The sequence below is a fragment of the Lathamus discolor genome, chromosome 2 (assembly GCF_037157495.1).
Source record: "Lathamus discolor isolate bLatDis1 chromosome 2, bLatDis1.hap1, whole genome shotgun sequence".
In the NCBI taxonomy this organism is placed as follows: Eukaryota; Metazoa; Chordata; class Aves; order Psittaciformes; family Psittacidae; genus Lathamus; species Lathamus discolor.
Genome location: NC_088885.1, coordinates 38,257,380 through 38,379,275, shown reverse-complemented (window position 1 = coordinate 38,379,275; position 121,896 = coordinate 38,257,380). Strand labels below are relative to the sequence as shown.

The 121,896-nt window shown below is 40.9% G+C and overlaps 1 protein-coding gene and 1 long non-coding RNA gene across 2 annotated transcripts; both read left to right on the top strand.

The window, feature by feature from the left end:
• The first annotated feature begins 1,208 nt into the window (after positions 1-1,208).
• On the top strand, positions 1,209-104,024 carry RSU1 (Ras suppressor protein 1). Its single transcript, XM_065666496.1, has 9 exons — positions 1,209-1,338; positions 1,612-1,723; positions 10,307-10,357; positions 24,297-24,417; positions 27,319-27,437; positions 28,987-29,069; positions 29,339-29,453; positions 42,022-42,154; positions 103,558-104,024. The coding sequence occupies exons 2-9, from the start codon at positions 1,615-1,617 to the stop codon at positions 103,658-103,660; spliced, it is 834 nt and encodes a 277-aa protein (XP_065522568.1). The 5' UTR covers positions 1,209-1,338; positions 1,612-1,614; the 3' UTR covers positions 103,661-104,024.
• Positions 81,370-85,565, top strand: LOC136007946 (uncharacterized). The gene is made up of 3 exons (XR_010609918.1): positions 81,370-84,789; positions 84,874-85,084; positions 85,446-85,565. It is a non-coding gene; the product is annotated as an uncharacterized LOC136007946 (long non-coding RNA).
• Positions 104,025-121,896: the final 17,872 nt, after the last annotated feature.

Here is a 121,896-nt window from a genome sequence, read left to right as displayed (position 1 = left end):
ATGCTTAGAGAGCGCATATGGAAAAGTCAAGACTGAGGTTCTCAATGTGTAGTATGGCATTAGGCAATTTTGTAATTAATTTCTCTGAGCTTCCATAGCTGTCAAATGACAGTAAATAGGAACTTCTTAACTTCTATCAAAGAACTCATATGCCTTAATACATCACGGGCAGTAAGGCTGTAGCTCCAACATCATGGTGACAAGGTCAGTTAAAAGTACTGAACCTGGGCCCAGCCTTGTGAATAGTTTTGCGACTAAGCTGACTAGAAAATCCACACCTGAAGAAATGGAAAACATTGACTCGATGAACCCAAATTTTGGGGGGGTAGTGTCTTTTGCCTTAGGCAGCCTTTGCCGAACTTCAGAGTGCCCTCAGACCTTACTTGGTCATTCCTAGGGAGTCTCACCTTTCCAGCTCTATGGCTTGGCAGCTTCTCCCTTCTCCTGTAGCTGACTAGCTGGGGCATGGAGCTGCCCAGCCACCCTACGCACAGCCCTGCTGGTTTCCAGACCTTGGCACGGGGAGTCGCTGCTGCGGCAGGTGCTCTGTGGGAGCCCGCCGAATGCACATTTCTGCTCTGTGCAAAATGGTGCTGTGCCCACAGCCTACCTTCTTGGGTTAACACTTGTACAGCGCTTTTCACGTGCTATAGAAATAGAAGTGGGTGTTAAAGCTGCATTTTGAAAAGCCAGGTGTGCAAGCATTCGAGGCTAGCAACGGGAGAAAACAGATCACCCTCACGCATGGCGCTACCTCAAGTCACCTAACCCCCACCCAGCGCACATGCGCCCCCAGTGAGCATGGTGAGGAGCTGCCGCCACCCGAGCGGCAGCATGGGGAGAGCACAGGTCCCTCCTAAGGAGCCGTACACAGCAGCTCCTCTCGCAGGCCCGCGCTACCCTCCTGGGCAAGGCTCCCTCAAACCCGGCAATGGCACTCAGCTCCCGCAGCAGCAGCACGGAGCTACCGAGGGCAACGGCGACTGAGGCCCGGCGGGCAGGATCCACGGAGCAGAGCCGAGCCACCGACGGCGCGTGCTTATTGGCCGGCGAACCTTCCTCCACTGCCTCCAGCCAATTGCCAGCTGGCCTGCCCCGAGGAAGGCGCCCTCATTGGCCTGGCGCCTTCCTCGCCGTGGGTGGAGCCCCTCGGGCGGGGTGCCGCCCTGAGGAGGCGTGGGGAGCCTCTCTGCTTCCCGGGGCGGCGCCGCAGTACGCCTGCGCGGGGCTGGCGGTGGGATGGGGCTTGGTGAGGCGGGGCGGGCGTGTGCAGCTGCCGGGAGCCGCCCGCGGGGCCCCTGACTGCCGTCCGGCTGCCAACCGGCGCAGCACCGCGCGGTGAGTCCCAGTGGCGGCAGCGGCGGCCCATGCCTCCGCCCGCGGCCGGGAGTGGGGCCGGTGTCCCGGTCAGGGGTCCGCTGGGCTGGGGCGGGCGCGGCGGGACGGGGCAGGGCGGGGTAGGTAGGGACGGGATTCCCGCGGCGGCGCGGGGCGAACGATCGGGTGGGCTCTCTGCTCTCGGCCCCCTCAGGGTAGGAGCCGTCCCCGCGGTGTCCCGGCGGGCGCCCCGGCCGCCTCCCGCTTCACGGTGTCCGCTTCTGCCCTGCCCAGACCATGTCCAAGTCGCTGAAGAAGATCGTGGAGGAGAGCAGGGAGAAGAACCAGCCCGAGGTGGACATGTGCGACCGCGGCATCTCCAACATGCTGGACGTGCCCGGCCTCTGTAGGTACCGGCGGCGGCGGGCGGGGAGAGCGCGGAAACTTCCTTATTTGTCCCGGGACGATCCGGGGCGCGGGGGGGTTGGTGGTAGGGCCTCCCCGCTGCCGGCCGCTGCCCTGGCTCCTCGGCGGCGGTGGGGCTGCCCGGGCCTCCTCTGGGTGTTCCGCAGTGTACGGGAGCTCTAGGCATCGGGGGCTCGGGGAGGGGTTCGTTCGCAGGGGGAAGCGCCCTGCTATCAACCCCCTACAGCGTCGTAACGAGCAGTGAACGTGGTCACGATCAAACACTGCTCCGCTGCACCGGAGAGACTGGCGTGGGGAGCTGGGACCCCTACCCGTCTCTCCATCACCTTTGCCCATGCACCATCTGCAGCCCGCAGAGTGCCTCGTTTCTCAGGGCTCTCATTCTGGCACTTGAGTGGTGGGAGACTTTGCTTCCTGTCCATCCTTGCCCCTCCGTGCTACTGAAGCAAAAACTACCAAGAGCAACTCCAGTGGTGTTTGAAAGGGATAGGTGATGCCAGCCTGGAGCTGCATGTGCCCGGTCTCTGGGGGAGAGTAAGGTAGTACTGTATTACAGATACAGCAATAGCATCTCTGGGTATTGCATGTGCTTCCAGAATTGTGACAGTGTGTTTCATGGTGTGTTTCATTTACTATAAATCAACTACAGCATTTGTAACTTACCAGTAGCACCATGCTGTCATGGTTCTGGAGAACACTTATATGAAGTGCAGGGCAGGTAACTTCTTGTTTTTGCTTTGACTAGGAGTGTGTTATAATGTTACAGTACAGCTGATACAGGATGAATTAAAGCTGTGACTGGCTAGTGTGCCACAGGCTGAAATTTTCCTCAGTGTGTGATACAATGAGAAGAAAACAGAATCCAAACTAACCAACTTGAAACTGTACCCATATCCTTGTTTAGCTCTTTACTAAGCATCAGTCATATCAGGAAAAGATGAAGACTTAAGTACAGTTTTGCAGAACTAGATTCTGTACGCTTCAGAATTGCATGTGGGCTTTCAGGAAGATTACATTGGAAAGCCTGTATATATGTGTATAACACATGTTAAACAGAAAGCTTCACTGTATTTTGATTGGATGAACAGTTGTCTGAGGCAGAGTAGTCTTAGCCTGAGTAGTCTTACAGACCTGCTTTCAGAACTATGCTTAGCCCTTTCAAATAAACTAATGCATTCAGAGTATGGTGCAGCACCAGAGCAGTGTTGCTTTTAAGTAGACTCTGTGCCTGTTATCAGCACTAAGGCACATAATTAATTACCCAGCTTTAATCTTTCAGGTAGGGGAAGAAAGGTAGCAGTAAAGCATACCGGTAGCAGTAAAGCATACCAGTAGCAGTGAAGTAAGAAAAGCTGTTCTTGTGCAAAGACTGTTTTGGATGAGTTGTGCAGATAGAGTCAGGGACCACAATGTGCAACACTGTGGTCCACGGGCAATCATGGAATAGTTTGGGTTGGAAAGGACCTTAAGATCATCCAGTTCCAACCCCCTGCCATGGGCAGGGACACCTTCCACTAGATCAGGTTGCTCAAGGCCCTGTACCTGATACGAAATGACTAATGAAGCGTCTGAAGCTTGTTTTTTGCAGGGAGCTCTTTGCATGAGGCATAGACTTGTGATACCCCAGTTAGGCTGCAGCAGAGAAGTCTGTGTGCGGATACTCTTGGTGCACATTGTGTGACTTGATTTAGCATGGGGATGTGCAGTCTTCTCCAATTTGAGATGGAAATTAGGGGAGGGGGTAGTGATGACTGCTTTTTGTTCAATTGTGATCTTGCTTTTTCAGTTATTCTGCTCTCTAGCAGAGAAGGCTTTATAAGTTGGGGTTTTGGTGTTTGGTTTTGGTTATTTTTTGTGTTTGTTTTTGGTTGGTTGGTTTGGTTTTGTTGTTTTGTATGGTTTTTATTGTCAAAGTATTTGCCACTTCCCATCTGGAGCAGGAATTACTTCCTCCAAATACACCTTAAAAAAAGTAATGACTTGGTATTAACTGAATTTTAGGGAATGGTTTGAGAAGATGTTAAACTTGCTGGCTTTCTAACCCTGTCATCTGGCTCCTAATGGGTGACCTTTTCTAATATAGATGGGGTGGTTTGGCTTTCTCTGGCTCTCAGAACTGGCAGGGAAGCTAAATGAGTGAGCTGGTGTGTTGGGTATCTCTCCAATTCAGTGTGGCGTTAAAGCTTGTTTTTTCAGAAACTTTGAGGTTTTGTTCAATGAAATAAAGATCTTTGTTAAAAACAGCCATCATGATGCATACCCAATGGCCGTTCTTTCACAGCATCTTGTTATTAATGAAGGCCACTAGTAGATGTTTGGAGATAACTTTAAGTTATGACTGGAGGGAACCTTTTGGTGGCATTTTTGCTGGTTTTGGCCATTTGAGGTTTAAGGACTTAGTAGGTTGGAGGATACTCGTAAGTTACTTTGTTCAATAGCCTGTGACAGGGATTTTGTGTTAGGTAATTATTTAATGGTTGTGAATGTCCCTCCCACAATAGTCAGTAACTCTTTAAAGGAGACTGCTCCCTGTAGTCTTCATTATCCTTCAAGAAGAGGACCAAGCCTTGTTCCACTGCATATGTGAGTACTTGCTGCAGAGTGGCTAGTGGACTCCTATGTAAGCTTTCTTGATTTAATTTACATAAAGTTAGTGCAGACACAAGGATTTAGCAGCAGCACAATGTGTAGCATCTTGCTCAGTGTGCCAGTCCTCTTCTTTTATGTGCAGACCTCTTCTTGGTCATGTGTGTTTAAAGAAAAAAAAAAAACCCTCAAAAAACAACCATAAGTGATCAGAGGAAACTGGTGTTACATGGGGGCAGAGAGGAGAAAAGAGAATGGGGAATATATGCCCTGGCTTGGATAGGATTTTTTTCTGGCTTCTTTCCAGTCTAGTGAATGACTTGATACAATGCAGGGCAGCCACTCGTATTTTTTTTGCCTTGACTTCTACCTTCTGTAGCAGGTGTGGGAGAGAAAAATACAGACCAAACTTGCCTCTGCCAAGTAACAATGTCTTTTTCTAAATCAGGGTGGAATGGGTGGAGATGAACACTTGGTATCTGAAACTGTCTTAAGTTAGACTTACAAGCTTGGCAGCCTCTACATCTCTTCCCACTTTTGTGTTTAATAAAGGCAGAGTGGAGTTGTCGGCTTGTTTATAATGTGGTGCTCAGAGATACAAAGAAAAGCCCACTAGTCCCTGAAATGCTGCTTGCTCAGGAGTTCATTAATGCCATTAGAAGTTGAGCTCTATTTTTGGAATATTCCTCGAATCCAGGCACTTCCGCATTTTCTCCTAATGTCTTAAAGGACAAACTAAAACTGTGCTACAGGCCTTCAGAGCATCAGAATTTTCGAGGCTTTCATAAATGTAATATGAGAAAACTCTTCTAAAAGATGTTCTGTAGAGAAAAGATTTGAGACTATGAATATTCCTTGATCTAGGTGCTCCATGCTTTAGTTTGTCATACTAATGTGAAGACCATGCAAAACAGTTTTAAACTTAAAAGGCTTTTCTTCCTTATTCTTGCATGCAATAAGGCGAATGCACCATTTATGAGCACACCTATACTATAGCTGTGCATCCATACATGAAGAGTTTTAAAAATGTCTTGCTCTGTGGAAGTGTTCTAATGGTTTGGATTTCGTTTTTTTGTTTTTAATATAATTCCATATTGTGAAATAAATAGATCATATTTGTTTACAAAGAACCCAATACAGACAGGTAGTGTTAGCATTAACAGACATCCTGTAGAATGAACAATTGGGTTCAGCAGCTAGGGCATGATGCGTCTTTTCCCTTACCCTGATGGCTAGGGCATTTATGGGTAGGACTTTAAACAGCCATCAACAGCGAGGGAATTGTTTCTAGAGCAGGGACCAGTCTCTGATCTCTCATTCATGTATCTTTAAGTGATTGATATAAGAAAGCTATGAGTTAAAGAATTATTTTGCCCAGATAACTTGAGACATCTGGTGCTCTGTAGTCTTACTGTCAGTGAAGGAATATTGGATGAAATACTGTTAATTTGCTCTTGGTAAAAGTGTTAATTCGCTCTTGTTATCATTCCATCTGTAAGCTATTCATATTTTACATAAAGTATGTGGTGTGTGGTAGAAATTAACATGCCTAGAATTACTTATCAGAAAGTTAGTGTTGATGTAATTGCCTGCTCCTAAAATAACCAAAGCACAGAAGGTGGAGGGGTACACTACTTGTAGGTCATTTTGTACAATACTGTAATGCTCATCCTGCATTAACTTCCTCCAATGGGACAGACAATGGCTTATCTTGGTTCAACAAGATCTTCCTGTTCTGGGGTTGTTTTTTTTCCCCTCTTTTAAAAAAAAAAAAAAAAAAGAAAAAGGGTAGTTTTGTCATCTGAATATTTTATGTAAACTTACATAAGCATATAAAAGGCTTGATACTAAGGCCAAAAGGGAACAGCTTTAGTATTATTCCCTTGATCCAGTCTGTTTCGAAGCAATAGTGATACTGAGACCTTAAGGAGAACTTGTTATTACTGTGCAAATCAATTGCTCTGGCAAATGTTAGTATCCTGACCCTCAAACTTCTGTGTGGGTATTTGGTGCATTCTTGAAATCAAAATAACTTGCTGCCTGTGGACTCATTACTGTAGTGTTAATAAGGCATCTGAGGGCTGCAGTCCTGAAGGAGCTGGTGTTTAGCATCTAGATACTCCTCCAGTGTCATCATAGACAGGGTACAGTAATTCACCCATAGGAATTGTGGTGCCCTTTGAATCCTAGGGGGCTGGCACTTGAGTTGCGTACTGGATTACAGTTCACTCCATCACCGTGGAGTGATGCTCAGCAAGTCCTGCCAGATAGGCTTACCTGAGCTGCACGTCTTAAGCAAAATGGCTCCACCAGGACCCCTTCAGCCTTCTAGATGATACTTGGGGATATTAATTAGTTGCTGAAGACAAATGTGTTGATGAGAATAGCTGATAGTTGAGTTGTCGTGAAAAGTTGACTTTATTATAGGATAAGGAAAACCACAGCCAGCTGTTCCCACTGCACAGTACTCCTCATAGGACTAGGTGAGTGCTAGTATGCTGAAAAAAAAGGCATTTCCAGACTTGTTTCACACAAGGTCAGTTTGATGTAAGTGAGCAAATTCCCCTCCCTGTATGAGTGACCAAATGCTGCTTTATAACCAGGCTCCCTTTCTTACATCCTTGCAAATCTGTCTCCAGACTGGTAGTAGCTTTGCACCTTTCAATATTGAAGATCTTTTTATCTAGATATGACTAAAGTGCTGCTGGAAATAGTCCAGAGCACAGATGCCTAAACCTTTGCTCTTTTCAGACTAACAGTGGAATGTTGCCTTTTTTTATTCCTTTGGGAGATGTCAGCCTGCTTTGCAGGCCGAAGATGCAGTGGGGTTCTTTGTCACACATCGAGATTAACAGAGATACTTTCAGACAAGGTGTCTAAGCTTCAGTCGCATTTGGGTAGTAGAGTCCAGATTGAAATGTCTTTGGTCTAGGAATCTTGGCCTTAAAATTTTTCGTGTTGGGACTTTATTCTATTCTGCATAGACATATGTGAGGAAACCATATTGAGAATAGACTGGTTGAAAAAGACAACAATGTGACAAATATGGAGAGGGAGTATTGAGAGTAATGCTTGTAAGCTTGTGTTGTTAAAGGCCAGCAGTACACATGGCTTGATGGTTTAGTCCACAGGCTTACCTTTAAATATGCACAGAACTTTTTATGATATTCAAATTCAGCAGGAGTTTGATGTTCAGAAGACCTGAGTCTGCAGCCCCGAAGCTTAATTGTCCTTGAGTAAGCATCCTCACTTCCTGTGTATAGAAATGGTGAATTCATGTCAGGAAAGGTTCATTATCTGTGTACACATGGATTAGAGCAAGGTCTATCTCAGTTCTCTATGAATAAAACATTTCTTACTCTTTTGTTTTTTAGTTCAGTTTGTAAGTGATCTAGAGCAAGTGCTTGCATGTGTGCTGCTGTCTCACACTTAGTGCATTTCAGAGACTATACTTCTGTGGTGCAAATATGTTGCATACAAGTGGTGTCTCCTGACAAGATGGCTTCTTGCAGAAGTTATAAATATGATTTATCATACTTTTTGTTTTAAATATTGGATTACGTCCTGAGCACAGAAACAAACTAAAAGCAGCATTTAGTGTTTTCTGTGTGAGTTGTCATTCTGATTTGTGTGCTTTAAATGGGTATTTTGTGTTGTGGGGCACAATCAGGATTACCTCCTTACTGCTGTCTTAAAGAGCTTTATTTTGGTAGCCTTGGACATGTCTAGTCTTAGTCTTAACAAGTAATACTTCATAGAAGTCAGATCCTGATAATAGAACAGGTGGCAGAAAAGAGCTGAGAAATAGCCATCATATTGGTGGATGTATGAGCTGAATTTGAGCCTTTCCTCATGCAGTTTCTCAAGTTGGTCTAGCTGATTTATTAAAAGGCGTATAATGGGGATTGCTGGCTTTAAAGTAATAAAGTTCATTATGGACTCCAGCAAAGAAAAGAACAGATTATCTGAATTTTGGATTCTGTGCTGAAGCTGGCAAAGCTCTGTGCAAAACTGGAATAAGCTTGTCAAGGCCACAGAAGTGGGGTAACAGCCTTTGTCTTTGTTCTGCTGTAATAAACCAGAGGAAGCATCAGCTTCAAAGGAAAAAAGAAATAGTGCAAAAGTTGTTAGAACTCACTCTGTGCCTGGCTGCCCAATTTGACATTCCAGTCCCTGCACCTGCAGGGTGGTTGTTACAGACCCTTGCCAGGCAGCATCTTCTATAATTAATTTTTTTTTTGGTGGGAATTGCATTCCTATGTTTAGCTCTATGTGTAAGTAATCAATAGTGTTGAATGGTTGCTTATGGTTCAGATGCTGATGTGCCTTTTGTGTTTTAGAGAGCTTTATGTTTTTAGAGCCCTTTGGGGAGAATGCTGTTCTTGCCTGCCTTTTAATGCTGATTTTTCCACAGTACTCTTACAGACTTTGTTTGGCCTTCCCTCTGTCCTTCTCTTGTGCTTTGAGAGGTGGTGGTGCAGGCAATACTTACATTTTAGGAGAATTTAGGGTGGGTGCACTGTTTCTTCCTTTCTCCTTCCTGCCTTTTCTTCCTTCACAACCTGTGATTGCACAGGGAACTGTGGTGACTGCTTTCGTTCTGCCGACATGTTATATTTGCCTGCTTTAAGTCCTGAGCTTTCAAAGGTTAGCCGAAACATGATACTGTATCAGTGAGTAAAAGCTCTTCAAGCTGTTTCCTCCAAATTGCAATTTAGTAAGTACTGGCTGGCATGGCCAGTTTTCACACATACTCACCAGGATATCTTCATTCCCTAAGGTAGTGAGATGTGTGTGGGCTGTCTCTGGGCTAATGTTAGTGATGTCTGTTGCTTGAGGAAAGCTCTGAGGGATGAGAGACATGGCACTACAGCTGTCCTTCAGTCAGGAAATGTTCCCAGCTGCCTAGGAGGGGTATAAATGTATGTTCTAGAGCTGCTTTGGAGAGGCTACACTGGAAGTAAGGAAAAGGCATGGTGGAGGAAAACCTCTACGTTTTGTCTAGTTCCAATAACATACAACAAACTTATTACAAGGAGGGGGGATATGTTTGAGAATTCCTTCAAGGTATGAGTTTCTCCTCTTGACTGTTTAGCATGTTTTTCTGATCAGATACTGCTGTCAGCTGTGGGCTATGTATCTCCTAGGGAAAACAGTGGTGGTGTGAAGGGCAGAAATAGGCAAGAAGAAATGTCAAGAATGAAGAAATGTAGGAGGAGTGCTGGTTTCTAGCTGGCTTGTACCCTACACTTATTTGTTTAATAAGGTGGAATCTGAGGGGTTTTGATCAATCAGATAATTCAGTTAATTTTGAATAAATATTGCATACTGTCGTTTGATCATTCACCGCACAACAATGCTAGTCTGCTACCATGCTTCATGGGTGTTAAGTTGTAAATGCAGCTATTGGTACTTAGCACTTATATCTGGCAGTGACTTGATAATGAATTGGGAACGTGTGAAAATGCAATTGCTGGTGTGTCATGTGTTCTGTTGAAATAAATGTTAAGAATACCTATCAGTTTTAACTCGGGAAGTGCTGAAAGGGTGGGAATGAAAAAGGTGTTTGTGTACCCAGAATCAGATCTCTCCTGGGAGACACCAGTACTTACTACTCAAGCTGTGCTGGGTCACAGCATCACAGAATATTTTGGGTTGGAAGGAATCTTGAAGATCTTAAAAATCATCTAGATCCAACCCCTCACCATGGGCAGGGACACCTTCCACTAGACCAGGTTGTTCAAGACCCTGTCCAGCCTGGCTTAAACATGAATTAGAGGGGCAGAGGAGTGGCTGGACAAGTCTGTAAGTCTTGAGCTTGTCTTGTTTATTGTGATGGTGCTTGTGAATCTGGAGTTACTGGAGTGGAGATAATAACTTCCCCCCCCCTTTTTTTTTTTTTTTCTTCTGGCTGAAACAGGTACAAACTTTCAGTTGTATTGTTCATAAACTAACTTCTTCCTCTCTTCGTTTTCAGTTACATTGTCTCACATAACACAGCTGGTTCTGAGTCACAACAAGCTTACAAGTAAGTATACTCCTGGTTTTGGACTTCGTTACAGTCAGTTGAGCAACATTGAAAATGGGATATTGCTAGTTTGATTTATTTTAATACATCACAATGTCACCGTTAAAGTGCTTCTTGATGGAGCGCTTTATTAAAATCAAAGAGATTGAGCATGTGACTTAGCAATTTTCAACATGTCTTTCCAGCTTCGGTACAGATCTGCTATGTACTGGAAGATCTATAATTCTCAGTTTTGTTGCCAGTTCGGCCCAAAATCTTTAACTGTATCAGAAATTATGCAGTTTGCATTTTAGTAGATGGGTGGTTAATTTGACTGAAGCAGGTGAAAATAAACTACAACTCAACTACATTAGATCTATAACCAAGCATGTGAGCAAGACCAACTGAATGCGAGCTTCAGATGTGAAAGTCAAGCAGTCTACTTCTGTCAAAACAAAATCTTCTGAGTGTAAGTTGTCTTGCTTGTGCTGCTTGCATCACCTTCAGTTATTACCTTGGATCCTGCTTCTCATAGTAAAGAAGCCCTTAAGTGTGGCGCTGATGAATAACATGTCATGAGAGCACAAATCTTTACAAATAGAGTTGAGTTAAAAAAACTCAACAAACCCCCAAACAAACCAACCAATAAAACCCAACCTACTGAACTCTACTTGCCACACAAGCAGTAAAGATAGTATGTGTAATTTAAAACATATGTATTAATGTGAAAATCTCACTTAAGGTTCCGAGCATTTGCATAGGATTAAGCGGGGGGGGGGGGGGGGGGGGGAAGAATATTTTTAGATTCTAGCACATAAACACTTCTCTGGATGCAGTTTATTGGGTACTAATGTGTAGCTTAAAGGGTTTGTAGTAGCAGTAGTAAGTGAATAAAAATATGGTTATTATGCGAGTGGCTGTGAGAAGTATTAATTAGTTATCCTAGGCCCTGCTTCTGATTATAGTGTCTTATAGGCTGGCATTTTGCTATTCCGTTTTTATCCCTGTTGAAGTTTTCAAATATCTCAATCTATTTATAAATTTGACCAGCAATTTCCAGGCATCTAATGTGTAAATGATAACTGAGCAAATCCAGGCAGGGAAAATTGTAAATATTGCTATCAAACACACAGCTCTACCCCTGGTTTAGAAGAGAGTGAAGTTATAAATAGCTGGAAGCTGAGAGAATGTTTGTGGAGAGCATTATGTTAAACTTGCTTTGGGCATATTGCTGCCTGACATCTGTTATCAGCCCCTGGTGGAGTTAGGCTATGGGGCCACCCAGCTGGTGGCCTTTGTGTTCCCTCGGGTCACTGCAGGGAGAGACCTTTCTCTGAACTTGAGCTGCTTAAAAGCTAGGTAGTTAGTTGTATCCAGCCACTTCAGCTTTCTGTGCAGCTTCTGAAGGGTTGCAGTTACCTTGAAATAACAGCTTGTTCTGCGCACCTCCATCTAATGCCTGTTGTCAGACAACTCATCTGCAGATGGGTACCTGGTGCTGCCAGGCAAAACTTCTCTGGTGCTGATCATTTGCTCTGATACCTTCTGTCTGAATGGCTGCTTAGTTGGCACAAGGATGAAACAAGTTGTAAGCAATACTCTTGGTAAACTTGACTGTTTTTTTTCTTTCGGATTTGTAAAAATTCTACTACTTTTGAAAACTAACAGACTTACAAGGACTTAATCATCTCTTCTGCATGACACCTTACAAGTCTTATACATAGCTAAAAGGAGAGTTCAGCTGAACACACAACTGGCTGGGCAAATAGCAGGTGTCTGCCTTGCTTTGAGGAAGAGAAGCTGAAACTGCTGCAAGACTTAAACTGTGGTGAACTTAGCTGTCTGAGAACTGAGCTAGGGGAGGGTGACATGCTTCAGCAAGAGCACCAGAATTAAAAGCTAAGTAACTAACCTGTGTCCTAGCTAAATAGCTAACCTGTGTCCTAGCTATGAGTCTTAGCTGTTGACCTGACTGGGGAGGATAAAGATATGATCGTAAGAAGTGTCCAAGAAGAATGCGTTCGGGTTGTCTTTATTTAAGAAAAATCTAGAGTACCCCATTTGTTTAAAGCAGTTTTAGTTTTCAAAATACCAGTTTAAGGATTGCCATTGCTGTAAAGTTGTGTTACATTAAATCCTAACTTTTAATTCCTGCTTTCTTCTAAAGTAGTCCTTAGATCAGCAGGCTGCAAGTGTATCTGTTCTCTTAGCCACAAGATTCTGTCAGCCCTTCTAATTTCTATGTTTGGGTTTCTTTTATCGGAAGGTAAAACCACTGCTTCTCATGAGAAGTAACTCATCAAGTCTGAATCTTACTATTCTTTCACAAATTGATGTAGACATTTCAATAGACAGCACACATTTTTAAAAGGCTAAATTTCAAGTTCATATTCTTGCATTTGACACTGTTGACCTAATCTTTTAAGCTATGTAATTAGTTGTCTTAGCAGATTGTTCTTAAAATGGCTAGGAAGCTGGTGGCAGTGACGCTTGACATGCTACACTAAGGTCATATTAGCATCTTCTGCTAGTTTTCTGCCATTTAAATGAGTGTTCTGCTTGCTTTTTTTCCCCTGCTGTTTAGAGTAAATATGTCTATCTGGAAGAATAAATACATGTAACACTGGATATGCATATTTTTATGTAACCATAGTTCATTTTTTTTTCCCAGCAAACTCTAGTAAACGTAAGTAAAGTTACATAAGTGAGTATAAGGACCACACTATTAATTCCATCATACTTCGAATATTTTTGTGGCATGGCTGTTGTTAATATTTTTAGTATGCTATTCATACTGCTGGTGCTTGTGCATTTAGATGTTTAAATCATTCCTTATCAGAAATGCTCAAGTCCGCATTGGTTTTTCTGGAGAACATTAGTCTGGATTTTTTTCAGCTCTCTGGTGCTCTGCTAATAGAGGAGTCTTAAAACTGGCTGCTTCTGCTCTAAGTAACTTCTGAAACAGCTTAGTTTGTCTTCAGCTACTCAGTGAGAGTTTTTGCTGCAAAATCAGAAGCTAAACTCTCGGTGAAGCTAAATAGCTGTAATCCTGCAGTCTTTTGAACCACTTGCTGTGTAAATGACAAGCCTGACATGATTCCACATTGAGGTCTCTTGTGACAATCCAGTTGAAGCAGAGGGAGGAAGCGTGTATTTGGGTTTTTTCTTAACTTGATGTTGATGCATGGGCCATTGTCCTCATATATTGTACTGGGAGCTTTTTGTTTCATCATTTACTGTCTTAAAGCGTTTTATCCAGTATACAGCTGAGAAACAAACTTAACAAAGTCATGCTTATGCTACTGGCCTGCATAGATTGTCTGGTCCTAACCTAGGCGTCTTTTGGATCTATCGTCAAACATCAAATCATGACAGATGTTCCTCAAATTTGTGGAAATTTCACATCCTAGTATAGTCCTTACTAATATTCTTACTGGGTATGCTGATGATGTTTGATAATTAAAATCCTTGTTTGATAATTAAAATCATGAATGAGAAGTGTGCTTGAAGAGCATTCAGAAACTCAGGTTAACTGTAATTCAACCTGGGAGTGCACAGAAGGGAAGATGTGACTAGAAAGCAGGCTGGGATGTCAAAAGTCACTTCAGCATTGGCAGCAGGTGCAGGTGCTGGTCATCAGAACGTGGACAACTTGATGTGTTTTATTTTCACTTATTTTTGGGGATAAGCTGTCAGTTTTTGATGACTTGTGACTCCTGTAACAGTTATTTGACTTACTTGCCTGAGATGATTAGTTGGTGTTGTAATGATCTGGGGAATCTATTTGGAGAGTCTAGCTTTTGTGTCATTGCCTGGTCATACCTGGAGTGTTTCTGTTGCCGGTGGAAATACCGGTATTATATGATTTGTCCATTAGAGGTCACTGTTTAAGTATCTTTCACAATATCTTTCATGGGAAGATGCATGTGCTCCTGGTAGCAAGCAATTCAGCCTGCCTGGGAGGTGGTGGTGGACAGCGGCCTCGTTTTTGCTGTTCTCCTCTGTCTCCTTAACCTCAGGTGATCCTGTGGTTGCCAGCTTCACAATATTCTTGCCCTGAGTTTAAATGTTCTCAAAAGTTGTCTGCTGTTCATAGCTCAGTACTGCTGATTTTTCTATCATTCTGCTCTCATGCTTTGATTCCTTGCCCCAATATTATCAAATGTCTGAATGATGAGAGATCAGGAACAACTTTTTTTTTTTTTTTTCTTCAGTCTCCCCTGTATTACCTAATTTTGTGTTCACTGTCTTCCTTTCCTCTGAGCTTCTGGCCTATACTGTCCTCTGCTCTCTTGACGGCTGCTTCCTTGATTCTCAAGTGTAAGCCTTTACCTGTTTAGTCCTTTCCTTTTTGTGAGATGAACCCTTAGGTTTCTTGCTGCTGCTTCCCATTTCCATGCCTGATTTAGTTTGAGTTCACTTTCTTATCCTGTCACAATAGCTGTCTCTCATTGATCATGTTCTTTGACAGCCATGTGGTCACCCTTTATTATTCTTGTGCATTTGCCTTTTCCAGAGGAGCAGTTCGAAACTTTTCTCCCTTTTTCCTGCTCACACAGCTTATTGCTTCTTTGCTCTACCATTTCCTTCGAAATTGTCTTGCTCTCCATGTGACCAGCACAGAAGCTTATCCCTTCCTTGCTGTTAAGCCTCCTGATTGTGTCCTTGATCTTACTTAACAGTAAATGCTGCTAAAATCCCTTGGTGTCATTTTTATATGAGGGCATGTCCCCTCTAAGTCACCTTTCTGTCTGCATAGTGTGTACCTAGATGTGTTGGAGGTAGTCCAAAGACAGGTAGCCACACTGCATGTGTCTGTCCCGAATTCCTTCCCAGTCTAGCTGCTTTGTCTTCTCCAGACTGCTGTAATATGTGTTATGGTGGCTCCCACTGGTATTGTCTGACACTTTGCGTTTTTGTCTGGTTATTTATATAGCAAACTTGCTGACTTCTGGAGGAAACTAGATGCCTGTGTACTCTTTACTCTTTGTTGCTTCTTTTATTCTCCTCTACTTTGCTTCTGCCTCTGCTTGCTTCTGCCTCTGCTTCCTTCTGGTAGGTCATTCCACGCTGTTGTACTGACATGATAGACCCCAAAATGGTGCAAGTAAACTACCAACATGGTGAAGCTAGGGTTATATTGTGCCTGACAGTGGCCTGTCAACTGGCCTTGGGAGTGGGGCTTTGACTTAACTGTAAGCCTTTCAATTTTGTTACATATTCTGATTTGGTTTTAATTCCTATTTCTGCTGCAGGGATCTCTAAAGGGAAATATCTTTATGAATGCAGTGCACAGGGCAGTGTGAGCAGGAGAGAAGAGATCCTTATACATACACCTTAGTAAATCTGTGACATCCAAGTTCTGCACAAATATTTAAATACCTTCATAAATAGCCTTTTTCCTTTCTACCTGGGGGAAAAAAAAGAAAAAAACAAAAACAAACAAACAAAAAAACCCAAACAAACAAAAAAACCCAACCCAGACCTTTGGTTCTTAGAAAGTACAGATGGTAGAGCATTTTAACATTAAGCAATATGAATTTTGGCTTTAAGAAGCTTTAGGAGAATGAAGCAGAATAATTTATTAAGAGGTTTGTGCTGTAATGGTATAAGGAGTGCATGCTGGAACTACCCCAATTTATGCATAAATTAAATTGTCAAAGTTTGCTGTATGCCAGCATAGTCAGTTTTGTATCATAAGTAAGCATATGTACTAAATGCAGCACTAGGCACAAATCACTTTAATATACTTCTTCAGAAGCTGTTTTAGAATCATAGGATCATAGAATAGTTGGGGTTGGAAAAGACCTTAAGATCCTATTAAACTTTTTTTGTAAGCCTCAATGTTTTCTCACATGTTTTAGTGCAAATTTCTTGTGTTTTCATTTATCTCCCAGTGACTTAAAACAGCTGTAATATTTTTGTGGAAGACTGATACAAATGATACTTGAATTGTTGGAAATTCTCTTTGCAGCTATAGACTATTTTGAAGTGGCATTTTCAAAGCTAGTGAATGTTGCACAAGTGAACTTGTGTCATTAAAAGGCTTTAATTTTGTATCATGTTAATGAATTTACTCTCTAACAAGCAGAGTAGATTTTTGTTGTTGTTGTTGTTGTTGCCAGTATTGAAGGATGGAGGTGAGAAGATAGATTTGGTCTAGATTTATGAGAAAATTGACTTAGTTTTGTATGCTTGGTTTTGTACTCTATTTTCTATGCATTCTTTTGTTCTAGTCATCAGGTGTGTTGGTTTGAAGTGGATGAGGACACAGCATTTCCCTTCCAACCACTCACCAGGTGCCCTGTGTCAGAAACACTGTAGTGTGAAATAACCCTTAGGGTGAAAAGTTTCATGATCTTTATTTAAGGATGGAAAACTTGTGCTAACATGTTTTTTCTTGTCTAGAAGGAATATATTGCTGTAGCTGGAAATGAAATGAATGAAGCCTGGAATCAGCTAATGTAGAAGCACAGGGAGGACTCTGTACTGTGCCACACTGGGTATAGTGTGCCAAACTAGGAGGGCATTTAATTCATTCCCAGCTCTGAGGGCTGGAGCAAGAACCTTGGGGGTGAGAATGATGAGAATGAGCATTTTATTTTTTTATTTTTTTATTTTTACTGCAGCCTCTTCCTGTGTGTGTGTTTAGAGGACAGGCTGGTGTCCCTGATAAACAGTGTCAGCATGGCAGTCTGTGATGCTGAATGGGGGGAAGAGTCAGTTGATCCAAGTCACAGTGAAAAACTAGTCCTAAGGGAGTTCTTAAAAACATTTCAGTGGTATAAAAAGTGTAAACTGCTAATACTGTTCAAGAAAATGAACTGAAGTTATGGCCTATTTGGTAGATACACTGAAAGCAGGATTTTGTAAACAAGCACTGCTAAGTGTGAGATTAGATTGATATTCTTGAGTAAGAGGCTGAAGAGACCTTGACTTGTGAGAGGTAACCTATAGTACCTGTTCAAGTTCCTCTTGTAGACTGCAGAAAACATGTTAAATAGACTGAAGTAAAGAGAATATTGAGGGAGGGGAAGGTGAACATGCTGAACTTCAGCTGGTTTGATTTAACTAAAACTGGCTACTGTGCAGTAGTGTGACACTCTGAAAAGATGGTTAAACAACTTAAACACCTGCAGAAGACTCACTGAGATTTAGTGAGACCATTTGCAATTGCAGTAGGTGGAAGCCCTATATAATACTATCAGCTGAAATTCTTCAGTCCTGCAGAAGTTACTTTTTTAACCATTCCCTGCTATTGAAAGATCAGCAGATACAGATGATCTGACCTGTAACAATGGAACATAGCCTGTGTTCTTCAACCTTTTGCATGGCATACCACATGGGTGTTTTTTTCCTCCTAATGTAAAAGTAAAATAGCAAAGCATTTTGGCTGAACTGTGCACTCCTGAAAACAATTACTGAAGCTGCTGTGGTCTGCTAGGGTACTTGCATGTCAGACTAATTCAAAAATCTTGTCTAATACTCTGTTTTCTTCAAAATTATTTGTAGAAACGAAGAGGCATATTTATAGCCACATTGTTATACCCATCTTCGCTTGAACAGCACGGTTCCTTTCTGCTGTAAAAAGGCTGACAAACATCAGATTTTTTTTGTGAGCTGTTTTGGTGTGGTTTCGGTTCTTTGCTGTTAGATGACTAATTTTCAATTTAGTAATCCCATCCTAACCTCAGTCCCTAGTTTCTGGTGTTTCTTTCCAAACTCTGAAGTACATCTTAAGCTTTACTCTCAGAGAAGAATAGATTTGTCCTTTGTCTTCACTAGATGTCACTTGATTCCCAGTCTCTTTTTAGCCTTTCTTGTGCTCACTAGCACTTCTTATACTGTGGCTTCTAAATTAAAACTGATGACAAATTGCCTTGTAGCACAGTAGCACATCAGTGAGCTATAATATAATTTAAACATGTTCATAAGAACATTTTCATAACTACAGTTCTGTGGATAATCGCAAAAAAAAAAGAACTCTGCTGGCTTCTGGAAAGAGCTGAAGATTAAGGTGCAAGTTTGGTTTAATGTTTTCGGTATGAGGAGGGTGATGGAAGAAGATGGAGTGTTTCCCATCTTCAGAAGAAGGTGGAGGGAGGGCAAAAGGGTAAACTTGAACTACATAATGTGCAAATTAAGTACTGTATGCTCCAGTTGGGACCAGGATTTTCTCCAGTTCACTGCCAAGTATGATATCAGCATGCCATAAATATTTAAAATGAAAACTGTTGTGTTCTCCCTCTGCTAATTCCTCTTTCATTTTGATGAAGCTGATTGCTTCTCTCTCAGTATAACAGAACCCTTGTCAAATTAATCTACACATTACTCCAGCTCTATAAGTACAGTTATATTGGTTGCACAGAATGCATTATATATTTAGTATTCTAAATTCTTCCTCCCCCATGGAATGTGAGTAACATTTCATGTCTTTGTGACCTTTACTCTAAGGGATTCTTACTCATGAGAAGTTCCTGTTGACGCTAACTGGATTAGCAACTCTGCAAAACTGGGTTTATTATATCATATAGCCCACAGGTTTTACTTTAGGTTTAAGAAGCAGTTTTTTGCTCTTGGTGAGAGAACCTTACCTGGGATCTACAATGGACTGATACCACTCTCAGAAGTCAGTATGGAGTTCTTTTTACTCTGTATGACTCTTGACCAGCTTTAAGTGGAGCAGTTTAATTAAAAACTGCTGTAATCTTGCAAATCTGTTCTCTGACAAGTTGTGCTATTTTAATAGTTCTTCTGGATAAATATTCTATTAGAATCTGTTAGGGTTTGTAGTACTACTGAATATCATGTTACTGGTACTGCAGACTAACTTCACTAACTGAAGAAGCATGAAAAACCAAAGATTCTGCAGCTTAAAATTTCTAAAGATGTGAATGCCGAAGAAATGAATCATATTTTAAATAATTAAAATTCTTATTTCACTAAATGTCTTGATTCAAAACCATTGAATTCAATGGGGGGTTTTCTGTAGTCTTTGAATCATACTTACTGAAGAGATTGTAAGCTTACTCATGCACAGTTTTATGAATAGGCAGGTATTACAGACAGCATTTTGGAATAGCAGTGAGACTATTTTTAACGTTCAGTGTTAAGGTATAAATGAACTGGAAAGTTTAACACTGTTTACATAGCAAGTGTTCCTCTCATGGAGACAGTGGATCATTTCACTTGTCCAAGTTTATTGACTCTTGTCAGATTTTTTCATCTGAACTTCTTTGTCTGAAATGTTCCATATATTTTAGTTTTAAATTGTAAAGGAAATTTTGGTATGGGTCTCTTACGGGTCTTCAGAAATGTTTGATTTAATATTCGTTCCTACTAAATAAAAAAACACAGACTAGATTTTATCTTTTATCTGAAAAGCAAATGGAGACTTAATCTTGCAAACACCCAAGTGTGTTTACATTTAAAGTTGTGAGGATTTCTTTTGTTTTTCTAGTGTTTCACAGGAGCTTTAGAGGAAATAATCCTGAAGATCATTTGCAGAAATAGAGACTTTCTGAAGCCTGTGCATTTTTAGCTGTACGAAGGGCCCTGCCACTACAAGAGGAATTGTTTTGAAACCTAGGCTAATGACTAAAGAGTGTCAGAGTGGAACCAGAGGGGAAAAACTATGCACCTCTTTTTCTCTTCTGTTTTCTGTGTTCTTCCTCCTTTGTCAGAGGTTGAGTGTACAAAAGAAGCTGGATCTAGATGTCAGTGGAATAAGAACCATTTGACTTCCTGCTTTATGAAAAAGGGTTACATCTGGGACACTTAACTCAAAGCGGCTTCAACCGATTTAAATGCTCTTAGCATGTTGCTTTGCATGATAGTTGCCTTGGATAAAAGGTCAGTCTAACCCAGTATCTGCTCTCCAACAGAGGGCAACATCAGACCTCTAGTAAAGACCTCTGATCCAGTATTGGCTTCTGGTTCTTGAAGGTCCAGGCTAAGGTCCAGTCCAGGACACCGGTGTTATATAGGCACTTAATAGTAGCATTTAATCCTTCTTCTGTATGTTTTGGAAATCATATCGGAACCTTTGAACAGCTATTGCTTATGTAGGGATAAAATGTACCTTGAGTGAAAGGCTGCTGTGATGAGAATATGTTTTAGTGCCTAAAGAATTGCCACTAACTTCATGGCTTTTTTTTTCCCTAATGCTTTGAAGTATATCAAGTTGCCAATACTTATTTTCAGCAGCATGAACAAAGTTCTCTTCTCCCTTGGTGTGCAGCCTGTAGATCCTGTCTTTCCACCTCAACCAAGCTCTTGACATCTATAGACTTCACCTCGATTTCATAGTGAATCACTGTATGCAATTTCCAGTATTGAACAAGGGAAAGGAAGCTGTTCCTGGTCTTGTGAAGTGAGGCTGAACATGAATGGGGCTTCATGATGTGACTGGAGCTTCACAGGAGAATGCAAAGCCATCAGGCTGCCAAATTTTACTAGCATTTGCTGAGGGGGAGTTTCGTTGTTAATGACACTGGGCAGCAGATGGTCTTAGAAGAGTTGTTAAGACACTGTGGATTGTACTGTAAATATGTGGGTGAATGGAACTGGGATGCTGACAGTTCACTCTCTTAGCTCATCATGAGAAGGTGACTCGAGTGGAATTCAGTATTGCCAGAACATGAATTTCTTGGTATTTGGCAGTCTGCTGTATAGCTGGAAAGAATTTTGCAACATAACAGTGGAATGGTAGTCAGGATGCACTTAGCTATGTAAAGTTCAGAACAGAGAACATTATATGCCTGGTTAATCTTGTTTGACCACTGCCCATCTTTAGACCTGAAGGTACTGAGCCTGTGCAGTTCAGCTACAAGACCAGTACAGAAGTTAATTTCAGTCTTCTCTTTTTCTTTTGAATCCAAGAGAGAATTATTTGTATTAGATGAATCGGAATTGTTGAACCAAAAGATAAGCTATTACAGGAAAAAGTCCTCTCCCTGTCCACAGCTTACAACATGCTCTTCTCAAAAAGTATCTCCAGCCCCTCCATCCAAACCAAAAACCACAATTATGGGTTGGGGCTTTTTATTTTAATTTAGCAGCTTGAGACACAAAGTATTTCATCCAAATTCTTTGCTAAATTTTTAGCCTTTTTTCTCATTTCATCTAAAACCTGTGCAGCTTTTAATATGGCCCAAAGAACATAATGATAATTATTTTATCTTATGGGTGAATTAAGAATTTTAAGTGTGATTCACATGAAATGCCTTTTATGAGAATTACACAGCTGTATCAGAAACTTAGTGGACAGTGTTCAAGGACACAGCTCCTGTTGTTCACTAAGGACACTTATAACTGCCCTGACAAAAGAAAACAAAATTAAAAACCTCTGCTGAATTAGCCATTGGAAGTTTAGTTTTTGCCTGTGTCTGCAAGTGGTATGAACAGATAGAACTTCAGCTTTTTCAACTGTGTACTAACCCACTGAAACCAGGATTCTCTTTGATGCTGTGATCTTCAGTGCAACTGTAATCTTCTTGAGTGTTCATCTTCTTTGAAATGATTCTTCTTCTCTCCACAGCCTCCTAGCTTAAGTCAAAATGAGATAAAAGGTTAAGAATTCATTTATTGTTAAAGGAGGAAACAAGCTTATTGGACAGGTATTTTGAAAGGGCACTTCCGCTAAATTAGTGTCATTAATTCAAGGTAGCTCAGTAACTGGATCCAGTTTTTTGCTTTGATGTCTCTGTCAGGCTGCTTGCAGGGGACTTGTCCCTGTCTTGTGGTCTGTTCACAGATGCAGAACAGCTCTGCTGTTACTCTGTGGTACAAGAGTTTGTTAGGTAACTAAATCCACTGTGAGTAGGACTGACTAAATTTAAGGTGCCCATTAACTAACACTGATTCAGCCAATATGTCAGGTATTGTTGACTTTCCTTGCGTGAGGGTAGCACTAACAAACTATCTCTGTGGTCTGACAGTTTCTGTAGTCCAGCCTCACAGCAAGATGAAAAAACTTCAGAGGTTTCTTGTCTTTATAGTGTAGTGTTGTTCTTGATATAAGATGTACTTTTTTTAGTTGGCTTTGAGTAAGTTCAGCACCTTGGATAACAGCTTCTTAAATTAACATCTTGCAATGGTGCTCAATTGGAAATACAGAATTGATGCACAAACAGCCAAACTGATTGTAGGTTTGGTAAGTCTGGCCTCCTGGATTTCAGGCTTTTGTTCAGAGTTCCCACAGCAGAGCTCTGCATTACGTTTAGCATAACTTGTGCTGTTAATTTACACTGTTTTTTTTTTTTTGTAGGAGAGCTTAATATTTTACACTGTCAAAAAGGCCAAAACCTTCATACCATTCTTATGGTATTCTTATTAGTTGTATCAACAGTGTAACTTCAGGAGAATTGTATTTGGTGTCCGTCTGTATTGTTTAGGCTTTGACTAAATTAAACCCTCTATTTGTTAGTACTTCTGATTCCTAGTCTTGCATAAACATAGCATCTGTCTGAGAAGAGTAGAGATCTGGTTTGTCAGTCCATTGCATCTCATCAAAGTCAAATTATAAAGTCTGATTTCTGAAAAGAAAACATTTTAATAAGGGCAGTTACTGTTCTAGTGAAATATTGAGGCTGGAAACAGCTGAATTATGTCAATTAAAGTCCTCAGTTAACTTCTGTTAGGGCATAATTTAAAACAACAATAGTAGTACATTACCTGTTACTTTATGAAGGCACATAATTCTTGCTATCATTGAATGACAGATAACACATGGACCAGTTGGAAAATGCCACAAAGGGAGGGCTTTTAAATGTTCAGACTTGCCTTAATGACTTTATAAAAAAATCTGCTAAAAAATCTCCTGCAATGAATATGACCCTTAACAGTAATATTTATGTAGTGTAATCAGGGTGTTTTTTAGGGATTCCATTACTGTTCACAGTGTAATTAGACTTATAATCTAGTAAATGTGACATACTATAATGTTCTGGTTTGTAAACATTGACTCCATTATAAGACTGAGATTGCCTCATGCCAACAAATAAAAGAAAATCATGGCCTCATAAAATCTTCTAATTATTTAGATGTGCACTCTATGGGTTCCCAGTGCAGTCGAAGTTGAGACTGAGCCAAGGTGAATATTGAACACAGGTGCAAGCTTCAGTGCAAGTGATTTGCCAGCCTCCTTTTATGTAAACCTCATCTGCTAAATCTCACTAAGTTTTAAGGGGGAGAAGATGCAGATCTGCATAGTTTTTTAACCTTATTTGCACAGGCATATTCAGATTGTCTTCTGCCTTATTTTTCACGTTTCTAAATAATAACTGGGTATTGATTTGTTGGAAATCAAATGTAGCCATGTATGTGTATCGATCAGTTAGTTATTCACTTATGGGAGGTAACTGAAAATGGGTTTGGCTAAATAATTCATCTTTTAGGGCTGAACTTAATTTTGCTGTATCTTAAATGGACAAGAACTCGGATACTGGGTGATTTAAGCAGTAAGTAGAATGGGCCATTGATAAATTGTTTCATGTTTGCTGTTAAAGACCTTTAATAAAACTGTTGTCTTGGTGTAATTACATGATTTGGGGTTTTTTCAGCTTAATGAAATGATCCAAAACTCTTAGGCTCTGCTCTTTTGAGACCTGTGTGTACTATATGAATTTGGAGGACGGCCTGCTTCTCTTTATTAGTCTGTAAGAGCATTTATGAGTTGTCCTTGCCTCTCACTGCAATGGTCTGTGTTAGTCAAAATATCTTACAATACTGGCGGGAACTTCCTGAAGAGCACAAAGTGACTGCTCTCAGCAATGAGAATGGATTCCAGATAGGAGGCTTTTTTGATACAAACTTTGCTTTTATTGCAGTAGCTGTTCGATGCTGTTTCTACTGTCAGCCACTGGACATACAGAGAAAAGGATAGGCGCTAGTGGTGTCTAAAGTCTGTCTAGGTAGCTTGCTCTAATTACAGTGTCTCACTGCGAAATCTTTCCCACAGCTGTGCCAGCAAACATTGCAGACCTGAGAAACATAGAAGTGCTCAACTTTTTCAACAACCAGATTGAGGAGCTGCCTACACAGATTAGCAGCCTTCAGAAGCTTAAACACCTTAATCTTGGGTGCGTATCATAATGCAAAAATTTGCTGCGATAGAGGTACTGTCAAATGTTGTCACCACTGAACCTGGAATTTCTTACTTTTTGCTATTGAAAGTTCTTGTTGGAAGTGTTTGTGAGGATAACTTGGCAATTATGGCTTCAGAGTGTTTATCTAGTGTCCTGGATAATTGGATGCTTATACGATCAAGCACTGAAATGGTTACCAGTGTACCGGGGTTAAGGGCTACAGCAACTCAACATTCATCTACTACTGAAGTAAAACTTAACAATTATTGAATTTTACTTTACTAGCAAATTTCTTTTAATTCTGTTGTTGCTGCTTCAGTGGAGCTGGTGATACTCTATAATTGCAGAAGGTTTTCTTGAATTAAGAAAATAAATGTGAAGCACAGAACTTTCTTTATTAACTGGGCATACAGTGCAACTACTTAAGAAAGCACTGGTAGGAGTAAGCTCTAGCTGTGCAGCCTTATCATAGAAAAAATGTTTGTATTTTATAAATCCAAACTTCTGAACACCTTAGACTGAGGATTTTTTACTACTTTAAATATCAGAGGATTTTGGCTAAGCTCTCTCTATCCTGCTTTAGATACTTTTGTAAAGTTGCTGATAATTGAATTGCATCTTGAACTATTGAATGCCAATAAATGTTTTCATGATGATCTGTTGTCTTTGGTCTTTATTTGGTCACTTTAGATTTCTAGCATGTCTTAATATCTGCTTGAAGCTGGAATTGCTTTTCAGAGCAAATACTGTTTCATGATGGTGATGCTATTTATCTTAGAGGTTGAATCCACTTTTTTGGAATTGCATATAGATGTGTTGCAGTGTATGGAGGAAAGAAGTTGGGTTCTTTCCCTGGATTAAAGCAGTGACAAGCATTAGCATAGCTCAAATACTGGTCTTCATTAATGGAAAATAATACAGTGCAGAAGTCCACTTGGTTAAGATCAGCGGACACTTAGGTGTGGAACCACAGCTGCCACCTTCATGTAGCCCAGGATCTTGTAGCACAAATGCTCTTCATTTTAATATTCTCCTTACCCATAATCTTCAAGGTACAGGATTAACAGCCCAGCTTTAGCTCTGCAAAATAGGTTCTGCTTCAGATGTCAATAAAGTCAGTGAAGAAGAAACTTTCTGCCACAGTAGTTTGCCAGGGGCAGCCCAGAAACCCTCTTGTTATCTGCAATGTGTTGTACACACAGGGCATCAAAATGGCCTTCTGGGGTGGAGGAGAAGCTTGAATAACTGCTTAGATTATTCTGGGGAGGAGTTTGGTGCAGAAGGGTCAAACGGAGGGGTGGAAAGTGGGAAGGTGTACTGCTGCACTGAAAGATTAAACTGAAAGAAAAATTAAAAATTTGGAAGGCAGATGTGGCCTGGTTGCTGTGGCACAAGCTCAGTGTTTGAACTTCAGGGCTACATAGCGCTGGGCAAGGCCTTTCAGCTGTTTCTTTTTCCATGCCAAACAATAGATACCATGCCACCTGTTGTCAACAGGGAGAATACTCTTTCTTGCTTACAGAATGGAAGGCTGTCAGGACCACTTCCTCTTCTTGCTAGTGAAAGAGGAGCTGCTTTCTTTAGTCCTGTTTGATATAAAAACAGTTTTATAAACAGTGACAAGTCTGCAGTAGTAGTAATGAAGAATGCCTTGCTGTATTTTAATAGCTGCTACTACAACAGTAATACTAGGTGAATATCCCTGGTGGGACTTCTTATAGAGGATAAGGAGGAAGAAGTTTTGACTATTGCTATTTATCACTTCTGCATCAGAAGGAGAGTCAAATTCAGAATATATTTGGAAACAGTTATGGCCTTTCATGTATCTCTAATCACCACATGAGAATAAAGTCCAGTTCTTCAAAATAGCTCCCATTACATGCTCTTCCTGAAGATGCCAGTCTTCTCTGTTCCACCACCAGGTGTTAACTGAAGCAAGATCCATACATGAAAGCTCTATGTTTGGTGTACATGCAACAGGGATGGTATGAATAATAAGATGCTAGTTCTTTTCTGTTTGTGTAAGCAGCCAGAGCTCTAGCTCATACACAGACAATAAAGAGACTATATTCTATGAATATAGTCTCCAGCTCCTTGCCTTTCTTTGTCATGGCAGCAGGTCCAGTGACTATCTGGATCACCTTGTTCAAGTCCTTTGAAAGCAGAGCGAAGTTACTGCTTTCTGTAGCTTGTCTGTTTCAGGTTATCAGGGAAACCTTTTCCTTCTGCTAGCTTTCCCTGTGTTCTTCCAGCTGCTATTGTAAACCCTCTAAGACTGGCTGAAAGAGCTCTATTTAGGCTAAGCCTCATCTATCAGAGAACTGACATTTATTTCATGCTCCCTATGCATCAGTAATTATGTAGTGACACAAATTTGCCATTCTTAGGAAGGGGTTTGAGCAGCAATTTGTAGTGAACATGAATACTGTGCAGTTGAGGTATTCCTCTTTGGTACAGTGGTGAAGAACTGTGTGATATGGTGGAATGGCACACAGTCAAGACAGTGTGCAAAAAGGTTATTTGTAGTTTAGCCAGAAGATGGGTTATCTATCAAGGACCAGCTTTCTCTGTGGCAAACTGTTCAAGCTGAGCATAGTGTTGTGACACCACTCTCCCTTGTGCTTCATGTTTGAGGTGTGGCTGTTGGTTGACCTAACAGACAGGATCCCTATTGAGTGCTTCAGTTTTGAGCATACTTGAGATTAAAAAAAAAAGCATCCGCATTGTGAAAGTCTTGCTCAATGTCCTCTAGCATCAAGCCCTTTTCAAACTAAAAATGAAGCTTGGTGTAGACTATATTTTTTAGGAATTAAGCTCTTGTTGCTTGTACTATTCCAGCTAGGCAAAGTTAATACTGATGTCGTGTTCTGTTTTCTTTTCCCTCTTTACCTACAGCATGAACAGGTTAAACACCTTGCCCAGGGGATTTGGCTCTTTACCAGCTCTAGAGGTTCTTGACTTGACTTACAACAATTTAAATGAAAACTCTCTACCAGGAAACTTCTTCTATCTGAGTAAGAAACTTTTCTAAAAGCTCTACAAATCTTCGTGATACGATGCTTCGCTTTCTGCAGTTGAAATTTATTTGATGGAGACCAAACTCCAACAGCATTATTGTGATATTTATGTTTTTCTTTGAGTATCTCTTGAATATTTCTACATAGCTCAGCAATATTTATCACTGATATGCAGTTACCTGACACTATTGGACATGAGAAGACTTGGTTAGTGTATTTGTTTTCTTCTGAGTAATATGGTATATTTGGTATATCTTCTATATGGTATATTTGTTCTGAGTAATATTTCCTTGGGTCTAGAACTCAGTTAAAACTTCATGGAAGCTTGCATGCCTCAGGGCAAAGTAAACTGTTTTTCAAGGCAACCTGTTACGTGTTGACTCTGGAAACAACAGTGTTCCTGATGGTTCATTACTGAAATAGTTTTAACAGCATGTGGAAGTTGAAGTGTCCAGTATGTTAAAAAATATGCTAAGGTTGCAAAGCTTGTCACAGGAATGGTAGAGATAAGCTGACCTTTGCACATGTTAAAAATACTCAGAGTTAAAATAAAGGTATTGCAATACATATGTGCAAAAGGGCTGCATTGTGGTTGCCTAAGCAACTTGAATTCTGGCACTTTCTGGATTTCAGTGATTCTGCTACCTTACTGGTCTTTTCAGTGTGCTCTGCTGAAGTTGCTTCAGGATCAGTGCATTTAGCAGCAAAAGTGACAGGCGAGGGGAGAGGAAGGAGTGCCGCTGCTTGAGCGATTTTACAATGGTAACCTGTCAGATGGAAATTTTTAGTCAGCGTTATTAAAAATGGTCACATTTAATGAAGTGAAAAGAGGAGGAGGAGGAGTAAACTGCGTAAGGCAAGTAGAATCTCCTCTGGTGGGGAGGAGAGGTTTTGCTGACCTGAGCACCTTCCTTCCTGCTGCACCCAACAGTTCTTTGTGAGTCTCTATTTTAATTTTTGTTTTCCGAACTGTCATGTATGCTCGTTCTGTAATAGCAACCTACATGGTTGTGCTGGGTCATCTCTTTTTCTCTGAATTTCATAGAGGCTAAGCATGGAGATTACAAGTTATACAGCTTGAATCTTCTGTATTGCTATCGTTTAAGCTCTTCCCTAGCATTAGGCTGTGCTTTCTGTAGAGCTTGGTATAGATGTTTGTCAGAAAAACTCAGATGATTGTTTTTAAATGTTTGTTTATGATGCAAATTAATTTAATAAATAAGAATCAGAGACAATAAAGAGTAATTACTGTATTCTGACAGCTAGGCACCAAGACTATATGCCAGAACCTGCCAGAGTCTACTACTGTAGAAATTGTTAATTGTGCCATTCCTTTCAAATATAGGTGTTTTCCTGAACTCACCAACAATACAATAGGCCAGTAAATCTGAGTTTGACCTGGTTGTTATTATTGTGAGCCCTGAGTATGTTAAAGGCTTTTCACCAAGTCAGGGTTATTAATCAAACCTGACTCCTTTTTATTGATTAGACCTCAAATGGTTGGGTTATATGCCACCCTGTTTATATATTGCTATTTAATTTGCAGCCACCCTGCGTGCACTCTATCTAAGTGACAACGATTTTGAAATCCTGCCGCCAGATATTGGGAAGCTCACAAAGTTGCAGATAGTAAGTAATTTATCTAAATTCTTGGAAAATCGATGCACTTTTGCAACACATGTGGGAATAGAATCCAGTCAGTTTAAGGAGTAGTAGGGTATGTTTGCAGGAATAGACCATTACACCTGGAACTGTTTCTTCTTTACCAGTAGACACTTGTAAAAAATCGGAAGAATTGAGTGTCTAGGAGAAAGGGAGAGGCAGAGGGAGTACAGTTCTGTTTTAGACTGCTTTATGGTAACTGATAATTGTTCTGACTATTTTATGTTCACTCTTAGCTGAGTCTTAGAGACAATGACCTGATATCACTGCCCAAAGAAATTGGTGAGCTCACTCAGCTTAAGGAACTTCATATCCAGGGAAATCGTCTTACTGTGCTGCCCCCAGAACTAGGTAAGATTATGGATGATCATTTATTTATTTGAATAATGATGCGGTATGTTTCCTCTGAAATGAAACCAGTTGTTAAACTCCAGGAAATGATTATACTTAAGTTGTCATTACTGCTAATACGTGGTTTCCCCTGAGAAACACTCACTTTTTTTCTGCTACTGGATATACAGAAGGATACAGATGATGATGTATGTTTGGTTTTACTGTTTTTTACGTGTTAAATTTTCCTTGTCTATTAGTACACCTCACTGCCAATTTGTACATAGCATCTTACTTTATATAACATATAGTAAGTATTGGGTCTGCAAAGCTATTCTTGTCTCTGGCTGGATTTTGAGAACACTTTTTGGATTAGTCAAAATTAGATTAAGCACAAATGACAACAGCATAAGTGCCTTTTTTTGTGACTGATCCTGTAAAAGTGGAAGTTTGATCAATAAAATACAGCTAAATGAAAGGAATTTTTCGTTTTTCGGTTTCAGTAGCCTGCCTTTCGTAGTGAGGTGACAGCTCTTTCACTTAAAGCAGTGGAGCTAGTTGACATATTTTGTGACACTGGCCATTTAAATATGATTACAAATGGCTTCTTTCCAACCTGTGGACTTTTTCTTTGAAACGTATTGATATGCTGAATTTACATTGCAGCATTCCATTTTATGTGAGGGACGTTAACTTCAATAGAGGTTTTCCCTGTTTGTCCCAAGCCACAATTTGGTCTTAAATCTCTTATGACAATCTTTAAAACATATTTTTATGCAGAATACTGTAGTTGCATCAGTTCCTTGTTGTTGAAACCCGTTACACAGGGTTGATTCCTTATTTGATGTTATTGTGGACTGTTACATAGGGAAGCTTCTTTGTTTCTACTATTACCTTTGAAGTATTAGTTCCCCAAAGCTCAGAAAGATAATGACTGAAGCTAGCATCATAAAGCAAAATGATTTATTGTCATAAGAACTTGCTTCGACCCATTAGAGACTGTGTCAGCTGTGTGCATGAATGTGAGAGTCCGCAGTGTGTGCTCTTTTGTTTGGGTGCAAAGGGAAGTGCTTGTCCTGTGAGGTGGGGGAAGGTGTTCGTTTTGATTCTTATTTGTTTGCCCAACATGGGTTTTTTTGTCTTTATCAGCCTACTGGACTATATGATGCTGAGTATTCTGCCTCACCCCCCAGTAGATGATAGTTGGTCTCATTTTCTTAATTCAGATGTTTATTCCTTGACAGAGGTATACTTTCTTTAGCTTCTTGTAAAAGTCATTTATTTATAAAGTTTCTTTCAACAGCAGTAATATTCAGAAGCATGTAGTATATGTAAATTTGCTTTTTTGTACCTTCCTAAGTTATGGCTTTGTCTTTTTCCAGATAGTGGAAGTTCAATGCTGCACTGAGTCTAACCGCTCTCTGTGGCTAATTAAATGTTCTAAACATGCTGCTGCCTTAGAAGCTTAACAGCAAATTCACTTTAAATGGTTTTACCATCATTGTCCAAAACAAATATAAATGTTTGAAACAGAATTCATGATGTTTATTTTGCACTGACCTTCAAAACTTGGGGTGGCCAAGGGAAGCATTTCTGCTTATAGTTAACAGTTGTTTACATTATAAAACAATATAAAAATCTTACAGAAAAAGGGCTTGTAATATTTCCTCACCTGATCAGGATGAACTGTGTTGGCACAACTTAAATACTTGTCAGCTTTGTTCTTTATGACTCAAATGCTATTCTACAAATGATACTTTAATATATTAATTTACCAGTTTTTCATTTAATGGTCTTACTCTTTCATTCATGATCAGTTGGCATTATTTCTGTTGTACTCTATGCCATGTGTAGTGCTAGAACTATCTCAGGCACTTAAAAACCTAGATTTGGTAGTGTATTTCCAGAAAACATTGCACTGAAGTCTAGATTTGTAACTCATGCAATTTGCAAGCATATTTACTGTGCCAAGCAATGCTCTTGCTTGTTTATTAAACATCTAGGCAAACACTTAGGGAATGGATTTTAGTGAACAGAGCGCAAGGCTTGTTTGAGATCGGGTAGGAGCAGGCCACAGGCAGGCATGAAGCTCCTGAATGATTAGAAAAAAATACTTCATCTCTGCAGCCTCGTTTTCCCTTCTGCAAACTAAGTCAATTTAGAGAAGCATGCCTTTGCAGACAGTTTTAAGTCTGCCAGTGTAAAGGCTGTACGTGAATGTTGCACCCTAATACATGGGCTGCTAATAGTTGCCATCTGAGGGAAAACCAATTTTATCTGTTGTCTAAGTTCTCCCTCCTAAATTTTTAAAATTGATTTATAATGTAAGGAGAGCTAGCCAAATACTTTTTGCTGTGCATGCTGGATAAATAGCTTTTCAATGACCAGGTCTTATTTGCATTAATTGGAGATACTGCAGTTCCAGTTAAAGTAAACAGTCTTTCCTCTCTCATTATCACTTTCATAATTAAAGGCACTGAAGGCTTTTGATTGGCACTGGTGGACAGCAATGAGTCATTAGATGTTCATTTACCATGGACATGGGCACAATATAAAACACCAGAATAAAACAGTGTATTCGAATGAGGGGAAGGCGGTGGGGGAGAGTACATGAAGCTGGTTTTTAATGGTAATGGAAATAAGTGCAGAAGAAAATATGAAGAATCAGGTATGAGAAGAGGCCACAGACAGGCACTGGGATCCTAGTTTTGGAGTGGAGAGAGATGCCAATAAATACAACACTAAAACTGCTCTTAATTTCAACCAATGAGATTTGTTTGTGGCAAATACCAGTAAGAGGGCTGGGGGAAACCAGTATTCTCCTCCTCTTTGTTTATCAGAGAATACCTGTTGCTAGTTTAAGAGAAATACTGCTTAGAAGGAAATGCAGGGAGTAGGAGAGTACACTGGTGTTCTGGGTGAGGGTGCTTGTCTGTAAATACAGTACGTGTGAGTGATGAGCACAGGAAATGACCAGGAGTAGGTGGGTGGAATTTGCAGCTTGTTTTTATCATTTGTCTCTCAAAACCCCGTTCATGAGGAATGGTGGTGGGCAGTCATATATAAACTTTAAAGAGGCGCTGGCATTTTTTTTCCTAGCATTTAAAAGGTTATGTGCTGCATTGCGAGACAAATAAATCATGATTCACTGCAACAACAGAGTTGCAGTCAGTTATATAAATTGCCAGGGAAGCACTAAATCTGTCACTTTGTGTATTCTGACCGTTTAACAATTGGAACGGTGCTTGGAAAGAAAGCTGAGTAGAAACACAAACCACATAAAGTGGCAGATGCAATTAGAAAGATCAGTTGTAGTGTTTTAAGTTCATTGTATGGTCATCTGGATGTACCCATATGTGCCACATAAGAGATTTTCTTATCACAGTCACGAATGTTCAGAATATTCACTAAGTTTTAGCTAAATGTAAATAGCCACCCAGAAAATATAACTAGTGGATTTGCTGTGAAAACAAATGGCATGATTTTAAGAACCCAGATTCTAATGTTGACTGTGTTCTTTATCCTGCTGCCAACACACATGTGTGTGTACACATACAGGGAGTTCACTCATATTTATGCTTATGGGAAGAACAGTAATTTCTAAGGATGTATTTTTAATTACCATCCTCTTTTCTCCAAAACTGAATGTTGGCACCAGTAGCTTTTAAGCTTACTGTTCAATCCTGTTCTAGTTTATCAAATTGTTTTCTCAGGTAAAAGGAGAAACTGTCAAAACTGTGAAGTTAGGTACTTACTTGAAAAGTGGAAAATTCAAGCTTTTTAAAAAAGGGGAAAAAAAACCTTGATGGTGTAAGTAGCCATGTTCCTCCTCAAGGACGGTGAAACATTTCATAAATTAAATCTGTATGGCAGAACGGCTTAATTCTTTCATCATTTTTTAGTTTTGAACAGCTAAATTATCTTCTGAGGACAAAAGACTGGCTTTAAATCTGAGGTTCAAGAAATCATGCCAAGGGCTCCTTATTTCCTTCACAAGAAGGCATTTTAAAGTTTAGGCTTTTGAAATTACTCTTGAATTTGTGAACGAATATTATAGTACTCAAAGTAGTTGCTGCAGTTGTTTGTTCAAATTAATATTAATCGAAATCAGGGTTTACTTAGGTAATTATAACAGGCATGAGCAAACATCGGAATCACTTATTTCACAAAAGATATTTCTTTTCTAAATATACTTGATGTAAGCGCCAAACTTTGCTTATTTCAGTAAGCTGTCACTCCACTCTACCTGTGTCACACCACCACGCTGCTCACCTGTAAATACAGGTCTGCTGTGCTTGTTGGAAGCCTGAGCATCCTGGGGCTCTTTAGACACCAGCTCTGAGCTGGAACAACTAATTGATACCTTGCAATTTAAAAGAAAAAAATGCCTGTTTCTACATTTGGAACTAAGGCAAAGGTGGTGTAAGAAAGTAAAGAGTTTTGTAAAACTTCCCAGTGGCTAAGCAAAGTAACTTGTTTTCTAGGACTACTGATGGTAGCAGTTATTACTTAAGGAATAATAGAAAAATCTGTGTAACAAGGTAGGTCACAAGCAGTTTATTTATAGAAGAAAAGTGTCTCTGAACATTTGTGAGTATTCTAACTGTGGTTTTCATTTCAGGCTTATTCTAAGTTAAAAAACAAACACAAAAATAACACAACCAAAACCCAACACTTTTTATGTAGTTGGAGACCAGGCTGATTCCCAAGTACTTGATGGGAGTTAAGGTGGTATGGGAAGAGCTGACAACTCTGCTGTTTCATTATACACAGAAAGATGTTTTCCGTAGCCCATCATTTAGATATACACCACAGGAATTCATTTCCTTACACTGCTGCATTTCTTGCCAAAGATTCTTCCCAAGATTCAGATTTTATCTTAACATTAGTTTTTAAAATATGCAAGTCCTCCTGTTGCTTCTCAGATGACTACTCTGTGTGTGTAGGCTCTCCTAATGTTGACTGTACTTACCCTGATTATAAGTACCATCCGCATAATAATGATGTCTCTGTCAGCAAATATTTCATCTGTTCTGTTGGAGCTGTGGTAGGTAAGAGAACCATAATTGGAGCCAATCTGAGCAAATGTTATATTTGTTGTCAAATTTGGTTCATTTTACATGTTTCATAGGACTCAAAAGTGGTTTTGGTTTTCTGAATACTTGGCAGCCTGTGTTTGAATGGAAGCTGCAAAGGTGTGGGGCAAAAGCAGTACAGTGCATCCTTTTTGAACTCTCATTTTTAAATTAACTAGATTTTGGACTCTTCAAAGACATAATGCTGTGTTGAATTCCCATGTAATTGAGAATCCCAGGGGAGTTTCTGAGGTTGGAAAAAATGTGCCATATATTTCAAAATAAATTGGGATGCCAATCTTCTAAGCCTGTAATATTTCCTGTGCTATTAAAATATCTTTAATGTTAAACTATCTTGACATCGCATTAATTCCCTTTGTTCTAAAACCTGTCTGTTGCATGGTGTGTTTCTTTGGTTTCTTCACTGGGTGTACTTAGCAGTGACTGTCAGTTTTGCCCCTCATGTTCCCCGTCAGCAACAGACATTTGTTACACAGTACAGTGAGGGAAATGGTATTTACAGCACAACGTGTCACCTTTCAGAGAATGAAATCAGTGAAACTTACCGGTACTTGTTAGGTCTTCTAGTAAATGGTCTCTTACATTAGGAATGTGGGAGAAATTAATTTGAGTTTTAATTTGAAATATTTTTAGAAAAATACAGAAAACATTTTGAAGTAATTTCTTGGATTTTTGTCAAAATGCTGTTTCTTCTGCCATTCCTGTTAGCTACCCATGTGACGGCATCAGCCAGGCTGGTTGCCTTGGTACCTGAAGGCTGTGTGGTGGAGTTTGGCTGTTGAAATGGTACAATTTGTCATGTGGAAGTACGGGCCATTCGCAGAACGTTGTTTGCGTTGTGTGCTGCACTGAATATAAGTTCCTGTTTTGAGGCTTTCATTCGTGAATGTTAATATTATTTACTCTTTCTACTAGTTGTCCTGCTAAGATCAGGTTTGTTGTGTGGAGTGATGATAGAAGTTGCTGGGGCTCGTCCCTTGTTCCCAGAGAGTCACCTGAATATGGAAATGTGAGCTTGCCCAGCCAGGTTAGGTCTATATGCTGCCTATACTTAAAATCTGAAATGTGGTTTGAGGGAGTTGTTCAGCCTTTCATCCCTTCTGTTGTCTTTCCCAGGCTTCATCTTTTGTCTTGACGTTTCTGAGTGGAAGTCTCCTCGTGCCAGACTCCCCCTTGCACTTTGGTATAATGATTCTGGCTGACCTTTGCTATGTAGCTGGAATTCCATATAAATTCCCCAGGACTAAGTTCACTTAGTTTTAAAGTCACTTTTACGAAAGGTTGAGGTGGAACAGTGCTGGAGAGTAAAATCCTTTTCCCATAGAATTGTAGTAGTGGTAGCTGAGGTAATACCAGTTCACTCTGTATCACTTCACCTTTATGTTAAGGGTAAAGCATTCAAGATTTAGTTGGTCTGCTTTTACTTTATTTTCAGCAGCTGTAGTCCTTTTGCTAAGAGTTAAAGCAAAGAGAGTAGCTATTCTGGGATTGCACCAGAGTCTTTATTTAACCTGTGGAAGGGAAGTGAGAGGGGACTTAGCTGCTGATCCTCACAAAACTCCATGAGAAGAAAGCACAGGTCATCTTTCTCCCTTATTGATGGGCGGAAGAAACAGCAATGCTTGAGAACTAAGCTCAGTTCAGCACGGAAATAAAGAATGCATTTTAACATTGCTGGACCGTTTGAACAAGACACCATTGGCAGAGCCCCTATCTCCTGATGTTTTTCCAGACTTTTTTCACTTGAAATATCTTTGTGAAACTCTTCAGTTACTGAATTGACAAGAGATTTACTGTTAGATGTGTTCAAGGGAACATTCAAGCTGGGATCTAAATCTCTGACTTCATTATTGGAAATTCTCATTTACATCTAAGAAGTTGTTAGAGTTATGTGTGATATTACAGTATCTGCACTCCTGTCCCTGAAAATAACTGTAAAACTGATAGTGAGCCTAGGTGTTAGTGTTCGGCTTTCAGATTGCTTGTTCAGCCTTCCCCTTACCCTGGGGCTTTCTGTCTAACCCTGCAGGTGAGGCTGCAGACGTTCCTGTCTGCGTGGTCAGGAAAGCAGTTAGGGGAGGACTTGCAACCTGCTTCTTGTCTGATGGATGCTCTGGAATATCTGTTTGGTTTATTTGTATGTACTGAAACTGACTTCTTATTACCTGAGACTTGAACCTTTTCCTGTTTCATAAAACTACTACAAAAGGTCTTTTGGTGTTCTCTGAAGTGCTGGTGACTCCACGTGATGCTGTTAGACCTCTAGTACAAGAATGTAGATGCAAGAGAGCAGAAGTGTCGCTGGGATCGATCTTTTGGAGATGCTTCAGTCTAGGTTTAGATTTACTAGTTATTTTCTCTTAGTGCATAGAAACTCATCAGTAAGCAAATGTATATTTTTGACATATGCAATGGAGCGGTAGATATGTTTATCATACTGAATATTTTTGTGAATATTTCTGCTGGTTCCAAAAAGATTGAGTCACACTTCACTTATGTACAAGCAGTCTTTGCACTCTGTTGTCTTACTGCTCCTTTATAATTACTGTTTAAATCTACTCTTCTGTTGCTAATACTTCAAAAGTAATAGAGGACTTCAAAGCAAGATGATCTTATTTACAGGGGTGATACAAGTTACTAATACACAGCTTACAGGTGCTTAAGATTGGTGTAAAAATAATTTGATTTTGGTAACACTTTGTGGTAGAGAAATCAGTATATATTTCCATTTTTATAATTGATTTTAAGACATAATTTAAAATTACTTGCTTTGGCATCATTTTTATGACATAATAATCATGATATTTCTTCTACCCCCATGCTTAAACCAGTCTCTCTGTCGAGACAAAGCACATGCCACAGAAGTAATAAAAATGATAATCCCTGTAGTGTAAAGCAAATCTAAAACAAGCCAGGACAGACATAGTTTTACATATAACCTAAGTTTAAATTTAGTGTAGTGGATTGGTCCTTTACTTAGCATTTAATAAAACAGGATTCATAGGTATTTATATCTAAATAAAGAAATAGAACAAATTTCATTCCTCCTGTCCTTATGTATGACAGAGGGTAAGAACTTTGTATTGTAAGGGGAAAGAACACTTAAATTGCAGTCTTAAGAAGAATTGCTAAAAGGGATGCATTACAGCTGGAGGACTCTCTGTCAGGTCAGTGCAGTGGAGTATAGGCTGGAAGTCAGACTACCAATGAGACACAGATGTGAAACTCAACAATATACAGGCTAAAAAATATTTCCATTGATTTTAATGAAGCTGCACTAGGGATGAATTTAAACCATTACAAAGAATCGTTGATCTGGCATTTTACTGCTAGGATCGTGTTTCTTATGCTGAATGCCAATGTTCAGTTCTCAAATGTCAGAGTTGTTTAATTACTTTATCTCACCTTCTAATTTTTGAAAGTATTTAAAGTGTTGCCAAAGGGCATTCAAGTGGAAAGGGCAAGTCAGGTTTGTGTTCGTTCTGGTTTCTTTTGTTTGTATTGAAGTAATGCCTATGTACACTCTTCATACCTTACTATACCTTAAGTATACATACATTGGGTAAATATTACATGCTCCATATATCATACATCACAAAAGGATGAAGGGCTTATAGCTAGCTGTGTGTAAGAGGTACTTACCTCTGGTGTATCAAATGGACAGGAGCCTGGGAAGTCTGGAGAGACACCCATGGTCTAAGTGATAGGTAGCATTATCACTGGCTCTGACACTTTGTGCAAGCATGACTGGGGGAGGCAGCATTTTATTCACTTTTATGAGCTCTTTTTTGACCTTTGCAGGCAGTTGAGCAAAATATGAATGTTCACACAGATCACTTTTTATTTCAACAGCACTGAAAGAAAATAACAAGAAACATGAACTATCATGCTTTAGCTCAAATGCAGGGAAGATTTACTGACAGAGGTGCAGGGAATCTCTAGCTGCCTTTTCCCTTTAACATCATGCAGGATGTGTGCACTGTCATACCAGGTGTCCCTTCTGTCCACCCATGGCTGTTGAAGCTCTGAGTTTAAGCAGGAACAATTTGTTTTTAAGATGGGTTAAACACAGAAAGTCAGTCACACAGATCTGTCAAACTTAATGGTACAGGATCATCTTTAGAGACAATGACTGCTGAGACAGGAACAAAAATGCCAAGATCAGGTATTTCTAGGACCACACAGCTGGCTCCTTTTGGGCTTTTGGTCATTCTATGCAAGTTGTCCACAGCAATCAGCTGTTACACCTTTATCTCTGCTCTTCTCCAGACTGTTCTCTTTTCCGTGTCTGTTCACTGGTTGCAGCATATGTCCATTTTGCATTCTTCCTCCTTGAAAATCTGTTCAAGATAGAAAGCTTAAAAAACATACTCTTCAAGCTTAGAAATTAGAAGGTTATTTAAGCATGTTAGACCTGGGTTGTGGGATGTGCAGTTCTTATTATTTATTTTTTATTTATGAGAATAATTTTAGAAGCACACAAAAATGATTTGAAAAATATTTCTGTGATCTAGGGAAGGGGCTGTGCTGATTAGTCTTAAATACAGCCTTCTCCTCCCCTCTTGCCAGAGGCTTCTGATTGTTAATGCATAAGAGGTAATCTCTTTCAGTTCGGCAAAATGGCAGGACCCTTAAGTCTGTTATGAAGAAATACAATTTTAGTCCGCTAGTTATGCCAAATTTTAGAGATTATAAACATTTTTTTAATAGGCTGATGTGTATGGAAAGAGTGAACCAGCAATGACCAATGCAATCTCCAACCCGAATATATTTTGTGATTGAATCTTCAGTACTGGATTTTTACTAGAGGCAATTTTATATTTTGCTTACTAAAAATATCCAAGGGATTTGATGTGATCTGTGTAGCAGAACAGTATATAAATTTCCTAAAGCCCTGAGGATAGTGTTCTGCTGATGTTGCTGTTAGACAATATGCATGAAGGCGCATCTGCTATGGCCTTTTCCCTGGCCCGTGACTCCAGTGCTGCAGGGATGGAATAACAGCATGTCTTAGCGCAGTGCTGCCATAAAAAAACAACTTAGGCCAGGAGGCAGTTGGAGGTGGGGAGGGACACATCTGTAAGGTGTCCGGATGTATAGCATTTCTGCGGTGAGCCTAGTACCAGCCATTGCTTCAGGCATGTTTGAATATCTCTTCCATGCTGCTGGGTTTGTCTTGGTGCACTGGGATAGAAGCGCTCATGCGTTTGGTTACCCCAGCACATACTGTTTCTGAGATGTTAGTGGGACTTGGGACTTCTGAATGTCCTACAGCCAGCCCCAATTCCCTCTGTAATTAGGTAAATTTTATTCTAAGGGCCTCTGCCTGCTTCTTCTCTCTGAAGGTAAAAAGTAATATCTGTACCTGCCTGCAGTGTGCTCTGGGGAAAACCAGAAGATGGAGGGAAATGAAGTGATTACTTTAGCATGGGCACCTACAATTCATTTTGCTTGAGCAGTCCTCTTTTTGCTGTAAGATTTCTTTGGCTGTAATAGAATAGTATTTATTACAATCAATGATGTTTTAATGGGCCATGTGGTATGTGGAATGGAAGTGGGCACACCATGCTGTGGTAGTGGAAACACAGCAGTGTTCCCTGGGTGGTACATTTCAGACAGAGCTCAGGATGAGAGGATTCATCTGAGACCCTGACTATTGAGATTTTGGGAATTGTGACTTATTCCTGTAAACAGCATTAAATTTGACCCATGATGTGGCCACACTTGCCTCCCCAAATTTAACTGTTGTTGTTAGTTGTACACAGATTGATCAGTTTACCTTGACGCAATCCTTGCAGAACTGTAATTACAAGTAAGTGCTTACAGCGTCAGTAGTTGTGGAAAGCAATATATGTAGGGTTTTTGCAGGTAATAAGATGGAAAATCCAATTTGCAATTGCAAAGCAAGCCCCTGAGTGATACATGGTCTTCATAGCAGCACTGGTCAGGGGGTTACGGCTAATCACAGTGCTGGCTTGCTTCCCTGGTGGCCTGTGCCTGAAGACTGAATAGCGAGCAGCATGAGCCTATGCCTTGAGCCAGCATAGATTTAGACACACCAGTTTCTAGCTTATTAGGTCCTCTTTGTCACAGTACTTAATCCTCCTTCCTGATCCTTGTTAGAACAGGGCTGCCAAGTCCCTTAATAAAGGAGATGGGTGCAAGGCTCCTAACGAGGTGCACTGAAGCGTGAGGCAGCGAGGGCAATTGCTGTCTGACTGACAGAGGGGTGAAGTGCTCCCTGCCTGTTGTTATTTCAAAAGAACAGGCCCCAGACAGCTGACAGACAAGCGTGCTGAGGTAATGGTAACTTGTTGATAGGCCGATATGAGATGCATGACATCTTCTCACATGGTATAATGGTCTGTGTGTACACTAATTGTGTTAACCCTTTTTATGGAGAGCAGCGTGTCAAGAATAAGCTGTAATGTGGAACATGCAACTGAAATGGCCAGCAAGCACACTGCTTGCAGTAGCTCCTGTAGCATGCCTGTTCATGGAGCTTACATGCCTTTAGTTTTGAAAAGCTAGCACAGCAGGTTGATTTCAGATTTCTCTGACAGCTTGACTCAGTCAGTCTTCAAAACCTTGCAATTTTGTCTTTTGTTTCCCGTAGCTAAAGATTTCTTTATTTTTTGGTTTCTTTAGAATGCTCGGGGGAGGGTAAGCCTCTCTTCATCATAAAATTCACAAAAATAAATGTAAAACGTAGCACAGATTTCTTAGTTTGATTTAAAGAGCACAAGAAAATGTCAATGGCTGGATGGTCCTGGAATTAAGCCTGTCGTATCCATAGTCATGAGGAGTTTCAGCAGAGCATGTACAGTATTGTTTGTGGGTGGTAAACATTTACAAAATGAACAACAACAAAAAAATCCCCAAGAAAACCCCTGGTAGGTCTCTTACCTATTCAGCTGATAGGAAGACTTAAAACCGGCATGTTGCAGGAATAACACTTTTTGTTTGTTTTTCACAATATAGAGAACTATAACCACAGATCAGTGGTGTGATCTCAGTGTAGACAACATGCTGGCTACTGGGAAGGCAAAAAGCTTATTGGGCATCGCTTGTTGACATGGTGCTTGGAACAGTGATCGACAAATGCTTTGAAAGCTAAGCTTCAGCAGAGCAAACTCCTATTTCATTGTCATTCTCCTTTCACTCTTGCAAGTGGTGGGGAGGGCCCAACACCTATGCGCTGTTAAGCTCTGCTTAAAACTGATTTAATGGATAAATACTCTATGTAGTGGGCTGAGTTCAATCCTCTTGAGCAATGTGTGGTAGCACTGAAATTAATAGGGCAGAATTGCATCCGTCATGGTGGGAGCTATTATGTCGTCCTCTTCCTCTACACTAAGACTGAAATATTTGCTTTTATTATGGTTGTACTCTCTGAAACAAATGAAAAGTTTTCTATTCACAGTAGGATATTTCTTTTACATTTTCCACATTTCACACTTTCTTCATATGCTGTTTTGTTTAATCCCTTTCAGGTAATTTGGATTTGACTGGTCAAAAGCAAGTCTTCAAAGCAGAGAACAATCCTTGGGTTACCCCTATTGCTGACCAGTTCCAGCTGGGTGTATCTCATGTTTTTGAATACATACGTTCAGAAACTTATAAATAGTAAGTATTACCTGTCACTTATGGCCGTGTTGGGTTTTCTCCTGTAGTGTGTTTGGCAAAGTGTTACCAGTTATACCCTTCTTTCATAATTTTTGCAATAGCTTGGTATTCAGGGTAAATATGCAAACCTGTATATTTATATTAAGGAATTTTGCTGACAAGAAGGTAAATAAACATGATTTAGACATGTTTGGAAAGCACAGAGCCTATTTGATATTGTCCTTCATTTGTTGTTCATTTCCAAGAGCTGTTAAGCAACATAAGAGATGTAAAAGAGCAATCATGACAAGCCTTTGACAAGTACTAATTTTAAGTCAAAATAGATATTTGTAAATATTTCTGAATGCAGGTTGTTGTGCTTTGAAGGATATGTCCAGAATTCAAACGTAGTTTAATGTGGGTGGGTTTACAGAAGTCTACAACCCCAGCAATTCAAAACAGGTACTAGTGTTTTCTTCAGCAATGTAACTGGGAAAAAATACCTCTCATGCTGGGACTTCTTTATTTTAATTCAAAATGCTATCTACAAGTGGTAAGCATTTATTTAGGAAATTATGTCTTTAATTGTCCACTGAACAGAAATATTTCTTTTTAGTAAAAATTTCCATGTTACCAGTCCACAGTAAAACTTCAGATAGGAAGTTGCTTTTATGTATCTGGCAACAACCTTGATGCTGGCTTCCTAGAAGCAGTGCATGAAATTAAATGATCCAGCAACGGCTTTTGTAGACTGTTCTTCATTTACAGAATTTGAGTGAAAAGGATCACAGATGGGAGAGTGGTTACAAAAATTGTGTGTCTCAGAAGTGTCCTGATATTTATGCTGTAATATGTGTTCTCAAGATAGATTTATTCATAGATTTAAGTAGGTTGCAACACCCTTCTTCCAGTAGTACTCTGTACTACAGACATGGCGTAGGAAACCAGCTATCTCCTTAGACCATCCCTTCTCCACAGTTCATTCTGTAGCTGTGTCTAGGTCTCTTGATGGTGTAATGTTTTTTTTTTTGTCGTCAATTTTGTTTGTTTGCTGAGCAATGTAGTTTAGGAACCTTCATGCACTTCTCACCACTCTGGGCAGCCACCATGAGGACAGCTAAGTTTCAAGGATTGAAGTGCAGTTTTGTGAATTTGGCTCATACTCAGTTTGGTTGGGTAGGGGCTGTTGTTATGTATCTATAATAGGGGGAAAAAATATTTTATAACTATGGATATATTAAACTGCTCTGGCATCTTTCCTTGTGCAATCAAAATTGACATAAAAGATTCTGTAATTCATCACTTGCTCCGCTATTGTTCTTCAGTTTAAATTAGCTGTATTATGTTTGCTGTCTTGTTCTTTGCTGAGGTGTAACAGTGTTTTGTTGGCTAATTTTCATTTTGTCCACAGTAAATATTTGAAGCCTTTGTAGTTAGCAATGTAAGCAAAATAAGACTGTAGACATTAATAGGGGAAGAAACAAAATCAAAGAATCTTTCCATGGCTCATTCGTGGCCTCTACTTCAATCTTACAAGCTCATTCAGTTAAAATGACATTATTTTCAAAGATCGGTGATGAAAACCAAATGCAAGCAGATGTTAATAATTAGATGTTTGGGGGGTTTTTGTTTCAAGGCTTTGGTTGGGGTCTTTTTTCTAACTTTCAGGATATAAATATTTTATATTTAAACAATAAACTTAAAATATTTGTATAATTTTGTTAGGATCCCAGAAGCAACTTCTTTTTGATTCTTGACTGTACTTGTTTCACATGCTATACAGAGAGTGTGGATTTCCTGCTGAAAACAAATTTTCCTTTTTTATTTCCAGTTTTCTTTAAATATGTGATCTGAGAATTATTTGGATGCCACCTGCTATATGCATTTTCCTGTTTGCATTTGATTTTGGGTGTTAAAACTCATAAGCAATGGCATAATCTAAGTAACAGGTCTAGTAGCATTATTGTGCACAAAAGCTGTGAATACAAAAGAAATGAAAATTCTTTTTTTGTGTTGAAATCTTGATTTTTTTCATTTCCCTGCTAAAAGCTATAGACCTTCTTCAACTTTCTTTTGCTTTCAGAGCCTACATCGAGGTAGTGTGTCTTTTTTCTCATTGGGCAAATTACAAGGTTGAGATGTGAATGTAATAATTTCATCTGTAGATATCTAACTAAGTAAAATTGATCTCTTGAGAGTTTTTTGGATCCATTCACACAAAAGAAAAAATTAGAAATTAATTTGCAACATTTGGTAGACCCACAGAGCTTAACTTCTACTCTGAGACAAAGCAGTACAGTTAAATAGATGATTGGATAGAATGCTGTTTAGATAACTTCACTTGCAACACTGAGAAGAGAGAACAGCTTGCATACGGTAGCAGCTGACAAGCAGATCAGTTTACTTTCAGGTACTGGAAGATACGGACTGTCATAAATCAGGAGCTGTGCATCTAAATAGTAGACAGATTTTGAGCTCCAAAGATAGTAATTGTTTCCTTGCGCCCATTGCATTTGCTGTAATTACTGATTTTACTTTGTTTACATGTCTAGCATTGTCTATACTAGTTAAGAGAGAGGGTATGCTCATACAATCACACATGCCAATTTTCAGGGGCTTAGCAAGTTACATTTCACAAAGTGGTTTATGCTAATACATTTTAGTTTGTGTTTGCAATGACTAGAACATCATATTTACTCAGTTGCTGTTATCTTAGCCAGAAAGTGGTAACTCAGTAAGTCTTGGCAATGCGCTCACTTGCAGTCGTGTTACTAAACCTTCGTAGTTCTACTGATGGCTGGCACAAGCTGTAACTGTATGCAGCAGTCAATGTCAGAGATTTCCATTTGGATTCTGTGAGGTTGCCCTTGTGAAGCAACTACCAAACAGATCACAAACCTCTTTTTTCCTCTGTGAAATGTACTGGCTGTTTCAGTCATATATAGTGAAAAATTAGACCCCATTTTTAGCTTTGTCTTGGGATATTCATGCTCTAGTGATTAATTGACAAGTAGGGATGACATCCATGAGGGATGATTATATCTAAAGATAAAATGTCATTTGTCTCACATACTTCTACATTTTTACACTCCTCTTTTACTCATGCACCAAGAATAAAACTGGAATTGCACTTTACTTAGAAGCGTGTTAGCCAATAGGAGCCTCAGATCAGGTCTTCTTACTTTGTAGCTTCTTTCATTTCCTTTAATTTCCTTACCTTTCATGAGAAATGATGCCAGGTGATTTTCTTTCAACCCTCATTTTTCAAGGAAGACTTGTGCTGACAAAAAGATGGGCCATATATTGTGGCAGAAGATGTGTGTGGAGGGGCTCTTAATTCTTAACAGGAAATTCAGCAGCTCTTGGCACTTTGCTAGTTTTTGTTGGCTAAAATACGCCCACTGCACATATCATCCTGTGACTGCATCATTTGGAAATAGGTCAGTTTGCCAAGTATATAATGATTCTTAATCTCTGACTGCTGTGCTAACTTTCTGAAAGTTAAGTTAGTAAGCTGAGTATTGGCTTTGATTCTATATATATTCAGGAGCTGCCATTAAACTCCCCGTGTGTTGTCACGATGGTGTTGAAAAGCAGTTGAAGAACTTACTCAAACAGTAAAGGGTAATGACAACATCATCTTCTCAAAGGGCTTGAGTAAATGTTTTATTTTTTATTCATGCCTTTAGTCAACTTTCAAGTGACCTTTATGTTGTAAACATATTCTCAAAAGATCTCTTCTAAGGTACTGACGAAGAGATGATGTATTGTATGTTTTAGTACTTACAGTGTGCTTAGACAAGTGCAAACAGACATATGTTTGAAAGAAAATAGTGAATAAGCTCCTATAAAGAAAGGAAATTCTGTGATGCTCCTCAGGATCAGTGTAAGATAATTAGAGATTTCATTAAGATGAGGTAAAGCTGAGAGGTGCAGTTGGTACTACTGAGTGAGTTTGGTTACTGGCATTTACAGTAGAGTTAATCCAGAAAGCTGCTCATTGGGTACATTTCAGGCATCAATCACATGTTCTTGATCAATCTGCATGTAAAACTTGCCTTTGCCTGGTGGTTCTTGTAACAAAAAGCATAGTGATTTTGCTTTTATCACAGCAGAGTCTTGCAGTCATCATCAACTGATAGTGTAATCTCAAATAAAACAAAATAATTTGCTGGGTCCTGAGTCCTTAGAATAACATCCAGATTTCTAGCCTGTTTAAGCTGCCGTTAACCCTGCAATCACCTTTTAACACTTTGTTTAATGATTGTTGTCTCCCTGTTTGACCTCTTTATTCCAGTGAGGCAGAATTATAATAGAACAGTCACTGGTTTATAGGTTTCTAGAAAGCAGTTTTTCTCCCTGAGGCAGTCAGTTTGGAGTCAAGAGTCTCAACAAGGTGTTTTGTGAAAGGAAGTAAGTTGCACTTTTCACATTTCCATCAGGAAAGGTGGTAGAAGAGCAAGCCATTTTAAAGACTGACACATTAACTCTTAGCAGAGGAGACGGTTTGAGAAATGCTGTGCTGAGCATATATCACTTGGCAGCATTGGAGCATAGGTTTCCCTGGGCAGGCTGTTCTGTGCTAAGCATTGTAATTGAAAACCTCATTTTATCGGCAGTGACAGTCTGGAAAAATTCACTCTTGATTCAGTCCTCTATTTAAAGACCATCTTCCCACCTTTCTTCTTGAAAATGAATTGTTGTACTGGACCCCCAAGATTGCGTAGCAGCTCTTTCCAGGGCAGCAGGCGCAGGTCATGAAGTAAGAGATTCTTCTTCTGGGTTATATTAAAAAAGTGTATTTCAGCATTTATTTTTAACAACTAGAGGAGACTGGCAAGATACTTGGTGTAATGCACTAGAGTACAAGCAGTATTCTTAAATAACTCCTGTTCTTATTCCACAGTTCTTAAATCTGTTTAATTTCAACTGCATGAGTGGTGCTGTCCAGGTTGTGAAGATGATGATCAGTAAAACCACCTATCCCAGAGTGGAAAAAGAGGTCAAAGAGGGAAAAAAAAATAATCCATGTGTTGGTGGTTGGGAAGCATGCTGGGGAAGTGGGAATTACCAGCAGCTGAGATGGAGGCATCAGCAGATTGAACCAATAGGGGAAATGATTGTCCTGGAATAGTGTTACTTGTGCAGCACTGTCTTGGACCTGCAATAACTTATTCTTTTTATGTTAGCACAAAGAGCAGGAATACGTAGGTGACATTTGGTGATGCCACAAAGCTAGCAGCGCAGAGGAGAATCAGCATGCCCCACAGGAAGAATTAGCAAGTGAAGAGGAAGCCTTGGGTGTATTAGTTAGAGGTATTCTGTGAGCCACCAGTGGGATATGCTGGAGTGAGGGGAAGAGAAAGAGAAGCACAGTCTCCAGAGCTGGGTTAAGAAATTTTCCAGTCCAGAAAAGGAAATATTACACAGTTCTGGTCATGATGCTCATGAAAGATGAATTCAGGCAGGAACAGGCGAAGTGAGGTAGGATAATAGGATGATAAAAGGAATGAAGAGCAAAGAGGAAATTTAAAAGGTATTTGGTTTGTTCAAAACAAAGGCTGACAACAGAGATCACTTGTCATTGCAAGGGAAATGGGGAGATTTCATTTAAGGCATTAAAAACAGGAGGACATAAGAACAAATATTGAGTAAGTTAGTCGGGTGTATATTTGAAGGAAGTTCTCTAATTATTAAGGGAGCAAAGTTATCGCCTTCTTATAGAAATAGCCTTCTGACAGAAGAAATGAAGGCCAAGAACTTGTTTGTTTCAGAGTACTGATCAGTTTGAGCAGGAGGATATGATGTGACTGCTTGTGGCAGAGGATGGCATGTCTGTGATGCAGGCGGCAGACATTTGTACTCATCTTTGTATTCATCTTTGTATTCTTCTCTTATGATTTTTGAGTGAAAAATTCAGATGAGACTGCCCATATATATTAAGGTAACTGCACAGTGCAATTGACATTAAGCTAAGAGAGGCAAAGCTCTGTTGTTGGTTAATATAAATAAGGCAAAATATAATTTTGACTATTCCTGCATTTGATAACTTGTTCAAATAAATATGTGTGGCAGTTCTGTGCAGTAGGTTAAAATGACTAATATTTTTTAATAACCCAATAGTTACTTGTTATATATTCATTAGGAAAAAATTATTCAGGGTTGTAAAAATCTTCATAGTGGTCCTTTCTCCACTTAGATACATAGAGAGAATGCTTCTTTTTGGCTGTCTCTTAAGTAAAATTAAATAACTCCTTGTATTATCCAGTCATTATCTCATCTTGTAACAATACCAAAAAGAACAGAATTGAGTATGGTATGATCTCAGAAGTAATTTCTGATGGTGAGTATTCTGGATCCGGGGGGGAAATACAGACCACAGAGAGGAACACATGCAAATTGCTTTAAACGTCTGATGTAGATCTGATTCAAAGGTGTGCGGTTGGATGCCTCAGCTGTTTGTATGATGCACAGAGGTCAGTGAAGGTTTAAAAGACTTGGATAGTGTGAGTCTGCTCCGCCTTGCTAGAAAAATAGGCCATAATAAGTGCTATTTTCCTTTTTAATTTTTCTTTTCTTTTGTCACTAGTATTATTTGGTAGTTCGTGGAATAGAAGGCTTCACGCATTAATTTTCTCTTAGGCTCAGCTCTACAAATACTTACACTTCTAGAACAGGTATTATCAGTGTTCATAGGGAGATTGCTCTTGTGCATGTGCACATAGGATGAACCTGCAGCAGGTGGTACTTTTACTTTCTCATTTGCACAGTGTGGTTGTCCTGGGCCCTCTACAAGACATAAGGTGTTGTGTCCAACAGCCCATTGCAGGCACTCACTTCTATATTTCAGTGACATTTTAGGCCAGCATCTTTACCATTTGGCCCCTGATGCAGAGGCACTGTCTGTGCCAGCTGTGACCTCATGTACTTTAGCTTGCTTTCAAGGACTGGGTAAAGATACTGAAAAAGAGATGACCTCAGTGATCTACCTTAGGTGAGATTCTCCGAGATGTTGCGTCTCCTTTGAAAATGAACTCACAGCAAATTAACCTTCGCTCAAAGGATGGCAGGAAGCAATCATCCATCATAGCTAAGAAATAAATACGTTTTAACAATCCAGGTTCACACATTTTGGTCACATACCAGTAAAGAAATTTAATTGACCAATAAAAATCTTTTGCCAACCTGAGGTGGGGAAATATAAAAATGTCACTTATGTTTGTTTCTGTTTTATCAAAGGCACAGTACTGTGTATTTTATATGAAAATACCGATTTGTATTCCAACCAAATGTTGTATTTATTGGCTGTATTTTAAAAATTGATAAATATATTAGTACATTATTTCCAACAGAGAAAATAGATGACTCAGAGTCCTGACATCTTTAGACAACATTTACATACAAATCTGTAACTCTTCCTTAAGAAAGAGCAAACTGGAACCCATGTTGAAAGATAAACAAGAAAAACAGTATCTCTGTATATTTGTGTTTATATATTACTAAGATGGATATGTAATAAAAACAAAGCTATCACTGATGTATCTGACAGATATAGATACTGCACATATAAATACTGGTCCAACTACTGATATTACTGTTTCCTCTGATGTGAACTTTCATATAAAGTTTAGAATGTTACACAGTAATCCATTTACCATGTCAAGGATGATAACCCAGGGCTTAAGTCACTGGGGCAGATGTCTAGGGCTGTGTTAGAAGTGGAATTGGAATGAAGTGAACAAAGTGCAGAAGCTGAGGATTTGATGAAACCAAGGCAGGAAAGCAGTAACAGTAGGATACAGGATTTGAGTAGGGAAACAAGGCAAAGTTGCATCTAACTATAGGGCAAGGCAAGACCAGTAGCTGAGTTAAAAATCTGTGGCAATTATGGTAAAATCCCAAATGAGAAACAAATAGGGATGTGTCAAAGAAAACGATAAGAAAGAAAATCAAGAACAGGTTCAGGTGCAGGCAAGCAAAGTGTGAGATTACAGCTGTGGGCAAGCGTCACCCTGAGCAGGAAAATGGTAGGTGAGATTGAGTAAAATATGTGCAGTGGGAAAGAGAGCTGATCCAATGTGGGGCCTATCTTTTTAGGCTATCTATCTATGAGCTGTTTTCTGAACTATGACAGTCAGATTATCATTAATGATGGAGGAAAGTCAAGTTCTGTGTTCAGCACAGGCAGGATGATCTTTTAGGGAAGACGAGTTATTTCTCAGTTCACTAAGTAGGAGCCTGACCAACATTTTGTTGTGAGAAGTGGTTTTAAACCTCCAGGCCTGTGAATGTGTACTCACAAGGTTTAGGAGACTTGACTTACAGAGTCTGGACTCAGCATAGTTCAGTCTTTAAGTTGTGTAGAGAAATGCCAGAAAGGGACAGAAGTGTTAGTATCCTTCCCACAACAAGGAAGGGAAATAGAGCAAACTGGCTGATTATGACCTAATTTACTCCGACATGAATTTTGGGTTAAATAGTGAAGAGAAGACATGGGATTCTACTGGTGAAGATTTAAAGACTGTGACTGTAGTATGGATATAATTCATATAATTAAGACATGGATATGATTTTGAGAACTGTTTCCTGAAGAAACATTATAAATTTGGGTGGTCCAAGCAACTCTTTAACTACGTAGAATTTTGTGAACCATTCAGCTTGTACAGCTGCACAATGTTCTCATTGGAAAATTACCGCTGTATAATTGCCATAAAACATTCAAGAATTAACAACTGTCTCATAGGTCTTGGGAGGTAATTGCTAACAAGGACATTTCTGGTGAGGCCCACAGAGATCTGACCTGGCACTGTTCAATGTTATTTTCAAGTATTTGGAAACAAATATGCAGTATTTCTGATTAAAAATTATATTTGACCTGGAAGTTGGTGAAAGACCACAGTGAAAATAGTGGCTGACCTGGATCACGTACTGAACTGAGCCTGTGCTTGTTGTATTTTAAAAACAGCTCAAAGAAGAGTTATGTACCTGTGAATAAGGTGTGCAGGTTATACCACACATTGTGGTTATGACTACAGGAGAAATAAAAAGGAGTGAATACTGCTTTCTAGAAAGCATTTGGCTCTGAAAAATGTTTTAAGAGATGTAATATAACTGAAGTGCGCTGTCAGTTCACAGTTCAATGCTATATCTGAAAGGCCTAAAAGAAGCTTTAGGTCAGTGGAGTACAGGAAGAGTATCTTACTACTTTCAGCATCAGCTGAATTCAGTTCTTTTACTAGTAGTTTTAAAGGAATGTTAAAAATATGTTTAGATACAGACACCTCAAAATTACTTAAGAGCATAAGTCAAGCAGATTAAGAAAAAGAAGGCAAGGTACAGCCTTGTAAAAGGATGCTTATTAGGGTGAGCTGCCTGGAAAAGCAGCAGATTCATTTTTCTCTTACTGCCCTCTGATTGCTTCAGGATGCTTCCTGAGAAAATGTGTTTTAGAGCAACATCTTGGTATGAAGGCTACTGTATGAACCATGATGGCTTTTAATATGTTATGCATAGTGTACAAAGATGATGAACTGTTGCCTGATTTTAGACTCTACCAGAACTGCCACAGTTTTAAGGCTTCATATCCAATAGTGTGCTTCTCTGCTGTAGCTACTATGAGCAGGTTGCATCCAGCTCCTCATCTCCAATGGGTTCAAGGGGTTTACTCAACATTTCGGAGTAATGTTGCTAACCAAAGGCAGTGTGTCCAATAAGAAACTTGACTGATGTTCTCTGAGGGTGCTTCACCTAATTTTGTTTTTTCTGTTGTTGTTTTTTGGCAAGGATATTGCAGGGAACACAATTTGGACTTTACAGTAGGTAACAAAAAGGATAGAACATTTTAAAGAAAATCCTCGAGACTGCAACAGGGAGAAGAATAAATAGAGTAGGCAACAATACTAATTGAGAGCTAATGTGGAAAACATGTAGCAATATGGATTTTCTGGTAAACTTGTGTAGGTAACAGTAAGCAGCAGTAAGCCTGTTAACCCTTTGTATTCTTCAAATTTCAGTTGATTTGCTTTCTTGTTTTCTTCAGTTTGATTCTTTACAACAAAACAACAAGAGTTACGGCACACATTTGCTGGGTTTATTTCAGGGATAAATTAAAAAGTGGCGCTTTTATAATCAAGCAGAGCTGTCTGCTATTTCTAACTCTATACAGCCATATCTGTTTTATTACATACAGGCTTTTATTGAACTCTAGTTTCTTATTTCGGTCTTGCATTATTTGAGGGTTTTTGTGATCGCTAGCAATTTCTTTACTCTCCTTGTGAAGGCTATCAGTTAGAGAAGTGTCCCTAATTTTATTATTGTCTTTATCAACTGTTCATCCAGTGGAAGGCTGAGGTGGGACTGATTCTGGTATAATTTGCTGGAGCCATTTGTATTGCAAGCTCTGATAAACTTTTTAACAGTCATGATTGTGTTTCAGGAGGTATTATTGCCATCTGCATTATATGCGTTTTTACAGCCCCTTATCCCTAAGACAGTTTTGAAAATGGTTATGATCAGATTTCGTTTTAAGTTCTTGCTATTAAAATTAACTTTTTCTTGGAAAATATAACCGAAAATCAGGAGCCTGTACTGTATGACACAGGATTTCTCAGTCGTACATTTCAATGCTTTCCTCCATCCAAACTCTTAGTCTTGCATTTCAACATTTTATCCAAACAAGAATTGTCTTTCTGTTAAAGCTGGGGACAGTCAGATTTAGGTTCTGTTTAGGCAAGTCCTTTCAACTGCAGCTTTGCAGCGGCTTTTTTCCTGTTCTGTGGCCAACTACATTAACAATTTAAAAATCTGATGTACTGAAAATTAGTATCGTATAACTCAGGAAAAAAATATCCTGTAGTGTTTCTTCTTTATTACACCTGATCGAGAAACTGGGGAAAGAAATTACAGTCTAAAGTGAAGTATTCAGTAAGCAGAATGATTTGGGATACTGATCATTTCAATTGTTCCAGCTTCAGCAAATCAGTAATAATAAATGCAAGAATATTAGCCTTTTTCATAATTTTGCCGAATGCTTTAAGAAGCTGGCTCCAGTGCTAGATACAAACAGCAGCATTTATTTCACTGAATGGGGAACAGTGATTCCCTGAATCCTTTCTGTTGTCTGTAAAAGGCCACTTATAAATTTATAATCAGATAGGTTTTCAATCCTACAATCATATATCTTGCAAAAATATGTTGTCACATTCTGGTAAATATATGCAGAAGTAAATGGAGCAAATCCTAAGCGCAGTGCTGTAAGTATTGTTCCTCTTGACAGGAAAAGGATAAATTTGATCCCTATTCATATATACCCAGATCTCTACCACTCTCTACTCTCCTGGTCCAGTGTCTAGTTTTGTGGGACTTTCTGCATGTAAAATGTTTTTGGGAGTTATCCAAGGGATGAAAGTGGGACCATAGACTCCAGGACTCTTTAAAGATGCATTGCAAGAGCCTGATACATGCAAAGGCCCCAGAAAAAAAAAAAAAAAAAGAGTGGGATTTAAGGACCTTTTTAAAAGAATGGGATTTAGGCACGGATATATATTTGGTGGTTTTGACTCCTAAAATACAAGTGAGTTTTACTTACAAAAGCTGCAACTCTGAGAAGATGGAGTTTAGTCACCTTTTGACTGGATATAATTTCCGAGCTAAACTCCGAATGTTAGTTTTGATTATTGTTTGATATTCTGCCTCCTTTTCATTTCTTGGATGTCCCAAATTTAGATTTACTCTAATGTTGACTTTTAAAAAGGGAAAGGTATGCAAGGACTGACAGTGATGATCCTGAATATAAATTATATCAAGCAAATTGATGCAAGATAAAATTACCAAATCAACCTTTTTTATTCTATATTTTATGGAATATCTAATGTATGTTTGGCAGTAATTTACTCTTGCACATGAATTTCTGACAGTTTCGATTCTTTGGGCTTATTAATCAATGTAGTCAGCACCAGAGCAATTTTTATGAGACTCACTAGTCATCAAAAATTTACTATCAAATAAATCAAAGAAACAACTAGCATCTTAATAGGGTGAACAAAGTGACATGTAAGAGATCATTCAAGACTACATGTTTTTGACACTTGTGTATTGCATTTACTGCTAGGGTCAGAGGTTTTGTTTGCACTTTCATTAACATACTCATCACTGTGACATAATTGCTTCCTTTTGTGCTGGACTTTTCTTCCTTCAATTTTTTATGTGTATGTATATTTCATGTTAGAACTATTCTGGTAAAGCATGAAACTTCTATGTAAAATGTGGTATAGAGCTTTAATTAAAATCTGAAACTTTTATAGTGAGTGGCAGTAGATCATGAGCACTTCAGGAGCAGGGTGGGATGGAAGTAGCACTGGCATGCCCCAGATACGCTTCAGTCTCTGATCCCATTGCATAAGGAGCTCTGATACTCCTAGGTAAACCTCTAGTGTTTTGTTTGATACAGTAGTCTTTCTCCTGAAAAGATATATGTTTCTAGTTTGGTATTTTAAGAAGAATTATCTGGTCACACTTCTTGGGGCTGTTATAACAAGTAAAGAGAAGCTGAATACTTCCCAATCTAGCTATTTGGAGGTACATCTGCCATGTAGCTACGGAGGTTGGGGAGCTGATACAGCTGGAATCTAATTGTTTGGTTTGGCTTTTTTAATCTGAATTGCCTTCTTGAAGTCAATGCCTAGCAGCCAACACTATCCCAGAACGCAGCAGTGAGCAGCCATAGGAGAGGTAGCCCATTGGGGTAAGCTTAAGTTGGGAGGGATGGTGACATGAACCCGTCAGCTGTGCACCCAAAGGCACGATGGGGAGACCCTGCATCCTTACATGCATTTTTCACTTCATGCACCAAATTAAGCAAACCTCCTGTGTGGAGAACATGAGTGCTTTAAGAACTTGAAAATAAAACCTCCCCAACATCGGTGAACTAAGGGGAAACTTGGATTTATCTATGTGCAGAAAATAGGGGGAGGAAAAAACTCCTGGCAGCCTGTGTATTTCACATGAATCTGATGCTGAAAATCTGCAAGTCTCATTAGTGGGGTTCTTGTAGCTAGGTTTCTTATGTTTTGCCTAATAAAAAAAAAAAAAACAAACACGGAAGGGAGATTGTATTTATTCTATGTTAACAACCAGAAAGGATGTTTCTGGATGGTTACCAAGCAATGCTGAACTGTGAACAAAAGAAACCCTACTGTTCCCTGTTCTACCCAATGTGTGCTTTTACAGAAGAAACTTATGTAACTTAAGCATGGGTTTGGTTTTTTTTCTGTGTTTATAGACCTAAGTACGACTGAAAATAGGGCTGTCTGTGGGTTGAGCGGCTTACAGAAACACTGTTGTCTTGTAGCTCTTAAAAGTTTATCTCCCTGGTCTGTTTCCAGTTCAAGTGAGTTATGGCTGAATGTGTTTGCTGTGGTTTGCTCTCTTAGCACTGTATGTAAGATGTAAGGGAATGAGATATAGATCTTATAGATACATAGATATAGCTCTTACAGATCATACTATAAAGGTGTGGTGGTTTCAAAACTAATTATAACATCCAGTTATCTGGATGTTGTTATTAGTTACTATGCTAACATCTGTCTGCAGCTGTGCATTTCCTCTAACTCTCTTTACCAGCCTATCCGCAGTTTCATCTGTGTGAGTCTTACTTCAGGAGTAGATTTTAGTCTTCTTCTTAATTTTGAGACAAATCGATGATGAGACAAAGTTGGTGTATTTGTCATTAACCTATCAAAATAACCATCTGTCTGTACCTTTTGTATGGCTGTTGCTCAGCAGCATTTACATTCAGAATAGAAAGGTCTTTATTTTATTTCTCTGGTCTTTATTTTAAGGCAGACTGGAGTTTGGACTGCTCTGGGTTTAGGAAAGCTTTCTGGTAGACTATGTAAAACTACATAGACTGTGGATTAAAGGCTGTGATTTGGATAATGGCTCAGGAGGCTTGCTTGAAATACATATGTATTTCAGAGTACTTCCGGAGCAAGTTTGGAAGCATCCATTGGATGATAGCGAAGTGGGAATTTGAGATCCAAGTCTTTCTATACATTGGAGAGGTATCAGGAAACTGACAAGGCATAAGTTAGAATCAGAGTCACAGATTCCATGTATACTTTAGTGGCTTCTTCTCAAGGATCTCAACGCAACCTAACTTTAGTTTAAGGCCATAAGCTTTTAAAGGTCATACCAGGCTACTGAATTCATATACAGTGAAGAAGAATATATATCCATTTTACCATGGAGAATCTGCAGTTCAGGTGGCTGGTAAGAAATCAACCAGTCAACAGCAAGCTGGCATTAGAGCGCACTATTTGCTCCATTCACTGGGAACTCCGTTCACTTCATTCCCATTGTAAAATCTGCATGGACAGACCTTCATTTTCCATAACTTGACGAAGGTTCTCAAGTGCCATAGATAGGAGAAAAGCATAACGATTACCCTTTCATCAATACACAGAGTTCAAGTGGGGTTGGTTCCTGCTCTTGAGGTTCAAGATCCCACAGCTCCTTCTATAGGACCTGCCACTGATGAAAAAGGTCGAGATCTGCCCTAATCAGTAGTACAGAGAATGTGAGGGGACAGGTGACTTTCTTTTTTATGAGGTGCCCTGCATTTCTGTTAGAAGCTGAAAAGGATGAATTCTGTTCAGTGTATTTGGGTGCTTACTGTACCTGGCCTCATGCATCTGAAGTGGTCTCTGATGTGACATGATATAACTGAAAGAGATGATTCAAAAACCAGCTTTGCATGGGTACCTCAGATCACGCTGTATTGGCTACAGATTTCTCCACCATCAATCCATTTTTCTTTCCTTTATCCTTTTATTATTCTTTAATTAGTAATATTGACTGCTTTTTCTTTGTTTGTTGATTGACTTTGATTTGCAATTTTACTTTGAGAATTGAAACAAAATAGTTTCTTCCTGAAGTTGGGTGAAATCTTGTGAAATTCAGTCTGGCATGTCACAATTTAGATTTTGTTTAGTTTGTTTACTCTTTGCTTCAGTTTTGAGAGTATTCTGTAGACACATGCCAAAAAAAAATTTTAATCTCTTCTGGAAAAGTTGGCTTGTCCTGCTTTCCTCTTAAGTACGGTCGTATTTATATGATGAAGTACTACCAATTAGATAGCCCTAGAGATTCAGCAGTGCTTATGATGACTGATAGCTGTGTATCAGCTCCAAGTGATTCACTGCATAACTTCATAGCTTTGGAGGTGGCAAGTACATGTCTGAGTGTTGCAATAATCTGCACATCCCATGTTGTCTTATGGAGGAGACTTTGCAGGTAAAGGTTCTTTTGGACCAACTTGGAAACAGATGCATTGTAGTAGACTAGTGACAGTAACCTGAACACTCACAAATATTTGACAGTACAGTTTGCAAAGGTAAACATTTTCCTTTCGTATAGCTGGTGTTGTTTGCATTCCCGTTGGATTATAGCAGTGCTGATGCTTGCTCCTTTTTCTGAAGATTTGCTTTTATAAGTATTGAATTGCTTGATTATTATTGTTTTCACTAATATTTACCTGTGGACATACAAATGCCTGGTATTCTGTGGTGTTATGAATGGTAGTTAAAACTTAATATTCCATCTGCTTGGCAACTTATGTGTCCACTAATCTAGATAATTATTCATAAACTTAGTTTTGTGCTTTATTATGCTTAATGTTTAGTTTTAATCATCTGAAACTTGGTTTACTAGAGCCACATTTGCCTACATTCACAAAGTAAGTACTGTGAGTTGCTTTCATTACTTCCTCACTGAAAAAAAGTATTAACATTTATGTGTAAGAAAATGAGGCCCTCGTAACAAGGGTGAAGGTTAGTCATTCTCTTCCCCTGTAAAGGAGTGATTTGTGATACTAGATAATACTAGGACATGCTTCACACAAGATCTTCCTTTCCACAAAAAAACTTCACAGGCAGTGGGGTTGGGAATCAGAAAGGCCGCTTTCATTACAGTATTCTTACATTGACAGGGGGAATATGTGCGTGAGCACTAACGAGTATACTGGAGAAGTGAGGAGCCTGGATTAAGATAAGCTAAAACACCTCCTGTGTTCCTGCTGAGAGAGAGGTGAATTTCTAACAAGTTGTGAGTTTATATGTTTGTGGCATATGTGTTTGTGCACACACATCTATCCATAAATATGCTCTCACATTCCTGTATATATTTAGTTTACTGCTGAAATTATGTATTGTTCAGTAGATACAGCCGTTAACTCAGTTCCATTTTATTCTTTTCCGGGAAGAAGGATGGATTTGGAAAACAATGGGCATTGCAGTGTAGAATTCTGTTAGCACGAAAAAAAAATACAAATGGTGTTAAAAATAAATTTGTAAAAATTATATTCTGAATACTGAAATGATCAAAATGAATCATGGGAGGAACTGATGCAAAAGGCAGGTATTGCAGAATCCAAATTATTATATTCATGGGGATCATAATTATTTAATTCTGGATATATACACACTATAGTGTATATAGCCTAAAATGTATTGCAGGTTTACAACTGACTAGCTGTTTTATGTGCAGAATGTAGTCTTTGCATATTTATTAAAATTATTCATAACTCGTGCTGCCTACATGAACTGCTCTATTCTTATGTCTTGCTTCAGTACATTATCTGAACCATTTTCTTATGACACTGTAATGGAAATTTGTCTAAATTTTAGAGTGATCTATGGGGCATTTTCCAAAACTCCCATCAGCATCTCTTAAAAACATGTATTTGCAGTTTGCGTTCCACAATGCTTTCAAAAGGTTTAGTATCAATAAATATTTTCTATATATAATTGTTTGCAGCTTTTGTTAAAAAAAAAAAGGAGGTTATATTTAGGTGAAAAAAAGGGATATACATTGAAAAAAGTTAGAATAGGCATTTAATTACATTTTATGTGCTTATCCATTCTCCAGCTTCTTTCACAGATATCATGGGATGTTGAAACGTGTTCACAATGTGGTTTTATAACCTTTCCCACAGATATCCCAGCAAAGTTATAAAAGTCAATTATATACCTACTGTGTGGTGTCTCACCTTTGTTCCCCCGGATTGGTCATGGCAACAAGACTCTTTTTCCAAGGGTGGGTGTGTGACGGGGGGTAAGCAGAATGGGAAGGTTTTCAGGCTTTCTGCCAATCTGATATGCAGTTAGAGTGACTATAAAATAGTCACAGTTGCCTTATCTGGTGGCAGTTGTACAAACAATTGGCTAATTTGTGTATACAGGTACGGCATCATTATTTCCAATAGAATTCAAACAGAAGTCTGCCTGTACCAATATCCAGAGGTAAGCTGAGACTGTATGTCTTGTGTATCTTACTTTGTCACCATATTTGGGGTTTTTTTTTTAAGTAATTTGGTAGAGCACAAGAAGAAAGAGTTTAGTTTTCAGAAATAAAAATTTAACTTAAAACATTTCCACATTAGGAGTGTAGAACAGTTATAAGTTGTTTGGAGCATGTTGTGTAGAATGATTTGTGTTGGAAAGGACCTTAATTAAAGATCGTCTAGTTCCAACCCCCCTGCCATAGGCAAGGGCCCTTCTCACTAGACCAGCTTGCTCAAAGCCCTGTCTAATCTGGCCTTGAACACTGCCAGGATGGCACACAAAAAGAAATGTAAAAAAATGTAAAGCTGAAGGAGTGTGATACTGTAGCTGGAATGTTTTGCTTTATCGTGGGTCCCCTGGAAAGGGACTGCCATTTGCATGGTGGTGCAGCACCTATAGTGAAATTCTGCACAAACTGTCAGATGGACACTTTCCATTTGATTAGATGTGTCTTGGTGGAGAATAAAGGAACAGTCCTTTTTTATGCATTATTTCATGTCTTGCTGGAATATACCCAGATTCCCATTTATAATTAAGCAGAACAGTTAAAGAAAAACACGTTAGCTCAAAAAACAACCATGACAAATTGCTTTGTGACCACCACTGCCATGACCATGCTTTGTCCACAGAATGCCTGAGGTACAGCAGTTGCTTTACATTCAGACAAAAGACACAGTCTCAGCTGTGTGCTCCCTTCTCCCAGAGAAGGGCAGTGTGAATCTGTTTATCAAAGGATTTTGCAAAACATCAAAATTGTTTGTACTCCAAGGGGTGCAGGAAATCCTCTTGCAAGATGAAGGTCTTCCACATAGGCATAGTGCTGCAAATAAAATGGGAAAAAATGAGAAAGAAGGAAAGCTAGAAGAAAAAAAAAAATACAACTACGTATGTTTACCATATCTCTCTGGGGAGTTTTCTGTCTGGATTTGCTGGCCAAGTGGAAGTATCCATAAGGAGAAATCCGAGGTGTTTTTTTTTTTTAACCAGCCTATTTATCCACTCTCTGTCTGAGCTCACCCTTACAGAAACTAAATACAATACCTTTCCATTGTGATATTTGTTGACTTAATTCCTGTGCTCAAATGCTTGGGACTGTTGTACTAGGGTTTTAGGGGCTGCCTTCTATTTTAACTTCTCAGCAGAATAATATGTGAGAAGTCTTCTTTCTCTGCAGAAAGTGGGACACTGTGGTTCAAGCCAGTAGGCTTACAGTGGAAGCATGTTATTCAATTTCATTATGTCTTGGGCAGAACAAAAACTCCTCTCACAAAAGACCCCTGTGCCTCTTCCCAACCTAAGGGTGTTGTGTTGTAATGGTCTGTACATGTGGGTGTGCTTCTCTGCAACAATGTGATAAGAGAAATCAGTTCCCAGATGGTGGTTGCTGGTATTTTTTGCTATAGCAAGTGGACAAGACAAATCGCATGTAGTGACTGGATTCCAAAACCTTATACAGCCGGATAGTTTGACACTGGCAGCTATGTACTGGTTTGAGAGGGATGACCCAGACAGGCACAGAGCAGTGCATGACAATGTACCTCAAACCCTCTGTGACATTGTATTTTGCACTACAGTTAGCAAAAGGGTTTTCCCTGTATGCAGGTGTAGGTTTTACACCTCTGGTTGGGCAGCAGTTTAAGTGAAGCACATGGTTGTCTGAGCAGACTCACCTGTCTGTTCTGCCAGCACAAGCCATGTAGATAGAAGATGCTTGTTGGGCTTTTGGGGAGTTTTGTTATTGGAAGTATTTTCTCTCTGGATGTCCAGCACAAAAAAAGAGGCAGACTGGCTGGAAGCTACTGAGAGACCAGGACAGGCTTGTGCTTACAGGCTAAAAGTGAGCCAGTGGTATTAATTTCCTTGCTAAGTCTCGGCAAGCAGCGACACTTCCTACTACCTGTGGGTTTCAGACTCAAGGTTTACTGTCAGCACAATTGTTTTGGGGATGAAAGATGGGCCACTTGGAAAGCTTAACCTTTCTTTTCTCCTTCAGAAGCAGATAACCCTTTTCCCTCTCAGACCAACACATCAATTCTACCAGGGGAGGCTGAAAGTTTTTCAGACTTTTTCTAACCAACATAATAGACAGTTTGAGCCAAAAACTTCCCTTGGTCAGCCCTTCTGTAACAGCAGCCAATGAGATACTGTCATCAGTTTTATTCTACTCTTTGCTTTCCTGTGAACCTGCTCCATTGAAGGAAAATGCTTAATGCTGTTGCTGTTAGAATTTCAGAAGTTTTCAAGTCAATAAAAAAATGCTAGCTCAAACTCTGGGCCTTGTTCCTGAAGTCTGCTTTAATGTAATTGTTATTTATGGCATTACAGAGCGGTAAACAGCTGCTCGTGCCTGCTGGGTTTTTTTGCTTTTGGTTTGTTGGGTGTTGTGGATTTTTTTACAACTCATGATGCCAACAAAAGTGACCTGGTGTTTTTCCCTTAATTAAAATGGGCCTTTGTGAATTAGTGTGTGAAAATCACGGGATACAGCACTAATTGGAGTTTAGGCAACTGCTTCCCTAACCTTTCACAGTGAAACTTCTAAATGAAATGTTTCAGTTTTCATTTAGTAGCTTGAGAGTTTTTCATAGCTAGATACAGAATGATGTTTCTTGACCTTTTTGGACAAATATATTGGCTTTTTTTCTGAGTAAAACCTTTTTACTGCATCATTCATTTGTGGCTAGTCTTACCTGCGGTTTGGCTGCTTGAGCTTCCAGTTCTACAATGTTCTACAATGATGTCCATTGTAGACCTTAAGGACATAAGGAAAGATGTTCTGTGTCAGACCCATGACCCAGTGAGTGCAGCAGCCTTACCCCAAGAGGCTGCAGGAGATACTGTTCAGGGAGAATACACGGGATGGGCTGCTACCTGCAGTCCCTTCCCTTTGTTCTCTCCCAGCATCTGTGTTATTGGGGGTGACAGAGAGTACACCCCTGACTCTTCTTTTTATCACCTACTTTTGGGCCTGTTGTCAGCAGATTTATCTCAATTTTTTTTTTTTTGAAGCTCCTGAGACTGTATGCCAGCACCTGCTGTGCCAACACATTTCTGGAAGGTCACTAACTGCTAGGTCTGTTTTTCTGTTTGAACTGATCTTCTTGCTTGATCAAGGGCCAAATGTGGAAATGGGACTTATTTTACTTAGAATCAAATTTTTCTGCTAAGACATAGATAGGGATAGTGCCAAAGAACCACCACTGTGGCTGGACCAGCCATAACCTTTCAGATGAGATCTTGTCATGAAGAAACGAAACTGAGTGCCACTGTTTGATATAAGCCACTGTGTACCAGGTAATACACTCTACCTTATTCCTATAGGTGCTACACAGCAGTTTCAGGAGCATTTGTCTGTTGAGGTGGTTTGTGAGTTGACAGGAGAGTCTCCAGGAAAAGGAATGATGAAATACTGGGAAGGAGTTTAGGATCTTGTAGCGTGAAGGCAGGTGCACAGTATATGGGACTGCAAGGGTGGTGCAGCACTGCGGAGCTGTGTTGGGAACATAAGAAGGGTAATCATGTCACTGCAGTACTACAGTCACGCAAGTTGTCATGATACTAGTGCACTAAAGAAAGAATTTACTTCAAAAAGATGAATACTTGCTTCACTGAAAAAATCCAGAGTAAGGTCACCAATAGTGTTTACAGTTTCTCATGCCTTTAGGCTATGATTATATTCTGGAATTTCACAAGCCAGGTGTTTGTCAAGGGCATATAGAAATAGAGAATTTTGACAGTTTTAGTGAGTTTTAAGTATAAAATTCTAGGTGTTCTAGTTGCACTAAATGCTGAAGGTTGCCGTTTTGGCGGAAAGCACTCCTGCATAGATTTTGGACACCAGTTATCAATCTGTGCTTTAGTGGACTAGATCAAAATCAATATTTCTGCCTGGAATTCACACAGCCTCTTTGAGAGACGAGATTAATATGGTTACTGTTTGACTCTATGTTCTCAATCAGTTAAGTATGTGCACTTGTCATTCATATTTTGTTTTTAGCTTGTTATTCTGACAGAAGAGTCTCTGAGGAATGAAGGGAGAGCCAGTTTGAAGACTAAAGTGATGTAACATTTACATATTTTCTCACTGTTAGGGAAGCCGGCTGTTAGACTTTGAATATTATTTATTCATTTGATGCTGCTATTTGTTACAGACCTCTGCAATATGTTACTGACAGTAACTAAACCATCCGTCTCGCTTTAGGATTTCTACTGATTGCTAATTTTGTTGACTAAGTGGCGGAAGAAATTTAAAATATGTTATATGTAAAAGAACAGGGTTCCATTAGGGTTTTTTTTCCTGATACCATGCTCCCATACTGAGTTGCACAAGAGGGTTTTCTGATGTTGGCACATGCACTGAAAAAAACTATCATGTTGTAGGCCTTGCAAATCATGCAGATCATTTCAGTTGGTGCTGGTGTGTTCTAAAAATCATGCGAATGAGCTTTCCAATGTAGTTGTTTTCCAGTGATTGGAAATATAACTGTTGTATTCAGAGGGGTTGAACCAACTAACTCTGAACGCAATTACTGGCAACATTGATTTTTCCATTAGTTGGCTGAACCCTTTGGAAGTTGAAATCTCTAAGGACAGCATCTGAAATGTGTTACTGCTTTTGTTGCTGTTATGATTGTTGAATTGTGGATGCTACCAAAATGTCCTGGATGATACTCAAATGCAACACATGACCTCCTGATCTTGAGAACTAAGGAGTCAGAAAGACAGAACAATGTCAAAGGGAATAAACATTTCCCAAGGGCCTTATAATTTCATGGTTATGTTTGATAACTGTTTAGATGATTTGCAATATAAATTAGACCTCACTGAAAATATTGAGTTATGAGGGGGTAATTCCTTCCCATGGTATATCAGGAGAGATTTGTCTATACATGGGTTGGTGGCAGAACATTGGGAGTTTTCTATGTGGGAAATGGGTAAATGGGCAATAAAGCTGGCATCATTGATATGGCAGAGGAAATGTGATTGACAGGGGAAAAAAGATGTCCTTTTGTATCAGTTGAAACAACTAAACCAGAACCAAGTAATGAGAAACAGAAAATTGAGCACAATGCACTGAAGAAGGATAAACTTTTTGGTAACTTCTGCTATGGACTGGAAAGGAGTGATAAATGCAGAGGGAAATTATGTTCTTTACTGTTTAGGCAGTGGGGAATAAGGACTTGGGGGTGCTGGTCGATGAGAAAATGAACATGAGCCGGCAGTGTGCGCTCGCAGCCCAGAAAGCCAACCGTATCCTGGGCTGCATCAAAAGGAGTGTGACCAGCAGGTCGAAGGAGGTGATCCTGCCCCTCTACTCTGCTCTTGTGAGACCTCACCTGGAGTATTGTGTGCAGTTCTGGTGTCCTCAACATAAAAAGGACATGGAACTGTTGGAACAAGTCCAGAGGAGGGCCACGAGGATGATCAGGGGACTGGAGCACCTCCCGTATGAAGACAGACTGAGGAAGTTGGGGCTGTTCAGCCTGGAGAAGAGAAGGCTGCGTGGAGATCTAATAGCCTTCCAGTACTTGAAGGGGGCCTATAGGGATGCTGGGGAGGGACTCTTTGTCAGGGACTGTAGTGACAGGACAAGGGGTAATGGGTTAAAACTTAAACAGGGGAAGTTTAGATTGGATATAAGGAGGAAATTCTTTCCTGCGAGGGTGGTGAGGCACTGGAATCGGTTGCCCAGGGAGGTTGTGAGTGCTCCATCCCTGGCAGTGTTCAAGGCCAGGTTGGATGAAGCCTTGTGTTGGATGGTTTAGTGTGAGGTGTCCCTGCCCATGGCAGGGGGGTTGGAACTAGATGATCTTGAGGTCCTTTCCAACCCTAACCATTCTATGATTCTATGATTTTCAGTGTTGTGAAGGGAACTGCATCAGGATTCACATCTTAATTGCTCCAAAATTTGTTTGATTTCTAATGGAATAATTTTCAAGGCTTTGCAACAGAACAGAATGACCATGAATGCTTGAAAAGATTTTTTTGAGTCTTCAGCCTTTGTCATGGAAGAATGTGAACAGAAAACTGTCAAGCTTATTAATAAACAAAAATAAGTATTTAAAATAGAGAAGTGTGCCACAGCATGCTTGCCATCTTATGAGGTTGTTTTCTGCTCAAGCGTGGCTTTCAAAAGTTTTTTCCTTTGGGGATTTTTGGAAACAGCAACAAAGCCTGAAAGATTGTCCTCTGTAGGTCAGATTTAAAAATTTCAATGTAAAAAGATGAAATAAATAGAATTTAACTGTTTCATCAGGCAAATTTTTTTTCTCTTTTTTTTTTTGAGCTGTGAAGATAATTAGGAGAAAGTAAGAAATAAAATTAATGCATCAAAGATACAAGTCTAAGTTTGCTTAGACTTGTTCTTTATTAAGTATTCCCTTTTATTCATCATATGGTATACAGGTGGTGTATAGCCAGTTATTGAAACATGTTGCAACTCACCTTGATCAGAATTCATACCTTGTGTGTGTCTGAATTGGTTTCCCCAGTGAAATCAACAACTGATTTGGTGTTTGTTTGAAACACCTATTGTTTCAGTCTTCAGAGCAATTACTGTGCATTTTATAACTAAAGTAAAAATATATTCCTGCAAGCTTGATGTACTTGAGTTTTCACATTGCTGTGAAAGAAGAAATTATGCAAAACACAGGCTTTCAAGCACAAGGAGGCCTTTTTTTAGTTAGAATTGAATAAGTGGGGAAAAAATTGCTTGATAAAGTTTTAGGGAGAGGAAACAAAGAAATATCTCTTAAAAAGTTAAGTGTACCAGCAGACTTGTTGGACTGTGCACAGTAGCCAGGTTAGGATCATAGAACACGCAGTTGTAGAATAGTTACTCAACATGTTCATTTATGATCTCAGCTTGGGTAACATGATTTAGTCTTCCATAGTTCACTTGTGCCATGCAGTAAATCACCCTTTCTTGTGCCAGTACTCTTTGCTAGGGGAGGGCAAACCCTCTCAGCTCCACCACACAGGGGATGCAGCACATCCACAAACCTTCTGTATGTCTTTTGTGAGATGAGGTCCAACACATTTTGGCTGCTTCAGCCTTTGTGCAGGTGTGGAGGTCAGGCAGATCATGTGCACTGGGAAGTACAGTAATGCCAGAACATCCCAAATACAAAGTGTTACAGGTCTTCTCGACATAGTTGAGTTCTGCCAGTCTCTGGCTTGAAGTGGCATGTATGCTTTCTTTCCGTATCCTTCATGCTCTGCCTTATAATATTATTAATTTACAGAATATACAGCCAGCAATTCAGTATTTAATACCAGGAATGTTGTATATATCTATGTCTCTAAGCAGACAGAGTGCCATGGTCCCAGGGATCCTTATCATCTCAGATAACTATGTCGCTGTTGCACAAAAGGGCTTAAAATTAATCTGATTCAGAGACCTGTGTGCTGAAATAGTATTTGATATGGTTATTGAGAGATAAATATAAACTTTTTGAACGTTGAAAAACATTAGTAGAAATTGCTACCCAACATTTCTGATGGGGGAAGAGAGGGGAGTAAGGAAGGAGAAATAACTGATTTAGGGACTAATCAGTTAAGTGAGAGACACCATGTCCTCAGACCTAAGCACCACCTCAGTAAAGATGAGCAGTGGTATTTCACAGTAAAGCCCAGCAGTTCAAAGAGGTGTGCCTAAATATGCTATATACTTTATTTTTTTGGTCTTTTTGCTTACTTAGACATATGTTACCTGGGTGTTCATTGCCTGGGTGTTTGTGCATAAGCCAAATTTAAAATGGCTGTTTCAAGATCCATGAACCTGATGATGCTGGATGCACACAATGAAAGCAAGTGTTTACTGTGCATCACTGTTACTTGTAGAATTATTTAAAGAACTAAGTGTTTTGTTGCCACCTTTCCTCTATTTACACCTCTTAGTTTTTTTGGTTTATGAGCAGAAAAAGCAAACTGTCACTATTTTGCTGTAAATTGAAGCTTTTAATAACTATGTCTGTTCTACAGCATTTGTCAGCTTTGAATATTCTGTCAGTAGAAAATAAAAATAGCAGGAAATCTCAGCAACAGTGACACTGAGAATTTATCTGCTTATGCTCAAAAAGGTGTAAAATACAGGCTTCAAGAATAAGCAATTGTAGTTTTTCTTTCAGAAAAAAAAAATCTGCATTTGCTGTGGCTAGCAGTAAACTCCATATAGATCACTGCCAAAATAAATGACATGTAATGTAGTAATCTACACACAATACTATTAAACCCATTAAGCAATAAGAGATGGCCAAATATGTATTATTTGTCAGACTTCAGCATTAGGTGCATTGTTGGACACATATATGAAGCTGTAGAAATGCTCTGAAGAGTTCTGCTCAATAGCACACATGTTTTACCATCTTGTAAAACTCGACTGTCATGTCAGGGTGTTTTCAAATAAAAATAATTAAAAAAAGACATTTCAGATGTAAACCATTCAAATAGCATTATTTTATTTAACCTGGAAAAGTGCTTGGTAAAATGCGGATATATAAGAAAATTAAATTCAAAGTTGATGTCCGTAGGCAAACTGTGCAATTTTGTTACTCCTATTTTTCAGTATTGCTGAGGGAGGTACTCTTTTGGTAATTATCTTGTCACTGGGTTTTAATTTCAGGTTTTCTTTATTGCTCTGTAGTATTTCTCCTTAAGTAAAAAAAAAGAGGGGGGCTTTATGAACTTTTCTTTAATGTTTTTATTTGTTAGTGAAGCATGACCAGAGTGCCAGTACAAATTCTGAAGTACAACTGGTTTAAATTGTGGTAGATCTTTTGTTACAGAACAGGAATATTGTGGGACAACCCTGGCAGGATTTCTGCTCGTTCATAGCTGAACTGTTTCACTTGCAATGGGACTAGTTCAGTTCTACAATCAGGAGTGTGTTATATCCAGCCTAAAACACTGTTTTCCACCTGATGCCGTTTCTCTTTCAGATTCACTTTTCTCTCATTTCATTTGTAAAACTTCTAACAAGGTAGTGTTATGGTTTTAGTCTTAGCAAATATCTTGGCAATTACCCATGTCTCCTTCTGTTCAGTAGGGGATGGCTAATTTTTAATTGCGTTCCTTTTTCCTGGCAGCCAGAAAGCTAGTAGCTATCATTTTCCTTTCCAATAAACCATCTCATTCACAATCCTCCTTTGGAATTGTGAGGCTCATTTTGCCAAAAGATGAAACTGATTAGAAAGAGGAAAACGCTTTCTATTTTAGGAGAGGGTCTACAAAAATTTTATCTGGTCAGAAAGAAGTGTTACAAGATTGAATTCCTGTCCTCTGCAGATGTAATTTTTGTGTGACAGAGCATTCAGTCTGCTGTCAGTGTCCTTCAAGAATAATATGGGAATGTAAAGAAGGGGGGGGGGGGGGGGGAAGTTACCTGGAGAAGGATAAAATTACTCTTTGGATAAATACTTTTTGTGTGTTTATTTCACAGCAGAGGCTTGAGTCTGTTCCTGAAGTAAAGGTCAGCACAACCTAGAAGGGCCTAGCAGGGAGATTGTGACACATAAGGATTTGTTTAATTTAGGAAAAAAGAAAAAAAAACCTTAATTCTCTCTCATTTTTCTGTTGGATTTTGTTGGGCAGCAATTGTATTCTAGCTAGGGATCATGATAAAAATGTTTTTGTATTAGAAGTCATTGGACCAGTTGAAGCCTGTAAACCAATTTCTCTTATTCGTAACTTTCAAAATATTTACTATGTTAAGATTATGCATACCTGCATCTAAAAGTGATTCATATAGTACACATCTGTAACACTAGAACAAAATCTCTTCAGCCTGGAGTAACATAGAAGAGAATAGTGGAAAAATGAGTCCATTGTGTAACAAAACAAAATTTAGCATATCTGCAGATTTATAGCAGAAATAGTTGGAGGGTTGCAGGTTCAGAGCTTATTGGCTTTCAGTGTCTTTACCTAGTTAGGAAAGGAGGGCATTTAAATTAATTAAATTAATAGATAATTAATATTGGAAAACTGTGTATTCAGCGGAGAATTATAAAATAAGAAATACAAATGTGCAGAAATAGATTTGAACTCTCCACCCTGGAAAGGAAATGATCAACCAGGATGTGTTAGAAAGCTGCAAAATAATAAGTGTCATGATCCAGATGAATAAGGAACTTCACTCAGTATTTCACGTAATTTAAGAATTATGAGAAATAATCTGGGACATATGTAGAGCAAACAGAAGGAAGGAGTGAGGTGGTTTGGTTTTTGTCACGTCATTCAGTAGCAGGGACAGATAGTATAAACTTGTTCCAGAAGCAGTTAGACAGACTCCTGAAAGAAAGTCCTGACAGATAAGATACACAAGGCGTGACCCCAGTTCAGGAATTTTCTAGAACTGCTGGAAGAGGATCTGCCACTGGAATAAATGGTTGTGCTGGGTCAAAAAAGGCTCGTCCAGTCCTGTAGCTGGTAACACACAATGCAGGCACAAAGATACATGCGTGAAGAATTTTGTATGTGACATTGTGTTATCTTGCTTCTAGGGTTATTAAGAAATACGTATATTAGGGTGAACTCTTAGTGTGCAGCTAGTCAAACACTTGGCCCGTGAAGAATCTCCTTTACTGCTTAAATTAAGGCAAGAGCACTCCCCTTCACCATTATCCCCACAGAAAAGAATTTGTGGTGCATAGACCAGGCAGGAACAGGCACATTGATATGGATAATGCTGGGATGTCACTGACAAAGAAATCTGCGTATGTAGGAACATTTGTCTGTAACACCCCCTGATCCACGTACTGCATCTGGCTACACTATTACCCCCCGGTACAATTTTTGCCTTTGGGAAGGAGCTGCATTTCAGTCTCTTGGTCATTCCTTGCATGTAGCCAGAGTACTCACGTTCTGGGTAAATGCATAATATTCACATTATTGGAGATGGATCCACCTAAAGCTATGTGGGCAGAAAAACTTTTATTTGGTGGTATAGAGATGATGTGAGTTAGAAGGAGGCTGTGTAGAAGTTACTTGTGGGTGACAGAAGGAGGGTGACACATAACAAAGAGGAGATGCACTGAGACTTGGGGTTGAGAATGCCCCTTTGTATGGATTTTTTTTCCCTCTCGCCGATGCACCTACATGTTATGTCAGCCATCTCTTTGGCATACTCTGCTGAAGAGTATATTGCAGAGGGCCACATACTTAAGTGGCATTTAGCTGAAGAGGAGCTAGCAGTTCTGCTGAGAGGTCCCGGAGGAGCTTCTCCAGCACTAGCTGTTTCCTCTGCAGAGCATAGATACTGCTGGTAAAAGGAGAGGTTTGTTTTCCTCTGAGGTGCAGTGTCTTCTGTTACCTGTTGGGTTCTACTGATTTAGAATGGATACATGCAGTCTGACATGCCACTTGCTATGGTTGCTGACCCATGGTCTACAGAGAGAGAGTCTCTCTAACTGCTGCATTGCCTGGGAGGCTACAATTAATTCAGGGCCAGTTCAGCTTTCGAGGCTGGAAGCTATTTTTAAGATCTCAGCTGCTACAAGTGTTCTTCCCTGCCCTTTCTTCAGTGCTGAGGCTTCAGATCAAGGGTCACACCACCTTCCAGCATACCAGCTGCTCCCTGAGATCTGCCAAAATGCACCCTCATGTCCTGAGACAAAGGTGCTTTACCCCTACAGTGAAAGTCACCTGTCAATTAATTTGTGGCTGGAGCATGATGCGGGCAGCTCCTGCTGGAGCAGCTCATGAGCTGTAAATTCGTGGCCTGGCAATACCGGTGGTGACTTGTCCATCAAATCGTGCAGTTGCTGGAACTGCAGTCTGCACCTTAGGGAGTCTTTGTCCATCTTGCTTTTACATATGTTCAGCATGCATATGTTTTTAGGCAAGTTTTGAAACACCTAGAACTTAAATGTTTTTCTTGTACCCATAAAATCTCTCACCTCCATTTTGACAGAGTTATAGAAGCTTCAAAGCAACCATATAACGGTATGAAATAGTTTTAACAACACCTAGTGGCCCCAGTTCTCATTTATGTTTCTTGGATATTTAACTCCAACAGCAGTATTTTTAAAAGTCAGATAAGGTGTTTTTATCTATTGGTTATATTTTTTGGTGCTTTGGGAGACATGTTTAGTTTTTATGTTGGAAGCTGCCAGGCTATTTTAGAACCCGCTGAAAAACATTGTCTGAGAAGGAGAGTAATCGTGTAGCAAGGCTTTGGGAAATCACAGGTTTTCAAGCAAAGTTTCTAGTAAATATATTAGATCTGTAGATAGCTTTAAAGACAGCGCTTCTAAGGAGGGTGTGTGCTTGCAGAAATAACATTTGTCATTAAGTCTTTCCTCCCAGGTAAGCTCTCTTAGTTCAGCACACTGCAAGCAGGGCTTGATGTGAGACAAACACCTCACTGGTGCTTCTCCTCCCAGAGAGCTCTCCCCTGTGCTTGGAATAAATAGTCTAGCTGATTGCTCCAAAGTTCTTAAGAAAGCTTTTCTGCCGTCTTCTGTCCCCGTGCCTTGCACACTTCAAACTTTGAGTGCATATTTCTTCCTTTCAGTCCGATTGTATTGTGGGGTGCTGCTGGTTCAAATGGCTTTCCTGTGTGAATTGGTTCAGTAGCTCTGGTGGATCGGTTCGATGACAAATGCCTTTCAGAGTTGTTCCTCAGACCCTCAGAATAGTGCTCTGGTGTGACAGGTAATTCTGATGCCTTTAAAACAGGAACTCTCAATAAAATGAGTTATATATTTTTATTCACAGATGGGTGATGGTGATCATTTTTAACTTTCTTGACAGTCTGCATGTAAAAGAATGTGTGTGCATGTGTGTGTGTGTAAAAGAATATGTATATGTGTGTAACTTAATGAATGGGTCTATTGTCCTTTTCACCTCACTACTCTGTCCCAATCCTAAAAACAAAAAGGAAAAACTCCACTTCTTAGAAAAATTTTGATTAATACATTGCTTCAGAATTCTAGCATCAAGAAACAGAAGAAAAGCATTTTGGGTAACTGGATTTTTCTGGAAGACCTGCTTTTAAAAGATGACACGTTAAAAGTGGCTTTATATCTTTGCCTGGGTTAAGCGATATAGCAAATGCTTTTGATATAATATTTGTGTTTCATCTGAAGGCTGTAAATATTTTTTCAGATCTGCCTCTGATATCCCTGTGTCTAGCAGAAATTCCTCCCTCTAAGTGAAGCCTATCCATCATTCTTTAGGGAATCCATCATTGTGCATCCAAATTCAATAAGAGATGATATCTCATTATCCTTCCAGTGAGTCACTGTGTTTATGGATTTAACTGTTATTGTCCATATGTATCATCTTCAGTTCAGTGTGTTGGGTACTCTGGGACTTACTCCCTGTACTCTGCAGACCATAGGTTGCTGTTGTGTGGTGCTGGGCCTTCCCAAGGCCTGGTTTTATCCGAGAGTGGTATCAAGAGATAGCAGTTGAGTTCTGTCAGTGCAGAGTTTATATATTCAGTTTTGTTAAAATGGGAGGCTTTGGTTTAGCTTATAATACCAAGGAGTCTAATCTGATTTGATAGCTGGGTTTTCACATAGTGTCTTTTTCACAGCCATCACAGAGGGTTGCATCTATATATTTACCCTTGTTTCATTATTGACTGTTATGCGAATGCTCAATAAATGTCCACCAATTCTACATAGATATTTCAATTCTTTTAAGAATTAAAAAGCATAAGGTATGTTTAAATTGAAACTTCAAGAAATCTTTATTGTGATGGAGTATGTGACACTTGATGAGGTTTTTGCTTTCAGAAATATACTTTTTAAAAGATGATGCTTCACATAGCTTGGCATGTCCTTCAGGCATGTCCGTTTTAACTGACTATGAACGGTTAGTTGAAAGTTGTTTTCTTTTCTGCTTGTAATTACAGTAAGATACCCTGTGACCTCGTTGCAATCTTTCTAGAAAAAGAAATCAAAACACAAAAAGCCAGGTGTACTTTTTTAATGATGAGAAATGCAGTAAAGATTTCTCAGGGTTAGAGGTCAGTAAAGGCATCTTTTCTTATTCATGCGTTTTCATAAACAATTATAGAAAAGAATTGAGGAGATAGATAGGCTTGCAAATAAAGCAGGAGACTCATGAGGATCTGTGCTTCTGTGGCAGTAGTAGTTGCTGGTAATGCAGGAAGGGGAAGAAGTTAATTATAGGCTCATAACAGTCTACAGATGTTTAAAAGATGAATACACTAGGCAGAGTAATTTTAATTATTTTTATTTCTCTTTTTTAAGCTTGTATTATAGGTGGGATATGGAGAGAGTTTGAGCCTGAATGCTACAGAAGACTTCCTTGTAGCAAGATACCAGTGAATTAACTCTTTAGATCGTGCTTTCCCCTGAAGTACTTTAAAGACATTGTAGCAATATTTAATAAGGGGGAAATCTCACTTCTCAGAGCATGGGCTGGGTTCTGTTTCCAGCTGCTCTTACGCTTGAAGCACTTTTCTTGGGGCCATCCAATTACAGCAGTCTGTTAAGCTCTTTGGAGGAGAAAACTGAAGCCCATGTCCAGGGAGATGAATGAGATGGACCTGAGGGCAGACAGCTCACAGAATAGGCTTTTGATTAAAAAATTACCTCGTTCTTAAGTACTGATTGGGGAATTTCAGAGAAACAGATGAGAGAGATCTTGATATATAAAAATTCTTGCGTTTCCTGCTGGAAAAGTGATTGTGCAGGCTGGAAGTGGCCTAAATAACCAGCTTTGAGAAAATCACCTTTTGCAGAAGAGTGGTAATTTCACTGTAGTTTTGAGGGGCAGTTGCTAGTTTCCCCAACAGGTGTTCTGTTGTTCATTACATGCTGGTAGCAGCCAAGCAAAGGAGAAAAGTAATTCGCAAGGAAGATCCTTATTTTCAAGCAGTAAAGTCGTGATCCAGATAATTTAGAAGCCGTGTTTTAACCTCTAGATTTCCTTCACATAATGTTATAGACTTGCCAAATTAGAGGAGGTGGGAACATAAGAAATTATGAAAAGCATCAGACAAATGTCCCAAGTCAATTCCAAGAGAACATACGGGCAGCCAGAGGAGGGGAAACATGCTTCTTTGGAGCTACTAGGGTGTTCTCAGGTGTGGGCTGGCTGAGCAGGCAGTGGGGATGTGGTGTTTTAAAGCCCCCACAATTCAGTAAGCAGATGCAATGCAGAGGAGAATGTTTCTTCACGTTCTCCAGCACTCACAGGCCACTTTAATAGATGTTTTGGCACTCCAGCATACTATTTCATACTAGATAAGGTCTCAAAGGGACCCTTCCAGTGGCAAATCCTTTGACCCAGTGTGGCTTTCTGTATCCCACTTTTTTCCAGCTTACTGTTGGTATATTCTTGTATTCTGGGAATGCATGGCTAATTGAAAAAGCTGCCTAGCTGCATCACTGTGTATTAGTGAGATTTAATACTCAGGGTCAGCTGCGTCCTCTGAGGTCAGAGCTCGTTTGATCACAGTGTCTTACAAGACAAAGTTGCTAATTCTTTTTCAATAGAGACTTGGTAAAACTGAGTTGTCTGTTCATTTTATTATCCAGACCTCCTCATGCTTTCCTTTCCTTAAAGCTGGAATGTCTTTTAAACTTTGCAAAACAGGCTTCTTCTGTTCTGGTGGGATTTCTTTAGCTTCCATCAAGTTAAAAATTAGTAGTTCCCAGAGAAGAGTGAGAGCAACGGGGAAGAGTTGTTACCTACATGTTATTTCCCTTGCAGATCACCAGTGGTGGTCCTGGCCATTCAGCAGCTGCTCTTTGCTGTGCTGCTTGGCATGACTTGTCTGCCGTGTCACTCTTCTGATTCTGATGTGTATTGTCTGTCTGGCTTGACAGGTTTCATTGTATTACCATCCTGGCTTCGTACTTCTGGATAAAATTTCTTGCAGACATAGTGGTTCCTTCATCTGTCTGGCTGTTTTCCAATAGGCGTGAGGCTGTGGTATTCGTTGTCAAGATTTTGATAGGGTTTCTCAAGGTTTGGCACTCCCCAAGCTATGCAGTACTCATCACTGTTTCAGCCTTCCTAAGAGGCAGTGTATGTTGGTACCTTATGGAGTTCAAGAGTATTCTTGTCTGTCAAAGAAGTTGTCACTGTCAGAACAGAAAGTGTTCCCTCACAGGGAAGTAAAAGGAATACAGAAATCATTATTAATACTCGTACCTGTAAAGTATCCATGGCTTTTTTTTTTCTTCTTTCCCCAGTACTTTTCCGCAGTGGAAAGGAGGGACCTTGAGGGTTTCTTCCAATTTTGTCAATTTTTGTTCATGTCTGTCCATCTGAGTCTTGTATCTTGTTAAATTTAAACCTCCTTGCAGTTGGTTTTAATTTAATTTGCTGGTGTCTTCGCACACTATATGTGTTTCCAATGTGTTTCAGTGATTCTGTGTGTAAAATTTCTGAATCATCTGTGGACTCATTTGTTAGTTTATTTGGCCAGTCCACCCGTCGAATTCTTGAGTGTTGTCTTGACAGTTGATGTCAAAGGCTAGATCTTTTATCCTGGAATGTAAGGAAAGGATAAAATGTAAAAATGTAAATTCATTGTGTTGTAACTTCTTCATATGTAAATGTTACATATAACTTTTTAAGATATATGCACTAATATATAATATGTTATATAGAGATATTGTCCACTGATGTAAGATGTCAAAGCTCCATCATGCTGTTCCAGCTTACACCCAGCCACGATGAGCCCCATGGCAAGTAAACAGAGCACACTTCAAACACTGTTTTTGTCTGTTTTTCAGAGGAAAGTCTGATCCTCAGTGTGCCAGATTATGTTCGAGCTGGCTTTAACAAGTAAGAAAAACAGCAGAGATACAACAACATAAGGTTCAGCAGTCTTGTGCAGCTGAAACACGTAGCTTTGCTTCTTCACTGCTTGCTGTTGTCTGTGCTATCTTGGCTGGGAATCGCTTATTCCCTTTCAGTAACAGACTTGCAACTAAGGAAGGACTCATCCCTTTCTTGCTCTGACATTGACCTCAGCAGAATTACTCCTTTTCTCTGTGTGAGCAAATGAGAGGAGAATTGAGCCTGTAATCCTGAGAAGAAGAATTGCTTAAATTTGATCTCATGAATAAGTACTGAGTCCTAATTTCATGCTATTTCTGGTGTTCGAATGGAGACAGAAATATATTAGGGATTAAATAATAGTTTTGAAGCAGGATTGAAAATGCAGCGTTTGCAGTTGCTTCGTTATGACCTAAACTGTGTAAGTGACCCTGGTGAGGAGACCAAGCTGACTTTGTTCATTTCCTCCTGATGTTGACTGCTCTTGCCATCCAGCACTCTGGTTTTTTGCTTTCTTTTAAAACAGATCAGTAGGGTAAATTATTATTAAGGGATTAGGTGCACTGAATGGCAACATATGTTCTTGTTCAGTTACTGTAAAGCTGGCTTGGTTTACAATTAAACTGATGCATTTTAGGTGAAACTAGCATTTGTGCCTTAAAGCTTGTGTTAGGCAGTAAGTCTGTATTAAGCAGCCATCTCTTCAAGATTCTGGGATTCAGCTACCTGAGCTAGAGCAATGTTAGCATGGATTGATCAGGTATTAGTGTCTTTCCTTTTAGAGAAAACAGCTTTGAAAGAGGCCCTGTCATTTTGGTGAAGCCGTGTTTGGGACTCAGGCACCTGCAGTGTTAGTGCCTGGTGGTTGGCATTTAAAGATGTTTTCACCTTCATAATTCTGCTGCTAAAATGAAGATTGTAGAGAAACAGTTTCCAAAGTAGGATAGACTTTCCACTGTCCAAAAATAATACTTTCAAAATAAGAAATAATTCCTTATTTCTATGGCCTTCATCTGTGGTTAAGGTAACTATGAATAATTACCTACTGAACTCCCTTTGGACTAATAGCAATGCTGTTTGCAGCTATTATTCTTGAGTATAGCAGGAGGATTAAGCTTAATGGCTTAAAATAGAAAAAGACCATATATATTGTTACTGGAATTTAGTGTCACAAGGTTAGATTGTAACAATGAAGTGTTAAAAGAACAAGAAAAAGAAAGATCAAACCCCTTCTCTTCTGGCCCCTACACTCAAACACCTTCTTGTCTGAAACGAGGCAGTTGCTGTACGGGCTCTGTAAGAAATGGCTGAGTAACCAACAGTAATAGCTGAGCTGTCATTTCTTAGGTGTTTTGTTAGTTTCTGTTTGTTAACAGGTCTTCATCATCAAGCCTCATGTAGCTGCAGTTATGCTTAGGAGAGAGTAAAAAACAGCATGTTTTTATGGTAATGAGATGTCATGTGATTCCTTTACATTTGCAGTTTGTCAAAGGATGTTCAGGATGATACCTTAACTGCCTCCCACTGTCTCCTGTTTGCTAGGGACAAAGACCAGATGGGATGAGACTCTTGACAACAATTGCAGCTCAGTTGCAGGAAAGGACTTGCAGCAAAACTAGATCATTCAGTCAGAATCCTCAACAACTGTAGGCAACACAAGGAAAAGCTGTGCTGCAGTGTGGTCTGTGAAGGGTCAGGGATGCATCCTTCCATCTCACTGAATCAAGGAACTTTGCAAACAGCTGTATGTCTCTCATGCCAGTAGTTCCTGGTAAAGCTGTCTGGTTTGGATGCCATTTTGCAAAGCTACATTCCCTCCTGACCAGTGTTCTAGTAAGCGGGCCCTGAGGAAAGTTGTGCATTGATCTGACAGGGACACTGAAAGATCATTACTGCAGAGCGAGCCAAGGTGTTGTAAACCTGTCACGTTAATGCAGCAGTGTCTGGAACAAGCTGTATTCATATGCTCTGGTAGAAAGGGAAAAGGCTTCCTCTTTCAGCTGTGAGGCAAGGGGTCCAGTCAACCTGTCCTCATGTTCTCCTTTTTCTGCAGTGTGAGAACTGCTACACTGCTGTCTGGATGATATTTGTTTGAGTGCCATTTTAACTTTCAAGCTGCAGTAACCAGGAAGATATCAACAAGCCAAAGATCATAAAGCAGAGACCGGAGGGGGAGATGTGAAGGTTTAGAAGTGATCTGCTTAGAAAAGGTCAGCAGTGTCAGGCTGAGGATACCTGGCCCACAGGAGCCATTTCTGCCTTTCATATTGAGGACAAGTGAACAGGGCTCTGGCTGCTGCCCTCGCCAGTCACTGCAAAAGCAGCTTAGTGCTGGGGACTTGTCCCTTGTAAGAGAAGCACAGCTGTCATTTAGAAAGATGTGTAGATGGTCTCAGATGAGAGTGTTAGGCACGTGACTCTACTCACAGAGTAATTTAGCCAGTAAAGGACCCACCCACTTGTTTACTAAGCTGTTCACAGTGTAGGAAAGAATGTGATGGGTTTTTTTTAATTCGCTTTTTTTAATAAACAGAACAAATGAAACAGCAGGTATGAAGAACTGCAATTTTAAAGTCTCACGCCAAGTCATTCAGCCTTCCTTCCTGCCAGAATTTCTCTAAAAACAAAGGGGGTGATTTGTCTGAGGTGGGACTTGATCAGTTTCAGGTAAGAGTAGGTGATAAACAGAAATATCTTTCATAAGAGCTAACTATTAAAATGTGTTTGTAGCTTAAAAAAAGGTGATGAAGTTAGCGGTAACCCGCTCAGAGCATATTTTGACATGTTATTTTTGCTAATATACGTGTGTCATGATGTGGATTTTTTTTAAACCATAAATCTGTGTGTGTTTCTGAAAGCCCATATCAGGAAGATGGGAAGCAGTGGTGGGGTGAGTGGATCCTGTGGCAATAGGAATGGTGGAAATGGATGCACAGTGATGGATGAAAGCCTTTTTATTTGCTAGTTGACTGCAGCTGGTATTAAATGCTTGATCCCTTGTCCTTTATATTAGTTGGTGGAACAATGCCATTGGCAGATTGCTTAGGAAAAATGGCATCTCAGTACCTGGGGACACTTCTCTGGGAAAAGTATTATTCAGCTTAACCACCACCAACCCCCCCCCCCCCCCCCTCACATTTTCAGATGTGGAACTATCAGTGAGGCTTAGAGGATTTAACCCTAAAATCCCAAGAAGAAACTCTAGCCCTGTTGAATGCAAGGGACTGAAGTTTTACCATTAGCTTCAACTGAGTTGAAATGGTAATACTCTTTGCTTCCCCCACTCTATCACATACCAGGTAGTCTTGACCGTCTTGTTTGGCCATTCATCTGTTTTGCTATGCTCATCTATGGACAAAGGAATTGTATGTACAATGTTATACATAAATCGTGATTGGGGCTTCCTGTTTCTGGATTTATTAAGTTTAGCCCATCATGGATAGCACAGCTGAGCCATTGGTAACACCAAATGACTATTACTCAGCTGAGAAAATTTCATAGTAGGTCACTTTTGCTGCCACCACAGTAAAAAACTGTGAAACCTGGGAATTCAGTTCAACACAGGAAATAATTAGAAGCTTCAAGACAATCAGCAGGTCTCAGATTCCTTAGCAATTTTGGGACCAGCAAGAGGATAAGAGTGTGGATGTATTAACTGATGGTGTCCTACTGGAAGCCTTTCTTGCCTAACCTGATGGTATAAAAGTTAGCAGCATTTTGTTAGATCTAGTGCCCTGAGCTGGGAAAAAAAAAAAAAAAAAAGGTAGGAAATGTGCTTGAACTCTTAAAAAAGTAACAGTTTGTAGGCCTGGTCCATGTAAGATCAGTTGTTAATATGAGAGTACAGGGGGTTGGTATTAAACTCTGCCAAAAATATATTGGATTGTTTATATACAGATAAATATTAAAAAAATAGAGCTTGTGAGAAACTATTTTTTACATATTGTTGCAATGAAATGTGAACTGCTTGTTCCCACATCATAAACTGGACATCTGCATGAATTGCAGGGCTCCTGTAAATATTTCTCAACACGGACAGGTAGATGCTATTGGAAAAACCAGAACAAATTCTTAAGTTGCCAATATTGTCACAAAGTCTCCCTGCAGAATGAAGTTGTTTGACAAAGTGTTTCCCTGGTGATTTGGCTGCAGATGAAAATGTCTTCAGCAATAAAATTCCGTGCTCGGGTCCCAGCTCTCTGTGCTCATCAATCAGCAAATGACATATCAAGGAGCTTTTTTTGCTGGATTAGTTAATATGGTGGGGAAAATATGCAAGACATTGATACTCCTTTGAGTTTCTATACATAGCAGGTATTTTCCACTCTTAAATACATGTTATTTTTTAAAATATATATGTATATTGTTGCCTACAGCTTCCGTCAGTAATCAATAGAGCTGCAGTAGGGCTAATGTAAAATTGTTTTTTATCTACACAGATTTTCTTGTCTGGAGATAATGCCTCCTCAGAAAATTACTGTCAATCATATGAAAGGGAGAGCTGGGGGAAGGAGAGATGTGCTTTTGGTATCAGCATTTCTACCCTCAATGTGCTGGCCTTTGTGGCTTAATATATTCATGTTTTGCCAACAAATGGCATTTTGTGGATTTTTGTGGCTTTTTGTGTCGTAAATGCAGTTTTGCTGGAGATAATCATGTTCTGTATCTTCTGATCCTTTCATAAGGTATCGTTAATGGCTTTAGAAAGTTCAATTACATGGCTGCAAAGGAATAAATCACCTTATGGTTTAATTACCTCTAATATAACAGCAGCAAATATCATCTGGGATGCTGCCTTCTGTGTTACTAAATGACTGTCAATGATGAAGCTGCTTTCTTTAAAGGATGCTCTATTAAGAAGATCGTTTCACAGTGGTTTATGCTACATCTGTTGTTTCCACTACTAAATTTTATAAATGAATTTAAAATATGACAGATGTCAGTAATAATTTTTATTTCGTGCCTACTGTTTAAGGGGAAAATTGAACTTACTGCAATTCCCATAAAGATTTATATGAAATGTTTCATTAAATTCTTTTTAAATACTTTTAGAATATTTTTTTGAATGATGATATGGGATCCAGTGAAATATATTAAAACACACCATAGCAGATCCCCTCTTTGTAGTGCGTGTCCATCAGCTGATTAAAATCCTAAGAAGAGCCATTCGTTTTCGTACTGAAGTGTCTCAAAACAGCCACTCCTGTTCAGATCCAACCACCTGAGAAGCAAGAAGGGAACACAGATGGAAAGATAAGTATCCTATATAATAAATAAAAAAAAGTGATAAAATTATGAGAAATAAGGAAAGGAAGGAAGAAAGCATAAAAGTGGTACGGGAGGAAAACCAGGAAGAAGGCAAAAGCTGGTGAGCTGGGAAAGGAAGAGAAATGGGAAAAGCTGAGTTACTCAACCAGGAAAATAGATGAGGAGATTTGGCTGATTACGCAAAAGGAAGAGATAGGAGGAAGCGGAGCAATAGCAAAATAATGGAGAATTTAGTAAGAGCAGAAATCAAGGACACCAAATAAAGGATAGGATGTAAAAGGATATTTGCTGTCTTTTCCTCCCAGTACCAGTCAGGAGATGGAAGAGAAAGATGATGGAAAAATGCCAAAGGCACAACCAGCTTGTATTTTCTTGCTTGTCCTCTTCTGAGGACTTGGGTTTCCTTTGTGTGATTGTGGTCCACCATGTTTGCTTTGGGTAGACCATACTTCCTATGATACCACTGTATTGCTAAACTCTGTGACCGCTTTGAATCATTTGAATGGTACTATTTGGGGATCATAGCTGAAACTAACAAGCTTTAAAATTACTCTGAGCAGTTTTGGATCCTTGTGCTTCTAGAAGAGTGCAAGTCTCAGTGTATCACCTCCCCTCTTTTAATGCAGTAACTAGCAAACACTTTGACTTGGTAGCTCAAACATATAAGGGATGTGCAGCCTTCAGTGTGTTAAGTATGGCAGTGTGTAATCTCAAGCATATATCTGCCCTTAGGGTGGTGGGGTGGCTCCAGAAGAGGTACAGAGGATGTAGACACTGACCTAGGTCCATGAGTGTATGCAGGGATGCTGCACCCTTGGCCGTGGTGTGGCCCACCCTTTCATTTGATGGCTAGCAAAGGTTAGCCAGCATGGGAGGAGAAAAGAGCAAGGCTTTTTGAGTGGTAAAGCCCCTGGTATATTTTTGTTTTCCAGAAGAGAGTAGCTCAAGGAGCATGCCCTGCCCTTTTCTTTTGGCAGTTTCCTTACAGCTTGGTTCATGCATTGTTAACACTTTACAGGCTAGTGGGTAGGTTGTTAACTAATGGCTGTTTTCAGCCTCTAACTTGCAGGGTATAACAATAAGAATATATTCTATTTCAAAGGGTGGGTTTTTTTGAAAGGTAAAAAGTATTTTTTCTGAATTCAGGAGGTGGGAGTTAGGCAGCACTTAATGTATTGAATACAGTGAGAGAAAATTTGAGCATAAGGTACAGAGACGTGTAGGTTGGGTTTGGATGAACACATTTGTGTGTGGAAAATTATATACTGCCTCAACGAAAATGACTTTTTCTTTCTGAAAGAAAGTGCTATTTTCTCCCAAGTATTGAGCAGAGGTACAGATCTCCCATTGTAGCATGTGTAGTCTTTATCCCCATGCACGTAAACAGCAGTACTATTAAACTAATTTTTGCAAAAATGATAGAGGACTCCTCCAAAATTGTGTCTTTCTTCCTTCAGACTGTTTTTATTCTATGTGCTGGTTATTTATCCTGAAGCTGGGAACCCCTGGCCTGTTCTTCATTGCTCTGGCAGAATTAAAAAGCACACAACAAGTGTATTCCCTTCTGATAATTTCCAAATAAAATAGCAAATCTTCAGGAAGGCTGTGAGAATATCGGGTCTAAAGTTGCCAGTACTGAAATAGTATTTCCAGAATATAGGAAAAAATCAGTAAGAACAGAATCAACTTGGGTTAAATCTACTTGTCTCTCCCAGGCCAGGATTAGCATCAGTACAGAATGGGTGTAATGTGAGGAATAATAACATACAGTCACAGCCCAATTAAAAAAAAAAAAAAAAGTAAGGAAGAACTAAGATGTGTCCTGGAAAAATCTGAATCAAAGGAGAGCCTTGATAATTTGTCCTTGCCTCACTGTTTCTATTTTGGCTATCTACAGCTGATCTTCAGTGCCTCTGCTTAGCACGGAAAAGCTGCTCACAAGAACCAGGATTTTCAAGAGAAGGTCCTCAGTCTGCCTTCAGTCCACTTAGAGATACCCACAGAGTGTGCTCCTGTTTTGGCTTTGATTTTGGCTCTTTTACCTAATCCTGAGTGGGGCCATGTTTGGGACAGCCATGGGTTCACGCCACGGGACGGTGGAACTGTGCCAGAGATGGGGGGACAGTGGCAAGGAGTAAAACCTGGGTTTTAGAAACATTGCACAGGCAGAAGAGGCGATTTTTAAAACAGCTCAGATGAATGAGAGCAGAGCAAGCCCGAGTCGACTGGTGCCGTTTGCAGGATGATGGGTGTTGCCATAGTGACTGAGAAAGGGGGAACAGAGGAGTTTGAAGAGAACATGAGCTGGGGCTTCAAGTAATGCTAGCTTAGCGTGTGATGTCTGCCAAAGACCCACCAGGGAGATGGGCAGTTATGTAGTATGAGTGCATGAGAGCACCCAGGTCACCTGGCATCAAGTCACAGCTCGGATGTATAGGGAGGTGTGGTAGAAATAAACTCATTGTGTGTTCACGTATGCAGGTTATCTGTTGGCACACTTCCTAACAGGGTAATTGCTTCTTCTTCATCTTCTGTTTCTGCAAATAGTGAGTTTAATTCTAACAGTGGCTGCTATGGGAATAATTCCCAGGTCCCAGGTGTCTTGAGAGCACCACCCTTAGATCCCAGAGGCTACGTGGACCCTCCCACCCAGGCTACCTATTTCTCTTGCAAATCAAAAAGCTATGAAGAGTAGCCATGGGCTGATCTTTTCCTTGTGCTTCAGCAGTAGTTTTGTGCTCTCTGTAGGTTTCTTGATTTGGGGAGACACCTGTGATTGGTGTGTGTTAGGGGAATAGATTATGAAGGTGGGTTACCTGCGTGAGTCTCTTCACTAGGGTACTGCATCTGCGCTGTTAGGACGTAACAAGCCAGATGCTGAGCAATACTTGCAGGCAGCTCACTGGACCTAGTACTTGTTCCTTGAGGCTGGGGATTGACCTGCTCTTTTCATGGAGCTGCAGATTTTCTCACAAAAGCATGAGACCAGCTTTTGGAGCCAGGTGACTTCTCTCTTCAAGCAGATAGCTTGAGCTGTGTTGTGCCTATACTTGACAGTAATTTGCTGTCCAGGATTTGCACTAAAAAACTCATTTTTGCTTAAGAATTACTGTCTTTTACTAAATACATTAAGCCCATCAAGTGGGTACAGTACTAAAGATGTCAAGTGAATGAATCATGTGCAGGAAGGAGTCAGGACAGAGTTTGTCTCTACAGCATGGAATCAGGATCTAGACAAGGCTAAGAACTGCTCAAGATCAAGATATATGACAACTCTGATACAAAGTAAATAGCATTTTTAAAATTAATGTCCTTGGCATTGGCTATGTTAATACTTCCCTTTTTTAACATTTATTTTTTCATTAACAGAGGAAATGTGACTGAAAGATGGATGTGAAGAAGTGACAAGCACCATGTATGTTTAAACAGGGCAGGTCTGCTGCAGTCTCTGCTCATGGTGAATGTGCTTGGTCTTGAATTAATGGTACTGAAAAACACAGACTAAGAACTTGTTACACATCATTTGAGGGATAGACTTTTGCATCATTCAAGAGTCCCCCATGTTCTTCTGTTCTATACCGTAAGGGCTTCCTGATTTCACATGTCTGCATGCTCATTAATTCCTTCATTCCCTCCATGTTCCCTTTCTTTACTGAAGTGAGAGTTGCCTGTGCGTTTCTTGCAATATACCAGTGTTGTACTCTTTTTCCCATGCCAAGGCCAGTGGCTTTCCATACCTGAAGCTTTGTGTGTTTCTTCATCCCTCTTTGGTCCTCATAGCTCTTCCTTCCTCTCTTCCATCCTTTCCCTAGCTTGGTCTTCCTTCTTCTCCCTGAGGCAATTTGTTGTGGATGTCAGCATTTCTAAACTGTACTGGGATCAGGTTCTGCAAGGATATGGAGGAAAGGAGAGATCATTAATGCTGGCTCTTTGATCTCCAGGTCACAGATCTAGATGGCTAAAACAGCTGCATCTGCTAACCAACTGCAAGAGGTCACAAGCCCTGTGCATATGTGTACCTTTCCCCTTTCATTTTCTTGTTCTCATCAAAATCTAATACATCCTTGGTAAGAAATTGGGGCTGACCATTATTCTCCCTTCCATTGTGCTTGTTCCTCACTGCTCTTTACATCAGCTTTGCATGAGCCTGGGGACTTCGGGTGACAGTGAAGTTTTCTTCACAGCACGTATGCATGTACCTCTGTGTAGTTACACCTTCTGATTCATACAGTCTGATTTGTGTGGAGTTTTTAGTTACAAAAATAGATTGATCTAATTTCTTTTCTTTACCTTTTTCCTCTGGCTAGGGTTTCTCATGCCTTCATCACATTAAATCTGGTAACCAGAAAGCTGTTTAGCCGTGTTAACTTGCTGTCATGAGGGAAAGCGTGCACCCCGAAAATAACCATTTTCTAACTACAGTGCTAGAAAGTGGTCTGAGCAAACCATACCATGAGCACTAGAAGAAGTGAAGTTAGTGTACTTTTGGCTTTGGTTGTTGGGGCTTAGTTATGTTTATTTTGAATTGGCAGTGTAGTTTTGGATTTGTGGGATTTGTTTTTGGGTTGTTTGGTTGGGTTTTTTTATGAAGGGGTATATTTGTTTTTTCTTAGGCAGGAAACTAATAAAATAGGAAAGGGAGAGTTTTAGAAATAGAAATACTAGAATGAACAGAAAGATGAGCGGTTCTGGAATTTGTTTCTTTTAATTTTCAGTGTGAAGTATATCAAAGAGACTTAGTTGGGAAATAGATGTAAAGCATTAGAAAAACAGTTATTTGAATGTAGTAGTGTTCAACTTTTGAACTGGACATTTTTCATTAATGCAAAAATGTGTTATATATAGTTTGGTTTGAAGTTCAATCTTGATCCAGTTTACTTGGCTGTGATAAAAACTGCAGTCCGCTGAAGCCCCAGAGAGATTCATAGAGAGCAGTTGTTCACCATAGTATCATTTCTCAAAGATAAATTATGCAGCAGTAAAGACAAGTTCATAAACTGTATTGTATTGCTTTAGTAGCAGTGCTTTAGGTACTACCGGGAAGGCAAATTTAACACTAAGTCCTTCCCCAAGGTTTATTAAACTGTCTTAGAAGTTGCCAGTGTAATTTGTTTTTTTCCCTTTCTAGGATATTTTTCTAAACCCAGTAGTGGGAGGGGGGAAGAAAAGTATGGCCTTTTTTTTCTTGATCTTTGGTTAATCTTTCCAGTTTCCTACTTACACTAACATGTAAAAGAATCATACTATAAGAAAAAAATTATACTCTTTTTATACTTGATTGACTCAAACACGTGTAGCTTTTTATAGGCTTGCCATTTTTCTTCAATGGCATGCATCTTTGTCATAGTTTAAAAACTATCTAGAAATAGTACAGTTACAGTTCTTAAAATTATGTGCAGCTATGAGCAATATGTACTATCCACATTTTCCATATGTTGAGACAATGTTCTAGTTTTATGTGTATAGTAAAAAATATCAGTGATAAGTAGTCAGTCGGGTGGAACTGTATCTTAATTGAATACTTAAAAAATCAGGACAAAAGTATTTACATTTGCTTTCAACAGAATTTTAGTACAAAATGTTCTTCTTACGTTACGTGGTAACCCTGAAATATTACGTCTTTGTGGTTTTTGCAGACTGCTGTGATGCAATATTGGCATCAGAGGATTTATGGCTGTTTGCCTTTAACTGATTCATTTTTTCTTACGAATTTCAGAAGATCTTTAAGCAGCTATCACTTTCATTATTTATCTCTGGGTTTTATTTTAGGAAGAATGTGGGAATGTTGAGCTGTTGCTATTCTAGCCAATGTTTCAGTCTCTTCAGAGATTTGGTTCAAACTGCAACTTACAAGACTGAAAGACTTAAAGAAAGATAAGAGGCAGAGTTTATGTCTTCACTACCCATGAAGGTCTATTTTTTACCGCATAATAGATGTTCTCTTGTAAAATCCAAGGCACTGATTTTTTATTTTTTTTTTTTTCCATAATATCTCTGGGTGAGTTTGGTCCTAGGAAACTGCATAGCTACATCATGGTGAATACAGCTTTGTCACTGTGAAGGTGTTACAGAGAGGGAGGAAACAAAAGCTACTTCTCTTGCAGTAAAATTCTCATCTTGACAGTAAAGCATAGTCAGGCAGAGAGCTCATACCTAGCCTTTGAGCCATATTTTAGCTCCCAGTGCCCTTAGCTAGGACCTAACAGGTAAGTATCAAGAATTAAAACATGATCTCAAGAATGCAAGCACAGTTGTTCCCAGTGGGACCAGATGTTTCCCCTGTACTGAAGCAGCCATGTGGATCATAAGCCTCTTGAATCCCCATTCTAAGCCCTGTTTTCTAGAGTGTGTGCTAATCAAGTGGGTAAGCTATCTGGAAACACCATTAGAAAGCAACTTGTCCACAATGCAGTTGTTCATCTGGGGATGCATCTATTCTCTCTCTGAACACATGCTCTGAAAATATGTTGGCCAGCTTAGAGCACTGAGCAGTGAGCTGATGGTACCTGAGTGCTTCAGTGAAAATACAGCACCATCTCACCAGTGGGTGCCGGAATATATGTTACCTGAGACTGAAGGAAGCAAGCCATCTTCTCTGTAGGCCCTCACTTGGGCATCAAGCGGCTTTCTGGCTTTGGGGACTCAAGTGTTTAATCTGTGTGAGCCCCTCTACTGATTCTGCTTATTTTGTTTGTCAGTAAATAGGAGAAAACAGCCAAAAACACAACATCACATTCTCCAGGGCCTGAGTATCTGCATACAACTGTTGTGTCTAGGCAAAGTTGGTATTTATAAGGGCTCTGGGGTGGTGAAGAAATGAGGCATCCCATGTGAGAGAGAAGATGTTTTAGACCTTAAAGAGGGATTGATTTGTGGTTATTATTGCTGCCTTTGATCTGCCAACAGGGATCTGAAACTAATCCACCAGAGCAGCACAAGTCTGATATATAGTGCCAGATGGAGATGCCAGAATAGGTTACTCCTGCTGTCTTTGATGCTACCTTATCATGAAGTGATAAAATAGGTAGTACAAAGCAAAGCAAGCAAGGGTTAGGAGCCTGTGCGCCACAGGAATGCTGCTGGCTGTGTGAAGTGACTGCCAGTTGTTAAAGCCACTGCAGGATCAATTAGCCATTTGCAGCAGCATCCTAACCCAATAAGAAGCTGAGGGACCTATCCTCACAGAGCAGTTCGTTGGTGTACAGAATTGAACATTGCTGGGTACTTCCATGCTAAATTGAGGGAGTAGAAAATGCAGACTCCCTGGATTTCAGAAGTAATCTTGTAGGCACAAATGGCCATAGAAGTGGAAAACAATGCTTTGTATAAGGACTTTTCTTCACCATGAGTGCATACCCCACCTATGAAGTGTATAAAAAATGGGTCTCATTTTAAAAGTTTGTGCTGTAAGCAGTGAATATGGTCCAGCTGCTGGTGGGATTTTACCATTTCTGGTTTCGTTTTGCTTAGAAATTAGAGTGATTTGAGCTTAGTACAGCTATCAGTGCTCTATAGATCTCATGATTGTGTGAGTCAGCAAGTTCATTGCACAAGAAAAGCTTTATTTAGATGTTGGATCAATTGACATTGAGTTGTCAATAAATGTAACTCCTAGACACTGTGCAATTGACAGGCTAATGAAGTGCTTTCTGAGTGACAGAGAGCTGTTGACATCTTTTGCCACTTTGCTTTTCCCACTACTGCGTTTCTGATAGATGTGTTCCATGCCACAAGCTTGGGGAATACTAGGGCAGTTTTATAAGTAGGGGGCTGCTGCCTGTTTGCTACCTTGTGTGCATAGGCTAGGATTTGGTAAACACATTAATAGCCTGTGTGTTGAGGAACCAGAAAGTAAGGAGGGTAATCCAAGGACCATGTTTTACCTCCCTGCAGTGTTTTCTGGCATATTTCTAGGAAGATTCAAAGTAGACGTCTTGCAATTTTTTGTCCAACACTGCAACTTCGGGTTTGGCTCCTTGTTGTTGCACTGTTTCTGCCTTCACTGCACGTAGACTGATTCAGTGCACGTGGTTTCAACTCCATTTTCCTTTTCCTCTTGTGAAGAAGCAGGTGGAACCACTGGTTTATTTTGCATCACTCTTTTGCAAATGTCTAATGATGGAGTAAACTAGTTCTTGTCCTTTTAAGAATAAGCATGGTACTTGTTCCTCTAACTCATAAGCATACGTAAGCACCAGTGATTTAGAATTATTTAGGATGAGTGCTGCCTACCTACGGCAAAAAGATGTTCAGCAAAACCAGATCATATCAGTATGCATAATCCCACCTTCCTTGTAAGAGAAACTATTTTGGTTAATGCGTGCATTAAGAAGTTTACAGAGTGACTCATTGGCCCTAGCTATTACTAGCACTTGATTAGAAGACATAATTTTCACTCCAGTGTTCATAACCAGCCTAGATGTTCTTCATATGTTGTTGTATAGTTCGGGGCTTGTGAGCTGTACTGCAAGTACAGTTTGCATGTTTACTTGCGTAGATAACAAGGGCCATGTGTAGATGAATTAAATAACAAAGAACATGCTGTTTGATTGACATCTTAAAGCCGTGTTTATTTTGGCAGTTTCCAAGATATGCCTCAGTTGTTAACACTAACTATGACACAAATTATTATGGAACTTCTGTTGTCTTAAGTAGAGATCTTTGCACTTCTCAGGTCACTCTGTTCAGGAGAGATCCAAAGTAAGAATTGTAGGTGATTTCTAAGAAGACCCTGATGAGATCTATCTCACAGGGTAGCCCATGCTGCCTGGTGTGCACTACTGGATTTTCAGTTGTCAGGAACAGATTGTATGGCATTAAAGGCCAAACCTTGCACCCACTGAAATCAGAAGAAAAACTTGGACTGATTTTGTTGAAATCAAAATCAGGCTGTGACCCTATGTTTCCATTTCATCTTGGTGAGCATCAGGGGAGAAGAAAGACTTTCAAAAGACTTTATGTTCTTCACACTTTGGGCCTTGAAAGACACTAAAAGCAACTTGGGAAGTCATGTGGATTGGATGACACCAAAACTTACTGATGTCAGCATAACTGCTGTTTTCCACAGGGTGGTCAGCTTCTTGCTTTGCAAGAGGGAAGGAAGCCAGTGTAAAACTCTGCAATGGAGCAGGGACAAGGATTCACATAGCAAGTGCGACTTCTTGTCTCACCCAGCTCATCCAGCACTCTGGAACACAAATCCAGGAAAAACTGCTGTCAGGAAGGCATGAGTGTGTATATATATGTATCAGTTTGTTTCTAGTAGACAAAAGGAAGTCCAACCATTCTCTCAAGAATGGAAAAATATTACGTGATTTTCCTGTTGTCTCAGAACCGCCTCCAACTTTAGGCAAGTTTGTTTTTCAGAACAAAGAAGAGGACAAGCTAGAAAAGAAATGGTAAATATTCAGACAAATGTTAGTGTCTTGTGTTACCTTAGGAGCTAGTTCAGTTTGCTGATGGCTCAGTTTCAGCGTGGTGTGAGTAATGAAGAGCTGACTAGTGAGCCTAATTTGGTGTAATTCCCTTAGTACTCTTGAAGCATAACAAACCCAGAAAGACTGTAATGAAAAATAATAGAAAGGTAGCTAGGGGCTTAACTTATGATCTCTGCTCGTTACAGTAAGTGACATTTTCATTGCAGTGTTACTATAAAGATTATTGGCTGCCATACAACATGGGTCCCTCCTGAAAAGATTCTGGAACAGCTTTGCTGGCGCAGTAAAAGCCATGGAAAACCACCACAGATTTGCTTAAAACCCAGTAATTGTTTGGCAAATATTAATAGTGCAATGCTTTGTTTAAAACTGGCTGGAAAATGGGGTGAACAGTCCATATCATTTTATTACATGGTATCTGTGTGACCATCTTTGGTCTTCCACAGTAGATGTCATCCAGAGAGACTTTGGCAGGTCAAGAAGTGTGTCTGTGCAAACCTCATGAAGTTCAGTAAGACCAAGTGCCAGGTCCTTCACCCAGTCGGGGCAGTCCCAGGCACAAGCACAGGCTGCACAGAGAATGGACTAACAGCAAAGAAGAAGCAGGAGAAGAACTTGGGAGTGTTGTTTGATGAGAAGCTTGACATGGGCAGACAATGTGAGTTTACAGCCCGGAAAGCCAGCCATGTTTTGGGCTGCATCAGAAGGAGCATGTCCAGCAGGTTGAGGGAGGTGATTTTTCGCCTCTACTCTGCTCTCATGAGACCCCACCTGCAGTACTGCATTCAGCTCTGGCACCCCCAACACAAGAGGGATGTGGACTTGTTGGAGTGAGTCCATAGAAAGGCCACAAAGATGATCTGAGGGCTGGAGCACCTCTCCTGTGAAGACAGTTGGGCTTGTTCAGCCTGGAGAAAAGAAGGCTCTGGGGAGACCTTAGAGCAACTCCCAGTGCCTAAAGGGGCTACAGAAAAATCTGGAGAGAGACTTTTTACAAGGGCTTTTTACAGGGATGGGGCAGACGCAACTTCTCTGGGCAGCCTCTGCCAGTGTCTCACCACCCTCGCACTAAGGAATTTTTTTTCCAATATCTAATCTAAATGTCCCCTCTTCAGTAAGTCCTGTACCTCCTTTACACAGTGGGTCCCAGATCTTGCGCTGCCTTCCAGAAAGAATTTCTTGTGTTGGTTCATTCAAGTGGGTTGTGCAAGGGGGACCAGGGCTTTATTCCTTTGCCTTTGAGGATCTCAGGAGCTGAGGATTCAGGAGGACTAGGTTGAGTTCCACTGTGTCACTGTATCCCTTATCACTGTTGGGTCTTTGTGTCTATTTAGAGGAGCTCTTAAGGCAGCTGGCCCTGCAGCCAGTAGGATGACGAAGGTAGACACCCCAGCAGAGGCATGTGAGCCAGCCCAGCAGAGCAGGGCCCCTGTATAAACCCTGTGCCTGGAGAGCTGTGGTCCCCTGAATGTTCTTCCTCCTACTGCCAGTGAAATCGGTCACCTCAGTGTGCAGCACAGCAGGCTCAGATTAACTCAGAGATTTCAGTTTTGCTTAAAAGGAAAACGAGAAGAAAAAGAAGAAAAAAAAGGTGCTCTGTGTATCAGTATTTACCCAGAGCCCCTTCTATACATTTTACCGGTACACTTTGTCTAGTTACTAGAAAAAAAATACATACCTGCCAGACGCAGAATAACTTAAAGTTCCTTGGCTTGCACTTTGCTGTTTTTACCCTGTGTTTTCAGTTTTTTAGTGATAATTAGGTACACAGCAAAATGCATGTAGTAAATCAGTAACAAAGATTATGTAAGGGGTTTTATCTGAGCAGCAAGCCCCTTAGTATATAGTATTCAGAAAGGAAAATGAGCACCGTTTTACTTAATCCCAAAGGACTCCATGTAGACAACAACATTAAAGTAACATAAGAATGAAGGGGACTGTGTTTGGCTGGTGCCAGGAAGGTGTGTGTGCAGCATTGCCAGTTACGTTTTCTGCATCATGTTCCCTGCCTGTCCAGGGTTAGTTTGAGAGCTAGCAAGTGGCCCTGAATATGGTCCCAGCAACATGGCTTGGTGAAATGAAGCAAACTGATTTACCTTCTGCATGCTCACAGAATTACGAATACATAAAGATGAAGTTTGTGGTGATAGAGATGACTTCAGTAAACAGAACATGCTTCTTTCTCTCTTAAATATTCCTTCTCCTTCTTGCTGGTGCATTTTTCTTTGCAGCCACCTGTGCTGGCTTCTGCCAAAGAAGCTGAGTCTGCTCATACAGATTCTGTGGCTCTTAATTACTTCTGATTGATTAGGTGGAGGATGTCATGTCTTCTGGTGAATACCTGAGCCCTCAGGGTTACAGCTGGTGCCTGTATGTGGACTAAAATGTTTTTTTCTGGTCATACATAAGTGGGAAAGCACCATTTGGTCTGTGAAAAGAAAACGAGGGGAAAAATATCCCACTTCAGTCTGGGAATTCTTAGTTGTGAGGGCTTCAGGTTCTGACCTGTGGAGTTTCTCCATGCGTGGGGTGGATGCACAGACTGGCCTGCATGTGTAGGCTGAACCACTCACCAGCCCATTTTAAATGGAGCATGAGAAGGGAGATCAGCCCTCCTGGATGCGCTTGAAGATGCAAATCCCATGTGAGAAATTCTTCATAACTGAGATAGTCTGATAGGACTGTCCAGGTGCAGGAACAATTCATTCCCTCCCTGATGCTCTCAGGCTGCAGTCTCGTTATACTGGGCTAGCTAGGATTCTTGTTAGTGTAATAAATTCTCTAGATGAAATCTTGATTTGTGCTTGTCTCTGTTTAAAGAAGCCCTTATGACAGGTCTGTGGGGGTCCCCCTTGTATGTTTCTCTGGCTTTTTGGCACAGCTGAGATTTTCAGTGTTGTGCTCCCTGGGTGTTAGGTAGGTCTGACTTTCAGAAAGCAGATGTTGGTATTCCATGCGCTTTCAAAACCCTCTCTGTCAAAAGCCACATTTCTTGTAAGGTCTTTCAAGTGGGGTGTGCAAAGTCATTAGCCAGTTTTGCAGATCTTGGCCTATACATTTTCCTTTAAAAAAGACTTTCTTTTTTGCTAGGTTTCTATGAGCTTCCAGCTGTGCTGCCCTAACAAGATTCACATTTAAAGTACTTTCTTCAAAAGGTTGCTAGCCTCAGAGAATATGAGGAGAAGGCGCTTTTTTATTACTGTATATTAATTAAAGGAATGCCTAACACCTACTTGAATTCCTGTCTGGAAAAAAAATTGAAATAAATGAGTTCTCCTTAACATGTAAGATGGTGAGTTCCAAGAAGCAGGGATTAAATTAACCACTTTTAAGAGTGGATGTGTCTGGCAGGATTAAAATTATCCAGCAATTGCCAGTCCTATAGGAGAGCTGGTGTTTGTAAATCAGTTACCTCAGCTCAGATCTTCCCACACAGACATGTCTCCCCCAGGGTGTCTCCTTATACATCCTATTGGATGGTATTTCTTTTACAACTGCTGTGTTTGGGCGGTTGAGTCGTGATGGCAGGACTGATGATGCTATTGTGAGGAGCATCACAAGGAGCTCCTGAGCTTCGGCCAGAGCTCTATCTGGTCAGGGTCCATCACTGACAGTTACCTGTAGGGAAAGAGGGTGGGAAAAATGGCCCATAGAGGTTGAATATTTCTCTTCTTCAGGTGGCACAGCAAATGTAAAGGGAGAGATCTGGTGGAAGGGAACCCTATGGGGAATTGAATGGTGAAGTGGCCATTGGGAAGCATACAGGCTGGGTGGGCTTATTTTGGAGGATGCATGTTCTACAGAGTCGCTGAGGCAGTGAGCTCCAGGACAGTTTTGGCAGAAAACTTTCTTTTGCTTACTGGCATTTGGAGTGGTTTTAGGCAGGAATTTGCAGTAAGTCAGCATTGGGCTGTATGACTCAGCAGTCTCTAATGTAAGGTAGCTAACAGCTTGTGCAAGTGGGAACAGACTGGGAGTGGTTGCTTTGGGTGGACTTCATCTAGCATTTTAAAACATTTAAACATGAGTGTCTGCGTGTCAGCCAGCTGCCCGCTGTCTACTGTAGCTGGTGAAAATCTGTAACAGAGTATAGCCATTAGCCATCTCACAGCAGATTGTATTACTTATACTGGGTCACTCAAAAAGCTGTCTACATCACTATCTTCTTTGCTATCTCTTTGCCTCTTGACACTGGTAATAGTAATACAGAAAGGTGGCTTCTTTACAAGGATGATTGTGTCCAACTCAGATCCTGTTCTCCCAACAGAAAAATGTTGTGGGAAACTACCTACTTAGGAAATCTCTGTGAACTAATGAAGTATTTTGAAGCAACCCTTAGTGGTTTGGGTACAGCAAATCAGTGAGCATTCTGAATTTTAACTGAATGTCTTCTGGTGGACTTGTCTCTCCTACGAAATCCTGTTAAACACTTCATTACCAGGAAGGATTTCCTCAGTTTTAATAACTGCTGACAAAGGGAGGCAACAGTTTCTGAGCCAGTTTTAGGGAATGATCTCTTTAAAGATTACTTTTGCTTTATTCTGTGTAATCCTTTAGAGTCTGAGAAACCTATTAGCTCATTATCTGGTCACTGTTTGCCACTGCAGTATATTCTACAACACCATACTATTTGACTTTTAAGAAACTTTTAAGCCAATCTCCACTGACTGCAACATGGGCTTGGATACCTACCTCTCCACCTGTAGTGAATCCTCTCCTTCTCATCTAATTTGGGCTCCAAAAAATGAGACTAGTTACAAAAAAAAAGGGTTAAGCGAAGATGGGAAGAGGTGATCAGTTCCCCTGTGGTGTGCCTCTGAAGGTGAAAGCACTTGAGGCGGATTAGGGATTTCTGGTAATGCAGAAAGTCTCTTTGAAAGGTGACGTGCAGGACTTGGGGGTTTAGGGAGGGTGATGGCAGGGCAAACACTTCAGGAACTTTGGGTTATGAAGATTATCGGGGCATGTGGAGGGAACAGAAAAACATCATGGGTTGTTGCACTTTGAATTGTCTTGGGGGTGGGCTCTGGGATGTGGAGATCTGGGGCAGTCTGAAGTATTAAGCATACCAGAGTGTGAGTGGGCAATAGAGGAAGACAAACTGTTGCAGCCCTAAAAATACTGGAGCCGTTTCACAGCGTATGAAGAGCTGCAGGTTTAGTAGCCCAGAAGCCCTTGCAGCGAGGCAGGCGTGCAGTACCGCCAGTGCCTGCCCCCTTCAACCAGCCAGCATTGCCTCCAGTTCAGAGCATGAGGGGGGTGAGCTGCTGCATGAACAGGTGACAGGTCAAAGCTGAGTTTCCTGAAGAAACTTGCAGAGAGCTTCAGATGATAAACGTCTCTGACACTGCTGCCATCTGCTCACAGCGCGCTCGCAAACAAGGGGCAAAAAATTAGCTGAATAGAATGAGTCATTTGTGTCTGTTCTTCTTTATTAAGAATGCTAAAACTGCAGCTTGCCATCCGGGTGTGCAAAGAAATCACATACTCATCTCACTTAATTTAAATCATCTTACTTATGCCACAGACATTAAAAAAATAATTATTGTAAATACCAAGATATGATACTTGCAAAGTAATTTGAACCACCACTATTTTATTTCACTGTTACATTACTGATAAATTCAATCCTACTCTCTGTCCCCTTCTTGGGACGTGATGTGGTTTGAAGAGGTGACATGTTAGAACTCCCTTGGGGAAAAAGGCCAGTCTCAGTCGCTCAGAAGGGATACCAGAGCTGCAATAAGCTATGCAAAAACTGCCAGGGCAAAAGCATCTTGCAGTAAGTGCTTGAGAATTGTGGCTGATCCAGGCTAGCCAGCACATGTCAGTCTTGCAGGCACTTTCAGTTTTGCCTCTGTAGTGATACCACCACAGATTCAGCCTTTCCCCTCTCCTGCTTCAGCAGCTGGTATTGGGAGCCAGTCCTGTTGAGGTCACTGTAAATATCCACACCTGAAGCCTGTGTCTGAGCATTAAATACCCACCTGAACCTGAGCTCAAGCTTTTGGAAAAGCAGCAGCACTGGAATGTTTCACCTTTGTTTCTTGGATTACAGTACATACATGGAGGTAGCGACTCTCCAGGATCATATTTGACTGTGTGTCCTTTTCATGCTGCATACGCACCCTGTAGGGCTATTACAGATGGAAAGTGAGAGCAGTGTCTTCTTTGTGGCTCATTCTTGAAATCCTCTTTCACAGTGCTTAATCTCACGAAAATCAATGCGTTCATCAAATGCTTCAGTTCACTAGCTTACACAAGCTCACTCTTTTCATCTCTGGGACATGCAGCCTTCAGCTAGCAAGCGTTTTGTTGCACAAGAGAGAAAAATTTGAGGTGATTGTGCTGAGGGTGGTTTTTGAAAGTGGCGCTTCTGAACTTCATTAATTCTAACTGCAGCTCTCTTTTTAAATTCAAGATTCTGGTCGAAAGACTGTATGCTTTCAAGTTACAAGGTTCCATGCCTGATCTTATGCTGTAAATTGCAACATTTAGCAATTTGTAGTTTAATTTAGAAGGATCACCTACTTTCCTAAATGCTTAAGTAATGTGGCAGGCTGTGGTTATTGATTCTCTCTGAATTTATTACAAGAAAGCTGTATTCACTCTTTCCTCTTGGGAATGCCCCTTCTGAACTGCATGCTTGCAAGTGACAGCTTAGACCCCTGATACATAACCAAAGACCTTGCCTAATATCCTTGCAACTGCTCGGGGAATTTTTATTAAGTAAAAGCATCATTAAAGTAGACAGAATGATGAAGTTTAATGAGCATCTTTCTCACTTGATGTTGTTAGTTTTGCTGCAGCAGCCATAGTGCTCTCATTTGTTACTTCCAGTGGGGCAGATAGCGAATACAGGGAGATTTTGTTTGCATTTATATTTACATACAAAGAAACATTTATGTTCATGAGAGATACTTGCTTTGAAAAATACATACAAGGAAAGAAGGCAGCCGGTGATCTCTATGAGAGGGCTTTCTGTGTTTTCAGTCTTGCATTTAATCTCCCCTTTAACATGATGAGAAGGCTGCATGCAGTACTGTAGCTGTTAAGCCTACAGAGGTTCAGCAGTTTGTGATCTGTGGCTATAATAACTAGCTTCTGACTGTTGATGCAAAATGCAAACATCTCAAATATTTATTTGCACTGCAGATTTTTGTTTGTCAGCTGAGGTTTTGGTTCGCAAGCTATATGTGGTGACCAGCCCTATGAACAGGTGATGTTCCAAAATATCAGATGTGAAAGTGTTCCCATGAATGTATTATCAGCACTTTTATCTCACAAATATGCCTTTAAACAGAAGCCACAATTCTACCTCAGTATTCCTTTGTCTGTTTATGGAGACCATCTGCCTTTGCTAAGGGTCTGCTCTTACAAACAGGTATGTCAAAGTGCCATCTCCTCGTACATGATCATCCATCAGCTGAGCTGTGTAACTGTCTGCGTGCAGGTCTTAACCTGACCTCCACTGCTGAAGACACTGTGCAAGTGTCTCTGCCTTACATGTTTGACTTCGCAGTGATGCCAGAGCAAGAACGTGTACACAGTTAGTACAGCTTGGCTGACAGATGGTGACATGCAAGCTATGGTGTCTGTGCCCTTCCAGTAGGTATCAAAATCATTAAGGACTGTATATGTAAATCCTACATCTATTACAGCCAAAGGGTTGCAGGTTCTCATGTAATTCAGATAGTTGCTTCTCCGTGTGGACCAGCTCCATTGGTTTTTTTCTTTATGGGTTTTTTTCCAGGTTTTTTTGTACCTTTGGGAGCTATAAAAGTGGTGCCTGTTGTTGTACCAGAAGTTCATTGAAAATTGTGAATTCAATTTTCCCTAGAGTAACAGAAGGCAAATTCTGTCCCAGTGGCAGTATCACAGTCATTATTGTATTTAAATGTTGTTGTGACACCATATGTCTCCTCGTATTTGATGTGTGCAAACACAAGAGAGAGTTCCTGTCTGTGAAGGCTTGTATAGTCTAAATACGTCTGATCCTTGCTCTTTGCGTAGCAGACTACTGTGATAGATTGTAAAGCACTTATCTTCAGTTGAGATAGCAATGTGCAGCTGAAACTTCCTTGGAATTTTGCCAGAGAAACCTAAGTAGGGATGTTTGATTTGCTTGTTTCAAACCAAATAATTATTTTTCTGGAGGGAATTTAAGCGCACATGCTGATAGAAGTGGTTGGACATGAGAATAACTAAAAACAATGTAAAAGTGCTGCACATGTCTGCAACTCCTGGACATCTACTGCTACTAACATAGTATTTTCATGGGGTGGAGGTAATTCCTGGAGTACCAATAGCACTAAGTACCATAAGGAGCAAGTATCAAGGGAAAACTGCTACCAAAAACACATACAGGTCAGTTGGGATTTTTACTGCTTAATGCATGCAGTGGCCACTGGACCTCACTTTGCAGTCAGAAGGTGTTGCCCAAGGAGACTTTCTCAGAACTCACTGAAGTTCATTGAAAATTGTCAATATTCAGTTTCTGCACTTCAAATGCACCCGTGTGGTCAGGAGATTTCCCACCACACCCTTTTACTTCAGGAGAAGTTCACTAATCTGAGTGCAGAATGAATGCTGGAAGGGTCATCTGAGAGGGAAAGTCAGATTAAGTTTCCAAAGCAAAAAAGTGGAGCCTAAGCCAACATGCTCCATCCCTCGCGGTGTTCAAGGCCAGGTTGGATGAAGCCTTGTGTGGGATGGTTTAGTGTGAGGTGTCCCTGCCCATGGCAGGGGGGTTGGAACTAGATGATCTTGAGGTCCTTTCCAACCCTAACTATTCTATGTGCAATTCTATTCTATGTGTATTCTATGAGCAAAAAAGGGTATGTAACACCTGAAAGCCACTAAAGCTCTTACAGTCCTCTGGGCTGGCGCTAACAGGGCAAAGGAGGTGTGGAGCAGCAGGAGGTGGAAGACAGGACACGTGACAGGGGCCTTTTCCCATCTGCGAAGACTTCTTGTGCTCAGATACAGTGGATCAGTAGATTCTCTTAATTGAGTGCCTGAAGTCCCAAATTGTGTCTTTCTTGTTACATGAAAAAAACCTCATGTTCTATTCCAACATAGCATTATTTGTCTAGAGCCAAAAAACAACTTGAATGTTAATTTAGTATTTAACTGTTGGTGCTCACAGATTTGAGCGTGCGTTTCTACTTCTCTATTGCTGACTTCCCAGAGTTAGAAAATTATTGCTGACAGTGGCTGAAATGCTGCACTGCATATCACTGAGAACAAGATGCTGCTTGTTTACTGACTTTTTCTGCCTTGGATCAGTTTCTAATGGGACAACCATCTTGAATGACACTTCTGCGCTCTTCCACAGTGTCCTGGGTTCAGCTGTAACAGTTATTTTTCTCCTCCCTAGTAGCTGGTGCAGTGCTGTGTTTTGGCTTTAGTCTGCAAACAATGCTGATAACACACCAGTGTTTTAGTTGTTGCTAAGTAGTGCTTACTCTGACCAAGGATTCTTCAATCCCATGCTCTGCCAGTGAGGAGGGGAACAAGAAACCGAGAGGAAGCAGAGACAGGACACCTGACCCAAACTAGCCAAAGGGGTATTCCGTACCACAGCACGTCATGCCCAGTATATAAATGGGGGGGAGTTACCTGGAAGGCCCAAATCGCTGCTCGGGTAGGGCTGGGTATCGGTTGCAGGTGGTGAGCAATTGTATTGTGCATCAATGCTGTTTATTGTTTCTTTTTTCCTTTCCCTTTTTAGTGTTGTATTCTCCCCCCGTGTTATTTCCCTTGTCATTATTAGTAGTAGTAGCAGTAGTAGTTTTATATTATATCAGTTATTGGACTGTGCTTATCTCAACCTGTGGGGTTTACATTCTTTCAATTCTCCTCCCCATGCAGCCTGAAGGGGGGAAAAAGGCAAGGGGGTAAGCAAACGGCTGCATGGTCCTGAGTTACTGACTGAACTTGAACCACAACACACAGTGATAGTATTTCCTGATATTAAAACATCTCCTTCTGTATCTTCCCTCCTTCAACTTGCTTAATGCCATCCAAAGCAGGACAATTATTTAGGATGGATATTTGATTAGTATACATACTGTGTACTTGGATAATATATAGCCTTGTGCTGTTGGGGCTGTATCTCCTATGGATAGAAAAATATGTGTACTGTAGCTAACAGTAAGCATGCAGTTACTGAGGAGAGTCAGGGATATCTGCATTCGTCAGAAAATGGTATCTGATCCCTTGCTGACAGTAGGTGATGGCACACATAAATTTATAGTAAGGTGAAGTAATGTCACAGTTTACAGTTGTGTTTTCCTTGAGGAAGTCTGTTTTGGGTACAGTGCACCTTGACAGCAGCCTGCTTAGCAGCATGATGTAAAACTGCAGCTGCTTGAGGACGTGAAAGCACAGGATGCCTCTGCACCCCTCCTGCAAGAAGCTCTAATCCCATTCTGCAGTCCAGGAGCTCCAGGGTTGAGATATCTTCCAGATACAGCAAAATAAATCTCAGAGCTGTTGGTAGCTTTCTAACCTCCTCACATAGAATAAAATAAGAATAAAATAGAATGAGAATAAACTGAGAATATAATATAATAAATATAATATAAATGTGAATTGAATGTTTCAGTTGGAAGGGGTCTACGGTGATCCCCTAGTCCAACCACTTGACCAATTCAGGGCTGACCAAGTTAAGGCATATTGTTAAGGAATTGTACAAATGGCTCTCAAACACTGACAGGCCTGGGGCATTGACCACTTCTCTAGGGAGCCTGTTCCAGTGTTTGAAAACCTTCTCAGTAAAGGAATGCTTCCTAATGCCCAGTCTAAACCTCCCTGGTGTAGCTTTGAACCATTCCCACGTGTCCTCTCACTAAATGCCACTGAGAAGAGCTCAGCACCTCCCTCTCCTCAGGAAGCTGTAGAAAGTAATGTATGTCTTAGCTAAAATCTCTGTATCTGACATAAATAGCCCCTGTATGGCCATACCTTATAGCACAGTAATTCAAGAATATTTCTATCTGTTTGGAACCTTGTTCAGTGTCTCTTGCATGCAGTTGACTGCATAGTCCTTCAGGCCTTGTAGAAGAGGGAGGGCACATCCCTCCTGAAATTAGTTTCAGCCTGCAAAGCACAAGAAGTTGCTGTAAAGAGTCCCTTTATCTCCAAGGTACCCGCTGAGGGTGATACCCACTGTAGAAATGTATGTCAGGTCATGCTTTCTGGATAAGCAGCAGCATATCATGAGTAACTACATCTGTCCCAACATGACTGAGCAAAAGTATCTGTTTGAAGCAAGGGGCTGGACAGACATGCAAGCTACATACATGAACTCTGGTGGGAGACAGTGCATGTGAGGGTGTGTGATGGACCAGTGCAGCTTGCCTGTGACAGCTGGGACCTTCTACATGCCCCAGACACATGAAAATGTGGGTCCCAGGTTCTGTGGCAACAGTGCTGACAGTTGCCCATCCAGATTTTGGCACATCAAAAGGCAGTTCTAGGAAGAGTCTGAGTTTCTCAGCCCCAAGCTCCTGATCTGTCCTGATCCTTGACAAAGTCCCCCAAAAGGTAGAGGTGCAGTGACACAAGGAAGCCTGTTATAGGAACTGGTGCTGTTATCATCTTCGACAGCAGAATTACGATTAAATGTTAGAAGTTGTGTCCAACTCTGCTGGCAGCAGCCTAGTACACCGCTGGACAATGTCCACCCCTAGATTGGGGTAGACATTCACCAGCATTGGGCTAAAGCATTAGCAGGGGAACACCTTTCAGAGGGATTTGAGTATCGGTGTCAACATTAACAGTGTTTATACAGCTGAATGAGTAGAAACAAAGCTTGTCTCTGTTCCCTTTTAGATACACTGACACCCCCACGAAGTATGTCTTCAGAAAGCACTTTATGTCAATAAGGGAAGTTGAGTTTGAGGTGTGTTTATTTTGGGTAGGTTTTTAATTTAGTTTAATCAGGATTACTCATAAATTATCTATTAATTACTAGGTGGTATTTAGCAAGATCCTTTCAGCCATGTAGTCTACTTAGCTTCTCTGTGAATGCTAGCCATCTTAATTGTAGGATACTTTGTCAACATTTAATCAGTGGTACTTACTAATGTGGCATTGATGTGTTGGTAGCTGTCCCAGTACTATCAATCATGTGTGAGCAGCAAAGGCGGCTGTGACACCGTTGCTCTCTGTCACATTATCAAGCCCTTGGGTTTTCTGGTTAGGGATGATGCTCACTTTGCTCTAAGCAGGCACTCTATCTCTCCAGTTCAACCCAATTTTTGTCATTGTCGGCTTGAATACACATCCTTGCAGCCTTCCGAGCCTTAATCCCATAACTGCAGAATAAAGGTTGCTAGTTTCTGAAGGCAAAACTAATTGCTCCTTCACCGCTCCAAAGGCTTGCTCTTCCCGAAGTTGCCCTCCTGATAAGTCACAAAAACCCTAATATTATTGATTGCAGCGTGAGATCTAAAGAAAATTCAGTGTGTTGAGACAAAATAAGTATACTTACTTTCCTTTTTTTTTTTTTTTATTTCTAGTTACTAGATGTATTGTTTAGCATGCTGCAGAGCAAAAACCTGTGTTTAATGGTTGTATCACCAATATTCTTTGTCTCGTTTCCTTACAGTCTTTATGGTAGACACATGCAGGCGAATCCTGAACCTCCAAAGAAGAACAATGACAAGTCAAAGAAGATCAGCCGTAAGCCTCTGGCAGCCAAGAACAAATAAGTCTCTGGCTTCTGCCTCTGTTTTTATGTCTTTTACATTGCTTTTGCATGTGCCTATAATCCTGTGCATCTCCCGTTACTCATAAGAAAGCAGACAGTAGCAGTAAAAGCAATTTACTACGTATACTGCTTTAGAAGATACTGCTGAACACAAAATTAAATATTCCTCTAATTATGGTCACATTTATGTAGCCATTTAATATATCACTGTCAAACATGTTTTAGCTTTTCTATTTATATGTATATTAATGTCCTCTCTTCACATGTATCACGTCCTGTTAATATCAGGGGGTTTGCACCTATATTATACAATATTGAATTTCATATAATATTCCAAGTGATTTTAATAAAGGTCTTTCTTTGTATTGTGTTTCGATTTCTTCATTAGGACTTCTGAATAGTGAATTTCTTGAGGAATGGGTATATCCAGTTTCCTGCAATGTGTTAATTTCTTGTACAGGAATATGATAGCATTTTCTCAGATACAAATTAGTCAAAATGTAAAGCGTTCTGTTCCAGGAGTAAAAAATTTTAAGAGGTTTCTATTTCTTTTTTGCATTGCTATGTCCTGCTTTTTTGTCTTGAAGGTTATTTTGAAATCAACGAGTAGGGGAAGGTAGAGAGGAAAGCAAAAAAATTGTCTTTGTAAAGAGCTGTCAATTGCCAGCCCCAATTTGGGGAAAGAGAACTTTGTCATTTAAAGAAAATGGTATTTCTGCCAGTTTTTTTAAGGGTTGGGGTTTTTTTTGTTAGGCAGAAAACCCAAATAATGTATTTAATCTGTGCTGAAAGCGCCTGTATTGAAGAGCTGTTCCAAATGGCTTTTGAAAATGCCACAGGTTCTATATTTATCTGTACAAAGCCAGCACCATAACTAAGCTCAGAAGCCACAAATTGTTTAACATCTCAAATAGCTTTAGGTCGTAACCAACAGGGAAGAAAAACCTAAAATCTACAGACAGTGGTTTCCAAACAGTTTTAGTCGTAGCAGAGGAAAAGCTAACCAGGAAACTCAAGGAATAAGAACAGTTATTCATACGTAGATTGCTCGTGCCAGGACCTTCCTGCCCTTGATTTCCAGTTTCATGAATTTCATGCCTGAGCAACCCATCACCGAGTTTCGGCTGCCATCCGGACAGCAAGCCAGGAAATACACCCAGACTGCCAAAACAGGCCCGTGGTGTTCAGTGAGAGAAGAAAAGGTTTAAAATATCTCATGCTAGAAATGATATTTTCTAAAAAAGCCATTTTGTATCTCAAGTCTCTGTTATCAGCACCAGCCTCTTGATCACATTTAAGATTACCCCAGCATTTAAGTAATACATGACTGCCTTAGTCTGGGAATAAATGTATTGACATATATTTTGCAACAGATTTTTTAAATTGGCAAGCAGGAAGTTGGCATCAAGCTTTAGACACATTTTAAGTGGTCTTTGGTACTTGAGAAGAATGAGGCAGTCTTGATAGGCAGATGGAAATAAGTAAAAATGGTAGACTTGTCAGAAACAGTCAGTTCTATCTGTCACAAGCTCTGCAGAGGATTTTCCAGACCTCCTAAATTATCTGTCTAGGAAAACAGGTCCAACTGAAACAGGCCCTTGAAGGCACTAGGTTGGGTACATGTTAAGAATTCACAATAAAAACTGGCCCCCGGGGCTGGAATGCACACAATTAAATCTAGTGCCAGCATTAACATGTGAGGGTACCTAATGACAGTAATAATCATGCTTCAAAAAGCCCTGAAGAAATGTCAGTGAAATGTCAGAGGATCCCCAAACTACCATTGCAGATTCCTTTTGGAACAAAATAAATAGCAAGGGCACATCTATCGGGAAGAGGCTCTAGATCCTCCCCCCAGTATCCTCTGCTGGCACTGAACGCTATGGGGCAATGCCCACAGGGCTGACCTGCTGCTCTCCTGACAGATGCTGGCAGCTGTGGATAGACCCCTAATTTCAGGCTTGAAGATATTTTACGTATGCTGGCTTCCAGCTAAACTGTATTCACCACTCCTCTAAAATCCCCCCGGGTACCCTTGGACATTCTTTTCTGTGAGCAATAGGGCTCTCCTTTGATAAAAATACAAATCCAGCCAGAGATAAAAGCATCTGGTGGTGTCCAAGACTGTGTCTGTCATCTGCTCTGTGTCTTGGGGTTCATAAAGAGAGGAGTCGCCACAGGGCTACAAGTGTTTCAAAGCGTGGAGTAGAGTCTCTAATGTAAAAATAAAAGCTTGTTGGGCAAGGCTTGGTGATGGTGGTGGGAAGCTACAGCACCACGTTAAAATAAGCTGCTGATTTTCAGGCATTAGTCAGACTGCCATTAACTAAAAGTGTTGAAGGACTCGTGTAAGCTCTCCTCTGCAGGGTTTCCAAGTATTGAGAGGAGCATTCCTGGGTGTTCGTTCATAGCAAAAAAAATCCACCCAACCTTCCCACTTCTTCCCCCCTGAAGGAGGAAGAAACACAGTTTTGACAAGCAAAAGCAGGAATGAAGGGTCTGGGGAAGAATAAGTGAAAGGCATAAGATAATAAGGATAAAAGAAATCCTAACGGGAGAAGTATTGTACTGGAGATAGTGGCAGATGGGGAGAAAAGAAGTGTCTTGGAAAAAAAGATGAAAAATAAAAAGATAATGATCTGAGAAGACGATGGAAAAAATGAAATGTATAAAGCTTTACAAACAGAAACAAATCGGGGAAAGGGGTGCTCTTCAGAGGCTCAGGGCAGGGTAAAAGACATGGGGAAGAAAAGCAAACCAGCTGGGATGTAACATGCTAATGTTTTAGTGTTTTTAAAAAGGTACCAGCTTCCTAGAGCAAACTACCCAACAGCTGGATTGTGAGTTTGATGATTTTTAGGTATCTGTTCTCTAGAGCTGTTGCTTTTTTAATATTTAAAAATTACTTCTTTCATGTTACTGGGTCACATTGATTTCTCGACTGTACTTGAAGGAAAGGGGGTGCTGTGTCCTACTGCAGTGAACCAGTTAATGAGCATCGCAGCTCGTGATGGTCCCTCTGGTAGTTCCAATGGTCATTTCTCCAGTGGATCCGTCAAACTGGGGCTCCTTCCCCTGGGTGTGCTGCCCCAAGGTTAGCAATTGTGTTGTGCTTACTGGAGCACAGAGCTCTGTAAAGGCAGCTCTTTGCTCCTCTGGTCAGTGCCATGTCACTGGCCTGGCTGACACTGAGATTCCCTGATCGCAGGATGCCTTGAGAGGACTGTTTTGCCGTCCCTTCATTCACTGTCACTGTTTCAGGTTGCCTCTGGGCCAGCCTCTCACACAGCCAACACTGTGCCACTTCAAGGGGAGGAAATGATTCCTGTGAGAAGGAAAGTTGCTTTTTACAGCTTTCCAGCACCTGGGAGCTCTTTGAAAACAACAATGCAAGTAATTCTCTAGTTTAATTTTGCATACAGGGAGCTGGAAAGAGTTTGGTAATGTTTTTGCATACAGTGCACCCTGACAAAACTTTTTGAAATTACCAATATGCTGTGCCATTGCAAAGAGTGGCCTGGGGAATTAATGCGCCTTGCTAAGGATAGGGCAAAATGAAACCAGAAATCCCACATGTGCAGGCACTGTCCATGGTTTACTTGTACTTACAGTGCGTGTTAACCCTGTATTGCCTCCTGCAGTCCTTCTGATAGACAGGTAACAGTTTAAAAAGCCAAACACTCCACAACCAAAAGCAATCTCAGCTTTGAGAATTTGGGCACTGCTGTTGTTTTCCTTCTTACCTGAAAAAAAATGTGGGCAACAACGCAGATTCCAAAGTTTTACCTTTTTATGATTGTTAGTCTAGAACTACATTTCCCATGGAGTCACTGGTATTCAAGCATCTTTAGTTTGGATTTAAACAGGTCTTTCCTATTAAGGAAATGACACTGTAGCATCTGTTCATCAATTAGCTGCCAGCCTTAGAGCTGCAAATCACACCAGCAGCATGGGCACTTCTCCTGAGATGGCAGCTTGTTCAGAGGTGTGATCAGAGCCAGTGTGGCCCTCGCCTCTCCTTCCTCCAGCACCTTGTATCCATCCCCTCCATCCTCCTCCTCCAGTCTCTCCCCACCACACACAGGGCTGGGTGCTGGGCTCCTGAAGGAACTGGGGAGAGGTAGAAACCTTCCTCCTGCTCTGCCAGAGGGGCAGAGCAAGGTCAGGAGGCATTTCTAGCCCCGGCAAGGCTGGTGCATGGCTCAGTGCTGGTATGAAAGCTGGGAGGGTGAGTCTGTGCCATCCCCACGCGTGCTGAGCAGCAGGAGCTCCGGAGATGGGTAATATTTCCAGTTTGGAGCGGGTGGGAACTGTTAATATCCTCATGACAACCAGGAGGAGTGAGATTGTCATCGGTTATATTAGTTGTTAATTTAGTAAATATTAGCAATTTCTGGGGTTATGGCACAGGATGTCAGCTGTCAGCTTGTTTTGTTTTTCTCCTACCTCTTCTTGCAGTGACACATCTTTTATACTCCCGGATTCATGCCATGTGTTCGTTGCCGCATGCTGACACCGGCGTTGGCAGATGTTCTGGGATAAAGCCATGATAACCTCCCAAAAGCTAGATTTTTATCCCCTCCTGGGTACTTTGTTTCCTCTGATCTAAGGAGAAGTAATCTGCCTGTAAAGCACAGTGATTTATAATGCCTGTGGTTGGTTTCCATCCCGCCTCCCCTTCCAGCTCACCTGTGAGTGCCGCACTCAGGCACCGCCATTCCCCATCTCCCTCAGAGCAGGGACTGAGTTACAGCCCGGAAGGAGCTGCTTCCCTATTGTGCAAAAGCCTTTATAATTGACATTTTTACAATACACCTCAAGAGCAAAATTTTAACTGTATTTTTAGACCCAGGCACACGGTAATGTGTGAGTGCCAGCCGCGGTAGTCGCCCCTGCAGCTTGACAGACGTGTTTGAAAGCAGCTTTAGCAATGAGTTGTGACTGGGGACAAAGCACCGAGGAAGGCAGCTTTGGCAGGGCACCTTGGCTCCCTTGCTGCTGGTGAGAGCCCCTCTGCCTGCTCTGCCCCACTCCTGTGCTGCCAGCATCCTTGAGTGCACAGCTGGTGTGCAGCAGAGCAGTGGTGAACCCCAGGGCAAGCGTAGCTTTTCCTGACATCCCAGTTACTCAGGATAATGTTTCAGATGGCCTGGTGCTGGCGCAGCTGAGAGCACAAGTTGCTGGGAGCATAGCCCTGGCTGGATGGGCGCTCACAGGGGTATGAATGTGGCACTGAGCTGCACCCTCCAGCCTGGAGTGATTCTTCCCTCTGGATGGCAATATGCAAGCACTGGACAAAAATACCCCCGTGGTTTCAACAGTCATTTAAATGGAGTGCCCTCTGCAAGGGCTGGCATCTCACAGGCCTTCAGGGCAATGTACAAAGGCTGTGATGTGTGCAGGAACATAGGTGGCTCAGGCTCTCAGTGGGAGAACGGATTTTGGCTTAATACTGGGTGGTGGTTTCCCTTCAGCTGCGTGGTTTAGGTTGTCACAGTGTCACAGCACTGACACGAACTGGTGGTCTTGTCAAGTGCCCCCTCAGAGGGGTTAGTTTTAGAAAACCCTGTGCATTTTCATATTGTTGGTGGTTTGAGCACCCTTTAAGCCACCTCTTCTTTGTTCTGATACCAATCCAGCTATACTTTATTTTAGGTAGCTACTCAACCATGCCTGGCATATGTGATTTCCCAAGATCACACAGAAATGAGCATCTGTGTTTGGAGCAGCAGAGAGCGCTGATTCAGAGGAATGAGGTGCACAGGCACTTACTGTGATGTGATTCTAGCAGTTACCATCCAGACCATACAAAGCAACTTCCCTGTTTTAATTTCTGGTCAATTTAAGCTACTCAAAGATTTCTGCTCCGCCAGTAATATCCAGAGACACATCAAACACCTTGTAGATCAGGAATTCAATACTAATCCATTCTGCGGGCAAACATAAGAATCAGAGCTTTGATTTAAATTCAGGTACCTTGCAGACAGCGTGTAGGCTTGGGGCTTAATTGTCAGAAGCTCTCAGCTGCTTGTGCCGACGGGGAAGGATGACCCGCAGCATCCAGAAATGCAGTTTTCCGCCTTTGCCAGCAGTGGGTGCAAGAATGCAGTTAGAACGGCGAGGAAGGAAAACACCGGACCTGAGCGGAAACTTAAGAGTTGAGATCCTTCTAATTCCTCGTGTTGCTGCGTCGGTTCACAGCGACTGTCACCGCCGGGCTTGGCCGTGTCCCCTGGGAGGCTGCTGGTGTTTCCTTCCCCCTCACTTTGCCTTACATCAACTCCTCCAATTAAGGAGCCAGATAATTCAGAGGCAGCCATGCGGCACTGAGTGCCCTCGCAAGGGCTAAACATAGACCCAGAGCCTGGGGAGCCGGGTCTGCACCGAGCAGAGCCTGATGTGGTGTGTGGGAGAGGATCGCAGCCACGGTTTGCCCCATTTTGGGCAGCCAGCCCCATGGCAGACCTGTGTCTGGCGGCTTAACTGTCAGAGAAACGTGAAATAAAGCTTAATAACCATTCCTTTTCTCCAACAAGAAACCAGAAACGGACATTCCTCCCTGCCCGAGAAATAAAGATTGAAAAATAATCTCTCCAAAGCCCTTGAAATGAAAGAGGGGAGAAAAAAAACCCTACAGATTTGGGAGAAGAATGGAATTTCTTTTGAGTAAATAAGAAAGCAGGGAAGGCCAGGCCACTGGCAGAGCTTCACAGCGAGACTCACGCTCCTGAGAGGTACGGGCAGTTATGAGAACTGAAATAGTGCATCCCGTTCTGCACAGAAGCTTTCTGTTCTTGTAAACCAAATGAAATTAATCATTACATTTATCTACAGGCTGTTCTATAAAATCAATCAGCTCTAGCACTGCCTAGCAATCAAAATACGACAAGGCACTTAAACTTTGCCAACTCAATCCCATTAATGATATCTTTGTTAGAAAACAGTCATTTTTATAGAGTCAGTTGACTCTTCAAGGACTATAATAAAGCTTGATACAAGCTCATTGATTTTTCTACTTTATGATTTCCAGTTGAAAGCAGAGATCACTCGCTTTATAAAATGGTGAAAATATGTGTATTTAACATAACCAATGTTATTTATAAGCAGCAGCTAATATTTAAGTGCCTCTTGTATGCCTTGATAGAAGTGGTTCATGAATTCAGCCCTCTCAGATGTTCAGGGGGTGTTCTTCCATATTGCTGTCGTCATTTGTCTTTCCTCTCAGACATGTGCAGTTTTTTGTGCAGGAAAACTGTAGACAAGGCCCATCAGCAAGGAGGAGAGCAGCCTGAATGCCTATGAGGTGTCACTGGGAACCAAGCGCTTACCAGAACCGCAGCCTGGCTCTCACAGCTTTCCATGGAGCAGTCCTGGGATCTGGCAAGGCAAAAGGGTGGCCAAAGAACCCTGAGGAAAGTGAGAGTGGGATAGCACTGCAGGTGTGGGGGGTTAGAGGCAGGGAAAAGCTTATTGGGTGGTAAGGACTTTTTGGGGTGAGAGGTAGAGAGAGAAGGGTTTGGTTTGGGATAGGCATTGGAGGCAGGAGACTCACCAGGTGCTCAGGAAGCTCACAAACCCCCTTGGGAAATGAAGCTAAAAGACAAATCCTGCAAAAACATCCATCAGGAGTTGAGCATCACTGAACCCGGCTCCTCTCCAGACAGCACAGGTGGGGCAAGAGCATTTCTGTGCTGCGTGGTGATGGTCAGTGCTGCATACAGATTGGGTTTGGAGGGGTGTCCCTGTGCCGTGTTGACCCTCAGCCACCCCCTGCACTGAGCCAAAGCCAGAGGCAAGCCTTGGTGCTCCCTGCAGGACTTCAACAGTGCAGATCAGAGCGGAAAACTGCAAGCCACGGGTAAAGTGCCCCAATAAATGGCACTGGTGAGAGCTGGTGCTCAGTCCCAAGGCAGGAGGATTGCTCCCCATGCATACAGGCCTGGGGGCTGGTTGGGCTCCGCTCCCTGCCTGGGTTTGCAGGAGGTTTGATTTCAATCCCCAGGAGCAACCAGGCACTGAGAGGCAGACAATGCCTGGATCCAATGGGATTTTATCCTTTTTGAGCTGATGCTCATGAGGTTAACACAAGACCACCCAGTTTATGCCATGGTTTCACGGACAGGGGACACTATCTCTTGCCTTCAGTAAATGCACAGGAGAAATCAATTTAACCAGCAGGAAGGTGCCACTGTCTGGCCCATCGCTGGCGGTGTTCAAGGCCAGGATGGACAGAGCCGTGGGTGACACGGTTTAGAGTGAGGTGTCCCTGCCTATGGCAGGGGGGTTGGAACTGGATGATCTTAAGGTCCTTTCCAACCCTACCCACTCTATGATTCTATGATTTCCACAGCAGTTATTTGCAGTTACATGGTGCATTACTCCGCTCTCAGAGACAGCTTGCCTAGCCAAGCACCAGGGTGTCACTGGCACCACTGGAGGTTATCAGTCATCCACATGCTGATGGGGAGGGGATACAGGCACCCAGCACCGGGCAGGGCCACGTCTGCAAGCGGGTGAGCCTTTTGCCCCAGCAGGAGGGCTGCAAAGACCAGTGAGCAGCCAGAGGCAGCACCGTCACTGGGCACAGGTACCAAGGCTTGGCTCAGCAGGCCAGAGGACTTGGTGGCAGGAGCCGTTGGTGGCTCAGCCCTGTGAGCTCCAGTCCTTGAGGAGGCAAGTTGTAACAATCATTGAGGAAAGCTGGGCCCAGTCCTCCAACTGCTCGTTCCCCCTTTGCCACGGCTTTTGGACTCTGGACGTAGTGTAATAGAGTGAATAATTGGGTGAGTCTCAAGACAATTTTTCGATGTCTTGAAATCAGCCGGGTTAATAGGAGTTCCTCAAACCAGCAACAGGGGAAGGGGAGGAAAAAGCTGTGACAAGAGGAGACAATTACCCGTCTGCACCAGGGGGGCCCAGCCTGAGCCAAGGGAGCTGCTACGGAGCTGGCACCTTCTCACAAACACGGAAGCTTGCCTGGGGCAGTCAGTTCATTTCTGGCCAGGATTAAGCGCAAGCACACATAAAAGAGGCTTCGGTGTCCCTGCACTTGACTGGTTGACCTGCATGGGTCAACCCTGCAGAAAGACACAGCTGTAATTAGTCCAAGGGCAAACGAAGGAGAGGCTGGATGCAGCGGGTCCTGGGGCCCAGATAAGCCCTGCTCCAAAAGGTAGGAAGGCCAGGGCAGCAGGAGTGAGCTGTGGGGCTGGTGGCACATAAGAAGGGCTGCCCAGGGCTGTGGTGCTGTCCCTGCAGAGGAAGGCTGCCCGTGCAAACACAGCAGCAAGAAATCCCTTACAGAAGTGAGTGACAGTAATTGGGAGTAATTGAAGCAATGCAGACATGAAGAAGGTTTTTTAGTAATTCACTGGTCCCTACGATATAATATGAATAATCCCTCTCTAAAGTGATGGTTATGACCACTCAGCCTTGTCATTTTTTTGAGTTTCACCTTAAACTGGTTGTAAACTGAGATGGTCAGTTTCCATGGGATTAGTAAGCAGATCGCACATCTATTACGCTTCTCAAATCAGCCACTTTTCCACATTGTCTTTATTTAATGTCCTTTTCCTTTTATTCACCCTTTAAAGGGAGAAGATGGATGTCCTTTGTCACTTGGGCCTGCTCTCGTGCTTATGGGTGCCATGGCAGCATTTCCTACCAGGAAGGCAGATAAAACTTGTGTTTGGAATAACCCTTGTTCAGTCAATGTTCTCTGTTTCAGCAGAGGAGGCTCAGCTGCCTTCCAGGCTCTGCTCACCGCACTGCTCGGAGCCCTGGGGCAATGGGTGGTTTTAGCCTGGCTGCTGGGAGTCAAGTGGTAGAACTCCTAAAGGAAAAGGTATAGGAAATGGAGGGCAAAAGGGCAGACTTCCCAAGGGCAAATACCCCAGGTGGGAGTTACAAGACGTTCTGAAGAGGATGAACCTTCAGACCAGGACAGGGAGCCTGGTGCCGGGTGCAGGGGCAGCCAAGCCCTGCCTGCTGCCAGCTCTCATCACTCACCCTGCTGCAGTGCCTGGGGGCTGAGGGCTTTGGGCTTCTTGAGATAAATCTCCTCAGTACCCAGGGTCTGGAGCAAAAGGGAGCATTTCCACATTACTGAAAGCCAGGCCTCTTAATGGCACCACAGTGGGAATCCTCTGCTGCTATTTCACAGAGCGTGTCCCTCGCCATTTCAAATAAGGCCGGTTTGCTGGAAAGCTGGTGGGGTTCTTGTGAACTTATGAACAAAGTACGCTAAACTGCTTCTGAGTGACATGAGATGCTTTAATCTGACATTTGGTATGCTGGTACGCGTCTTGTATGCTTGTTTCCATCGATCGCAATTCCCCTTTCAGGCAGGCCGTGAAGTGACTTCCCCTCTGCGTGTGCAGTGGGCTATAGAAAATGCAAACATGCTGTAAGCAAACTCAAATGTGACCCACCGTTACCTTTTAGGGATACCATTCAGGTGCACACAGTGAATGAGGTGGGCTGTGGTGGCCAGGTGCAGTTCAGAAAGAATATGAGTCACTCTTCAGAGCAGATCTGGCACAGAGATTAGCACACAAACCAAGGAACAGAGGTCAGAGCAGCATAATTAGAGCATTTGAGCAAGGAAGGTTTGGATCTGGATTTATTTAATTCTCTGCAGCTTGATCATTCTATAGAAGTTTGGAAAAATATGGGCAAATACATTATAGGATCACAGAATGGTTTGAGTTGGAAAGGACCTGAAGATCTTCTAGTTCCAACCCCCCTGCCATGGGCAGGGATGCCTCACACTAGACCAAGTTGGTCAAAGTCCCATCCAGCCTGGCCTTGAACACTGCCAGGGGATGGAGCATTTACCACTTCTTTGGACAACCTGTTCCAGTGCCTCACCACCTTCACAGTAAAGAGCTGCTTTATATCTAACCTGAACTTCCTTGTTTAAGTTTGAACCCATTTCCCCTTGTCCTATCACTACAGTCACTGATGAAGAATCCCTCTCTTGTAGGCCCCCTTCAGATACTGGAAGGCTGCTATGAGGTCTGCACGCAACTTCTGTTCTCCAGGTTGAACAGCCCCAGCTTTCTCAGCCTGCAGCCCCAATTTTCTTAGCCTGTGAATGCATTATGATGTATCACATATGGAGAATCTTTGTGCTCTCGTAGCTGTTGAGCAGTGAAGTGTCAGCATTCGGGTCCAGAAGAAATTCCTAATAACTTTTTAATACCGGTAAGAAGCAGGCTTTCCTTCCTTCTTGTAGCCATTCCCTAGCAGTGAGCAGAGAGCCTTCTGCATGGCAGGTTGTGGTGTGTCTTTTTCTTCCTCCCCGCCTTTAGAGCCAGCCACAAGACTTGGGTGACTGTGAATGTTTGAACAGGGTTCAAAGTGGAGCAGTGCTCTGTTTCAGCATCTCCCCTCCAAAACATCCACCCTGAGCTTGCAGGGCAAATTTGCCACTCTGTAGAGTCCAGAAACTTGGCTCTAAAGAGAAATTCAGGCACTATCTCTAGAAATAATTTAGTCTGCTCATAGTATCAGGACAAAAAGCTTCTCAATGATGGATTAAAGAAAGGAAATTTCTGCCTAGCATGCTCAGATAACTTTGTATCTGTCATGCTGGAAATAGCTCCCAGATAGCAGAGCTCACTCATCATACAGACTCTTCTATACCAGTATCTAAGCCTTTTAATTACCCACTGCAGAATGGCTTGTCTGCCGTTACACAAACCTCCTCAACTCCACCAGTATAGATAGAATAGCATCCTCATGGGCACTTCTCAGAAATCCCACCGGTGCCAAGCTGGGTTTCAGCATTTTTGGGGCCTACCAGCACAAGCTGTTGGCTCTGCTCAGTAGGTGCCACAGCTGGAGGCTTGGGCACCCCCATCAGTCCTAAAATGCAGTTTCTGTAGTCATCCCACTGCCTGCATGGTTTTGGCATCTTCACAGTAATGCAAATAAAGCTGCTAATTTCTGGGAGGAAAATGACAAAGCCTGTTTCACTACCAAGCTACCAAAAGCAACTTCTTTGATTACTAAGTAAAGCAAGAAACTGAATCAGCTCCATTTCCTCGCAGCGTTTCTGGTATTCTGTTGGTGTTTCTAAGATTTCTCATCTCCTGACACACTGAAACATTCATCTTCAGCTACAGTGAAAACCCACAGGTTTGCAGAAAAGTCAGAAATTTGTCCTCATCTGCTGCCTGTGATGCAGTCAAATGTTTCAAGCTGGCAGCTCCAGAATATCTCATCCCTTTGGCAGTGCTTGTTCAAGTATGTCCACTTCTCCCTAGTTCTTTGCCCCTCTTGTGGTGTTTCTCAGCTAATGGCTGTGTTTGAAGAGGGCTTCACTATGCACTTGCAGCAATACAAACATCAAGAGAATCTGAGGTGCTCTGTCAAGAGGCTGTTAAGCAACAGTGCAGCTGTAGGAAAAAAAGTGGGAGCAGAAGCAACACCAGTAGGGTAGATGGACCGGATACACCTCAGAGACACACATCAACAAAAACACAAGGGGTACAGGAGTATCAAGTTAAACACAGAGACACAGGATAGTGCCAGTGGGGAAAACAGAGACAAATACATTCTTCAGAGGGGGAAAAAAATAAGACAAGAAAAAAGGCGTTGTAATTCTGTGTGAAAATGTGAAGCAGACTGTACCTTCTAGCTGTTGATTGGTTTTTCCTGAGCTGCTGAACAGAATAATTCTTACAGAAAAACACAGCGAAGATGTGAACATATTAGGAAACCAGAATACATTTGTCAATCTAAATCACTGAGCTTTAAAAAATTACCCAATACATATGGCACCAGGAACATAACCCACACCCGCAGAGGCATGCTGGAGAACCAGATCCTTGGGTGCCGCATGGACCTGTGGCTGGCAGCTGCCTCCTCCCCAGGTGAGAGCATCCCCCAAGCCCTGCTGAGCTTCTTCCTGCCTGTGTGCTTCAGTTCTGGCTTGGGAAGGAAAAAACCAAACCATGGCACGCTTGAGGGAGCAGGCCCCTCGTTCAGGGAAGGGTTTGCTCACTTCTGTGATCCCTGTGGCTGGAGAAGACCTCAATTAGCAGGAGTTTTTCAGTCTGTCTGCCCAAGCACTTTGAACAATCAGTATTGAGCGCATCCAAATCACACTCACAAATCAACAGTGTTTAGCTCAGGTGTCCTTTAGGGGCATTAGTTGCGTGCAGACACATTTATGTTTCTATATTTAAAAGTTTCTATCACACACTCTGAGATTCCCAGGCTGATCCTATGTGGCACAAATCCTATTTACCCAAGGTTGGCCCTGACAGGAAGAAGAAAATCAAGCCCATTCAGCTGCAGTCACACAGTGCTCTTCCAAGACTGCAGTTCCAGTGAGTTTCCTTAATCTAACAGAGACAAATACCACTCCTGAACAATGCCCTCTTGCCTGACAGGTTTGTGACTGTATCCCAGACTGACTCTGATGTGGACTGACAGGCACACTTTTTAGCTGTAAAAGAGAATATGTTTTGTTCACATAAAAAATGTGTTCACCATGAGTAGGAAGCATATTGTGTATTCCAGAGAACAGGAAAGAAACACAGGCATTGCTGGCTCCCCCACGTCCCCCAGGTAATTAAGCATCGTTTTAGACCCTATTGAACAACAGATGCCCTGAATTAACTACATCAATTAGAACCAATTTGGTGTCATTGGCACAGCCCCCCTTGCCTGGACACTGCCAGCAGCCGCAGTGCTGTGTTCTGGTTTAGCTGTAGTTGGGCAGAAAACTAAACCAATTTAGTTATGCAGTGAGATGGCTGGAATAAGCCAAGTGCTGGTGCTGTCTGCCACTGCACCCAGCACCATTGCTGGGGGAGTTCGCTTTGATATGAGGATTCCTTTCCAAGTCAAGAATCCCTAATTCCTAATCAGAGGTTGTTGGAAGAAGCGGTAGTGAAAATGCAGCGTGTTTTACCAGCTACAGTGCCCTTTATCCCAGCTCAGGCATGCACTTCCCATTATCCCTTTACACATGGCAAAGTAGCAGTGGTATTTGGCACTGTGGTAGGCAGAAACCCCCTTTGCAGTGGGCCAAGGAGCTGCCTGTTTGCTTCTCCTACAGCAGCCAGGAAAGTGTGTATCTGCTGCTGGGGAAAAACAAAACAAAACAAACAAACAAACAAAAAAAACACAACAAAACACACACACAAAAAAAAAACCCACAACAAAAAAACCTTAAAATATGCGTTTCCTTTTGGAAAAAGGACTTTTTTTTTTTTTTTCCAAAGACTTGGGATTTGCTCCCCTTCACAGTGTGCCTGTGCGAGATCCTTTGGCCAGACACTGGATGCTGCCTGGCTGCAGACAATCATGCCCCTTGTAGACCAGCACCAGCGCTGCTTCACTGGCCTCAAGGTGCTTGATGTTACCAGCAGCAAAGGTGTTTTCTCTGTGGGTACCGCACACAAGCAAGCACTCTGCTTTCCCGGCACAAGTGGGCAGCCTCATCCTTCTCAATTGTGTGAGCTGTAAGAGCCTCAAAGCAGCATTCCCTGTAAAGGGGAGCAGTCAAGGAGAGCTATGCTAATTATCTTGGGTAGAGGATCCTTTAGGTCTTTGCCAGTTTTTATCAAAGCATAAAAAGCAATTATTAAAATTAATGCAATTTACCATGTGTTCTACTTCTAGCAAAGCTATTTTTGGCAAGGGTTTCCATCTGTCCCATTCAGCAAGATCAGCCACAGACTTTTGCTATTCCACTTCCCACAGTTCTCATGTGGAGCTAGGCAAACACATGCCTTTTTGCAGAATCAAGAACCTCAACTGCAGCATCTAGCTTACCTGAAAATGGCCATCACCTACCTTGTGGTGAGTGGCCTCTGCATAATGAATGCTTTTTCTTCTCTTCCTATTGCTCTGTCTGCAGGGTGACAAAAATCAGCTTCTGTCTGTATTTTCACTCTACCTGAAGCAAGTGGAGATTAGTTCGTTTATGGCTTTACACGGCTGAAGATAAACCAGTGCAAGGAGAATAAATGTATAAAGAATAGAGACCTGACTCCAGGATGGCATCTGTGGGCCCACAGCATTCAAAGTGTTCCTGCTAAGAGACTCTGGAAAACTGGCAGTAACACACCTGTATAAACAGGAACCCAGCAGGACTAATTGTCCAGGGTGGAAGCAAGCGAATTCTCTGAATGACTGGAGAGCTGGGGATGGTTTTGCATTTGCCATCCCCTCACAGTTCTCTGGCAGCAACATCCTCTGCACTGAGACCTCTTCTCTGTACAAATGAAAGAGAGCCCTGCAAAGGAAATAGCACAGGCAGCTCAGTCTATCCTTTGTGCCACTCGTCTGAAGTTGCGCAGATGGAGGAAGCTGGGCAGATGAAGGAGGCTATTCTAACGTGACACACTGAATCACAGCGGTGAGCCAGCTTATTTTCATTGGAAAATAGAATAAAACAGCTGTATTTTTACCTATCCACTGAGCATAGTAAGAGGGAGGGAAGCCCAGATGTGATGCTATCACTGAGATAGACCCCTCACCTCTGCTCCTCTTTATCTGGGCAGAATATGTTAAGCTGTAGCCCTATATGTAGTATATATACTAGACTAGCTACTTATTAGCACTTTAAAATGAAGAAAGGTGTAATAGATTGAGTGAGGAGATGTGATAATGACACAATTAACAATGGAAACCTGTTAAAATATGTATGTTAAATGCCAAATTGATGCCTGCCCAGTGTAAATAAATGAATAAATAGATAAATCTGGGATATAATCCCTAAGGAGATTATTAATACGTAAAGAGGGAACTCTGACTCTTGAGTCTTTAGACTCAGCCTGTCTGATGGCTATATCCCATGACATCCATGCTTGGCAGCACAACAGCATATTGCTTTCCACCTGCCATACTTCCTCAGTACAGGAATCTGACTGACAAATCTGGCAGCAAATTAGTTTGTGCTTAAAGTCACTAATATCCCTACCTGGTGGGAGCAAATGTTGGAGGCACAGTTACCAGACAAGTTGTCTGGAGGAAGAATTTGGTCAAAGCTGCCTTGAAGTTTCCACTGTTCACTGCAGCACTGCTCTGTGCATAGAAGTAGAAAGATTCCTCCTGCAGGCACACTCTCTCTGCTGTGTTGTGCCCGACTCAGAGTGAAACTCCTGAGTATGTTTATTTCAACACAGTGTCACTACAACATTATGGCTAGAAATGCTGCTCTCCAGAAATAACATTCCCTGTGTAACCTAGGTCCACAGCAGTCTCCCAGTCACATTGTCTTAATCTGCTCAGAGGCACTGCCCTCTCCTCTGGTATTTTCTTCTTATTCCTCCAAGCTCTGCAGGGAGAAGTAGCATTTATTAGGATACTCAGTGCAAATTCTTCCCATTTCATTCTCTCTCACAGGCATTAAATTCAATAAAAGACTCTTGCCTCTTTTAGATATTTAAAGACTGACATTAGCGATTTCAAGTTAATTAAACAAAAGATTCCAGGCTAAAATCCATTCTCACAAACAGCAGTGAAACTCTAGTATAAGTACAGTGTGCTTCACTGCATAGTAACAGAAGAGCGAGGGCTCCTTCCAGGCCAGTGGAGTCACTGATGTGTAAAGTGCAAACAGCATTTGGCACTCTATCAATTAACTCAGTAGAGTAACTCCACGTGTGAGCCAGTGATTGAGAATATTTTCATGGAATATTGCGTATATTATCCTGCTCTTCTGGATTACATTTAAACAATAAAACACTAAATATGGTTTTATATATATATTCAGGTATGCATAGGTATTATGCACAAAATTAGTTCTTGGTAGTCCTGTGAGGAGCAGGGAGCTGGACTCAGTGATCGTTATGGGTCCCTTCCAGCTCAAGATATTCTATGCTTCTGTGATAAAATAGCAGGTTACTGAATTGCAGTAAACACAGATTTTAGTGTTTTGTTCTGCTTCCACAAAACCATCCTCATTTCTATTTTACATTTGTGTGCTTATACGTGCATGTGTGTGCCTCTGCATATTATAAACATATGTATAATGTCTGACTACATGACAGGAAAATTACAGTTGAGATTTTGTCTTCCTGGAGAGTAGAAAATCTCAGTCCCCAGATGGTAGACATGCTCCCCAGCCAGCCGCATTCCTCTTCTCCTCCGATGCTTTTGGGATTTGTGCAGCAATTTTGCATACTAGAGTTTTATTGCTGTATGGAAAGAATACCAACTGTCTAGCTGAAAATTTATATATTGCTTAGGAACACATGCATATCTCAGAAGATGGTAAATACTTTGATTTTTCTCTTCAGTCTACATCCTTTTTTGTTGTTGTTGTTACCACTAAATGCACAAGTGCAAGTTAAATTCACAAATACGAAACCCAAAGTTACATCCAGTACAGGGTAGCCTATTAGTAATGGCATTGGCAATGCATTATGCCGGGAAACATACACAATGGTTCTTCTGCATGGCTCCTATCTCTACAATGTGTCAAGGAAATGTCCCAGTCCCTTCCTCATTGTGCAGCACAATCAGTCCCCTCTGGGGATGAGAGCACTCCCTGCGTCTCCCTGTGCTTTGCAATGCTCCAAATGTGATGCAAGAAGTAGATCTCACTTGCATTAGTTAACTACTCAGTTTACAACTTAACCTCAGTGGAGCAATTCAGAGTTTGTGATGGATCAGGCCTACAGATCAATATTGCAGCATGGGTTTTTTTAACGATGCACAGCCAAATTCCACAGAATTCTGGTCACAGTTGCCTTCCATAATAATCAAAGGCTCAGCCTTTGATCTTGCAGGATCACCCCAAAGTCCACTGTATGCCATTTTGTTGTAAAGAAAATTGTTTGGGATCAAAGTGTTTACCGCTCTAACTAATGAAACAGGTAGGAAGAAAAATGAATGATCAGAAATAATTGCAATTTGAACAGTAATTTACACCATTAACTACCCCAGAAATCAATAATCAGGCACAAAAAGAAAATCAGTTGAGGGGATGACTGAAGAAAAAATAAATCTCTTGGGCATCTTGCCACTCCAGGGATTTTAATTTTGAGTTTTCCACTCCCAGCCATCCATTCTTATTGCCCATCCATCAACCTCCTGATGAATATAAAGGACACCAGTATGAAACACCAGAAGATTGCTGGGTTGGTAGAACAATGGAAAAGGAGTCCTTCAGGTTTGGATGACGAAGGGTAAATCGCAGATGACAGTTTAGAAGAGCTTGTCTCTGCTCTTGCCTTTTTCCCCCTAACATCCTTTTTAATATCATTGGCAGTC

Excerpts from the sequence above, each read along its gene's own strand:
- RSU1 (XM_065666496.1), top strand. The coding sequence starts at position 1,615 with ATGTCCAAGTCGCTGAAGAAGATCGTGGAGGAGAGCAGGGAGAAGAAC. Across the intron at positions 29,070-29,338 it reads AGCTCACAAAGTTGCAGATA|CTGAGTCTTAGAGACAATGA; the intron begins GTAAGTAATTTA and ends GTTCACTCTTAG. Across the intron at positions 42,155-103,557 it reads CGTTCAGAAACTTATAAATA|TCTTTATGGTAGACACATGC; the intron begins GTAAGTATTACC and ends GTTTCCTTACAG.